The 132163-nt window shown below is 57.1% G+C and overlaps 12 protein-coding genes, 2 long non-coding RNA genes and 2 other non-coding genes across 23 annotated transcripts in view; 8 read left to right on the top strand and 8 right to left on the bottom strand.

The window, feature by feature from the left end:
- The window catches only part of ADAMTSL5 (ADAMTS like 5), a gene marked incomplete at its 5' end in the record, with an annotated part of 6441 nt that extends 4144 nt beyond the window's left edge, over positions 1-2297 (top strand). The window contains 2 exons of the mRNA XM_056512363.1: positions 99-170; positions 1800-2297. Coding sequence (XP_056368338.1) covers positions 99-170; positions 1800-2113 — 386 coding nt within the window. The remainder of the gene's footprint in view (positions 1-98; positions 171-1799) is intronic.
- A 1544-nt stretch (positions 2298-3841) lies between these two features.
- On the top strand, positions 3842-4513 carry LOC130264590 (uncharacterized). The gene is made up of 4 exons (XR_008842486.1): positions 3842-3910; positions 3981-4073; positions 4294-4356; positions 4433-4513. It is a non-coding gene; the product is annotated as an uncharacterized LOC130264590 (long non-coding RNA).
- Positions 4514-4590: 77 nt separating this feature from the next.
- On the top strand, positions 4591-5239 carry LOC130264591 (uncharacterized). Its single transcript, XR_008842487.1, has 3 exons — positions 4591-4717; positions 4796-4891; positions 4972-5239. It is a non-coding gene; the product is annotated as an uncharacterized LOC130264591 (long non-coding RNA).
- Positions 5240-5849: 610 nt separating this feature from the next.
- On the bottom strand, positions 5850-12268 carry PCSK4 (proprotein convertase subtilisin/kexin type 4). The gene is made up of 15 exons (XM_056512892.1): positions 12036-12268; positions 11549-11653; positions 11374-11469; positions 10594-10722; positions 9636-9712; positions 9442-9530; positions 8829-9001; positions 8542-8754; positions 8044-8144; positions 7705-7808; positions 7482-7599; positions 7019-7189; positions 6722-6846; positions 6394-6513; positions 5850-6321 (listed from the first exon to the last, which is right to left on the bottom strand). Exons 1-15 carry the CDS (start codon positions 12231-12233, stop codon positions 5933-5935), a joined length of 2208 nt encoding a protein of 735 aa, XP_056368867.1. The 5' UTR covers positions 12234-12268; the 3' UTR covers positions 5850-5932.
- Positions 12269-12359: 91 nt separating this feature from the next.
- Positions 12360-16789, top strand: REEP6 (receptor accessory protein 6). The gene is made up of 5 exons (XM_056512987.1): positions 12360-12638; positions 14686-14779; positions 15029-15167; positions 15322-15490; positions 16167-16789. Exons 1-5 carry the CDS (start codon positions 12524-12526, stop codon positions 16214-16216), a joined length of 567 nt encoding a protein of 188 aa, XP_056368962.1. The 5' UTR covers positions 12360-12523; the 3' UTR covers positions 16217-16789.
- A 54-nt stretch (positions 16790-16843) lies between these two features.
- On the top strand, positions 16844-19320 carry C28H19orf25 (chromosome 28 C19orf25 homolog). Of its 5 annotated transcripts, none has more exons than XM_056512989.1 (3): positions 16844-16948; positions 17457-17630; positions 18385-19320. In XM_056512989.1, exons 2-3 carry the CDS (start codon positions 17483-17485, stop codon positions 18555-18557), a joined length of 321 nt encoding a protein of 106 aa, XP_056368964.1. In that variant the 5' UTR covers positions 16844-16948; positions 17457-17482; the 3' UTR covers positions 18558-19320. The 5 variants fall into 5 exon arrangements, with proteins under 5 accessions (XP_056368964.1, XP_056368967.1, XP_056368965.1 ...); XM_056512992.1 differs by having other exon boundaries at positions 16855-16932; XM_056512990.1 differs by having other exon boundaries at positions 16857-16940.
- A 153-nt stretch (positions 19321-19473) lies between these two features.
- On the top strand, positions 19474-22495 carry LOC130264638 (granzyme M-like). Its single transcript, XM_056512986.1, has 5 exons — positions 19474-19865; positions 19945-20089; positions 20764-21024; positions 21186-21401; positions 22246-22495. Exons 1-5 carry the CDS (start codon positions 19558-19560, stop codon positions 22279-22281), a joined length of 966 nt encoding a protein of 321 aa, XP_056368961.1. The 5' UTR covers positions 19474-19557; the 3' UTR covers positions 22282-22495.
- Positions 22449-34687, bottom strand: APC2 (APC regulator of WNT signaling pathway 2). The gene is given in 18 exon segments (XM_056512985.1): positions 22449-28280; positions 28668-28882; positions 29458-29574; positions 29658-29735; positions 29816-29955; positions 30039-30134; positions 30223-30604; positions 30682-30765; positions 31818-31895; positions 32905-33018; positions 33104-33212; positions 33289-33457; positions 33531-33621; positions 33694-33852; positions 34314-34382; positions 34385-34434; positions 34437-34633; positions 34635-34687. Coding segments are annotated over 18 exon segments (7599 nt in total). The 3' UTR covers positions 22449-22882.
- Positions 34688-40032: 5345 nt separating this feature from the next.
- Positions 40033-43708, bottom strand: RPS15 (ribosomal protein S15). Its single transcript, XM_056512880.1, has 4 exons — positions 43271-43708; positions 42907-42992; positions 41141-41375; positions 40033-40206 (listed from the first exon to the last, which is right to left on the bottom strand). The coding sequence occupies exons 1-4, from the start codon at positions 43271-43273 to the stop codon at positions 40093-40095; spliced, it is 438 nt and encodes a 145-aa protein (XP_056368855.1). The 5' UTR covers positions 43274-43708; the 3' UTR covers positions 40033-40092.
- A 1192-nt stretch (positions 43709-44900) lies between these two features.
- On the bottom strand, positions 44901-70454 carry DAZAP1 (DAZ associated protein 1). 3 transcript variants are annotated; one of them, XM_056512875.1, is made up of 12 exons: positions 70229-70454; positions 63680-63720; positions 63079-63245; positions 62751-62816; positions 62111-62221; positions 59873-59921; positions 55557-55639; positions 52156-52309; positions 50523-50552; positions 49950-50090; positions 48978-49160; positions 44901-45917 (listed from the first exon to the last, which is right to left on the bottom strand). In XM_056512875.1, exons 1-12 carry the CDS (start codon positions 70258-70260, stop codon positions 45745-45747), a joined length of 1230 nt encoding a protein of 409 aa, XP_056368850.1. In that variant the 5' UTR covers positions 70261-70454; the 3' UTR covers positions 44901-45744. The 3 variants fall into 3 exon arrangements, with proteins under 3 accessions (XP_056368850.1, XP_056368851.1, XP_056368852.1); XM_056512876.1 differs by having other exon boundaries at positions 62111-62218; XM_056512877.1 differs by lacking the exons at positions 55557-55639; positions 62751-62816; positions 63079-63245; positions 63680-63720; positions 70229-70454 and having other exon boundaries at positions 62111-62198.
- A 1855-nt stretch (positions 70455-72309) lies between these two features.
- Positions 72310-75440, top strand: GAMT (guanidinoacetate N-methyltransferase). The gene is made up of 6 exons (XM_056512878.1): positions 72310-72595; positions 73409-73554; positions 73635-73698; positions 74378-74445; positions 74535-74645; positions 74776-75440. The coding sequence occupies exons 1-6, from the start codon at positions 72412-72414 to the stop codon at positions 74914-74916; spliced, it is 714 nt and encodes a 237-aa protein (XP_056368853.1). The 5' UTR covers positions 72310-72411; the 3' UTR covers positions 74917-75440.
- A 510-nt stretch (positions 75441-75950) lies between these two features.
- Positions 75951-80080, bottom strand: NDUFS7 (NADH:ubiquinone oxidoreductase core subunit S7). Its single transcript, XM_056512879.1, has 8 exons — positions 79800-80080; positions 79631-79667; positions 79396-79461; positions 78971-79085; positions 77620-77799; positions 77492-77538; positions 76531-76619; positions 75951-76149 (listed from the first exon to the last, which is right to left on the bottom strand). The coding sequence occupies exons 1-8, from the start codon at positions 79813-79815 to the stop codon at positions 76052-76054; spliced, it is 648 nt and encodes a 215-aa protein (XP_056368854.1). The 5' UTR covers positions 79816-80080; the 3' UTR covers positions 75951-76051.
- Positions 80060-80133, bottom strand: TRNAN-GUU (transfer RNA asparagine (anticodon GUU)). Its single transcript has one exon. It is a non-coding gene; the product is annotated as a tRNA-Asn (tRNA).
- A 203-nt stretch (positions 80134-80336) lies between these two features.
- On the top strand, positions 80337-80409 carry TRNAF-GAA (transfer RNA phenylalanine (anticodon GAA)). The gene has a single exon. It is a non-coding gene; the product is annotated as a tRNA-Phe (tRNA).
- Positions 80410-80911: 502 nt separating this feature from the next.
- PWWP3A (PWWP domain containing 3A, DNA repair factor) lies at positions 80912-91541 on the bottom strand. 2 transcript variants are annotated; one of them, XM_056512791.1, is made up of 15 exons: positions 91462-91541; positions 90502-90544; positions 89786-89881; positions 89218-89309; positions 88920-88990; positions 87531-88427; positions 86909-87022; positions 86175-86245; positions 85657-85733; positions 85170-85230; positions 84844-84919; positions 84137-84187; positions 83274-83704; positions 82564-82652; positions 80912-82343 (listed from the first exon to the last, which is right to left on the bottom strand). In XM_056512791.1, exons 3-15 carry the CDS (start codon positions 89840-89842, stop codon positions 82265-82267), a joined length of 2166 nt encoding a protein of 721 aa, XP_056368766.1. In that variant the 5' UTR covers positions 89843-89881; positions 90502-90544; positions 91462-91541; the 3' UTR covers positions 80912-82264. The 2 variants fall into 2 exon arrangements, with proteins under 2 accessions (XP_056368766.1, XP_056368765.1); XM_056512790.1 differs by lacking the exon at positions 91462-91541 and adding an exon at positions 91075-91434.
- Positions 91542-94010: 2469 nt separating this feature from the next.
- On the bottom strand, positions 94011-111821 carry LOC130264294 (calcium/calmodulin-dependent protein kinase type IV-like). Its single transcript, XM_056512362.1, has 11 exons — positions 111724-111821; positions 107596-107674; positions 107246-107308; positions 102998-103080; positions 102838-102910; positions 101877-101967; positions 101711-101785; positions 100023-100098; positions 99199-99325; positions 96420-96572; positions 94011-95090 (listed from the first exon to the last, which is right to left on the bottom strand). Exons 1-11 carry the CDS (start codon positions 111819-111821, stop codon positions 94011-94013), a joined length of 1998 nt encoding a protein of 665 aa, XP_056368337.1.
- Positions 111822-132163: the final 20342 nt, after the last annotated feature.

Below are 132163 nucleotides of genomic sequence, written 5' to 3'. Positions count from 1 at the left end.
CTGGACCAGCAGCCTCCCCTCCCAAAGTTGCACGAGGGGGGTTTTTGGGGTCAGGAGTCCCCTCTGCCCCCTAAATTGCGGCAGCTTTATCCCCGCAGGGCGCTGCGGGAGGTGCCGCCCGGCCAAGGGGCGCTCCCAGCGCATCCGGCACTTCTGCCAGAGCGACTTCGGTGAGCGCCGGCGCTCGGGGGGCTCGGGGGGCGGCCGGGGGTGGGACAGGGCTGAGGACACTGCCAGGCACAATCCAGGAGCGGGAAGGAGCCCAGGGTGGTACCGGGGCGGTGCTGAGGACGGGAATGTGCTCAGGGTGATGCTCAGAAGCAATGCCGGAGATGAAAGGGCCCTCAGGATGATGCCAGGGGTGGTGAGAGGAGCGGGAAGGGGCTTGGGGTGATGCCAGGGGCGATGCCAGGGGTGGGAAATGCTGCTGGGACAGGAAGGGGCTGGGGCTGATGTCGGTGACAGGAAGGGGCTTGGGGTGATGCCAGGGGCGATGCCGGGGGTGTGAAAGGGCTCAGGGTGATGTCAGGACAATGTCAAGGACAGGAATATGCTCAGGGTGGTGCCAGAGGCCATGTCAGGGACGGGAAGGGGCTGATACTGGTGATGGGAAGGGTCTCAGGGCACTGCCAGGACAATGCCAGGGGTGGGATTGTGCTCAGAATGATGCCAGGGAGGGTGTCAGTGATGGGAAGGGATTTGGGATGATGTTGGTGATGGAAAGGGCTCGGGGTGATGCCAGAACAATGCTGGAGGTGTGAAAGGGCTTAGGGTGATGTCAGGGGTGGGATTGTGCTCAGGGTGATTCCAGGGATGGGAAGTGGCTCAGAGTGATTCCAGGGGTGGTGTCAGGGATGGGATTGTGCTCAGGGTGATTCCAGGGGGTGGGATTGTGCTCAGGGTGATGCCAGGGATGGTGTCAGGGTGGGATTGTGCTCAGAGTGATTCCAGGGGGTGGGATTGTGCTCAGGGTGATGCCAGGGATGGTGTCAGGGTGGGATTGTGCTCAGGGTGATGCCAGGGGTGGTGTCAGGGTGGGATTGTGCTCAGGGTGATGCCAGGGGTGGTGTCAGGGTGGGATTGTGCTCAGGGTGATGCCAGGGATGGTGTCAGGGTGGGATTGTGCTCAGAGTGATTCCAAGGGTGGGATCTTGCTCAGGGTGATGCCAGAGATGGTGTCAGGGATGGGATTGTGCTCAGGGTGATTCCAGGGGGTGGGATTGTGCTCAGGGTGATGCCAGGGGTGGTGTCAGGGTGGGATTGTGCTCAGGGTAATGCCAGGGATGGTGTCAGGGTGGGATTGTGCTCAGGGTGATTCCAGGGGGTGGGATTGTGCTCAGGGTGATGCCAGGGGTGGGATTGTGCTCAGGGTGATTCCAGGGGTGCTGTCAGGGTGGGATTGTGCTCAGAGTGATTCCAGGGGGTGGGATTGTGCTCAGGGTGATTCCAGGGGGTGGGATCTTGCTCAGGGTGATTCCAGGGATGGTGTCAGGGTGGGATTGTGCTCAGGGTGATGCCAGGGGTGGTGTCAGGGTGGGATTGTGCTCAGGGTGATTCCAGGGGGTGGGATTGTGCTCAGGGTGATGCCAGGGATGGTGTCAGGGACGGGAAGGGGCTCAGAGTGCTGCTGGGACAGGAAGGAGCTCAGGCTGGTGCTGGTGACACGAGGCGGCTCAGGGCGATGCTGGGAATAGGAAGAGACTTGTGGCGACGCCAGAGGCGATGCCAGGGATGGGAAAGGGCTCAGTGCGATCCCAGGGACAGGAGGGGGCTCAGGGCGCCCCTTCCTCACCCCGCAGTGTTCCACGGGCGGATCCTGGCGCGCTCCGTGGTGGGGCAGGAGACGCGCTACGAGGTGGAGGTGGCGGCGCGGTACCGGCAGCGCTTCCCGCTGGTGTCCCGCGAGTACCTGTGGGTGCCCAGCACCTGCGGCTGCCCCGCGCTGCGCCAGGGCGGCGAGTACCTGCTGATGGCTCGGCGCCACGTGAACCACGAGCACACCTTGAACCGCATCCTGCTGCAGGACGGCGGCTACGCCCGGCCCTGGACGCCCCGCGAGGAGCGGCTGGTGCGGGAGGCGGCCCGGCACTGCCCGCACCCCCGGCCACCCTGAGCCCCAGTTTGGGACCCCCAGGGTGAACCGGGTGCTCCTGCCGGGCACCGAACCCTTCCCGTGCCCCCTCCCCGCAAGGGACCCCCGCCCATCTCGCCGTCCTTGGGGTCCGCGCGGCAGCGGGGGGTGGAGGGGGGTGGTAATTTATTATTTTTGCAGAAAATAAATTGTTTATCCCCTCTCTCGCTGCGTGTCTGTTGCTGGCTGGCGAAGCCCCCCCCACCCCAATTTAGGGGGTTTCCTCTGTGTCCCCTCACTGCAGGGGTTTCTCTCTGTGTTCTCCCACTTTAGGGGGTCCCCTCTGTGTCCCCATTCCTCAGGGTGTCCCCTCTATGTCCCCGTGGGCTGGGGGTCCCCTCTGTGTCGCTATGAGCAGGGGGTCTCCTCCATGTCCCCCCAATTTAGGGGGTCTACTCTTTGTTCCCATGGACAGGGGGTCCCCTCTGTGTCCCCCGACTTCAGGGGGTCCCCTCCGTGTCCCCATGGTCCGGGGATCCCCTCTGTGTCCCCATGAGCAGGGGGTCCCCTGTGTCCCCTCACTTCCGAAGGTCTCCTGTGTGTCCCCCCACTTCAGGGGGTCTCCTCCGTGTCCCCATGGTCCCGGGGTCCCCTCCGTGTCCCCGCGCCGAGCCCCAGGAGCTCCCCCCGCCCCCCCCCGGTGTCGCTGTCCCCATGGCCGCGCGCCAGCCGCTCCTGCCGGGGTCGGGGACCTCTCGCTTATCTCCCTTCCGGCGGAGCCGAGCGTGTCCCCCCCGTGCCAGAGCCTCCCCCCGCCCGTAACCCAACCCTCGGGCTGGTGGCGGCCACCGCGGGGCCCCTGTGGGGACAGGGGGGCGCTGGGGCACCCCCGGGGGGCTTCGCCAGCTCGGGGCTGCCTTAGGGTGGGTTTGGAGCTGGTGCCAAGGGAAGCTGAGACTGGGGATTGTCCCCAAATTGGGGTCCCGATGGTCCTGGGGTGGCCCGAGTGGCAGCTGCCAGCCCGGGAGGGTCCTTGTCACACGGGGTGGCACCAGAGATGAGCCCTGGGCCGGCTGGGGAGCCCAGAACCGATCCCCAGCTGGTCCCGGTAAACTCTGAGTGATTCCAGGTGCTCCGGGGCTGGAAAGGCGCCTCCACCCTATAAAAATGTTCCCTCCCACCGCCACCCCACGGCTCGTTTGGGGCTGCCGGGGGGGTTTGGGGTACGCTCTCAGCCATGGCAGGTTTGGGGGGCACTCCGCGCACGAAGAAACCCTCCAGGGATGAGCAGGAGCCCTCGACCCCGAGGGCTGCGGCTCGAGGTGGTGCCAAGAGCCGGCAGAGAGAGGAGCAGAGTGTCCCGCGGGGGTGGGCGCGGGTCCCCGGCTCCCCCACCACCCCCGGGAAGGGGCGGCTGGTCCGGCGGGGACCCGAGGATGGTCCCGGCCCCGCGCCAGCCCCTCCCAGCCCCGGGGAGAGCGGTGAGCGCGTCCCTGCCCGGGGGGATCCCTGCGTGGGGCAGGGGGGGCTGCCCTGTGGGGGCTGTGCTGACAGGACCCCCCTCCCTGCCCCACAGACCGTGCGAGCCCCCCACCACTGCCCTGCCCCGAGGGCTCCTTTTTCTCGGGGCTCTCCAAGTTTGAGCATCTGTCTCCTGTCGTCCCCGTGGCTCCAAGCCTGTGAGTATCCCATAGCCCCCCGATACGGTGTGGGGGGTCCAGCAGCCCCCCTGACCCTCTGCCCTGCCCCCACAGGCCGAGCCCTGGGGTGCTGACCCCGGGGAGGGACGGTCCCAAGAAGATCCGGTGCAAGCTGCAGCACACGCTGGTCCTGGAGCTGGTGAGCTGGGGGGGCCGGGGGGGCTCTGCAGCGCCTGGGGCTGGGGGCTGAGCCTGTTCCCTGTCCCCAGGATGGGACCCTGCTCTACTCCTCCCTGCTCGCCCACGGGCGGCAGGACGCCACGGCCACCTTCACCATGGGCTTCCAGGCGAGTTCCTACGAGGTGGGTGCCAGGTTGGGACGGTGGGTTTTGGGGCTGGGGGAGCTGTGATTTGGGGCCGTGATTGTTGTGGCTCTACACTGCCACCCCCTGTGGCCTCTGTACCAATGTCCCTTGAAGGGGCTCTGAAATCCCGGTGCTGAGGGCACTGATCCCCTCCTTGGGGTCACCTTGGTGTGACATGGGGGTGCTGCCACCTTTCCAAGATGCTGTTCCCTCCCAGGTCCACGTGAAGCTGCGTCCACACGTGCAGGAGTTTTTGGAGAGCCTTTCCAAGACCTATGAGGTACCAGAGCCCTGAGGGGATCTGTGGGGTGACCCTGGGGGGACTTGAGTGGTGACCTTCCCCCTCTCTCTGCCAGATCTTCATCTACACCACTGCCAAGAAGGACTATGCCAAGAAGCTCCTGGAGGTGCTGGACCCCAAGAAGAAGCTGATCAGGTGATGGTGCTGGCAGTGCCCTGCTGGGGACCCCCTGTGTGCCAGGGCAGTGTCCCCACGGCTCTGTCTCCCCGCCAGGCACTGCCTCTCCCAGTCCGACTGTGTCTGCTCCCAGGGCTGCTACTGGAAGGACCTGACCCGCCTGGGCAGGGACCTGGCCAAGACAGTGGCCCTGGACCACACCATGCAGGGCTTCCCTGCCCAGGTACGGGGAATTTGGGAGTCCCAGTCCCTGGCAGCACCGTGGGTGTGCAGGATCCAACCCTCCCCTTGTCCCCCCCAGGCTGCCAACTGGATCTCGGTGCCACCGTGGTCTGGGGACCCCGAGGATGAGGAGCTGCTGCGCCTCATCCCAGCGCTGCGCCAGCTGGGCCAGGAGGTAGGACACGGGGGAGGGGACAGGGAGGGGACAGGAGCTCCGGGCACAGCCCTCCCCTACCCCCCTCTCTCCCCGTGCAGGAGGACGTGCGCCCCGAGATCCAGCGGCAGTTCCAGCCCTGCCAGCCGCCTACTGAGGGTTAGGCCAGCCTGGAGGAGCAGGAAGGGGGAAAACCTCTGGGGGAGCTTTGCTGGGGACATCCAGCGCCTCATCCTGTGGAACTGGGCTGGGTGTTTGTCCCAGGAATCTCCCTTGGTGTTTTCAGGGAACCCAGCTCATCCCCACAAGGAGAGCCCCTGCCTTTGGGGACAAAGCTCCATCCCCTCTCCCTGCTCTGTAAGGTCCAGCCAAGGTTTTCACGGGTCATTATAAGCTTGGAGAAAAGTCTGGCTCTGCCTTAATTCCTAAAACTCTTCAGCTGAGCAAACAACACTGTGCTGGGGATGGCACAGCCAAGCAAAGGGGGGGACACAGGCCCCCTCCCCGGTGTCCTGGGGCAGTGCAGGGTCCTGGCAGCGGGCTGGTGTCCCCGGGAGGGCCCCAGCTGGCAGCTCCCCCTGTCCCATCCCTGCCCGGTGCCACTGTGCCTCTGCCAGTCCCCGTGGGACAGAAGGGTCGGGGCTGCAGCCACCCTGGGACCTCTGTTTTAAGCCTAAAGCTGCTGGTGAAGGAGAATTGGGGACTTTGGAGGTGGTCTGGGGTGGCCTCTGCTGGAGGCCACACGGGCTCGTGGCCGAGCTCCTGCCGCGGCCACACGGGCGCAGCTGTTTGGGGACATGTCACATCCCGTCCCTGCGCGCCTGGGAAAGGGCACAGGGCTCCCGGCCCCTCTCTGGGAATGTCGCCGTCCCCAGGGCTGTGGGAGGAGCCGCCACCGCTGTCCCCCCGCACAGCTGGACACGGGTGGGACCATCCCAGGCGCTGCCGGGAAGGGGAATCACCCTCGGGGAGGGCGGCTGGAAAGGAAACAACGGGGTTTATTTGGGAAGCCAGGCACGATCCCAGCTCTGTCCCGGGCTGTCCCCACAGCCCGGGCTGCTGTCACTCTGTCCTCCCGGAGTGGGGACAGCACGGGGGTCCTTTCCCAGCGCGAAGGACCCTGCGGTAGGTGGGGTACAACACCCCTGCCAGCACCAGGCTGCTGCAGACCAGGACAGTGACAGCCACGATGTCCCTGCGCAGCCCCAGGCGGCTGGGGGAGCTCTCTGCCGGCTGCTGGCAGCTGTGCGAGATGTCCTCGAAGGTGCGGCCCGAGGGGCAGGACGTGCAGTTGTTGGCGGAGTCGCCCTGGCAGGTGTAGCAGGAGGGGTGGCAGCTGGCACAGACACGGGCAGTGTCCCTAGGGGTGGCACTCCGGGCTTGGCCGTAGAAGTGTGGGGGGCAGTAGGACAGGCAGGAGCCGTGGTGGGTGTACAGGGAGCTGCCACAGTCTGTGGAGAGAGAGGCTGGGGTGAGACCCTGGGGAGCTGAGAGTTGTCACTGCCCCCCCAAAACTCACTCACCCTCGCAGGCTCCCTGCTCGTCCCTCCTGAGGCACTCGTCGGTGGTGGTGGCTGCAGAGCGCCTGGCTGGCATGTCCTCCTCTGTGCCATGCAGGTGCAGGGTGAAGCTGGTCAGCTGGCCTGGGGACAGGAGGGACAGGGGGCTGCCAGGTGAAGGGATATGGGGATGGAAGCTTTGGGGTTGTGTCCTGCTCCTGGCCCAGTGACACCCCAAAGCCACCACAGGGTCCTGTGGAAAAGGAGAAGCCAACAACTGGCCTGTGCAAGTGGGGGAAGGAAGAATGACCAAGCACAGGGTGACCCCAGGGAAAATGGGGTTCACACCCACCTGTGTTGCTGTCATCACCCCTGTTCTCCAGCCGGAGGGTCCAGATGCCCTTGGGATTCTCATCCCAGAAGTGTGTGGACATGAAGGTCCAGTCCTGGTAGCCATCCTGGCTGGTGTCATAGGGGCTGGAGGAGGAGAGCAGAGCTGGGAGTGCCAGCCCAGGGGCCTGGAGGGGCAGGATGTGACCTGCAGGGTCACCCTGTGCTTGCTCTGAGGGGACATTCCCACGTGGCAGAGGTCCAGGAGGGGCCCAGTGAGTCCCTTTTTGGGAGCCCCAGTGCTCACCCCCGTCCTTACCGCACTGTCACCAGCGTGGACGTGGTCCCCATGGGGCTGCTCAGAGCCACCACCAGGTCCCCCCTGCGGCTGTAGCTCAGGGACAGCTGCACCTGGACGTGCTCCAGGGAGCGAATGCTCTTGGAGCAGGAGGAGACATCCGTGGAGATGGTGAGGCTGGAGCCGATGTCCCTGTGGAGGACAAGCTGCAGGTGAGGGCATTCCCTCCCCTGCCATGGGCAGCCTGCCCTCCCCTGTGGCCTCCAAGCACAGCAGACCCTGTGCAGCACTTCTTGGGTCCCTGTGCTTGTGGTGGCCACAGCTGCCACTTCCCCTGCACAGTGTGTCCCATGTCTGGGGGGACAGAGTGACCCTGTGAGGGGTGGGGGACCAGCCCCCCTGGAGATGAACCCCCCCCAGTGTGGGGAGCTGGGCAGAACCCACCAGCCCATGGGAGGCTGGGCCTGGGGTCACTGCCCCTTACCTGGGGACCTGAATGGCCTTGACTGAGCACTTCTGCTGGGGCTGAGTCCCTGCCCAGGTGGTGGCCGCCTGCACCAGCAGCCCCGCGTCCAGCAGCCCGTAGCCGTAGTAGTGGCTCACTGGGACAAAGGTGTCACCCAGGAGAGGCACCTGTGAGCCCCTGGGTGCCACCAGGGCAGGGGGGGCTGCGGGAAGGTGTTGGAGGGGCTGAGCCCTGCACTCACCCCTGCGCCCCACGCCATTCTCAGCCCAGTCCTCTGCCTGCAGGTGGGCGGGTTTGGAGGCTCGGATGATGAGGTGCTGCAGGTCACGCCAGGTCAGGGCTGGGCTGGAAGCAAGGGGCATGTGAGGACAGAGGTCTGGGTTGGTTTTTGAAGGGGAGATTTGGCTCTTCTGGGACGGGTAGAGCAACTGATTCCCCCCCCACAACCATCTTCAGTGCCAAAATGGGAGCAAGGAGCTCCAGAGGACAACCCTCCTGCTCTCTGCTGGGCCTGGGGGAAGCTCTGCACACCAACCCTCCCCTTTCTCATCCCTGGGTCGTGTCCCTCAGTGTCACCTACTTGGCCTCCAGTGCCAGGGCCACCATGCCCGCGGCCAGCGGGGCCGAGGCGGAGGTGCCGGTGTGTTTGTCTGTGCAGCGGTGGTGCAGGTCCGTGGTCACCTGGGGGGACAGAGGGGTCTCAGCACTGCTTCCAAAAGAGCTGCCTGGAGCTGGGGACCTTCAGCAAATTCTCCTTTTGAGTCCTTTGTGCTCTACACAGACACCAAGCTCAGGAGGACTGGGACCAGCCCAGCCCATGCTGGGGTCTGTGTCTGCCCCAGCAGGGCTGTTGTGACACTCACAATCTGCACCTTGCTGGGGTCTGTGTCTGCCCCAGGGCTGCTGTGACACTCACAATCTGCACCTTGCTGGGGTCTGTGACTGCCCCAGGGCTGTTGTGACACTCACAATCTGCACCTTGCTGGGGTCTGTGACTGCCCCAGCAGGGCTGCTGTGACACTCACAATCTGCACCTTGCTGGGGTCTGTGACTGCCCCAGTGCTGCTGTGACACTCACAATCTGCACCTTGCTGGTGGTCCTGCTGCTGTAGGTGGTGGTGAGGATGGCGGGGCAGCTCTCGCTGTAGCGGGGCCGCTGCCCATCCCCCAGCACGCTGCCCACCGACACGGTGTAGATGCTGTTGGTGTAGCCATCGCAGTTACAATTGTCATAGTTGGTGCCACCGTTGCCTGAGGCCCAGATGAAGATGGAGCCGAGCCCGCCCCGTCCCTGTTGAAGAGCAGAGGGGGGTGAGCAGGGTGTCCCTGTGTCCTTGTGGTCCCCGAGGACAGGGCTGGGCTTACTTCAACGACCCCTCTGTGGAAAGCAGCCTGGGCCAGCACTCCTGGCCCATCCACCGTCTTGCCATCGTCCTCAGGGCCCCAGCTGGCGCTGTAGATGTGGATGTACTGGGGCTGCAGGCTCAGGGCCTGAGCCTCCACTATGTCCATGATGGACCCGTCCAGCATCCGCACACCTGGGGCAGGCAGGAGTGGGCACGGTGACACCCAGGGGACAGGAGCCACGCACGTGCCACACCCAGGGAAGGGCCTGGGGACACCTGGCCAGGCCCCCTGACCCCCCCCACACCTTTCACATGACCCTGCCCTAAGGAGATCAGGCCCCAGCGGGTCTGTGCCCATGAGCTGCTTCCCAAAGCTCCTCGTTAAGCCTCCTGTAATTAAGCCCAGGGACTGCTCCCGGCTTTTAACCCCTTTTGCCGCCCTCAGTTCCACAGCAGAGCCTGAGCCTGCCCTGCTGGTTGTTGGGCTGATCACTAAACCCCAGCCTGGTGTGGGGTGACACTGCAGCACCCGGGACACCCCTAAAACCCAGAGCAGCCCCACCTGGCTCCTGCATTCCCCCAGCGAGCTGGAGCTCATTTCCACCTTCCCTCCCACAGGACCAACATCTCACCTCCGATTCTGGCGTTGTAGGCAACCCCTGCACCACAGATCCCATTGTTGGCCACAGCTGCCACTTCCCCTGCACAGCGTGTGCCATGCCTGGGGGGGACAGAGTGACCCTGTGAGGGGTGGGGGGGCCTGGACCAGCCCCATCCCCCCAAGAGATGAACCCCCCCCCAGTGTGGGGAGCTGGGCAGAACCCACCAGTTGTTGTCGCCGTCGCCGTATCGGGGCTGCGGATCGGGGTCGTTGCTGTTGAAGTCGTAACTTGCCAGCGGGTCCTGTTACAGAGCGAGGCAGGGGCGTGAGCCAAAGGGCTCGGGCAGGGCTGTGACAGCTCGGCACAGGCGCCTGGCACCCAGCCCGAGGGGACAGCGGGGCCCCTTCGTGCCCAGCAGCGCTGGGAGCTGCAGCTAAACACGGTCCCGAGAGGGAATGGAGCAAGGGAAGGGGCTCAGGCTGGAGGAGAGGAGGAGCAGGGGGGATCTTTTGGCTCTGCACAACTCCCTGACAGCAGGGGATGGCTGGGGGAGGTCAGGCTCGACTCCCAGGGGACAATAGGACAAGAGGGAACAGCCTCAGGCTGTGCCAGCGGGACACCAGCAGGAATTTCCTCATGGAAAAGGTGGTCAGGCACTGAAAGGGGCTGCCCAGGGAGGTTTGGAGTGGCCACCCCTGGAGGTGTCCAAGGAATCCCTGGAGGTGGCACTCGGTGCTTTGGGCTGGTGACAAGGTGGGGGTCAGGGACAGCTTGGACTGGATGACCCTGAAGCCCCTTATCGACCCTCGGTGGCTCTGGGGTTCTGCAGAAGGGGGTGAAAGCAGCACAGCTTCACCCTGTTCCACCTGGGAGAGAGGAGCCACAACCCACGGAAACAGCAGCGTTACAAACAGCCAGGATTGCCTTTCCCTCCCCGTGGAGCACAGCAGTGTTTACCAGCCTTACTGGCTTTGCAGCTTGCTGTAATTACACCTATTCCAGGGACTCTGGTGCGTGTACAAGTTCTAACATTTCCTCAGTGTGAGATTTCACTGCGGGAGGCTCCAAACCTTGGATGCAGCCCTGGAGAGGCTGAGCTCCCCCTGCACAGCCAGGGGTGGGATGAAGGCACTGACCCCCCCATCCCTGAAGGAGCTGGTCCCTGAACCCCCCCATAGTTACATAGTTGGCAGCCAGGTCGGGATGATCCTTCTCCAGCCCATCATCCAGGACAGTCAGCACCACCCCCAGCCCCGTGTAGCCTCTGCTCCAGGCCGTGAGGATGTTCAGGTCGGGATGGATGTCGTTGTTCTGGAAAACAGATTAAATTTGATGGGCAGCCCGGGGTCACCTTGGAGGGCTCCTGCTGCCTCATCACTGCCGGCATTAGCTGGGTTTATGTCTGGGAAGGGCATTGCCAGGGGTCAGGGAGGGATCCTGCCCCTCTGCTCAGCCCTGGGAGGCATTTCTGGGGTGCTGTGTCCAGCTCTGGGCTCCTCAGGATGTGAAGCTCCTGGAGTGGGTCCAGTGGAGGGTCACAAATTGAGGAAGGGGTTGGAGCATCTCTGACAAAGAAAAGCTGAGGGAGCTGAGGGTGTTCAGCCATCCCTGGGTGCCCCTGTGTCAGGGCAGGGCCCAGCAATGGCACCAGAGGAATGGACAGGGACTGATCCCAGGAATTCTGCACAGGAGGAAGAATTTCTTTAGTGTGCAGTGCCCTGACCAGAGAGGCTGTGGAAGTTTTAATTCAATCCCTGCACTCTGATTCCTCTCTGAAGAACTCAGAGAGACCCCTGACTCACTGACTCCAACAGCCTCCCTCCCTGGGGACATCCCAGAACAATCCAGACACAATCCCTGTGCTCTGGGCTGGTGCTGAGCAGGGAGGTGACACTGTGCCCACTGTGATCCCTTCCTCCTGTGATCTGGGGGAGGATTAGGAGGGGAACAGCCCAATCTCACCATGTACCACTGCTTGGGGAACCAGGGATCCGTGGGCACCACGCTGGCGCCTCTCCTCGAGCGCCTCTTCAGCGTCTGCTGCTCAAACCACTGGACCTGGGCGGGGGCAGCGCTGTGGGTGCCAGGCAGTGCCTGCCCACAGCTGTGCCCCGGCTCCCCGTGCCCCCCTCCCTACCTGGGGGTCCCTGCTGAGCCGCATGTGCCACCCCCAGTGCCTGCTCAGCGCTCTCTGCCGGGTGCCGCGGTGGCTGAAGTGGTAGAAGGGCTCTCCCTCCATCACCTGCGGGCACAAAGAGCTGCTGGGAGCTTTTCTAGGGGACACCAGAGCCCCAGTGTGGGCTGTGGAGGTCAGAATGGTGGATTTAAGGTGAGCAGTGGTGCAGGGCCAGCAGAAAGTGGCACTTGGAGACAGAATGGAGTCCTGGGGAGGGCGTGTGTGCCTCTCACTCAGCCCTGCATGCTCACAGACCATTCGCTCGGAGGGTGGGGGGACACTGGCACAGGATTCCCAGATTCCCAGGAAGCGTTTGAGGCCAGGTTGGACAGGGCTTGGAGCAACCTGCTCTGATGTGAGATGTCCCTGCCCATGGGACAGGTGAAGGGGACAAACAAGAGCAAGAAGGTCGGGCCAGGGGCACACGGGGTGGGCTGGGCCCAACTACCTGGCCCAGGTAGAGCAGCCCGTGCCGGCGGGCCAGGGCCCGGGCGTCCCTCAGCCCCGCCGCCACCCGCACGGCCCAGCTGCTCAGGTAGACGCGGGGCTTGGCGGGGCCCGGAGGAGCGGTGGCGGCCACCAGGAGCAGCGCGAACAGCACCGGGAACAGCGACAGCGCCGGGCCGGGCCTGGGCCGAGCCGCCATGAGGCCGCGCCGCCGCTGCGCGCGTAGCCATGGCAACGGCGTCGGCCCCGCCCCTCCGCACGGCCTCGTCTGATTGGCTCGCCGTGATCCCCGCCCCGCATTCTCATTGGCTCCGCCTCAGTGTTAATCCCGCCCCTGCTTTTTATTGGCCACGCCCCTCTGTGTAGCACCGCCCCTTTTGGCATTGGCCACGCCCCCCGCGGCCGCACTGACCGGGGCGCGGGGTCGGTCCGGGGCCGCTCCGGGGCCGCCGCCGCTGCTTCTGCACCTTCATCATCGCCACCGCCGCCATGGGCTCCGTGCAGCAGCGCCTGGAGCGCTTCCTCTACAGTCCTGGCCCCATCGGTGATCTGCTGGCTCAGCTGGAAGCCCGTACCGGCGTCCAACGGCTCTACCTGGCCTCAGGTGCGACCGGTACCGCGGGGCCTCCCCGGTTCCCCGGGTCTGTCCCCTTCTCCCCCGTACCCTGAGGGGCCCTGGCAGCTGCTCGCCGTGGCTCTGGGCTCAGCACGGGGCACGGGGAGGGCAGGCAGGGCTGCCCTGGTTTGGGGGTGCTGGGAGGGGACTGGGGGTTCCGGGGGTGACGCCGCTGTCACCGCACTGCGCTCGCCTTCTGCAGGCACAGAACCCCGAAATCCCGAAGCTCGCAGGGTCCGAGTGTCAGAGGTGTCAGAGAGACCCTCGGCGCTGCCAGAGCGGGGTCTCCGTTCTGGGTGAGCCCCCAAACCGCGGTGGGTCAGAGGGGGCGCTGGGGATGGGAGCTCATCCCTATGTCCCACTGGTGGGACCGAGGGAATCCGGCCTCTAACCGGATCCCTGTTGTTCATTAATGAGGAACCAGCCGGATTCTCCCCAGGGATCCTCCTCCTGGCACGCCGTGCCCCCTCTCCTCTGACCCTCGGCCCTGTGCCCTCTCTGCCAACTCCAACCGGCCTCGCCCATGTGCTCCAGTTTGAGATTTCATATCAAACCTCCCGGGAGGGGGTGGCAATCGGGGCTTCCCTGACTCCTGTGTCCCTCCAGGCCTTTGGCCCCCAGGTGTGATTTCCCTCACCTGCAGCAGGGCTGGTGTTCCCGCTCTGAGGGGAGCAGTGCCCATGAAGGAGCAGGTGCAGGTTGTGTTTGGATGTGGTGCCACTCAGGCGTCTTCTGAGCAAAACAATCCCGGGGGTTTGATCAGTGATGAACTTTTGGGGTAGAACGAGAGTGGACGCACCAAGAAGTGGTGGTTCTGCATTCTGGATCCCTGTCCTGGAAAGGAGAAGCTGTTGCTGAGCTAAAAATTCCCGATTTCTCCCTCCCCTGGCTCTGGAGCAATCCCGAATTTGAGTTTGAACCCATGGGCTGGTGTTTGGAGCAACCCCTGGGCAGCACCACCTCCAACTGCTCCCTCAGCAAAGCCTTTCCCTGGGTTTTTGCTGTTACATAAATTTCTCTGGGGGTTAAAACCCTGCAAAATCCCTTCTAAGGCTCTTGGGGAATGAAACCCAGCACTGCCTGGACCTGTTGCCCTCCTTGGAGGGAGGTTTGGGATTGCTCCAAAGCCACGTTGCTCCTGCCCGTCTCCCAGGAAAGACCCGGAGCTGTGGGTGCCCCGGATCGGGGCCGGAGCTCAGCCCAGGAATGCTGCAGCGAGCAGAGCTGGGATAATCCTCCCTCCAAGCCCGAACAAGGACTTTAATTCACCAGCGGAGACAGGTTAATTCCCAGCTTCCTTGCTGCTGGTGGAGGAGTTTGTTCCAGTGCTGAGGAGAAGCTGCTGGGCAGGACAAAATGCTTTATCCCGTGTATCTCTGAGGTTTTCCTGCCCTGCTGTGAGCGAGGCTTTGCATCGTGGTTTCCATCCCAAAATCTCCCTGTCCCACCTTCCCCACGCTCCTCTCTCCCAGCCTCCTGCGAGCGTCCGGGCTCTGGGCAGACTCCAGGCCACCAAACCCCGCGGCTCACATTTAATTTAACGATCTAATTGAGTAGCAGGGAAGCGGGATTGGATTGCAGCTCCCAGGGGAGCCAACCCTTGCTTTGCCGGCGGCTGCTCGGCCGCGGGGAGCGCCTGCGGGAGGAGCCGCGATCCCGGGCGCCTGATCCGGGAGCAGAGCTCGTCCTTGAGCGGGAGGTCTGGGAATGCCGAGCGCCTCCGGGGGAGGAGAGCGGAGCCTTGACTTTGGACCATGGGTGTGTTGTCAGCGTCTCTGGCTCCTGCCGCTCTGGCTCCGCTCCAGGAGCGAAAGTGCTGCGAGATTGGGGTGCTAAAGTCCCGTCCGAGCCAGGGGAGGGGACGCACGGTGACAAGAGCAGGTCACGGGTCCCTCGGGAGAGACTGCCACGTGCCTCGTTACATCGCCGTCCTGGAATTAATTGGGGGTGGTCGTTAACCCGCTCTGGGATGAGAATCCCCCACCGGGTCTCCCCCGGTGACAGCAGGCACCGCAGCGTCCCCTGTCCCCCGCAGGTTCCGTGGCTTTCCTGGGGCTCTACCTCATGTTCGGCTACGGCGCTTCCCTGCTCTGCAACATCATCGGCTTCGTCTACCCCGCCTACGTCTCGTAAGTACCTGTCCCGCACCTGGAGAGCGTTCCCCGCCCTTCGCTGAGGGTCTCCCTGCTCAGTGAAGAGGCAATCATGGCTGGGAAGCTCTTGAGACCTTCCTGGAAACGCTGGGATTGTGCCAGCCCAGAGCAGGCAGCGGGCAGGTTCCCTCCAGGGTTTGGAGGGTTTGGAGGGTTTGGGAAGGTGGAGCCCGTCCCAGCACTGCAGCAGCCGTGTCCTTCCTTCCTTCCCCTGTCCTGCTGCAGCATCAAAGCCATCGAGAGCAACAACAAGGAGGATGACACCATGTGGCTCACGTACTGGGTGGTGTACGGCGTCTTCAGCGTCGCCGAGTTCTTCTCCGACCTTTTCCTCTACTGGTTCCCCTTCTACTACGTCGGGAAGGTAAAGGCTGTGCCAGGGCTGAACAGGGAGGAGCTGAGCGTGGTGGGCTCTGACCAGGAGCGGCACCCAGCTCAGACCCTGCCACCTCCAGTGAGCCCCAGCCTTGGGCGCTGCTGCTGGAGCTGGAGCAGCTGAGCCCGTGCTGTCCCCGCAGTGCGTGTTCCTGGTGTGGTGCATGGCCCCAGTGCCCTGGAACGGCTCCCAGGTCATCTACCACAACGTCATCCGGCCCTTCTTCCTCAAGCACCACAGCGCCGTGGACAGCATGATGGGTGACATCGGCGCCAAGGCCCTGGACGCCGCCTCCACTGTCACCCGAGAAGGTGACTCGGCTCCCCCATCCCTCCATCCCGCTCCGTGTCCCGGTTTTCCCAGCGCAGGGGAGCGGGCAGCTCGGTTTAGTTAGCAGTGAGTGATGATTTCTCCGTGCCCCGGGACAGCAGCCCCGGGACAGGCACGGTCCCCTCTCTCTAACCTGTCTCTCCTCTCTGCGCTGCACGGTGCAGTCCTGCGGACTCTGGCCAACAGCAGAGCGCGGCTCTCGGCCGAGGTGGCCCCGCAGCCCAGCCTGCCCGTATGTAACGAGCCGCGGCTCCCGCTGCCCCCCGGCCGTGCCGTGCCGGGCCGTGCCGGGCGCCCGCCGGGTCTGGTGTCCGCCGTGGCACCGCCCGAACCGCTCTGCTCCCGCCGGCACCGGCGCGGCTCCCGCACACCCGGCCCCTTCTCCCGCGGCGTGGGTAGAGCAGGCGCTTCCCTCCCGCTTCTCAGTAGCCAGATCCCATCCGTGTGTCTATCCGTGTGTCCGTCCGTGTGTCCATGCGCTGCTGCCGATTTGGGCTCCCCTCCGGAGCCCCCCGGGGCGGGGAGGGCAGGGCTGGCTGTCATCCCCGTGCTCAGCGGGACAGGGAGGGAACGGGACAGTGGCGCGGGGCCGGGTCACTGCTGCAGGACACCGGCACTGCCCGGGGACGGCCACTAACGCCACCCGTGTCCCCGCAGGCGTCAAACCAGCCATGAACCTGGCGGAGTTCCTGCAGAAGGCGAAGTAAAAGGAGCATCGGGGCCTCTGGTACCGGCAATACAGCCCCGGTACCGGGACAAGTACCGGCACCAGCGGCTCCAGTACAGGCACCACGCTCCCAGTACTGGTACAGGCAACCCCGTTCTGGCACTAGAGACGCCGGTACCGGAACCATGCTCCCGGTACTGGTACCGGCATCCTCCGTTCTGGCACCGAAGTCCTCCATACAGACGCTGGTACCGGCTCCCAGTGCTCCGGCACCACGGCGCTGTTCACGGTATCGGCTCCCAGTGCTCCCGGTACTGACACCATGGCCCTGCTCACGGTACCGGCACCGAGCTCCCGGTACCGACACCATGGCGCTGTTCACGGTCCCGGCTCCCAGTGCTCCGGCACCATGGCGCTGTTCACGGTACCGGCACCGTGCTCCCGGTACCGGCACCATGGCGCTGTTCACGGTACCGGCACCGTGCTCCCGGTACCGACACCATGGCCCTGCTCACGGTACCGGCCAGCCCAGGCCGTACCGACCGGGATCCCCAGTTTCTCCAGTCCAAGTCTGTTGTTCCCCCCTTCCCCAATAAACGCCGGTGCCCCCCAAGCGCCGCCTGTTCCGTGACACCGCGCGGCGCCTTTAAGAGCGTTGGGGGGCGGAGCCTTTGGGGAGGGGGCGGGGTTATCGCGATGACGTGTCCGGGGGCGCGGCGGAAGCGCGGCAGGACGGTGGCCGGGACGGCGGTGTCGGTCTGTCGGTCTGTCGGTCTGTCTGCCGTACCGGGGGGTCGGTCTGTCCGCCGGGGGGGGTCAGGGGCTCTGTCTGTGTGTCCAGGGGGCGGACGGAGCCGGTTTATCTGTGCGGGGGTGGGGCTCTGTCTGTCTGTCCGTCCAGCGGCAGGGGTAGGGGCAAGGAGGAGTCTGTCCGTCTGTCTGTCCGTCCAAAGGGCGGAAGAGGTGGGGAGCCTGTCAGTATGGGGGGAAGGGAGTCAGTGTGGGGGTAGGGGGGCAGCACAGGGGATCTGTGTGTCTAATTGGGGGAGGGGGCAGGTGTCTGTCTGTCTGTCTGTCTGTCCGGGGGGGAAGGTGCGGGGCTGGTTCTGTTTGTCCATCCGGGGGGACAGTGAGGGGGCTCTGCCTGCTGCGGGGGGTCCGTCTGTCTGTCCAAAGGGCAGCACAGGGGGTCTATCCGTCCTGGGGTGGGGAATAGAAAAGAGGGGGTGTTTGTCTGTCTGTCTGTCTGTCCAGCGCACTCACCCTCCCCCCCTCCCCAGCCGCTGCCACATGAGCGTCCCCCGGGATGAGCTCCAAGGCCAAGCGGGTGCTGCCCACCCGCCCTGAGCCCCCCAGCGTGGAGCAGATCCTGGCCGACGTGCAGGGCGCGCTCCCCACCGACCCCGTGTTCGTGCTCCCCGCCGAGCCCCCCCAGGAGCACGGCCCCGCTCCAGGTGAGCCCGCACCGGGGAGAAGAGCTGTCCTGGTGTGAAGGACAGGTGTCTGCCAATAAAGGCAGGAGATTCTCATTGAAATGGAGAATGTAAACCCCCTTCCTCCAAATTATGATTTTGAAATTAAGAGGCTCTCAGGCAAAGATGTGGGAATTAGGAATAACAGTTCTTGACTAGGAAAATTAAAATAGAAATGCAGTGTTACAATCCCAACCCTGCCAGAGTCAGAATCCAAGCTGACACCCGTCAGTCAGTCAGGGTGTTGGCACAGTCCCATTCAATGGTGGCTGCATCCTCCTGCAGGGGCAGATGTGGTTCAGCTGGAGCAGTGCTCCTGGAGAAGGTGCAGTTTCCTCTGAAGCTCCAGGGATGATGTGGAAAGGTCTGGCTTTCCTCTGGAATCCACTTGCTGTCCAAAATCTCAGTTTTTCTCTGGGTAGGAAAGGCTTGGCTCCTCCCCTGGCTGGAGCATCTCCCATGGGATGATGGAATTTTATCAGTCATGCCCTGGGACTCACTGGCCATGAACAGGAGATATCTCCTGGAGGGAGGATGGGCTGTGGGAAGATAAAGATGATTGCCCAGCTGGTTTAAAGATGGCCCATGAGCAGATAATGTGTGCCAGGAGATCAGGGGCACTGCCCCAGCTGGGTTAACAGATGGGACAGAATTCACATTTCTGGCCACATCAACCCGACACAGGGGGGAGCGTGGGGACCCCCCAGCCCCGCTGAGCCCCAGCTGTGCCCGCCAGGCTGCCCCGAGCCCGCGGCCGAGGAGCTGTACCGGCAGATCCGCTCCTACGTGGGGATGAACCAGCGGCTGCAGCAATCCCGGGAGCGGCTGCGGGAGCGGCGCCGGGAGCTGCAGAGGGTCGGGGAGGAGCTGGACCGCGGCATCGCCGAGATGAGGCAGAAAGCGTTCTGAGGAGTCGCGGTGGGCGCCCTCGGGACACCCCACGCCGTGGTTTCGCCTTCCCCAAACCGTTTGCACCGGGAGGATCCGGGTTTGCCAGGACTGTGGCATCCCATCCTTTCCCCAGGGAGCGCTGGGATCTGCCGGGCCGGCGCGGGGGCACCTTCCTGGTGCTGGAACCAAGACTCGCACCCCTCGCTCTGCCCCTGAGCCGGCTGCCATGTCCTCCGTGGGTGACACCTCCTCTGCTCCCTACGACTTTTCCCTCTGGTACTTGCCCGAGGATGACCACGTCGCCTCCCGCATCGCCGAGCGCCTGAGGGAGGAGGGATTTCGGGGTTTCACCGAGCACCAGGACCGAGTGGCCGGGACATCCGTCATCCTGTCGGCCGTGGAGGCCATCGAGGCCAGCCGAGTGGCCATCGTGCTCCTCTCGGCCAAGTCCGTGCGTGACCGGTGGTGCCAGCGCGTGTCCCAGTGGAACCTGTTCCGCAATATCCACCAGCGCGACCCCAAGGTGGTCCCGGTGTGCGTGGGGGTGACCAAAGCCGAGGTGCCCCGGTTCCTGCAGCACCTCGTCGCGCTGGAATATCAGAACGAGTTTTTCTTCCAGCGGCTCCTGGCCAGCCTGAGGTCCCGCCCAGGCCGCGGGGCCAGGCGGGTCCCGCCCAAGGGGCCGCGCTGAGGGACCACCGGGAGGGCTGGGTGGGGGCCAGCACGGCCGCGTGGTGTGAAAAACTAATAAAGGTGGTGGGAATGGGTCACCCGGCGCTGTGGGCTGTCATCAATCTCACACATGCCCGTTTTTGGGAGCTGAAGGTGACACTTTCTGTCTGCAAACCGAGCGCTGGAGGGGCCGTGGGCGTTTCCCACCCTCACAGGTGTCACCTTGTGGGTGCTGCTTCCCCTTCCTGCCCCCCGCGCGGGATCTTTGCCTCGCTGCTGTCCTGCCCCGCTGTCACACGCGACCTGGGGCTCCTCCAGCTCGGCAGCAGCACCGGGAGCAGCCGGGATGGGGGCGAGGGGCTGCCTGGGGTCGCTGCTGCTGCTGCTGCTGCTGCTGCCGCCCCTCCTTTGGGCTGAGCACCGGGGCGAGGGGTCCGGCGTGGCCAGCGCGGGCTCGGAGTCACTGGCCAGGGCGGTGGCGGGTGCTGGTGAGGACGGGACCTTCCTCCAGCCGTCCATCATCGGGGGACACGCGGCCAAACCCCACTCGCGGCCGTACATGGTGCTCCTCCTGCTCCCGAAGGGTCAGGCCTGCGGGGCAGCGCTGGTGCACCGGCGCTGGGCGCTGTCGGCCGCGCACTGCGTGGATGGGAAGTGAGTCCGGTGCTGCCCGGGGAAGGGACGGGGCTCCGGTGAGCGGCACCGGGCTGACCCCGCTCCCGGGCCTGGCCAGGCCGTGGCAGGAAGGGACGCTGCTGGTGGGGCTGCACAACTGGCGGGATCGCGAGCCGGGCGCGCAGAGATTCGGCATCCGGGCTGCCTGTCCCCACCCCGGCTATGACAACGGCACGATGGAGAACGACCTGCTGCTGCTCCAGGTGGGAAGGTGGCCGCGGGGAAGGCTCCGAGGCGGGGCTGGAGCGGCGGCGCTGCGGGAAGGGGCGGGGTGGGTGTTCCGTTCGCACGGTGCCGGGCCGAGCGGCTCGGTGACATTTCCGCTTGTCACCCGCAAGAGATTTCAGACCTCGCTGTCATCTCCCCTCTCCCGTGGGCGCTGCGCCGGCTCGGCGCTGCCCTCGACCCGTGGTGTTGGGGGGCTCGTCCTCAGTCCCTCACCTGCGGTATTGGGGGCTCCCCCCGACCCCCCACCCACAGCATTGGGGTTCTCCCCTTTGACCCCTCACCTGCGGTATTGGGGCTCCTCGCGATCCCCACCTACAGCTTTGGGGTTCTCCCCTTTGACCCCCCACCCACAGCACTGGGGTGCTCCCGTTTGAACCCCTCACCTGCGGCACTCGGGGCTCCCCCGACCCCCCACCCACAGCATTGGGGTTCTCCCCTTTGACCCCTCACCTGCGATATTGGGGTGCTCCCCTTTGACCCCTCACCTGCGGCATTGGGGGCTCCCCCAGACCCCCCACCCACAGCACTGGGGTTCTCCCCTTTAGCCCCTCATCTGCGGTATTGGGGGCTCCCCTTTGACGCCCCCAGCCCCGGTGTTGGGGCGCTCCCTGCCCGTGTGTTGGGGTCTGACGGCGCCCCCCGCCCGCAGCTGGACAGGAAGGTGACACTGAGCAGGACACGGCGGCTGATCTCGCTGCCGAGGAAGGAGCCGGCGGCGGGGGCGCGGTGCAGCCTGGCGGGATGGGGGGTCCAGGTCCCCAAGCGGGGGAAGCTGTCACCCACCCTGCAGGAGATGGAGGTGACGGTGATGGACACGCGGATGTGCAACAACAGCCGCTTCTGGAGCGGTGGAATCCGCCCCGCCATGATCTGCTTCCAGGGGCTGCGCCGCGGCTCGGCGCCCGCCAAGGTGAGCGTTCGGGGGTCCGAGGGCCGCAAAGCTCTGCCCACCCCGAGCGGGGGGCGGGGGCTCGGGGAGGATGCTCCCCCTGAGCAGGTGAGGTGTCCCCCTGGCCATGCTGGGGGTCCCCTGGTCGGGATCCACTCCCCGGTGTCACCCCCCTCCCTCAGGGAGACTCGGGGGGCCCCTTGGTGTGCGGGAAGCGGCCGGCGGTGGCCGGAGTGATGTCCTTCAGTAGCCCGAACCCCACTGACCCTTTCAAGCCGCCCGTGGCCACCTCGACCGTGAAGTACAAGAAATGGATCCAGAAAACGCTGCGGAAGGGCTGCGGCTCCGGCCGGCCCGAACACACGGGACGGACCAAACACCCCTTCCTATATACACAGGTTGGCTTTTAATTGGGAATACTGTCCAGAGTCTGGTAAAAGAACATCCTCAGTACATAGATACAGTGACGGCGAGCGGAGCCCGGCGGGATTGTCGGTGGAAGAGGCGGAGGGCGGTGGCTTGGAGCCCGGGGGCGATGCTGGCCCTCCTGCCACCCCTGCGCTCCCTCACAGCACTCGGGAGTGCTGCTCCTGGGCTTTTCCTCCTTTTTTTTCAGTCCTGGCCACTGATCCCTCCGTGCTGGCCACAGCCAGGGCAGGGGGGCTGCAGTGGGCACCGGGGTGTGCCCGTCCCCACGACCCCAGTGCACATCCCCGGGGACCCCCTGCATATCCCCACAGTCCTGGTGTGTCCCTGGCCCCACTGTGTGTCCCCCGTGCAACAACCCAGAGCCCCTCACTGTGTCCCCACAGCCGCCCAGGTGTGTCCCCTGCACGTGTCCCCATAGCCCTGTGTGTGTCCCTGCAGCCCCCCGTGGCACTGGTGATGGTGCAGGACTGGGAGGTGTCCGAGGGTCTGGGACCCGAATTGGGGGGTCCCTCCGCAGCCCATCCCACTCCCAGGGGCCGAGGCACTTCCCACACACCCCAATTTCGGCCCCTGGGCCCGGCTGGAAGCAGGAGTGGGGGTGTCCCCGGGGTTTTGGGGCTCGTGGGCGTAATCCAGTCCTGGATGGATTCGTGTCCACATCCACAAGGACACACCGGGATCCTGGCTGCCAGCCGAGCCTCTCCTGCCCTGGGGGTGGGAGGCTGGGGGGCTCTGGGTGAAGGTGAGGGACCCCAGACCCTTTCCTGGGGGTTGGGCATCCCGGTGCCAGCCCAGCACCCTGTTCCCTCCCAGAGCAGCCCCCAGCCTGGTGACAGCACCCTGGAATGATCTCATCCTGACCTCGGCCACCCCCACGAGCCCTGCCTGGCTCCTCCTGCACCATTTCCACCTGCCACCACCTCTGACCAGCAATCGGGACCCTCCAGCAGCACAAACGGGGTCCTGGTCCCCATCTCCCCCTGCAAAGCCTCTCCCCTGCGTTCCTTCTGTTAATAAATGAGCTGCCGTCGTTGGCAGAGCCAGAGTTGATGGCAGACAAGCAGCAGCATGTTGGGTTTTCCTGGTACCAGATGTGCTGTGCCAGCTCCTCGGTGTGTGGGATCAGCTCTGCCTCAACCCCTGGGTGAGCAGGATGGGGGCACACGGGGACACGGCCCCACCTCAGCTTGGATGTCCATCAGCGGGAGGAGATGGTCCGTGAGAACCGCCCCAGCTCGGGGTGTCAGACCCAGAACGTTCCCAGTTCTGCCCAGTCCTTGCCGCTGGGAATTGTGATGCTCCAGCACAGCGAGACCCCATCCGGAGCCAGCAGCGGGTTGGGGCGACTCACCGATCCCCAGCTGTCCCACATCCCCATGCGTGTCCCAAAAACTGTCCTGACCAGCTCCCGTGGGGCTGGGGGTGCCACAGGACCCTCACCGGGGTTACATCAAGCTTGGATTTTCTCCACCGCCTTGTCGGCCACCGCCGTCACGGCCATGGGGCTGGGCACGTAGTTGAAGGGGGTGACCCGGGCGGCCTTGCTGGGCGAGCCGTGCCGGCTGCCGGGGAAGCTCCCGGCCGGCGCCTCGTGGCCGAAGGAGATGGGCAGGGCGGCCTTGGCGGGCGCGGGGGCTTCACCATCGCCGGTGACTCGGGGGTGCGGGGGTCCCTCGCGGGTCTCCAGCGTGGGAGAGGTGCTGGAGTTGGTCTTGGACGTGGCGAAGTCCTCGGTCTGCACCACGGCGTCGCTGGTCTTCCTGGGCGTGCCGGGGGTGCTGGGGGTGCCGGGGGTGCCGGGGGGCTCCTCGTCGGCAGAACCCGCCAGCGGCAGCGCGGAGGAGGGCAGCGTGCTCTTGAGGATGTGCGGGATGTCCTCGTCCCGGATCCTCCGCCACGTGCCCTTCATCATCACCGCCGGCGGCTTTCCCGGCGGCGCCCCGGGAGCCGGCTCGTTCTGCCGCCGCCGCGCCGCCGCCTCGGAGCGCACGGAGGACGGGCTGGCCGCTCGCCTCGGCACGCTGATGTTGGGAGAGGACGAGTAGCGCTTGAAAGGCTCGGCCGCGGGCACGCTGGTCTTCACCGGCAGCCGGGACGGGCTCTCGGAGCTGGTCCGGCGAGGCGGTTTGACCCCGGCCGTGGCTTTGCCGCCGGGCTGGGCTCTGGGGATGAGCGGCCGCTGCCCGGGAGTGGCCGGTTTGGCCGCCTTGAGCTCGTCGCAGCGGGAGGAGCAGAGGAACACGGCCGGGAGCGCGGCTCGGCTGCGCTGGGGCGAGCCCCGGCGGGGCAGCGAGGTGGCCGCCGGTGCCGGGGACAGGTCGGAGCGGTGGCGCAGCAGCAGGCTCGAGGATTCCTTGATGAAGGTGAGCTGGCGCAGGAAGCCGGAGCGGTCCGAGTCGCTCCCGCTGGAGCGGGCGGATGACATCCGCACCAGGTTGAGCCGGCTGCCCCCCGGGCCCCCGGGCCGAGCCTTGGAGCCATCGACCTGCTCCTCCAGCACCGGCATGGCCCCCCGGCCCGGCAGCACCTTCCTGCTGGGCTTCTGCATGAAGGGGATGCGCACGGGCGACTTCTGCGTCTTGGACTGCTTGGGAGCCGGGGATTTGGGGGCCGGGACTCTGCCCGGGGGTCCCGGCGGGGAGGAGGAGCCGCTCGCCTTGCCCGCGGCCGGTCCGCCCGGTTTGGTGACCTGCGAGGGCGACGGCAGCTTCTTGGGGGCGTGCTGGGAGGGCGTGGAGGTGCGGGAGGAGCCCGAGGAGGGGGGCCCTTTGCCGATGCGGGCGGGCGGGGTCGTGCTCCTCTTGGGCAGCGCCAGCTCCCCGCTCTCGGGGGCTTTGCCCAGCCGGTGCAGGCTCCGCGAGCGCTGCTGGCTCAGAGAGAGGTTCTTGGCCGGCGGCGCCTCGGGCTTGGCCGCGGGGGTTTTCTTCGGGGTGGCCCGTGGGCTGGGGGCATCTTTGGCCAGGCTGGGCATGTAGATGACGGTCCTGCCGCGGAACACCACGGGCAGGTTGGGCACCGGCTTGGCGGGCGCCGGGCTCCGCTCCGGCCGGGATCCGGCGCGGGCGGCGGGGCGGGCACCGGCCGCGTCCTTGCGCTCGGGGCGGCCCTTGCTGCGCTCCCTCCTCGCCGGCTCCCGGCCAGAAGCGCTGCCGGGCCGCTGCTTCTCCTGCCTGCCCAGCGAGAGCTGCAGCGTGGAGCCCACCGACAGCCCCGACATGAAGGACAGGATGGAGTCGGACTCGGAGGAAGGCTCCCGGGACAGCGAGGCCGCAGCCTGGTGCAGCCAGGTGACGATGGAGTTGGCTCCCTCCTGGATGGCTTGCCACTCCACGCTGTCCAGGTCGGAGCCCCGGTCGGAGCCGGGGTCCTCCTCGGCGTGTTGATGCCTGATCTCGGCTTTCCGCTCCCTCCCGCCGGCGCCCGGCGGCTTCTGCTTTCTCTCCACCATCCTGCGGCGAGCCGCGGGCCGCCGGCGCTTGGGCATGGCCGAGCCGATGCATTTCTGCAGCAGATCATCCTCCGAGTTGAGGCTGGGGGAGCTGGGCGAGCCCCCCTGCGCCTGCCCCGCTGCGGCTGAGCGCGGCCAGGTGGCTTTGCCGCAGGGCTGGCCCCGCTCCTCGCCCTCCGAGAGGTTGGCGTCGCTCAGGGAGCTCATGGAGGAGCTCAGGGAGTAGCACGGCGGCGTCTCGTCGGCGATCAGGTTGTTTTGAGGCTTCGTCTTGGCCTGACGGGGACCGGGCTCGGGGTCTTTGTTGGGGACGGAGCCTCCCCAGCGCTCCCTCCGTGGCGCCCGGCCGGGCTGGGCTCGGCTGCCGGACTCATCCCTGCCCGCCTCGGGCAGCTCGTCCAAATCCGGATCGTAGAAGCAATACACGGCTTCTTCCGTCGGCGTGGTGTGGCACAGCGACTGGAACACCACCCCGTCCTCCGGGCCGTCATCCTTCCTCCCGGGGCCGCCGCTGGCCCTGCCCACGCCCAGCTCCAGGCTGGCCGTGCCCTTGGGGAGGGTCTGGCTCCGTTTCCCATCCCCGCGGCCCGGCCCCGCTTTGCCCTTCCCGGCGGAGCCGAGGCGGGCGGGGGCCGAGCTGCCCGAGGCGGCTCTGCGGGCCGGGATGCTGCCGGGCTGGCGGCGCCGCTCGGGCACGGGCTGCTCGCCCTCCTCGCCCGCCGGGTACCGCAGGGTCTCGTCGCTCAGCGAGGCGGCGCTGGAGAAGTTGACGGGGGTCCCGTCGGCCGAGTCGGTGAAGGAATCGTCGTCCTTGAAGAGGTCGCGGGCGGTGGCTCGCAGGTGCTTGGGGACGCCGGGGTGGGCGTGGGCCGGCACCAGCATGTACACGGGGACGTGCAGCGGCTTCTTGGTCTGCGGGTGCAGCACCTGGCCGGACAGCAGCGAGGTCTTCACCTTGCGGAAGCGGGAGGGCATGGCCGAGCTGATGCACTCCTTGAGGATCTCGATGTCGTCGTCGTCGGGGGGCTCGGGGCGCTCGGCCCTGCGCCGCCCCTCCAGGTACCGCTCCTCCCGCCGCTCCTCCCGCTTCTCGTGAGCCGCGAAGTTCAGGCTGTTCTTCTCCGGGAAGGTGGGAATCAGCTTGAGCTCCACGTCCTTCTGCACGTAGTGCTCGTGCAGGGGCAGGGCGCTCAGGCTGGAGGCGCACGAGAAGTTCTCGTTGGGTTTCTCCACCGTGAAGTAAACCATGGAGTCCAGGTCCTGCGGCAGCTGGAAGCGTTCCTTGAAGTCGGTGATCTCCATGAACTTCTTGACGTTGTTCTCCCACTGGATGTTGAACTGGCTGGTCTCCTTCTCGGGCTGGCAGCCCAGCTCGAAGAGCGGAGTCTTGCTGCGGCTGGGGGGCATGGTCTGCCCGGGGCTGTCGGGCAGCTCGCTGGGGCTGATGGTGCCGCTGATCATTTCGCTGCACGGGTCGCTCTGGATGGAGCTGGCGATGGAGGGGCTCTCGAAGCTGCCCAGGGAGCTGACGGAGCTGCAGCGGCTCATCACCAGCGGCGTCTCCTGGATGTAATTCTCCGAGGAGCTCGAGGGCGTCAGGTCCTCCTGGCGAGAGGGCGACGCCTCCCGCAGGAAAACCTTGTCACGCTTCGGGAAGGGGATGGTGATGGGCTGGGAGATCCCCACGGGCGTGGTGGGACCCGGATCCGCCACCTTGTCCTTCTCCTGCCTCCCATCCTCCCCTTCTGCCTCCCCTTCCTCCATCTCCAGGATCTCCAGGGAGGAGTCGCTATCCAGGTCGTTCTCGCTGTGGCTCTGCCCGTCCAGCACGTTGTCTGCCGAGGAGAGGGAGGACAGGGAGCTGCACCGGGAGAAGCAGATTGGGGTGTCCTCCACCGAGTACTTCTGCACCGACTCCTGCTCTGCTGAGGCCGGTGGCTGGGCCGGCAGCTTCTCCGGGATCTTGCTCAGGGGCTCGGCCGCCTGCAGCAGCGCCGGGGGGAGCCAGGCTTGCTTCCTGCCCAGCAGGGAGGGCTGGTGGCCAGCAGCTGTGCTGCTCTTGGCCAGCGTCTCAAGCATGGGAACGTGCTGGTAGGACGGAGAGAGCTTGATGGTGCGAACGTGGGGGTCGGTGGGGGGCTTGGTGCCCACCTCCTTCTTCCACTCTGTCTCCTTCTCTGGCACCTTGGGGCTGGGGAAAGTCACCATCTTCTTAGCCCGCTCGGGCAGGTCCCGCTGCTCGGGTTTGTCTGGCTCGGCCGGATCCCGCGCAGGGGGCTCGGCCCGCTCCGGTTTGCCCAGGATGCTCTTGAGGTCGAGCCGGCTCGGCCGCTTCTGGTATCGCTGCAGCTCGTCACGATAGTCCAGGAAGGCGGCCCTGGGGCAGGGCTTCATGTGCTCCTTGGTGCAGTAGCCGTCGCTGGTGCTGCCGCTGTTGAGGCTGTCGGTGGACAGGCTGGTGTAGGCTGTCTTCAGCCGCAGCAGGGTGTGCGCCCGGCTCAGGCTCTCCCTCTTGGCGAAGCCGCCGGCGTCCGACAGCCGGCACGGCGAGCAGGACTGGGCGCGGGCCTCGTGCCCGTCCTCGGGGCCGTACTGCCAGTCCAGGCAGTGATCCTCGGAGCTGAGGCTGAAGCTGTCGTCCGACGAGTTGTGCATGGTGGAGATGTCCTCCACCAGCTTGTCAATCTTGGCCACCGTGCTGGAGATCTTGTTGGCCAACTTCTCGGCGGCCAGCGAGACGTCGTCCTCCGGCAGCGGCGGCTTCTTGGGCTCGGCCGCCTTCCCGCTGCCGTCCTTCTCCGGCTCGGGGCAGCGCCGCTGCGCCAGCGCCCGCGGCAGCGCCTGGCCCTGCAGGAAGGAGGAGTTGAGGAACATGGAGAGCACGGAGGCGCTGGCCGTCTCCACGCCCGTGGAGATGTTGGGCACCTCGTCGTCGTCGAAGCAGCCGGAGTCGGAGGCGTAGTCCTTCACCAGGCTCTCCATGTGCCGCATCGGCTTCTTGGCGCTCTGCCCCTTCAGGCTCTGCTTCTCCATGCTGTCGAAGGTCTCCGCCAGGTGTTTGGCGTCCAGCTCGGCCTCCAGCGCCTTCTGCTTGCGCATGTAGAGCGAGGGCATGCAGGAGCCCGGCGACACCACGGCCGCGTCCTTGTACTTGGGCGGCCGGTTGGTGAGGAGGTTGCGCAGCGCGGCCGCGCTGCCCATGGCGATCATCTTGTGCTTGGAGTGGATGAGGTTGCGGAGCATGCTGACCGCCCCCAGGTCCCACAGCAGCTCCTGGTCGCGGGGGCTGCGGGCAGACAGGTTCCAGAGGGTGCCGCAGGCGTTGCTGACGATGGTCAGGCTGTGCGAGCGCAGGTGCTGCAGCAGCGTCTGCAGGCAATTGTGGTCCCGGAGCACCTGCCTGTGGGACAGACGGGACCCCCCCGGCTGTCAGGGTGGTCCTGGAGCCCTTCCCGCCCCATTCCAGGGGTGTGAGGTGACCCCAGCCCTGCCCAGCCATGACATCCCCACAGTGCTGTCCCTGGGGTCTGCAGTGCCCCTCAACCTGCAGCACCCACAGATGTGGCATCCCCCAATGCCATCCATGGTGCCCCATGTCCTCCATCTCCATCTATCTCCACCTCCACCTCCGTCTCCGTCTCCGTCTCCATCTCCTCCATCCTACCCCCAGCCACAGCATTCCCCAACACCATCCCTGGGTTCCACAGTACTCAGGGTCCCCCATTCCCATCCTACCCCCAGCCCTGGCCCCCCCAGTGCCACCCCGGGTCCCTCAGGTGCCCCTCACCTGTAATCCTCCCGCGTGGCGACGAGGCTGGAGACATTCCTGAGGATGCCACCCCCGCTCTCGATGATGGCCAGGGAGTTGCTCTGGCACTTGTAGGTGAGGGTGCTGACCAGGAATCCCAGGGCCCCCTCCACGCTGCAGATGGCCGCCTTGTTCTCCGTGCTGTGCGCCGAGAGGTTCCACAGCGCGCTCAGGACGCTCTTCAGCGTCGACTCCTGCCCCGGGAGGGGACACACAACTCCTGTCAGCCCTGTCCCTGTCACCCTGTGTCCACTGTCACCCTGTGTCCACTGTCACCCACACCATGGGGGACACACAGCCCTGCCAGGTCTGTCAGGCCATTCTGTGCCCACTGTCACCAGCCCTGCCAGGTCTGCCTGGTCATTCTGTGCCCGCTGTCACCCACCTCATAGGGGACACTCAGCCCTGCCAGGTGTGTCCAGTCACCCTGTGGCCACTGTCACCAGCCCTGCCAGGTCTGTCAGGCCATTCTGTGCCCCCTGTCACCACCCCAGGCGGGACACACAGCCCTGACAGTTCTGCCTGGCCATTCTGTGCCCACTGTCACCCACTCCAAGGGGGGCACACAGCCCTGCCAGGTGTGTCCAGTCACCCTGTGCCCACTGTCACCAGCGCTGGGGGACACACAGCCCTGCCAGGTCTGCCGGCCATTCTGTGCCCGCTGTCACCAGCCCTGCCAGGTCTGCCTGGCCATTCTGTGCCCGCTGTCACCAGCCCTGCCAGGTCTGCCCGGCCATTCTGTGCCCGCTGTCACCAGCCCCGGGCTCACCTTGCCGGCGTGCAGGGCACAGCGCGTCAGCCCGGTGACGCTGCCCACCTCCCGCAGCACCTTCTTGCTGTTGATGTCAGCGCGCCAGGAGAGGTTCCTCAGGATGCTGGAGACCACCTGGAGGGGCAGAGCGGGGTGAGTGACCACGGGGACTGTCCCCACTGCCCGTCCCCGCCCCGGGGAGCCCCAGCAGCACCCACCTGGTGCAGCTCCTCGCTGTCGGAGCCCAGCTGAGCCACGATGGCCTCCATGCAGCCCCGGCGGGAGCACAGCGTGGCCTGCGGGGAGGATGAGGGTGGTGAGGGCGACGCCGTGACCCCCAGACCCTGCTGACCCCGCCCAAAACGCCGCCCCCCACCTTGTTGACCACATCCCCGAAGGTGAGGTTGGTGAGCGCCATGCCCGCGTAGCGCCGCAGCGCCAGGTTCAGGGGGTCGTTGGTCATCTTGTGCATCTCGTAGTCCACCTGCAGCAGCTCGGCCACCGCCTGCAGCCCGCCTGTGGGACGAGGGAGGGGTCATTTGGGGCTCCCCCGCCTCCGGCACCCCCCCTGAGAGAAGGAGCCCCCTCGCCGCGCTCACCCAGCTCGTTCATGGCCCGCCGGTACTCCTCGTCGAAGGACAGCTTCATGATGGCGCAGGTGGCCTGGCAGATCTGGGGCTCGATGGGCACTGGCACTGCGGGGCGATGAGGATCCCGTGTGTCACACAGGACGCTCCGAGCCCCTCCGAGTCCCTCCCAGTCCCTCCCAGCCCCTCCCCGTACCGGCGCCCTCGGGCCCCCGTGCCCCATCCCGGCTCTGCATCTGCAGCCAGTCCCAGCAGGTCTCCGAGTAGGAGCGGATCTGCTCCAGCACGTGCAGCACCCGCATCTCCTTCTTGGCCTGGCCCTCGTCGGGCTGGGAGAAGACGATGTTGTGCAGGGCAGCGTTGGCTCTCATCCGAGCGTCCTTGGCACCCGTGGGGCTCTCGGGGGGCCCCGGCTCCCCGTCGGAGTCGTGCAGGATCTGGATGAGCAGCGGCAGGCAGCCCGACTTGCGCATGGCCAGGCAGCTCTCCTGCGAGCTGGACATGGCCAGCAGCGTGCGGGACATGTCCTCCTTGTCGCGCGTGGCCAGCATGGACAGCAGCCAGAACACCACCTCCACCTGCGGGGGCACACGGGTCACTCTCAGCCCTTCCCCGGGCTCAGCCCACCCCAGCCGGGCTCCGGGGCAAATCTCACCTTGGTGTTGCCGCTCTCCTCGGGGTGGGTCGGGGGCTCCAGGCTGCCCGGGTCCCCCTCCACGCCCGGGACTTTCCCGCAGAGCTGCAGAGGAGGGGGAAGGTTGGGGGGCTGCATTGCTGTGCCCTCGCCCCCCATGCCCAGCCCCTCCCCGCTCCCCTGACACCCCCTGCGGTTCCCATCTTGCTGCCGTCAGCGCCAGGGATGTGTTCTGAGCTAAAACCGGGGATGGCTGGGATGGGGGAGCTGCTGCAGCCGCGGGTTCGGGAAGGGAGAGCGTGGGCGGGCAGCGGGGAGGGGGCTGAGCCTGGGGAACGGTGGGGGGTGGAAATGGGGGTGTGGGGATCTGGGGGTGATGGTGGGAGGGGTGATGATGGGGGTGTGTTGGTGGCGGGGCTGTGGGTGACAGCGGGGCTGTGGTGATGGCAGCCTGTGATGGTGACGATGGCAGAGTGGTGGATGACAATGGGACCATGGCAATGGCAGGCTGTGATGGTGACAATGATGGAACTGTGGGTGACAGTGGGGCTGTGGTGATGGCAGCCTGTGACAACGAGGATGGCGAAGTTGCGGGTGACAGTGGAGGAATAGCGATGGCAGCCTGTGGTGGTGACAGTGGCAGAGCTGTGGGTGGCACTGGGACCATGACAATGACAATGGCAGGGCTGTGGGTGACAGTGGGACCATGCAATGGCAGCCTGTGACAATGACAATGGCAGGGCTGTGGATGACAGTGGGACCATGCAATGGCAGCCTGTGACAATGACAATGGCAGGGCTGTGGGTGACAGTGGGACAGTGGCCATGGCAGCCCATGACGATGATGATGGAGCTGCGGCTGACGGCGGGACAATGACAATGGCGGAGCTGTGGGTGACACCGGGGCCATGCCGGCGGCAGCCCGTGCGGATGGCGATGACGATGATGATGGCAGGCTGCCACCCCGGCGGGAGCCCCCGCGCCGCCCGCCCGCCGTGGCCTACTTCTGGTCGCCATGGCAACTGCCCATTTCACGGTGCCCGAGCCGCACAAAGCCCCGGCTGTGCCATGGGGACAGCGCGGGGACAGCGGCGGGGGGGCCGTGCTGGCCCCCTGCTCCCCCCGCCCGCAGGGACAGGGACGCCCCGGCCCCGCTACCTGCGGCTCCGGCTGCTGCGCCTTGTCCTGCGCCTCCATCAGCTCCTTGTCGATCTGCTCCAGCCGGGATGCGCGGATCTGGGGGGCAGAGGGGGGTTGGACAGGGCTGGGACCCCCCAGGAAATGGGAGGGAGGGAGGTGAGTGTGCGAGGGGCTGGTGTGGGGTGCAAAGAGCTGCTGTAGGGTGTGAGGAGCTCTGTAGGGTGTGAGGAGCTGCTGTAGGGTGTGAGGAGCTGCTGTAGGGTGTGAGGAGCTGCTGTAGGGTACAAGGAGCTGCTGTAGGGCGCCCAGAGCTGCTGTAGGGTGTGAGGAGCTCTGTAGGGTGTGAGGAGCTGCTGTAGGGTGTGAGGAGCTGCTGTAGGGTACAAGGAGCTGCTGTAGGGTAAAAGGAGCTGCTGTAGGGTGTGAGGAGCTCTGTAGGGTGTGAGGAGCTGCTGTAGGGTACACGGAGCTGCTGTAGGGCGCCCAGAGCTGCTGTAGGGTACAAGGAGCTGCTGTAGGGTGTGAGGAGCTGCTGTAGGGCGCCCAGAGCTGCTGTAGGATGTGAGGAGCTGCTGTAGGGTGTGAGGAGCTGCTGTAGGATGTGAGGAGCTGCTGTAGGGTACAAGGAGCTCTGTAGGGTACAAGGAGCTGCTGTAGGGTGTGAGGAGCTGCTGTAGGATGTGAGGAGCTGCTGTAGGATGTGAGGAGCTGCTGTAGGGTAAAAGGAGCTGCTGTAGGGTACAAGGAGCTGCTGTAGGGCGCCCAGAGCTGCTGTAGGGTACAAGGAGCTGCTGTAGGGTGTGAGGAGCTGCTGTAGGGCGCCCAGAGCTGCTGTAGGGTACAAGGAGCTGCTGTAGGGTGTGAGGAGCTGCTGTAGGGTACAAGGAGCTGCTGTAGGGTACAAGGAGCTGCTCTAGGGTACAAGGAGTTGCTGTAGGGTAAAAGGAGCTGCTGTAGGGTACAAGGAGCTGCTGTAGGGTGTGAGGAGCTGCTGTAGGGCGCCCAGAGCTGCTCGTGAGTGTGCCCAGAGTGGAGCCCATCAATCTGGGCACCCCCAGAAGCGGAGCAGTTCGGGGTGAAGGGGTTTGGGGGCGGAGGACCCGACCTGTGCCCGCTGCACCATCTCATCGGCCGTGCCGAAGCGCTCCTCCATCAGCGAGCGGATGTGCTGCGCCTCGAACTGCAGCTGCTGCCGGATCAGATCCATCTGCATGGAGAACTGGGGGGGCACGGGGGGTGCCGTGAGCGGGGCGGGGTCCCCGTGGCCTGGAGGGTTCGGGGGACGGGGGGTGTCCCCCACTCACCGTCTCCACGTGGGGCAGCTCGTCCAGGCGCGTGGCCAGGCTCTGCAGCTGCGAGTAGTACCAGACCTTCTCCTTCTCCTCCTTCTCGATCTCCCCCAGCAGGAAACACCTGAGGGCAGAGAGGGCAGAACCCCTCAGCACAACCCCCAGCGCCCCCAGCCCCCTTTTATCCCCCAGCCCATCACCTCTCGCGGTCCAGCTCCTCCAGCATGCGGAACGTGGCCCTGCCCAGCTCCCCGGGGCCGTCCCGGTGCGCGGCGGGGGCCGCCGGGCTCTCCTCGGCACCGCGCCCCGTGCTCGGCACCTCCGGGGCGAACTTGAGGTTGTAGAGGCTGGTGATGTCCATCTGCAGGGCTGGGGATGGGGACAGCGGGGTCAGGGTGGGCTTGGCGGGGTCACCCCCTCCCCACCCTGCCCGGGCACGCACCTTTGAGCTGGTCCAGCACCTCCGTCTGCCCCGAGGACACCATGACTCGGGCCTCCTGCTCCAGCTTGCCCTGGAGGTGCTTCAGGACCTCCTAAAACAGGGGTGGAGCCGTTGAGGAGGGGGAGATGGGATGGAAACCCCCCAGTTTGGGGCCTGTCCCCACCTTCATGTCCGAGGTCTCATTTTCCAGCTTGGAGAGGTGGTTGGAGTTGTCCTCCAGCTCCCGCCGGAGGTGGCTGTTCTCCTTCTTCAGCGCCTCCACCTGCCGCACCAGCTGGTCGTACGAGGCGATGGAGCCTGACATCTTCACCTCCTCCAGCGCCTGCGGGGGGTTCGGGGGTGGGCAGCACCCGGGGGGGCTCCGCAGCGCCCTCACAGCCCCCCAGCACCCACCACCCACCTCACAGCGCTGGGCACGCCACCACCCGCACCCCCCGAGCCCTGGAAGGGCTGGTGCCCCCCCAAACCCCCCCAGAGGGGCGTCCCAGGCTCAGGGTGGGGGTCCAGCCCCAGGCAGGGCCCCCCCAGCCCCGCCAGCCCCCGCCGGGCTCCCACCCTCGGCAGAGCTCCGCTCTCCGCTCCCTTTGTCTCGCTTTTGTCTTCTCCCGCTCCCAACCTTCTCCCGCTCCGCTCCCTCCGGCACCGGGGGCAGCTCCGGCCCCTCCGCGGCCCCCCCCCGCCCCGCTCTGCCCCCCCCAAAACCCTCTCAGCCCCGCTGTGCCCCCCCAGCCGTTCCCCAGCCCCCCAAACCTCCTCTTGCCGCAGCGCCGCCGCCCCTCGCACCTGCCCGGGGGGGGGGGACACACACGACACTGTCACACGCGGGGAGGGGGGGCCGGGGCTGGGGACCCCTCCTCACCCCCCCCCAGAGGGTCGGGCCGGCAGCGGGAGCTCGATGGAGCCTCCGTGTGAGCGGGAGGAGCCGGCAAAGGGGACGATGGGGGGCTGGGGCTCCCCACTGCTGCCCCCCCCCCCCACATCCCCCCCCAGCAGCAGGGCAGGGCAGGCAGAGATCGACCCCCCCCCATCCTGACACCCCCAAATCTGCCCCACAGCGGCTCCCTGGGGCCCTTCTGCTCCTGCCGGTCCTTTTGGGTGTCCCAGCACAGAGGCCCCACCTGGCAGCGATGGGACCCGGCAACCCCCCAAGGCCCCATCGATGTCCTTGACACCCCCAGGAACCATCCCGGCCCCCCCAGTCTGCTCGCTCACCCCTCCACCCCACAGTGTGTGGACCCCCAAATCCTCTGTGGGTCCTGCTGTGGGGTCCCCCCTTCCCAGCGCCCGGATCAGCTCGAGATTCCCAAAGGACACAAAGCCAATCCCCCCCCTCAGCTGCCGAAAATTCCCCCCGGAGGAGGGCGGGGAGCGGGGGAAGGGTGGAGGCGTGGGGTGAGGGATGCGGGACTGGGGATGCGGGATGGACAACGGGGGATTCGGGAGGGAAGGGTGCGGGAGGGATGCGGGAACACGGAACGCGGGGTCAGGGGAGCGGGATGACGGAGCAGGGCGAGGTGTGGGATGATCGCTGCAGGATTCGGAATACGGACTGCAGGGTGAGGGATGATCGCTGGTTTATTAAACCCACAGAATATGGGATGCAGGGTGAGGGATGATCGCTGCAGGATTCGGAATACGGACTGCAGGGTGAGGGATGATCGCTGGTTTATTTAACCCACGGAATATGGGATGCAGGGTGAGGGATGATCGCTGGTTTATTTATCCCACGGAATAGGGGATGCAGGGTGAGGGATGATCGCTGGTTTATTAAACCCACGGAATAGGGGATGCAGGGTGAGGGATGATCGCTGGTTTATTAAACCCACGGAATAGGGGATGCAGGGTGAGGGATGATCGCTGGTTTATTAAACCCACGGAATATGGGATGCAGGGTGAGGGATGATCGCTGGTTTATTTATCCCACGGAATAGGGGATGCAGGGTGAGGGATGATCGCTGGTTTATTTATCCCACGGAATATGGGATGCAGGGTGAGGGATGCAGGACGCGGGGTGAGGGATGGGGGATGTGGAACGCAGGATGTCACACGAGGGAGGTGCGGTGATGGATGCGGGATGCGGGATGCGGGATGCGGGATGAGCTCGGCCTGCTGTTGCTATGGCGACAGGGATGGGGGAGCACAGGCGGTTCCCGGCCCTTCCCGAGGACTCAGACGGGGAGGATGGGGATGCTCAGCCCTGTAGGGGATATTCGCAGCCAGGGGAAGGGGGTGCTCCCCCTCCCCAGCACCCCAAACTTGTGGGTCTCACCCAACTCTCAGTCAGAGCCCCCCTCCCCCGGGGGACCCCAACCCTGTAAGAACCGGGGGTGCTCCGGCTGCCCTCCCGGGGGGTCAGGGCTGGGATATTCGGGGTTTGATTGATGGGGTGGGGGCTGAGCTCTGCCCCCCCAGTTCCTGGCAGGGCCGGCCGAGCGCAGCGGCCGCAGCGGCGCCGGGATCTGCAGCGGGGAGGGGCTGGGGCCGCACCTGCATCCGCGGAGCGGCGAGACAACGGGAGAGGAACGGGGGAAACGGGGAAAAGGCTGCGGGAAAGGGGGACAGAGCTGCGGGAAAGGGGGAAAAGGCTGCGGGAAAGGGGGACAGAGCTGCGGGAAAGGGGGACAGAGCTGCGGGAAAGGGGGACAGAGCTGCGGGAATGGGGGGTCCAGGCTGCAGCTGCATTCCAGCACCATGGTCACGGTCACACAGGATCCAGTGTCCTCCCACGGGCTGGATCCCAGGTGGGGCCATGGGCTGACCCCGGGGGGGATCTCATGGCTCGGGGTCCTGGGTGTGTCTCCTCCCACCCCCAAATCTGCCTCTCTCTGCTGAGGGCACCCCAGGCCTCTCCCTGCTGAGGGCACTGGTAGGGCCTGGATCCATCCAGCAATTTCCTGGCAGGGCAGATGCTGCAGCAGATGAAGCAGCAGCTGCACTGCCCAGCACACCCTGCTGTCCTCTGCGCTGCCCAGGGTGCCCACGGTGCCCACTGCCCACAGTGCTCACTGCCCACAATGCCCACTGCCCACGGTGCCCACTGCCCACCTCACTGCCCACGGTGCCCACTGCCCACGGTGCCCACTGCCCACAGTGCTCACTGCCCACGGTGCCCACTGCCCACGGTGCCCACTGCCCACTTCACTGCCCACAGTGCCCACTGCCCACACTGCCCACTGCCCACAGTGCCCACTGCCCACGGTGCCCACTGCCCACAGTGCCCACTGCCCACACTGCCCACTGCCCACAGTGCTCACTGCCCACTTCACTGCCCACAGTGCCCACTGCCCACGGTGCCCACTGCCCGCCTCACTGCCCACGGTGCCCACTGCCCACACTGCCCACTGCCCACGGTGCCCACTGCCCACCACCCCAGCGTCCTCTGCACTGCTCAGCACCGCAGAGTCTTTCTTGCCCACCTGACCACTGCTCACCACATGTGATGCCACCTCGGCCTGGGCAGGGCAGGGCCTGGGGAGCCCTGGGGATACCCCAAGCTCCCTGCACCCCTCCAGGCTCTCTCCAGCCTGGCAGCAGCTCTGGGGACAGGGACTGCAGCCATCAGCCCAGTGCAGCCACAAAGCCAAAGCCACAGCTGAGCCCCCGAGCCCCAGGGGACATTAAACAAACAGCGTGTTGTCACCAACCCGGGCTGATCGAGCCGGCCCCGGGGACCCCCGACCACAGCAAACCCCCCCCGGGGAGCGCAGCCCCCCCATCCTGACCCTGCACACATGTGGGGGCACACACAGGGACGCGGGGATTTGGGATCCATCAGCCTCTCCTGACAGAGCATCGGCCCCGCAGCCCCCGCACAGCACCTGCACTCACACAGACAGACACACACAGACAGACACACACACACCAACATCGCGGCCTGGGGATGGATGCGGGGCCTGGAGGGACGAGCATCGGGGTCTCCAACACCCCCAGCACAGCCCCCACACAATGCAGGGCCCCCTTACCCACCCCACAGCCCGGAGCGCCCCTGGGAGCAGCGGGGTGGAACGAGCTGGGGCCAGCAGCCACCTCCCCACCCATCGGGGTGCCCGGGGTCACCCCCGCCCGGGGACACGGCACTGGGACCCCTGGGGTGCCCCCCCGGGTGGGGTCCTTGTGCTGGTTTAGAGGCCGAGGTTTTTGAGGAATCGGTTTGGGAGGTGGATTTGGGGTGCGGGTTTGGGGGGCTGTTTTGGGTTAGGTTTTGGGGCTCCAGGTTCGGGGTTCAGCCGCAATCCCCGGCCCGGCCGCGCTGGGGGAGCATCGGGAGGGGGGAACGCGGGGAGCCGAGCTCGCATCGGGGCGGGGGGAGCTGCTGTCAGCCCGGGGGCGAGCCCCCCGCCTCGCCCGCAGGGTGGGGATGGAGATGGGAAGGGATGGGAAAGGGATGGGAAAGGGATGGGAACGGGATGGGAAAGGGATGAAGGTGAGAATGCGGACGGGAGGTGCTGCTCCATCTTCCCCCCCCCCCTCCCGCGGACTCCCCGCCGAGCCCCGCATTGTCCGGCCTTTGTCCCCGCAGGATGCGGCCGATAAACGCTGCCCGACCCTCCCGATCCGCCCTGAACCCCCTGATCCGCCCTGAACCCTCCTGCCCCCCGATACCCACCGATCCCCCCGATCCCGCGGGATGCAGCGCAGCCAGGGCCGGGGGCATCCCCGCCGCGGGGAGGGGGCGCAGATCGAGCTCCCCCCGCTGCATCCAACCCCCGCAAGCCGACACCGCACCCCGATCTCCCCCGGCCCCGCCGCGCAGACCCCCCTCCGCTTCCCCCAATTCCCGGCGGAGCCGCGGGGACCCCCGGGGGGTTCGGGGGCTCGGGGCAGGTGCGGCCGTACCTCATCCCCGGCGGTGCGGAGCGGCGCGGGGCGCTGCGGAGCGGTGCGGAGCTGGGCGAGGCTCCGGCGCGGCCCCGAGCAGCCGCATCCCGCCCCCGCCCCCCGCTCCCGGTCGGGATTTTCCAGCGGCGCCGCCGCCGTTAGAGGGCGGCACCGGGGGCTCCCCGCGCCCCCCCGGGCTGTGCCGGGCGGGGGGCGATGGGGTCCGCGGGGTGGGCTCCGTTCCCCCCCATCCGCCTCTTTTCAGCCGCCGGAAAAACGCCGGGATCTGTCCTGTCCCCATCCCAATGTCCCGGAACGCACCTGCCGCTCCCGGCCGGACCCGTCCCTCCAGACCGAACCGGCCCCTTCCAGACCGAACCGGTCCTGTCAGACCGAATCTGCCCCCTCAGATCAGACCGGTCCCTCCCGGCCCAGTCTGTCCCCGCGAGCCGCCCGGTGCCGTCCCCACCCGAGGTGTGGCAGCAGCGGCTGAGCCCCGGTATCGCCCCCGGGATGAGCGGGACCCTCACGACAAACCTGATCCCTCCCGTGGCCGTGGCTTCTGCCGTGTGCTCAGGGCACTGTCACCCTCCCAAGTCACTGTCACCCAGCCAAGTTCACTGTCACCAGCCAAGTTCACTGTCACCCACCTCCCACTGAGCCATTGCCCTGGAGCTGAGTCCCCACACAGCCCCATCTAGGACAGTGACCCCATCTAGGACAGTGACCCCATCTAGGACAGTGACCCCAGCAGGACAGTGACCCCGGCTGGACAGTGACCCCAGCAGGACAGTGACCCCATCTAGGACAGTGACCTCAGTCCTCGTGTCCCCGCCGCCACCAGTGAGGGTGGGAGGTCACATTGAGCAGAAAGGGACCTGGAGACAGGGGACATTCCCTAAAGGACAAATGGCACTGGCACCACTGGGAAAGGGATGGGGAGGGTGTGAGATTTAAAGAGCTGGAGCTGGGCCCCAAGGGACCCCTGAGGAACCGCCAAGGGATCCCAGGCAGCAGCAGGGACAAGGCAGGACCACGATGGGGACAAATGGTGACACTGATGGCTTCACCATGGGACGTGGTGCTGGTGAGGAGCATTGGGTTCACTTGGCTCAGTTCAGGGACAAACTGGATCATCCACCCGAGATCAACTCCTTTCATCTTCCTTCCCATCATCGCCCTCACCCCCGAGAGCATCCCCCAAAACACATCCCTCCCTCCCAGCCAGAGCTGCAAACCCCCAGTTCACCCCCACCCAACATCACTCTGTGATCCCTGTCACCAGAATCCTCTGGGTTCCCAAATTAAGGATGAGAAAATGATGGTTTGGGCTTTTGACATCCCGTGGTGGGCCTTGGCAGCTTCTCCTGGGGCTCAGGCTGGTTCTGAGCCCTGGGAACCCCCCCGCCTTCCCCCAATCCCACATTTCCGCATTCCCACTGTTTGTATTAACAAATAAAGTTAAATACATGGAAATGCTGTAAAAATAAAGTGCCATTCCCCACTTCCCAGCAAAGAGCAAGGAATTTCCTTCATTTACTAAACCCACGCGATTTGTTTGCTGCAGGTGCCAACAGGATGCAGTGCCAAAAAAACCTGGGAATACTCAAGGAAACATCCAATCAAGGTGGAGTTTAGCACAGCCCAGCCCACCCCCCGGGGGATGGAGAGGCAGGAGACAGACCCAGGTGGAATTTCTTTATTTACACTGACGAGGCTCCCTCCCCTGCCCTCTGTCCCGGGGTTACTTGAGCGGGATGAAGCGGGAGGAGTGGGTGGCGCCGATGCCGGGCCGGCCGTGCTTCACCGGCTTGTAGGTGATGGAGAACTCGCCCAGGTAGTGGCCGATCATCTCGGGCTGCAGGAGGAGAGATCCGTGCTGGGACAGCTCCAGGGGGCACAGGGACACCCCCTCCCATCCCCATTCCCATCCCCACCCCAGGGAGGAGCCTGGCACAGCCTCCCCTGGTGCCCTGATGTGGAGCCAGGGGGGCTTCCCCAGCACTGCCCCTCCCAGGGAGGTGACACAGGAGCCACAGGGACATTTCTGCCCTCCCAGGTGGGATTTAATGTTAAAAAATGGCATTTAATCCCTCTGGTGGTATCAAGTGACACCACCCCGTGGGTAATTCCACTCCTGGGAGCACTCAGGGATCTGTTTCATCCCAAAGCAGTGCTGGCAGGCTGGGAGCCAGGGCTGAGCACATGGATCACTCCACAGCTATTTCAGTGCTTCAGAGCCACACTGAGACCCCTCTGGAGCTGGCCAGTCCGGGGATGACACCTCCAGGTGTCCCTCTGAGCCAATCCTGCTCCAAGGAGCATCCTGGAACTCCGAAGATGGCACCTCCAGGTGTCCCTCTGAGCCAACCCTGCTCCAAGGAGCATCCTGGAGCTGTGAGGATGACACCTCCAGGTGTCCCTCTGAACCAACCCTGCTCCAAGGAGCATCCTGGAGCTGTGAGGATGACACCTCCAGGTGTCCCTCTGAACCAACCCTGCTCCAAGGAGCATCCTGGAGCTGTGAGGATGACACCTCCAGGTGTCCCTCTGAACCAACCCTGCTCCAAGGAGCATCCTGGAGCTCTGAGGATGGCACCTCCAGGTGTCCCTTCAGGCCAGCCCCGCTCCAAGGAAGAGGCTGAACCCCCCAGGATGGCACCTCCAGGTGTCCCTCTGAGCCAACCCTGCTCCAAGGAACAGCCTGGAGCCCTCCCAGACACAGGGAACGAGCAGGATTTACACAGAGTCAGAAGCTCGGTGTGAGAGCCACCTGCCAGACCCCAGCTCACCTTGATCTCCACCTGGTTGAAGGTCTTGCCGTTGTAGACGCCCACCATGCTGCCCACCATCTCTGGCAGGATGATCATGTCCCTCAGGTGGGTCTTCACCACCTCGGGCTTCTCCATGGGCGGCGCCTCCTTCTTGGCCTTGCGCAGGCGCTTGAGCAGCGAGTGCTGCTTGCGGCGCAGGCCCCGGTTCAGGCGCCGCCGCTGCCGCGCGCTGTACAGCTGCATCAGCTGCTCGCTGCAACGGGGGGGTGTCAGGGACCCCAAAAACAGCCTGGGGACACACACCCAGGGACCCCAAACACAGCCTGGGGTACAGCCTGGGGCACCAGGGACCCCAAACACAGCCTGGGGCACACACCCAGGGACCCCAAACCCAGCCTGGGGATACCCTAGGGACCCCAAACCCAGCCTGGGGTACAGCCTGGGGCACCAGGGACCCCAAACACAGCCTGGGGTATGGCCTGGGGCACCAGGGACCCCAAACACAGCCTAGGGACACCAGGGACCCCAAACACAGCCTGGGGTACAGCCTGGGGTACCAGGGACCCCAAACACAGCCTGGGGTACAGCCTGGGGCACCAGGGACCCCAAACACAGCCTGGGGACACTCCAGGGATCCCAAACACAGCCTGGGGTACAGCCTGGGGAACCAGAGACCCCAAACCCAGCCTGGGGACACTCCAGGGATCCCAAACACAGCCTGGGGACACTCCAGGGATCCCAAACACAGCCTGGGGTACAGCCTGGGGACACCCCGGGACCCCAAACCCACCCTGGGGGTACAGCCTGAGGACACCCCAGAAACCCCAAACCCAGACTGGGCTACAGCCTGGGGACACTCCAGGGACCCCAAACCCAGCCTGGGGTACAGCCTGGGGACACCAGGGACCCCAAACACAGCCTGGGGACACTCCAGGGATCCCAAACCCAGCCTGGGGACACCCCAGAAACCCCAAACCCAGCCTGGGGTATGGCCTGAGGAGAGCCCAGAGACACCACAGCCACACAGTTACCCAGACAGAGCCTGGGGTACAGCCCAGGGAACCCAAACTGAGCTGGGGGTATGGCCTGAGGACATCCCTAGGGAACCCAAACTGAGCCTGGGGAACAGCCTGGGGAGAGCCCTCAGGGCCCCACAGCCACAGAATTACCCACACTGAGCCTGGGGAACAACCCAGGGACAACCCCAGAGTTATCCACACTGAGCCTGGGATACAGCCTTGAGACCCCCAGAGACCACAAACTCAACCTGGGGAACTCCCAGAGACAACGCCAGAGTCACCACACTGAGCCTGGGGTACAGTCCCAAGGGATTCTCAGGGCCCATACCCAGGGCTGTCACCCGGACTGAGCCTGGGGACACCCCCAGGGACCCCAGACTGAGCTTGGGGTACATCCTGGAGAGACTCCCAGTATTACCCAAACTAAGGTCCCCAGGGAAACCCCCAAGAGTCAAGGTGGGCCAGGGGTACAGCCTGAGGAGACCTGGGGGATCCCAAACTGAGCCTGGGGTACAGCCCCGGGGAGACCCCAAAATAACAGTGTTACCCCAACTGAGCCGGGGTTCGAGGAGCTCCAGGGACCCCACACCCACAGCGTCACCCGAACTGAGCGGAGCAGAGCCCCGGGACCCCACACTGACGGTGTCACCCAGTGAGAAACTAAACAGCCCAAAAGCAGCAGCTGAACCCCAAACCCCGCGTTAGGGCCGGTATCTGAACACAACCCGAGCCCCGAGCCCAGCCCGGGGGCTCCCCAGCCCTTACTAGGACATGTCGAGCAGCTGGTCCAGGTCCACCCCGCGGTAGGTGAATTTACGGAAGGTTCGCTTCTTCTTCTGCTCCACCTCCGCCTGCAGCGGGAGAGGGGGTCAGGGGGTTCAAGGCCGCGCGGAGCCGCGTTCCCCGCCCGGCACACGGGAAGGCCGCGGCCGCACCGAGCGCCCAGGCCGCTCCCTCCCCTCAGCCCCGTTCCCGCCGCGCCCCCCACGGCCCCCGCAGCGCCCATTCCCCTTCCCCCAGGGAAGCTCCGAGCCCCGGGCAGCGCCGCCGCGGTGGGTGAGGCCCGGATGGGGCGCGGATGGCGGCGGATGGAGCCCGATGGCGCCGGCCGGGCCTTCCCGGCACCCACCATCTTTGCCGCGGCTGCTCGGAAAGGCCGGGCCCGCGCCGGAAGCGGCGAATCTCGCGAGAGCGGCGCGGGCGGAACGGGCGGAGAAGCCGCGACCGAGCGGCACTTCCGCCCTCAGTGCCCTTAAAGGGGCCGCACCCGCAGCGCGGGGACACCGAGGGGACAGCGCGGGGACACTGCGGGGACACTGCGGGGACACCCGCGAGGGACGGAGCCTCCTCTTCCCCCTGACCCTGCCCCTCAGGTTCCAGCGCAGCCGCTCCTTGCCGCTGCCCGCGGTGGAACCCAGCAGTGACAGGTCACGGTCAGCTGGCAGCGCCACAGGGGCAGCCTGGAGCTCGCAGCCCAGCTCTGAGCACGCCGCACGTTTATTTTTTGGAAGCCACCTTGGTGTTTTCAGCCGTGCACCTCCATCGCCCCGCGGGAGGCAGCAGCTCTGCGGCTGAGGACACGAGGAAGCGGCTGGTTCGGCACGGGTGGATCGGGTCCGGCCCCGCAGGAGGTTCCAGGTCTAACGGGCCTGGGAGAGCTGGTTCTGCACAGGCGGCATCCAAATCCAAACGCTCTCATGCCACAAGAGGGTAAAGATGGTGGGTGTGCTGTGCTCCGGGGTGCTGCTGTGGCATTTCCCCAGGGAATCCTGCTGGTCTCAGCAGTGACACCTGCACAAAGATCGCTGAGCGGCTCCTGTGCCAGCAGCAGATTTGAGCTCAGGGATGTAACAGAGTGAGGAGCCACGAGGATTCGAGCCTGGAGGATTCACAGCGAGCAGAACCAGATCCACACAAAATACCCTCTGAACTGATGCAAGTCCTGCCAGGAGTGACCCAGTGACCTCCACATCCCATCACATCCCCAATTCCACCTCATTAACAGTGATTGATTACACCAGACAGGGCTAACGAGCACAGACACAGCCCCGGGGAAGGATCCATGGGCAGGATTTGTGGCTGCCCTTGAGCCAAGGGACACTCCCACCTCAGGGAGATCCTTTCCAACAGCTTAGCCCCACATTCCAGAGCCAAACCCCAGGGTGATATTCCAGAAGGCACAAGGCAAAGTTAAGACACTGATATCCACCAAAGATGCTGAGAAATCTGTAAATTACCCAATTTTCTGCAGTGCCTTGAGGTGAAGGGTTTAGAGCAGCATTTGTGTCACTGCCACCATCATGTGTGACCCAAGATGGGGCCAGGCCAAGGGTTTTAGGAGCCAGGTTGGAACCTTTCACCAGCCCAGACCTGATCCAGGTCAGAGCCCTTCAGAACATCAGCTCTGACCCAGGCCAGAGCAAAGCCCTTTACAGGATGGATCCAATCCAGGCTGGAGCATCCTTCACATCCTTGGATCCCCTGCAAGTCCAAGCCCTTCACCACATGAGGCTGGACCAAAACCTTTCACTGGGATGGAGCTCATGCAGGTGGGACCCAGTCCAGGCTGGATCAAATCTCTTCAAGAGCTGGATCTGATCCAGGCTGGAGGATCCAGGTCAGATCCCATCCAGCAGGGTGGGCACAGGGCACAGCTGCCCCCAAGGACTCCCAGGGCTGCCAAAGCACTTCTGCAGCAAACCCACACTCACAAAAGCAAAAAAAAATAAAAAAACCAACCCAGAAAAATGGAGACAGGCTGATGTTTCTAATCCAAAGGTTCTTGTCTTTATTCAAACCAGGGCTCAGCACTGCTCAGTGCCAAACGCACCAAAACCTTTTTGCCTGAGGGAAATGCACATCTCGCCGAGGCCTCCGGAGGCAGCGCCAGGGGAGGGCAGCGCGGAGCCCGGAGCCAGCGCTCCCCGCCCGCCCCTGTGCGGCCGCAGCTCCTGCCCTGGCCCAGCTCCGCCCCCCAGAACAAACAGCAAAATACACTCAGCAGGTTTCTGTCAACTCCCAGAGTTTCGGAACCCTCCGCCCCAGCGCTGCCGTGGGGGAGGGAGGGAGGGAGGGGCTGCAGCTCTTCCCCCGCCTCCGACAGCGCTCACGGAAACCCTGTTTTAAATTAAAAAATAAGCCAGCATACATAGTAGAAAATTTCTCTTAAAAATTTCACAATCTGTAAATGTATATATTTTTTTTCTTTTAAACATAAAAGTTTACAATATACGGTAAAACAAAGGCTCAGGAAAAATAATTTCAAAAAAAAGAAACCTGAAGTTTTGAATTAAAGCTGAAGACATTTTTAAAACCCTGTAATTTGAACCAGTGACATTTTCTTTATTTGTGCTGATGGGTTAGAGAAAGGAAAAAAATCTTTAAAAACTGCAGTCCAAACACCCACAGCTCTGCCTTCAGAAGCCATCTTTTCCCCCAACCCCTCCCCCCGAAAAAAAATTGTTGTTAGGTTGTTTTTTTTTTTTTGTTTTTTTGTTTTTTTTTTTCTTCCATCAAGTAATGTGATTGTCACAAGTTCAGAAGTCTGGGGTTCAGCTGGGCCCAGAGATCCCTGTGGACAGCACTCCCTGATTGGCAGCCCCGCTAGCGCCGGTAGGGGTGGAATCCTTGCACGTTGTGGTTCTGTCCCCGGCCGAAGCCGCTGCCCCCGGCGGGGGGGCCGCTGGAGGGCTGCACCGAGGGGCCTCCGTAGGGAGGGGGCTGCTGGCTGGGGTCAGAGAAACCTTGGCCAAACCCGCTTAAGTCTTGTCCATACCCTGGGGAGGAGGGAAAGGCACAGCGTGAGCTTCCAGCGGGTGTGAATGGCACACCTGACACCGCCTGTCCCGCACCGAGCGGCAGCGCCGGGTCCTGCCGGGATTCTCCTTCCTCACACAGGGAAAAAGCAGAAGGGAACAGCTGTGCAGGAAGGGGGAGATGTGTTTGGGGTAATCCCAGCCATCTGCTCACAGCTTTGGGTGCTGGGAGCAGTTTGATTCTGGGAGCAGTCCGATTCTGGGGTGGGTTTTTTTAATTGGATAAAAGCTGTCAGATCCAGTACAGGTAAGAGATGGAACCAGGAAGTTTTACCTGAAGTCTTCCAGATTGAGGGTGCAGTTATCAGATTTTGGTTTTGCACACTTAAAAATCTTCCTGCACTGAACCAGCAATCCTAAAATTCCCTTCTAAAACACACATCAATATTGGGACCTGCACCACAGGCCACTCTGGAGTGAGCAGAATTTAGGGACAGGGAGAAAAAAAGGGATTTTCTTTCCAAGAAAAAAGACTGGCTGGAATTCCTGTTACCAAAATGAAATTTACAACTAGATGCAAATTAAGACGACTGAGAAATGGAGAAATTTAATTCAAATTCTCATAATTAAATATGACTCTTAATCCTGGCATCAGTGCCAGCCCCTGCTCTGAAAGATGCTATTAAGGCTCCTAATTACCAAGAGCATTTCTGCAGTGCTGCCTCTCTCTGTGCAGGCTTAGAGCAGGTTTAACTCTCTTAATCCCAAACAAAGTCTCTTAGCACGTCTTCAGCAGTTCAATTTCAAGCTCTGCCTGTCCCTCAGGACTTGCTGGCACTAATGAGCACTAAAACACAGCAAGCTCAGGCTCTGGGAGCTCCAAATGCTCCTCCTGGCATTTGTTCAGACACAGATAAGCAGGATCCCAAAACTACAACGTGATTGTTTGAAACTGGGAGTGGAAAAACACAACCCTGGAGTTGCTCTCCCTGCACACAGTGGTGCAAAGCACAGCTCAGCACAGGGCTCAGGTTTGTGATGAAGGAAATGCACAGCACACACCTGAACAGCCTCTCAGCCTTCCCTGCTGCCTCCCCTGGCTCTGCTCCAGCCCCTCTGCTCCCCAGGGCTGTGCCAGCTGCGTGCTCTGAGTGTTTGGCTCCAAAGCTGAGCCTGGATAAAGCCTGGCCAGGCTCTGGGGGTGAGCAGTGGCAGCACAGCTCACTGTGGGGCTTCACCCAGCTCAAAGAGCTGCCCTGACACAAAACCCCAACGTCTGAGCCCTGTCCCTGCTTCTCACCATCTCCAACAGCCCCGGCAAGGAAAAACCTGGGAATTTTCCCAGGACCAGCCTGAGGCTCCTCCTCCCTGCTCAGCCTGACCTTGGGAGTGCAGACAAAGCTTTGGGGTGTGGCCTGAAGGGGCTGGAGCAGACAAATCCATCCTAGTGAGAACTGACGGAACTGCAAGGACGAGCCTCAAGAGCGCCCTGCACGGAGATAATGAACTTTTAATTATTTTAAATTAATGTAATTCATTAATCTGATTTTGCAGGGTGAGTGTTAGTGCTGACACTCATCCTGGGTGCACTCTCTGAAGGATTTAGGACAGTGCTCAGGATAAACCTTACAGTGCCTTACACTCATTAAGGAACTCTTAAAGCCCACAAGCTTTACACATTTATGTAAATCTATGCAAATCAGGGACACTTCCAGGGATGGAGGAAACACAGCTTCTCTGGGAATTCTGTGCCAAGGTCTCAACACCCTCACAGTGAAGAAGTTTTTCCTACTATCCAGTCTAAACCTATTATTTTCCAGATTGAAGCCATTCCCCTTGTCCTGTCACTACAGCTCCAAGTGAAGAGTCCTTCTCCACCAAATCCCTCTCCTCAAATCCTTCCTAAAAACTCTGGCTTCCTCACAAACTCTGGCTCCTCACTGACTGTAACTGGCTGTGCTCTATTTCTGCTTTATTTAGAAGGGTCCAACCCACTCCAAAAAGAGTCTGCAAAGAGCCAAGTGCTGGCAGAACAAGAAAAACTTCCTCAAGTCACAAGGGCAAAACTATCCCTGCAATCAACTGTGTTTGTAAGAAAAACCATTTCAAACTCATCAACATGAGAACATTCTGCTCCACAAACATCTCAAAGGCTCATCTTCCTTCAGAGGCTGCTTTACATTGTTGGAATTTTGAATATTATATATTTAAATAAATTTTGTGAAGTTTTCATCTCATAGCAGTTTCTGCAGGAACCTGGGAAATGAAGAACGTGTTCCAGCAGGGAACAGCCTGAATCCACGGGGCTGCTGCATGAAAAATTCCCTTCACAAGTGAAAACTGACCAATTACAATCCCTTAAAAACAACATTACTACAGAGCTCTTTGGAGAGATCTCTGTAGAGATATCTGGAGAGCACTGCTGAAAAACAGGGCTGAGAAGAGCAAGATGAGAATGAGAATTCCCTCTGAGCTCCCTCAGGGAGCAGCAGCAGAAATTTTACTCTGGAGCACATGCACTTGTCTAGCAATTTTAAAAAGAATTTGTTTTTTTGTAGCACTGCCTGCCTGGTTTAAAACTTGTTAGCTCAGTGCCTTCTACCTCAAAGTTACCTACAGAGCACAACAAAGCTTTGCACAGAACTGCATCTCCAGAGAGATGGGGAAGGGATGGGGAAAGGGAGGAAAAGGCATCAGTTTGGATCCTTACACATGCACTGCCTGTCTCTCCAAACATGCTGCTCTTGCTCTTCAAGTCTGTTCTCCAAGGTCTGGAGACAAAAAAACTTCACTACAAGCTCTGTGAAGCTCTTGGAGTGAAAAGTTTTAGCTACAGGTTTGGGGAGAGTGGAAACCAGGAATTCATCCTGGCAGTGCATGAATCCCTGAAGGTTATTTTACAACACAAAAGCAACACTTTTAGAGCTAAGAAAACTCCCTCTGGCTAGAATATTGCATGATTTAAGGATGGCTTGAGCTACTGGGAGCATTCCCACCCTGGGGAAGTGCCTGCAGCAAACTGTGTCCAACACTCTGTAGCCAGGACTGAAAGAAAGGGGATGAATTCCAGCAGTTACTCACCAAACTGACTGTAAGGGAATTCTGGCTGAGCAGTCGGGGGTTTGCTCATGTCCTGAGTTGCCTGAGATGGTGGTGGTGGTGGAGGAAAAGCAAGTGGTGCTGCCCCTGGAGTGGCAGGTGGAGGGGGGACTCCAGGAGGGGCAAACTGGTCAGGTGGAGGAGGTGGAGCACCATAACTAAAACCTGCAAGGACAGAACAGGTGAACATCAAGGTCCTGCTTGGCTTTAGAGAAGATTTAAAACCATTCCAAACCAGCATTCCCAAGGCTATGAAACCCCAGGTGTTTGTGACCAGCGGCTGGACACAGATTCATCCTGACACATTGGTCACCCCCATGGCTCAAAGATCTCAGCAACTCACCTTGCACAGGTGGGAGAAATGGCCCCCCCAAAGCAGAGGCTGCAGCAGCCAGCACAGAGAAAGGGATAAAGCCCCACTGGGGACCAAACTCTGCTCAGACATGGGAAATGAGGAGGATCCATATTATCCAAGATTTTGGGAGGAAAAAGTATCTCAAGATAACTGAGCGCTACTTTCCACCTTCTTCTTTAAACCAAGTTTGTGACAGACTTTTGAAAAGGTGGCCTGAGAGGTAGGTGCTAAAATCCTATTTGTATTTCCCAGTTATGACCTTAATTCCTTAAGCTCCTCCAAAAAACCCTGCCTGTGTTTGGCCCAGGCCACCAGCATTGAGCTCTAAGTTTTCTCTCTGATGCCCTAACAAAGGTGCACAACGTATCTAAATTTATTTAACAACACAGATTTAAACTGGAGAACAGAAATTATTACTGCATCCAAGAATAAAATAATCCAAGAAAAAATACTGCTATAGTTAATTATAGCACTGAATATATGATCTGGGAAAAATAATTCAGGATGGGGGAAACACAGGGTGGAATCCAAGCCCAGCAAATGATGAGGAAAAGCTGAATTTGGAGCTGGATGTGCTCCAGCTGCTGGGGGTCACTTACTAAATGGTGGAGGGGTGCCATAGCCCTGTGGAAATCCTTGTGGAGGCGGGAATCCCCCGGGAGGTGTGGAGACAATGTATGAGGTAAATGGTGGTGGTGGGGGAGGAGCTCCTCTGCCTGGAGGAGGGGGTCCATATCCACCTGCAAAAGGAAGAGAAACCCAAAAACTGAAGCAGAGGAGTATCAAGGAGCTGCTGCTGGAGTCTGCTTCCTCTAGATGGGGTAAGGCTGTTGGTGGATTTCATATGCAGGTTCAGCCTTCTATGAATCCTCACTTTGGGAAATATTTGTCCTCCAAGTATTCCCACTGTAAATAACTGGAGTTTAGCATGTAATCCCTTGGTAATAAATTAATGTGGCTGGAACAGCAGGATGTGTGTCAGCTCCCATTACTGAGCTGCTAAGAATCCACTGTCTTCCCCTTCCTTCTTCCAGGACAAATTCAATCAATCTTTTAAATGTAGATTAAATCCTACAGAAATCCACAAATCACAGTGAATGCTCAAAGAAACTGCACCCTTGCTCAGGAGGATTTTTTTTCCTTTCAGAGTTGGTCCCATATAATGTACTTACCAATTGCCTGTCCAGCTGGCACCCACATCCCTACAACAGAACATAAAAAGGGTTTCAGACATCAGTGAAGCTGCACACTCTGGAGCAGGGATGATGCAAGAAGAAGGATTTGGCTCTGGGATAGACTGGGTATCCTCCCAGTGTCCCTTACAGAGCTATTTTTATGGCCCAAGCAACATTGTGGGACTATTTCTGAACGTGCAATTCTGGAAAGACTCTGAATCATTCAGCAAATGACACTCAGAAAAGCCAGCAGTTCCCAAACCCAAATCAGATTGAGCATTTGAGAGCTGCCACATACCAAGTGCAAGAAATTACAGAGAACAAAACCCCAGAGAACCCCAGCAGACTACACATCCAAAGGATTCTTAATTTACTATCAGGTTTATCCCAGTTATTCTTGCAGTTTTTGAAGCATAAAAAACCCTCTCCCATCCCTTGTGCAGTGCTGAGATTGAAGGATAAATGTGCTCGTGTCTGACATTAATCTTTCCAGGAGATCAGATATCATTTCCCTACTAATCACTGCATGAAAAATAATGGGAGTTTCTCAGTTTGCAGATTAGCACATCTGTGCACAATGTCAACCCTGAGCTGCAGCTTTCAAGTTAATCAGCACCGTGGGGAAATGAGCAATCCCTGAGCTGCACTCCATCCACCGGAGCAGGGATGGAGCAGCCACGCTCCCTGCAGCCCCCAGGTGAACATTTCTCATCTCTCAGAGCAAGCAAGTCACAGCAACTCAATTATCCCTCTGCATTTCTCCAGAAGTTATCCAAATTGTCTTTGGATGAACTCAGCATGTTTATCCTGCCTCTGGAATCTCAGGGGGGGTTGCAGCCATCAAAACCAGGCTGCTCCTGAGCCCTGCAGGGCTCCTGGTGTGCTCTGAGTGCTCCCTGCACCAGAGCTGCCTGCTGCTTTCCCAAGCTACATTAAGCAATAAAATTCAAAGGCAAGGCCATCCATTTTCCACTCATCCCTTTCAGATTTTCCTGATAACCTCCTCTGAAACTCATCCTTGAAAAGCCGTATTTCAAATTTTCATATTTCAAAAGCCATTTTCAAATTTGTCATTGGGGTGTTGTGCAGAACTCACTCCACAGCTGGAATCCCAGCTGGAGCCTTCCCAACACCTTCTCTGAGCTCCCCAGACCCACAAGGATTCCATGTGGGGAGGGGCAGCTCCAAAGGGAACAGCAGTATTGTAGAATTTTTTGTTAGATAATAGTTGAAGAAAAATATGAAGTTCAATTATATGTTATGTTTATGCTTTTGCTTTGCTTGCTTTAGTAGTACAGATTTGTCAATTAGCCAACTTAAAGTGTTTAAGTAACTTCAGTTAATGTATGAAGTACCATATACAACATAACCCCAGGAAAACTCTTTTTTATTTGTTTAGCAATCCTTGTAGTTATATTGTTAATGTAAATCTATGTGTGCTTTGCCATGATGCCCATTTGTTCCTGAAACACGCCTGGGACAGGTGCTACACATGGCACTGCCTTCTGCCAACAAAACAGATTTTTGGGAAAAGCAGTGAAAATTCTCAGGAAGGAGTTGGGGGTGGAAGTGGAGCTAAACGTGGGCAGAGCAGCTGGGCCAGGAGAGCAGGGTGCAGCAGGGGCAGTACCTTGGGGGCCGTATCCCTGCTGCCAGGTCGGAGGGGGCTGCCCTGCCCAGCCGTTGGCAGCACTTGGCATGATCCTGCTTCCCCACTGGCTGGCCCCTGGTGGCCCTGGAGTTTGGCTCTTGCTGTCCCGAGGCTCAGCACGTTTCACCTCCACCTAAACAAACAGAGGCAGAGCTCAGCAGGGCTGGGGGGGCCCCGTGCCCCCCGGCCCCTCACACACACCCGCAGTTACACTTAAGACTACACTTAGCATCTTATGACTTATGTCTAAGTACTTAATTATTAAAACTTAAAGGCCAGTAATTTACAATGTTTCTCAGGTACAGTGTAGGTGATTGGTAAGGAATTACAAGTCCTACTGAGAAAAACATCCTACAAATCGCTTGGGTCTCGTTGGCTGGAATCTTAAAACAGCAGTACCCTCTTACAGCAGCTCTGCACTTCAAACAGCACAATCTTGGACACTCATGACAGGCTGATTTCAAGTTCAAGGCAGGAGATAAGAAGGTGATGCTTTCAGTTAAAAAAACAGAATTTTGAGTGAAGAGGCTGCTCTGAAAAAGGGTACTAATGCTTTAACCAAACATGTTTGGGGTCCATTTGGAAGTGACAGTTTAACCCACCCCAACTAACTGCAATTTCAGCTCTGCTCATACCTGAGAAACACACATATTTTGTTTTTTTTTTTTTTGTATTGTAGTCTTTTTTTTTTTTTTTTAAACTTAAGATTTTATTTAAATGTCTAATGGAAGATAAAGACTTACCTTCCCCAGGCTAACGCTTAAAGAATCTCAGTTAACTCAAACAATGTCAGAGGGAATGGATGTGATAAGAGAATCTTACATTACATCTAACAAAAAAGTAAACAAACATGCAAGTAATAAAAATGGACAGTTGAGTCAATAAGAAGCAAATCTTCATACTGTGTTAAGTCAGTGACAAAACCCCTCCTGTTCTAAAAATTAGTAACCACAGTGCTTAACTTATTTCATTCCAAGATAAAATGTCCTAGTGTTTCCAGCCATGGAATAAGTGCATTTGACCTACTTAAAATAAGCTGCACATTCAACATAAACCTCTCAGAAAAAAAAAAAAAAAAAAAATCCAGTTCTGATTTAATGAAACCCTCTCAGCACTCACTGAATTGGAGGCTTTTTTTTTTTTTTTTTCATTTCATGATTAATTTTAATGGGTGCCAGAGTACAAAGAAAATAAATCTCAATCATCAATGGGCCTGAGTAGTATGGAAAATAAAGTATTCAGAATTCTTCCTGCCATGTCTTAAAAGCCATTCATGTTGGAGAACAAACAGGAAACAGGCACAAGGCAAGGACAAAGCCCCCCACACCCCCCTGCCAATGCCCCAAGGACATGAGACATGACAGTAACCAAATCTCTGTCAGCTCAAGGCCCTTCCAGAGAGGAACCAAGGGAATTTTTCAAAGGACTCAAATTAATGAGTCTTAACACATTTGCCTTGAGGGAATTCGGTTATTGCTTACAAAAGCAGAGGCCTTCTTGCAATTTTAATTTTTTCCCCCTCCTTTCAACAACATATGGATTCATTTCAGCAATACCTTTTTAATTACCAAAAAAAGACAGAGATACCATTTTTAAAGCAGGCATGATTAGGCAGTGAAGGAGAGAGCAGGGGATCTGGAGCTCATTAATCCTTGTGGAAGAATCCCATTAATTTTTCAGTGCACACTTGGAAGCAGGAACTGCCAAAGTGGGGACTGAAAATTCCCTGTGCAATAGGGAGGTTCAAATTCCACACCTGCCTAGAGCCCAGGTTACCCCAACAACTGAGGCAGCTCTATTACTCTGAGCTATAAATCCCTGAATCCTGCTTTATTTTTTTTTTGTCACTGAGAGGGAGGGAAAATGCAAAAATCAATTATTTCAGTTTGGAATTGGGTTTGTTTGGGGAACACTGAGAACTCTGAGTCCCAGGGCTGTGTCCCAAAGCCAGCAGCACTGAGGTGACATCTGGAGGCTCACACTGGGCTCTCCATCCTCTCCCAGCACCTCGTGGATGTTTTTCCTTTGTTCCCATCTGGATCTGCTGCTTTGTGGGAACAGCTCCCACTTTAGGGCTTTGCTGAAGGCAATTCCAGGGAATATTGGGGGATACAGGTGATCCTTACACACCCCTGTGTGATTTACTGCTCACACCAGGAACCAAGAACTGATGCTCTGGATCCCACGAGCACATGCCTTTGTTCCCATCATCAGGAAACCACCCAGCCCTCCACCCCAAAACAAGTTCACAGGAATTAAAGGCATTTATTACACTGCAAAATGAGCCAGAACTCCACTGATATGCAGAGTGTGTCCCCTGCTAGCTAAGGAAAGGCTTATGAAATATCAGCACATAAAAGTCTTTAAAGACAATTAAAACTCCTACAATGCAATAATTTAAGGAATGTGAGAATCTCCTGTGTCTCCCTGAACTCCCTCACTCCAAGTTCAGCAGTTTTAACATTTAGCTTAAAATCTGGATACACCTTAAAGCTGTGCAAGGACTTAAATTTAACAGAATTTCCTGTGGTTAATTTTTCTTTATATTACTCTTTCCTGGATATATAAAACTTGGATGTCCTGCTACAATTTATTTTGCTTTTAGGTTTGTTTGGAGGTTGGTTTTTTTTCCACAGGTAAAAGCATGTTCCTTGCTGAGTAACATCAAAAGAGCCTAAAAAATTCCTCCCTATCCAAGCCCCATTTGCTGACAACACAGTATGAAGATGAAACAACCAGAGGTCACTTAACTGCATTGTGGTTAAATACTATATAAGAGTACGTGGGTTGGTATCAAAGTTTCACAGTAAGTGACCCAATTTTTTAAAAAACCAATCCTTCAGGATGTTTTCTTTTTTTTTTCCTCCCTTTTTCTTTGTAAGTTTAAGATTATATAAAGCAGATTGTCTGACACCACCTCGAGATTTGAGTATCAAGTACACATCTGAAGGAGTGGTATCTTAAACCAAGCCTTGAACAACTTGGATTTCACTGGGATTCTGCTTTTCCAACAGCTGGAAATCACTGATTCCTATTTCTCTCCTTGCAGAAGTGCTCAAAGCAGAGGCAGCGAGCACCAGCTCATCCCAGTGCTGATGATCCCATCTGCCCAGCCAGAGCAGCCCCCAGGTCTGTACACACAAGGCCTCACCCCAAGCAGAGCCCACAGCCTGAATCCTCAGGCTTCCAAGCCCTCCCTTCCCCAGGCTGCCCCCACCCTAACTCAGCAAACTCAGACTTTCCCCACCTCCATGGATAAAGCCTTGAATTTGGAACTGCTGTGCTCTCCCATCAACAATTCAGTTGGATTCCCCAGTGAAATCTCTCGTTGCCCAAGACTTGGTTCTTTCTTAAGGTAAAATAAAACTACAACTACACACTTTTTTGCCCATGATGTCGTGAAAATGCATGTTGACAGCCTGGTCCACTGATTGTTCGTCCTCGAAAGTAATAAATCCAAAACCTAGCCAACGACGAAGAGTGAATCAAGGTAGCAGGGTGTTGTGACACAAAACAGGATGATGAACAGTATTAGGGGCAGACCAAGGGTTCAAGCAGGGGTTTCAGATAACGACACTTGTGTTCAATTGGCAAAAAACTCTGAGGAAATTGCACTGGATACTTCCTGTGAAGAGGCTTTAGTGCCTCGTCTCATTGCACGCATGCAGCTTCGAACTGAGCTCGTTAACCGGCTTTTAATTTGATTTTATTCCTCATCCACCTACCAGGAAATGGAAAAAAACTGCTAAAATCAAAATATTTGTGGGACAGCAGATTGAAGTCAAGCAACTTTGCTGCTCCTCCCTTTGATTCAGCCTAGTTCCCCCCAAGGAAAACCTGTCATATATCCCTGTTCCCAAAAGCTGCAAAGCAACTTCCTCCCAATCCCTTAGCCCAGCTTCCAGTTAGGGAATATTTTCCCGTGGAAAATAAGAAAGTTAGTTTTGAAATGTAGCCATTAAAGCATGAGAAATTTTACCACTCCATGGATGAATGAGAAGCTTCAGAAACTAACAACCTACATCAGAGGTTCTCAAGTTTTCCACACCTTAGAGAAAAAGCCCAGAACAGGTGTTACCCCTTCCCAACACAGCAACCCCTGGGAGGTGCTGCTCACACAGAACGTGGTGCTGCTGCCACCACATCCCGAACCTGTTTCACTGCTTGGATTTCCTCTTGGTTTCCTTTTGAAAATCCACACAACTTCCCAGTTCTGCCCTCCCCAACAGGTGGCTCATTTCCTTGCACCTGCCCACAGGCCTGGCTGCTGGCAGCTCAGCTGGATCCAGCAGCTTTTGATGCTTGGAGAAAACTCTGGGAAAGGAGGCAAAGCTCCCCTTTTTGGAGGTCACTCTGAGAACCACTGCATGGAGGTTGTAGCTGCTGACACAGCCGAGAGAGTGGCAAAATAGTGGTTAATCCCCAGGACATGGCAGCTGCTTCATGCCAACACCCACTGGCTGCTGGTGGGGACAACCCAGGGCAGGGAGGGACACATGCAGTACAGGAATTGTGCCATTCTTTGGATTAGCTACAGAGGAGGGGAAAGGGGGGAGAGCAATAAAAAATTAGAAAAGAAACCCGAGGTGCGGCGTGGGAAGCGTTTATGGAACATGGATGCGGTTCTGCTTTTCTGAAACCCAAGATTTCCCCCTTGGTTTGCGTTTTGCTTTGCAGCTAGTGCTGACAGCAGCCAAATCTTGCTCTAAAGCGTTACAGAATACAGGATCTAGCACAGGAATGTCTCTCCACGCTTATCCAACTGTGTTGGGTAAGCCCAAAGAGGCCTAGTGTAGAGAAAGTTTATATATATATATATATATAAAAATACACAAAGATACAGGCCAAAATAGATTCCAGCAGGTCAAATTCTGCTGTCAGCAACAAGAGCAAAAGACATCACTAAAATAAACTGAAAATAAAAAGGAAAAAACTTGGCATTTCCCACACACAAGAGACTGGCAGTATAAACGAAGTTTTGTGGAGCTGTGATGAAAGCAGCCTCGAAGCTGAGAGGAGCATTTCATCACAATATATTTGTCTGAGTTAACCAGAAATCTGAGTGTTGGAGCCAAAGGAAAAGTGTTTGTATTTAAATCACATTTAGTATTCCAGCCTTTGTCTAAAAAGAGATGGGGAAGAAAAACAATGGATTCCATCTGGATGTGAAGGTTGGTGTTAAATTGGATTCCAAAGCTAAAGGAGGGGAACAGATTGTGGGATGGGGTTGGAGGGGTGGAATAGGGAGGGCAAGAGGTCACTGAGGAAAGTAATAAATATATTTTTAAAAGGGGATTTAAAAGGGTCAGACAAGATAAGGAAGAGTGAAAAAATCAGAGTTACACAGCAAAAGTCCAAGGTGAAGTTCTGAGCAGAAGGGATGAAAGCCACCAGCTGCAGCTTCAGTTTCTGAAGGACAGGATTCTATTAAAGCTGGAGAAATGAACTGCATCCAGCAGGAATCCAACAGGACCAGCCCAGAGTGACAGGGCTGGTCTGCAGCCAAGGGGGGAGGAGAACAGACACAGCAAGAACATGGAAACCCCTTCCCAGCTGCTGGCTTGGCCAAGAACAGGAAGCAGGAGAAGCTGAGACCGCACCAAAGCCACTCTGCTCCTTCAGAGATGTGACATGGCTGCTGTGCTTGGGGCTGTGCAGGGTCTGCATGAGGCAGAGCTGCAGGACTGGGAGGAAGCAAAGATCACGTGGATACCTGACCCCAGCCAGCTCCTCAAGGACATCAACTGAGAATTTGGTGCCTCCTGAGGAGCTGGAGGTCAATGGATGCTACAGGGATTAGGAACAGGGATCATTTTCCCTCCTCCTACCAGTAAACCAATGGAAGGGTGGAAAAGGGAATGGGAAAAGGCAAAATTCAGAAGGGTGTGAAGAGAGATGGCACTGAACTGGCCTTTGGAATTTTATCAACAGTCATTAAAAGGAAAAGGGGAGAGAGCAGCAAGAGAACACAGGGCACAGACAGAAGGCAAGAGAAAATGTGTTCTGGGGTGCACTGCCAGGAGTACCCAACACAAACTTGAGGAATTTTTCCTAGCACCCCCAGGGACTGCCAAGGCCATTTTGGGAGATGACTGTTAGTCAGCAGACTAAAAAAAGCCTGGAACAGCACAGAAACAAAAGGCAGAGAGACAGGATTCAAGAAGTGCTTAAGAAGTCTGCTGAATTAGGGGTGGAAGTTTCTGTGGGTGGAGACAAGAACTTTCCCCCACCTGGCACTTGTGCCTCATACCCCAAGCCCTCCTTTGCCTGTTTTTTGTGTTTAGTAGAGCTTGAAGCAGAGAAGCCATTAATTGAGGCAGGATTAATCCAGACCAAGCATGATGTTTAAGTACCTTTTGCACAGAGGCTGCAAGGCTGGGATTAAATATTGCAAAGATAGAGATGATTCAATAATTACTGCAATATTTCAGAACTTTAGCCCCAAATACATTTGGATGCCAGTGCCTTTGTCTCCTCTATCCAAAACCAGCTGCTCTAGAGCACTGAAACAGATGAATTTATATGCTGCTTAAATCAAAGGGATCTGCTGGAAGAAGATTAGGATAGCTAAAGCAAGAAAACAAAAAAACAAATATATTGAAACTTCGTTTACACTCCAATAAAAGACAAAGCCCGTCCCTCCTCTGACTGTGGAACTGGCCTGTACCTCTGTGATAAATTATCACCTAGAGAGAAGAAATCTAAAGAGATATCGTTAATCACAGTCAAACAATTCACAGAGAGAAAAGAAACAAAAAAAAGAACTTACTTAACATTACCATACTTTACTATGAAACACTTAAATATGTCACTAAGGATGTATGTCTAAATTAAAAATAAAACTAAGACTTAACAGCTTAATAAATATGAAGTGAAGGATATATTTCTTAATAATGAGGCAGAAGAGAAATGAAAAGTTCAGATGGCAAACTATTCTCTAGCATGTCCAACATGCTACAGGGTGGGAGCATAGCTAAGCTTCATGTGCCAAAATATTGCCTCTTCCTTGGCAAACAGATGGTGGATGCAAAGGGACATGGGTGACATGGAACTTGCTTCATATTTTGACCAAAGGTTCCCAGCTTGATTCAGTATCTAGTGAATCTTTCAGGTTTTTGGGGTTTTTTTCCCCTCCCCTCTTAAAAACAATCTGGTATACAGAGATTGTATATCCCAATTAAATTTTTTTTTTTACCAGAATTATTTTGTGTTGTTTAAGAAGAATTTTTTTCTTTAATTTGAGGTGAAGCCATTTAACCAAAACAAAAAGCAGGTGATGGATGGATTCTGTCCTGTCTCGTGCTCTGGCTGGAGCACCCCCATGCACTTGCAGACCCAACATACCTTTCATGTGGAACAGGAGGAAAATCTGCTTAGTTTTTTCCCCCCTCAAAAGTACCTTAAGCCACATGAGTGGCTTGAGAATCAAATTTCATTCAACTATATAAAAAAAACCAAAACCCCAACCCATCAATGAGCATGAAACATCTGAGTTGAAATGCACAGACCCAAGTGAAGCTGGAGATGAAGAGTCTAGACTTGAAGTGATGTTTGCCTAGTGAATTATTCTTTTTCCTGAGGCAACATAGGGGAAAAAAAAAAAAAAATCTACCTTTTCTGATGGTGTGAAATAGTTTGCCATCTGACTATAGGAGAGTATGAAGAAATTTCAAGGACAAACTAGATCAGCCTTTACCTCGGGGCCTCTGTTTCTCTGCGTCATAGATCATTACAACTTCAGTGACCTGGAAGAGAGAAGGGAAATTCTACTCCCTGTGCTGGCAGGGAAGGGCTGCAGCAGCCACCACCAGCTGGTTCCTGCTCTCTACCCACACAGCACAACCCAAGTGCAGCCACCATCCCAGCAGCAGCACAAAACCAGGGAGTGCTGCTCTTCCTGGGAGTTTAGAAAGCCTGAGTTCATCCCTATTGTCTCATCACACTTAACTTTTTAATTTAACATCGAGGTTTTGCATTATTTGTACCCATTCTATGGCCTATTTCACACCCCAAGGGTTTATTTTCCAACAACTCATCAGTGTAGCTTTTAAAAACATGATTTTACCCATTTTTAACTATTTTCCCTTTCACCATGAGAAGCAGCTTGAGCTGCAGGCACCTTTGCTTCTCTGATTGAATTACTGGAGCACCAGAGAGGCCCAGAGCACCAGTTAAAGCAATGCTTTAAACAGCTTTACAAAACCCCTCTAAGTTCTGGATGAGCAGTATCAGTGTGATTTTAACCTAAAAAAAGAAAAAAATGGAAATTGCAAGCTGTTCAAGGGCTTCAGGATTATTCTTCTCAAATGGGCACCACAGTGAGCTACAATTTAAACAAAACCTGAGGTGTAATGTTTATGTCAACTTTAAAACAGCTGAAGGGAACTGCTCTGAAATCCCTCAGATGCAGAAAAGTGGTCACAAAATGGGTCTGATTTTGTAGAACTGCATCTTCAAGACAATCTTAGGGTATGTTTACTCATGAGTAAAAATGAGCTTAAAATCTGACACAATTTTATTTTTACTTACAGCTAGAAAACATCTGGGTTTGAGTTGCTGCACTCACTTGAGCACATCCTACTGGATGCTCCCAGCTGGGGCTGGGGATTATGCCATGGGACAATCAGTGCCAGATTTGTCCCTCCCTGCTCCATCTGGATTCTCTTCACCCTGGCCTTAATGATCCAGCAATTACCAGGGCTAAAAATCAGTGCCTGCCTTGGACTCTTCACTCTCCTGGCCACAAAACAATTTGTGAGACTCCACTGCTCCAAAGTGACTTGTAACAACTCCAGGAAGGTTTTCTGATTTCTATACTATGAGTAAAGTGCTACTACTTACTTTTAAGGGCACTTACAGTTGTGGCTGTTGCCTTCTACACCTGCAGGACATACCCTGTATCTCCCCAGCATCCAGGGCACAGCTGGAAAGCCAAGTCTGTGAGGAAGAGCCTTTAGAAACTACATCCCACAGCTGTGGAACGTGCTCCCTGTTTTTATTATTAGTCTACTGCAGCCTTTCAAGCTAAAGAAACAGTTGTTAGCTGTTGCTTTTTGTGTTTTGAAATAAATTATCTTAATGGAATTTTAAACATTGATTTAACTCTTGATAAACTTAATTTGCTTCTCAATAAATCCTTTGCTGCCACTAAGAAATGTTGGAAAAAGGTTATTGAAAAAAGTATCAAAAACTACACTTAATGCCAATTAAGTTCATTTTTTACCAGCACAGTCCTGAATTTAACTCAGGCAATCTTTAACTTCCTCAAAATTATTCACAGTAGAATTATTTAATTCAGTAGTTTATCATATTAAATGGACAATGAGAGCTGGGATAAATGGGAATTACAACTAAATAAAAAAAATGATACAGAAGATACAGTCATTTCAGTCCAAGGTTACAAACAATTAAAGAAGGTGCATGAGGAGCAGTTTGTCTCAGAATGGAAGTTCTAGGGACACCAGAACTGAGATTCCAGATGGTTTGAAAGCAGCTACTGCTCCCAAAACAATGGCAGGAAACCCAAATTTAACCTATCTGTACACATTGGATCTTAAAATTCATCCCATTGAGAGACTTACTGTTCTCAAAAATAAACAGCAGACGTTTTTAATTGCCCAGCTGAAAGTTATCAAAAGAAAGGGAGGTGGGGGTGGAAATAATAATAATAAAAATAATCATTCTTAAGCCACCTCAGGAGTTTTTGGAAGAAGGGACAGAATAATGCATCAGTAGATTTAAACAGGAGACAGAAGCAGCAAAGTAAATTCCACACGAGCAGCAGGTTCTGCCAAGGGACGTTTCCAGATGATGAATGCTCACTACAGTTTCTCACAAAATGCTTCAGGTGCCCCTCCAGCAATTTGTCCAAATTACCCCCAAATTTGACAGCTTGAGGAATGTGAGAGGAGGCACCTTCCCCCCCAGGACTCACCACTCCGAACTTCTTGAAGTATTCCCTGAGCTCTGTCTCGCCACAGTTATGAGGAATCCCACCAACAAAAATTTTATTGGATTTATTGTTATCGCTCCTGGATCCTTTCTGCTAAATCAAAGAGGAGAAAATTCAGTCAGAAGGACAGTAAGGGTGGCTGCTCCTGTCATTTTACACTGAACCATGAACAATGGGCTCTGGCAGGCTGAGGGGAGAGCTCCAGCCCTGGGGTCTCCCAGGCATGAAAGGAAAGCACGTTCTGAGCTCAGAGGTTCAGTGTCCCCTGCTCTTCAGAGCTCCAGGAACCCAGGGCCTGTGTTCTGAGGCCACTGACTCATTTTACACTGGAGTCTGGTGAAGCTGCAGGGTGTGGAGTGGGCTGGAACAGCATCAGTGCCCTTCCAGACACTGCCCTGAAACCTGAAGAACTCCACTAAAATCATCACCTGAGAGCTTAGGAAACACCACACCCAAACTGACACTGCTCTGCACGGAGCCTGCCCGTGGAAATCTAAAGACACTTTTTAGAAATGAAATTTACATGAGTTCTGCATCCAGACTCCTGCCTTTAAAACATGGATATATCCCAAAGGAATCCCAGAGAGCTCTGACAACAGGCAGGACACAGATCTTTCCTTACCCATCCTTCCTTCGGCCGTGTCCGCTCTGGCTGCATCCCCCGAGGTGTGCATGGCTTTGGATCAATCTGGAAGAAGTTCCAGTTTGGTCAGACCTCAGCATGAAGAATTTTGCTCTAAAAGTTACATTTCGTGGCAGTTGAACCCAGCCCTGCTGACATGTAGCTCCTCAAGAGTTCAGAGCAACACAAGCCACAGAGTTAGAGCTGTCTTACAATAAATCATTTAAACCAAAAACCAGGTTGGCTCTGACACTCTGCAAATGAGGAGGCAAAATTTAAACCAAATCTTTGATCAGGAAAAAAAAATAACAACACAAAAGCAACTTACATTTCGGCCATCTAACGTATGAGGTCTGCTGGCCAGCACTGTTCCCACACAGTTGGGATCTTTAAATTTGACAAATCCAAATCCTCGAGATTGATTTGTTGTTTTGTCTTTCATTATTACACAGTCTACAACTTCTCCATACTGGGAGAAGTAGCTACGAAGGGTTTCTGTTAAAGAAAAAAAAAAAAACAAGTATTAAACGGAACCAGATATTAACAACACCAGACTGAATTTGCAATTATGAGACAACAGATCAGCAGACATGGAAAACAACTTCAAACTCATCTTTTGAAAATGATCACAACTTACTTCCTGTAAACTAACAGCAGACAACAGTTTATTTCCACTAATACAAATGGAAAATAGCAGAAAAGTGATTATAAAAAGGATTCTCTGTTGAGCTGACAAAAACTTCAGCACCAAACAACATAAACCTAAAAGTATTAATATATAAAAAAAATATATAATCATATATCTGAGCTGCCTGTACTGAAAGTTTTATGAATTAGCAGAGGAGGAGGAGCTCTCAGCCCCATCTCCTCACCACTTTGCCTGGCTGGGTTTTCACCGTGGCCCAGCGCCTGCAGCACACGCTGCTCACCTTGTGTCGTGCTCCAGTCCAGGCCACCCACGAACAGCTTTCTGCAAACAAAGCACAGGGCAGGTTTAGGGGCTACAGCAGATGCTCCATCTTACTGAAGGCACAGCTCAGCTCTTCTGGACAGGTTTGGGGGTACCAGGACCTCCAACACACCCTACAAAGCTGGCACTGCACTCAAAGCCGCTGATTAAACCAAACCAAACCAAACCAAACCCTTCCTCCATCCCTGCTCTCTGCTCCTCCCTCCCTCACCACAAACCACTCACTTGGCTGCCAGCCCCTTCCTGTGGGGTGAAAGCAAAAGTACAACTGCCAAGCTCAGGCCTGAGACAGAAGTCAAACCTGTGCAGCAGGTACTAAATAACAGAGCAGCACTAATCCAGCAGCAGTTGTGAAACCATTGAACAACCCAGTTTCGAGATAGCGCCCAGCAGGTGAGGAAGTCAGGGCTGAACCCCAAAATAAGCTGCTGAAAACTGATTCAACTCTTCCTCTGCAGAGCACCCAAATCTGCAGGTTTTCATGTCCCTGCATGCCCGAGCACCTGGGTGGGTGCTAGAGGAGCTCCATGCCAGGCTGCCAGCTCTGCAGCTCTTTATCAACTCCTGGGCGTGACAGAACTTCCAGCACTCATTTACTCAGTAATTAAAGGTTAGAACCATCTCAACACTTGGTCCTTGTCAGAACCAAGAATCAACCCTAAAAAACCCCTCATTGCTGTCTGCAGCTTATTCCTGAGGAGCAGCAGCAACCTCTGCTCTCTGGGAACAAGGGTAGGATACAGGGAACGGCTGGAACTGTGTCAGGGCAGGGTCAGACTGGGAATCAGGAAAGATTCTTCCTCAGAAGGTGCTGGGCACTGCCCAGGCTCCCCAGAGAATGTTCCCAGCCCTGAGGCTGCCAGAGCTCCAGGAGCTTTTGGACAACATGGGATTGTTGGAGTGTCTGTGCAGAGCTTTGATGATCCTTGGGGATCCCTTCCAGCTCAGGAGATTCTGTGAAAAATTTTGCTGTTAATGGGTCTGCACAGACAAGTACTGGGATAGTTTATTTTTGGGGGATGCCCTTTAGTTCTCCATCAGACCTCAAAGAAAAAAAACACTTTCTCCTTTGTCTCCTACTCACCTTCATCCATACCCGAGTACAGCTGTGGATGGTGGGAATTCCTGCATCCTCACTTACATGGGCAAAGCTGAATTTCTCCTAACAAAAAACCCCTAAACTTCCTCTCACCTGCTCTTTTCAGGAGCAGCTAATGGCAGGGAGAGCCCAGTCACCCCCAGTAAGAGCTGCAGGTGCACTGGGAGTACCAGGGGAAGTGAAAGGCTTGCAACTGGAAGTTCCTGTGGAGCAGGGAGCTCACTGACAAAACCAGCACATCACTTTCCACTTTGATTCACTTCTCTGTGATAGGACATCATGTCACGACCCTCGTGCACCAGCCAAAGTGACAAAATTCAGTACTACACAGACCCCTGAGCCTTGTTCCACTGAGGCAAACTCTGCTGTAAGTTACAAGGCGAGACGTGACACGAGGCTTGTCTTTCACAAAAACAGACCAACTGTTAAACACTGATCAAAGCCTCTCCTTGAGCAGCCAGCAAACAACTGAGCTGGTGACACACAAGGCAAAGACAGCCCTGAGTGTCACAGCAGACAGAGGCTGCCTCTGCTGCCTTATCCTCGTGCAAAAGGACGTGTCAGCCCTTCCTGAGAGCAGCACAGGCAAGATCCAGTACCCCTTCCCTGAGGGAAGCACAGGCAGGAGCTGTCACCTCCCATGCTACCCCAGAGCAGCACAGGCAGGAGCTGTCACCTCCCTGCTCCCCCAGAGCAGCACAGGCAGGAGCTGTCACCTCCCTGCTCCCCCAGAGAGGCACAGGCAGGAGCTGTCACCTCCCTGCTCCCCCAGAGCAGCACAGGCAGGAGCTGTCACCTCCCTGAACACCCCAGAGAGGCACAGGCAGGAGCTGTCACCTCCCTGCTCCCCCAGAGAGGCACAGGCAGGAGCTGTCACCCTCTCATGCTACCCCAGAGCAGCACAGGCAGGAGCTGTCACCTCCCTGCTCCCCCCAGAGCAGCACAGGCAGGAGCTGTCACCTCCCTGCTCCCCCAGAGAGGCACAGGCAGGAGCTGTCACCCTCTCATGCTACCCCAGAGCAGCACAGGCAGGAGCTGTCACCTCCCTGCTCCCCAAGAGCAGCACAGGCAGGAGCTGTCACCTCCCTGCTCCCCCAGAGAGGCACAGGCAGGAGCTGTCACCTTCCTGCTCCCCCAGAGCAGCACAGGCAGGAGCTGTCACCTCCCTGCTCCCCCAGAGCAGCACAGGCAGGAGCTGTCACCTCCCTGCTCCCCCAGAGCAGCACAGGCAGGAGCTGTCACCCTCTCATGCTACCCCAGAGCAGCACAGGCAGGAGCTGTCACCTCCCTGCTCCCCCCAGAGCAGCACAGGCAGGAGCTGTCACCTCCCTGAACACCCCAGAGCAGCACAGGCAGGAGCTGTCACCTCCCTGCTCCCCCAGAGCAGCACAGGCAGGAGCTGTCACCTCCCTGCTCCCCCAGAGAGGCACAGGCAGGAGCTGTCACCTCCCTGCTCCCCCAGAGCAGCACAGGCAGGAGCTGTCACCTCCCTGCTCCCCCAGAGCAGCACAGGCAGGAGCTGTCACCTCCCTGAACACCCCAGAGCAGCACAGGCAGGAGCTGCCGCGCCCCACCCTCTCTCAGAGCACGCCAGTTTCTGCGGGCACGTTCGGGATGACAAAGTTTCCCTCTAGGATTGGAAAAGTGCCCCCAGCTCCCTCTGGCTCCTGGCACAGGCTCAGGGCCTTGCTCAACAGCAGCCAGTTCACAGCTACAGGTCTGTTCTGGCTTTGCCCAGGTGACCCCAAAACTGCCCCTTGACCACCTCAGCTCTCCACACACAGGACACAAACCCCTCTGCTGTGCCTTATAGTAACTCGGATTTCTTAATACCAAAGTAAAACCAGCTCACCTACTGCTATATTCACAATAAAGTTTTATGTGTGGTTAGTGACTTTTTTTTTAACAACAACATTTGAGCTTATGGTTTGTTTTGGGGTTTAACTCAATTTGACAGCTTGGTATACATGATTAATCTATTTTACATCCTTGCAAAGGTACCAGCTGTGTTCTGGAGAACACCAAACTGTCTGCAAGGAGGGAGGTCACTGAAACCTTCCAGTTCCACCATGAATTATTTGTAGTCACCCTACATGGACTGAAACAGCAAAGCTGGCCTGCCCAAGGCCAGCTTCAGCAGCTGCATGGAAATCCACAGCCCTGGTTTATACACACTCTGTGGAACACCAAAATCCAGGAATCCTGTGTTTTGGGATCCTCTGTGGTTTGAAGACATTGAGCAGGGCCAGAGTTTACAAAAATCCAGATGTGGAATGGTACAGGACAGCTGTGAGGCCGTGTGAGTGCTCCTGCCCCCACAGTCAGCTCCATCACCAGCCCTTTCCCAAGGTCTCACCCACACTCCATCCCACAAAACTTTTGGTCCTAACAGTTCATGGGCTGGCAGCTCTTAAATTTATAGAAATGCATAAAATTCATAGAATATCCTGAAGGGATCCATGGAAGACACATGCACATCCCTGCACAGACACCCTGTATCCCTGGAAGCACTGTCCAAACGACCCCAGAGCTCTGGCAGCCTTGGGGCTGTGCCCATTCCCTGGGGAGCCTGGGCAGTGCCAGCACCCTCAGGGGGAAGAACCTTAAAAACCTTTCCCTGAGCTCCATGCCAACCCCTGGCAGCTCCAGCCCTTCCTCCCAGAGAGCAGAGCTTGCTGCTGATCCTCAGGAAGAAGCTGCAGACCCTGCTCAGTCTCCACTCATGCTCTTCCATGTTTTTATTTCACCTCTGCTGACACCAAGCCCAAACCCCAAACCTCCAAATTCACAGACTGCAGGACACCACAGTCCATCCCCACTGGGATGCAAAGCCACTCAGCACAGCCAGGTGACAGCACAAACCACCAGCCTGGTTTTTGGGCAGGTGAGTGTGCCCACCAGGGAGATCCTGATAGGTGCAGCACAGTTCCCCACAGGGATCACTCCAGGAGCTGAAAGTTGGATAATGACTCCTCAGAAGTTGCAGCTGTATAATAACTTTTAACCAAGTGTTCCACTATTTCCTGGGAGAATTTTCATTGCTAACTTATTCTTTGTTGCCATAAACATACCTGCTGCTGGAGCAAAATCAACTCAGAATTAGAAAAAAGCATGGAAAGGTATTTTAAAGCCACCAAAACTCAACAAAAGTACAAACTCTTTGTCCACATAAATAATCTGGGGTTTGATGAATAGCTCTGATCAACACCTCAGCACAGCCCCTGTTAGCTGCAGGACAGAAGGATCAAGATCAGCACTTTTCTTCATCCAAACCAGCCCCAAATACTAATTAATTACAACAAATAACACTCACAAGGCCCCTCCCTTCCCATGCCAACACACCTGCAAGGCTTACACAGCTTCCTTATGCATCTTCTCTGAAAATCTTTGCCTAGAACAGCAGCTGAATTCATAACTTCCCATCCAGACTTGCCTCTCCCCACAGCTTTAAACCAGACCTTCCTTCTGAGAGCTGGAGCAGCTGAGTTTGTTCTACATTCTCACCTTTTCCCCTAAATGCTTTTGGAGGAGAAGAATAAAGAAAATTTCCCTTTCTGATTAACCCCCAATCCTTCCCAATCTGATTACAGCTCTGCAGGGTCACAGCCTGTGACTGGGAACAAACTCTGGGACAGCCAAGCCTGCTCATGAGGGGCACTGATGATATTCCATGGAATAACCTGGAGCCTGGCACTCACCTACAGCTTGAGAAGTCAGACCTGAGCAGGTCTCTCATAAGGCACCAGACAGTGATTAAGGCCCAGGAGCAAACAAAAACACTTTCAGAACAAACCCCACATATTTAAACAGGCCTCCTGCAATGTGTGCTGGAATTGGATCATCTCTAAGATCCCTTCCAACCAACCCAAACCATTCCAATGTGTTATTCAAACCACTTATCCTGCCTCCTGTACTTTTAGGATTTACAAATTAAGAACATGCAGTAAATAAGCAGCTTACAAAGCAGTGCAAACAGCATGGGACAAGTGGTTCGTGTTTCCAGTTTCAAACAGGGTGACCAGTCCTGATGGGCAAATTCTGTGCCAAAACTTGCACTGCAAGAACCAGTCAAGGATTTTTAAATTTGGTTTTTTGTTACTGTGAGTTATACCGTGTCCAAGTCTGCAGCCTGGTAATTTCAATGTCACCAGGGTACAGCTCTCAAGCACAATAACACTGAGTGCAACTGGATGATCTCTGAAGTCCCTTCCAACCCAAGCCTTGCTATGACTCTAAAAGCACGTCACAAGAACCAGACCTGCGTCAGGTTTTCGGTTTGAAGCCACAAAAACCCCAGAACAATTAAAACCGGGATTTTCCTGCCTGGAACACATCCCGGGCAGAGGACAGCAGATGGGAGGGAGCTCGGCAGGGCAGCACAGAGGGCGAGGGGAGGCTCCTGGTGCCGGCTTTGTCCCCCAACCTTCCCCCTCCTCCACCCTGAGCCCCTCGGGGTGACCCTGAGGAGTCACCAGAACAAAACCACAGAATCACAGAACAGACCCTCAAGCACCACCGAGTTCAGTTCCTGGCCCTGCACAGACACCCCAACAATCCCACCCTGTGCCTGAGAGCAGTGTCCAATCACCCCTGCAGCTCTGGCAGCCTTGGGGCCGTGACCATTCCCTGGGGAGCCCGAGCAGTGCCCCAGCACCCTCTGGGGGAATAAACCTTTCCCTGACAGCCACCCTAAACCTCCCTGGACACAGCTCCAGCCTTCCCTCGGGTTCTGCCACTGGTCCCAGAGAGCAGAGATCGGAGCTGCCCCTCTGCTTCCCTTCACGAGGAAGTTTTAGACTGCGATGAGGTCTCCCCTCAGTCTGCTCTTCTCCAGGCTGAACCCACCACGTAACCCCAACCGCTCCTCCTAAGGCTTCCCCTCAAAGCCTTTCACCACGTCCGCTGCCCTCTTTTGGACGCTAACACCTCAGTATCTTTTTTATACTGTGGCGCCTAAAACTGCGCGCAGGACTCAAGGTGAGGCCGCACCAGCAGAGCGGGACAGTCCCCTCCCTGCAGCGGCGTGTTGTCCCCACGGGAGGTGACAGGCCAGGGGGACGCGGGGGGATCCGGTGCGGGCGGGCGCGGGAAGCGCGGCGGGCGGGTGACCTTGGGCGCGCGCACCTGCCGCAGCCCCGCGCGCGCGCCGGTCACGTGACGGGAGGGGGGGGGGGTGTGCTCCCTCACGGCCCCAACATGGCGGGACCGGCCCCCCCCTCAGCACTCAGCACCCTCAGCCCGGGACCGGCCCCCCCTCAGCACCCTCCGGCCCGGCACCGGTCCCCGCTCAGCCTCTCTGGCCGGCGGGAGCGCCGGCGGGACCCTCTCGTGAGGTTGCGGGAAAAGGTGACCGAACCTCCCCCGCCCCCCGCGCCGTGTCCCAGCGCGTCGCCCTCCCCTTCCCCTCACCCGATCTCATCGGCGCCTCCCACGCTGTTCATGGCGGCGACTCCTCCGGGGCCGCGCCCGGCTCTTCCCTCCGGTGGCGGCGGTGCCAGCGGCGGGTCGTGGGGCCGCGGGCGGGCGCTCCCGGCCGTGTCCCGGTTCCCGAGTCCCGGTTCCCCCCCCGCCGCCCCCGGCCCGGCCCGGCCCCCCCCGCCGCGCGCTCGCGCTCCCTCAGCGCCGCCGCTGCGCGCGCACCCGCCCCTCGCTACGGGGTCTCCGGGGCCGCGCCCTGGGAGGGGCAGAGAGGGGCGGGGCCGCGCGCGCGCGGGGGCCGGCGGGAAGGGCAGTCCGCGCGCGCGGGGGGGCGGGGCCTCCGCGGGGTCCCGGTGTCCGAACCGGGGATCCCAGTGTCCATCCCGGTGTCCATCCCGGTGTCCATCCCATGGAATTCCAGTGTCCATCCCAGTGTCCATCCCAGTGTCCATCCCATGGGATCCCAGTGTCCATCCCAGTGTCCATCCCGGTGTCCATCTCGGTGTCCAAACCGGGGATCCCAGTGTCCATCTCGGTGTCCATCCCATGGGATCCCAGTGTCCATCCCAGTGTCCATCCCGGTGTCCATCCCATGGAATTCCAGTGTCCATCCCAGTGTCCATCCCAGTGTCCATCCCATGGGATCCCAGTGTCCATCCCAGTGTCCATCCCAGTGTCCAAACCGGTGTCCAAACCGGGGATCCCAGTGTCCATCCCGATGTCCATCCCATGGGATCCCAGTGTCCATCCCAGTGTCCATCCCATGGGATCCCAGTGTCCATCCCATGAGATCCCAGTGTCCATCCCGGTGTCCATCCCATGGAATTCCAGTGTCCATCCCAGTGTCCATCCCAGTGTCCATCCCATGGGATCCCAGTGTCCATCCCAGTGTCCATCCCAGTGTCCAAACCGGTGTCCAAACCGGGGATCCCAGTGTCCATCCCGATGTCCATCCCATGGGATCCCAGTGTCCATCCCAGTGTCCATCCCGGTGTCCAAACCGGGGATCCCAGTGTCCATCCCGGTGTCCATCCCATGGGATCCCAGTGTCCATCCCAGGAGATCCCAGTGTCCATCCCAGTGGCCAAACCGGGGATCCCAGTGTCCATCCCAGTGTCCAAACCGGTGTCCAAACCGGGGATCCCAGTGTCCATCCCAGTGTCCATCCCAGTGTCCATCCCAGTGTCCAAACCGGGGATCCCAGTGTCCATCCCAGTGTCCATCCCAGTGTCCATCCCAGTGTCCAAACCGGGGATCCCAGTGTCCATCTCGGTGTCCAAACCGGGGATCCCAGTGTCCATCCCGGTGTCCAAACCGGAGATCCCAGTGTCCATCCCGGTGTCCATCCCGGTGTCCATCCCATGGGGTCCCAGTGTCCATCCCGGTGTCCAAACCGGGGATCCCAGTGTCCATCCCATGGGATCCCAGTGTCCATCCCAGTGTCCATCCCATGGGATCTCAGTGTCCATCCCAGTGTCCATCCCGGTGTCCAAACCGGGGATCCCAGTGTCCATCCCGGTGTTCATCCCAGTGTCCGTCCCTGTGTCTCTCCCATGGGATCCCAGTGTCCATCCCAGTGTCCTTCCCATGGGATCCCAGTGCCCATCCCATGGGATCCCAGTGTTCGTCCCTGTGTCCATCCCAGTGCCCATTCCCAGGGGACCCAGCGTCCATCCCGGGGGTCCCAGTGTCCATCTCCACGACCCGGAGTGTGACACTGGAGGGTGGCGCAGCATGGGGACACGGTGCGGGGACACAGCGTGGGACACAGCGCCGAGCACAGCATCACCCCTTCTCCACGTCCCCCTGACCCAGCCCGGCTCCACCACCCAGCAGCGCTGCTCCTTCCCAGCCGTGCCGTGCCCAGCACGGTGCCACCGGGAGCAGGGACATGCTCTGCACCCCGAAATCACCGCAGTGACCCCCAGGCCAGCTGTGACCGCTCAGCCTGTCCCGCGGTGCCCCGTTCCCGATAAGAGCTCCCGATCCCGATAAGAGCTCCCGATCCCGATAAAAGCTCCCATTCTCGATAAGGGCTCCCGCTCCCCGGAGGGGCCCCAGCCGGCTGTGCACACTCAGCACTTTCCAGCAGGGCTATTTAAAGCCGGCCAAGAGCCCAGGAGCCCTTTCTTTCCCTCCCTGGCAGTCTCCAGCTGGACTTTCCTCCTGCAGCCATGAGCTCCGGGGCGGCGGCGGCGCCGATCTTCGCCGAGGGTGAGGACTGCAGGGCGGCCTGGAGGGAAGCCACGGCCGGCTACGATGAGCCCGATGCCCACCTGGAGATCCTGGGCAAGCCGGTGATGGAGCGCTGGGAGACGCCCTACATGCACTCGCTGGCCACCGTGGCTGCATCGAAGGGTAACGGGGATAAGGGCTCTGGGCTGTGCTGGGGGTGCAGCTCCCCCAAAAGCAGCTGGTGTGGGGTGGGGGGAGATGCTCTGCTGGGGGACCCCACTGCATGTGCCCCCCACTGCATGTGCCCCCCGTGCAGTGACAGGGGCAGCAGGGCCATGGTGGCACTTGAGTGCTTGTGTCAGGTGACACATTCTTGAAAGGGGATGGGAACATGGGGAGGGGATGGGGACATGGGGAGGGGATGCAGCCACCTCCCGTCCAGGCTCTGCTGCTTTTGGGGCTGTTTCCCCTGCCAAGATGTGCTGATTTTGGAACTGTTTCCCCTGCCAGACCCTGCTGCTTTTGGGGCTCTTTCCCCTCCCTGGACCTGCTGCTTTTCAAGCTGTTTCCCCTCCCAAACCCTGCTGCTTCTGGGGCTCTTTCCCCTGCCAGACCCTGCTTCTTTTGGGGATGTTTCCCCTGCCAAGACCTGCTCATTTTGGGGCTCTATCCCCTCCCAGACCCTGCTTCTTTTGGGGCTGTTTCCCTGCCAGATGGATGCTGTTTGTTCCCACTGGGATCAACTGTGAGGGTTTGGTGGGGGCAAAGGGCCACTGTGGGGTGACAGCAGGTGACAGGGACACAGGGGCAGCTGTGGGGGGCAGCAGGTGACAGGGACACGAGGCTGCTCCCATCTTCTCCCCTCAGTGCCAGCAGCACCACGTGCTCCCACCCCACACCCAAAGAGCCCAATTTGAGGAAAGAATGGATGAGAATTCAGGGCTGGGTGGGGGTTTTGAGGCAGAGAAAACCCAGAGCTGCGAGTTCCACGTGCAGGTGGCCGTGTGCTGGAGGTGGGGTTCGGGATGGCCATCGCTGCCTCCAAGGTGCAGGAGCAGGACATCGAGGAGCACTGGATCATCGAGTGCAACGAGGGCGTTTTCCAGCGCCTGCAGCGCTGGGCCAAGGCACAGCCACACAAGGTCAGGGGCACCGAGGGCTGTGCCAGGGCTGGGGGGTGCCTGTGACCCCCTCAGCTCACCCCTCTGCCCCCCACGTGCAGGTGGTGCCCCTGAAGGGGCTGTGGGAGGACGTGGTGCCAACGCTGCCAGATGGGCACTTCAGTGGTGAGACATCAACAGCAGCACGGGGAGGGGCTGGGCTGGGGACCCCACTGCAAAGGGGGGTGCAGCAAGGCCCAGGGCATCTCAGGACATCCCTGAGCCATGGAAAGGGGGGAGCAGTTTGACCAGGGTGCAGGTGCATATCCTCCCATGGGGCTGGGGACAGGGCACAGCTGTGTCCTGGAGTCCCTGTCCTGGAGTTGGATCCTTGTCTTGGGGAGCAGATCCTTATCCTGGGGAGCAGATCCTTTTCCTAGGGAGCAGATCCTTGTCTTGGGGAGCAGATTTTTGTCCTGAGGAATATATTCTTGTCCTGGGGAACAAATCCTTGTCTTGGGTGGATCCTTATCCTGGGGAGCAGATCCTTTTCCTGGGGGTGGATCCTTGTCTTGGCGAGCAGATTCTTGTCCTGAGGAAGAGATCCTTGTGCTGGGGAGCAGATCCTTGTCCTGGGGTGGATCCTTTTACTGGGGTTGGATCCTTGGTCTTGGGTGGATCCTTATCCTGGGGAGCAGATCCTTGTCTAGGGAGCCATCACCTCGCTGCCTTCCAGGGGTCACAGACATGGGGGCAAATTGCAGTAGGAACACACCACCACCAGGCCATGAAGGGGGATTTTCCGGGGCCATACGAGCCCCTCAGGGTGTCTCCCAGCTAAGCCAGCCCCGCTGTTCCCGGGCAGGGATCCTGTACGACACCTACCCGCTGTCAGAGGACACCTGGCACACGCACCAGTTCAACTTCATCCAGGTGACAGCTCGGGGAGGAGCTGGGCTCGGAGGGGAGCTGGGCTGAGCGGGAGGAGCTCACCCCAATTCCCGAATTCATTCCCGGGGCAGGGCCACGCCTTCCGCCTGCTGCGGCCCGGAGGGGTCCTCACCTACTGCAACCTCACCTCGTGGGGGGAGCTGCTCAAAAGCAGCTACAGCGACATCGAGAAGATGTTTGAGGTGAGTTGTTCCCCACACCAAAGCTGTGCCCGGGACGAGCCAGAGCCGCTCCGTGACTGTGGCACTCACCCGTGGTGCTGGGGATGAGCCAAACGGGGGCTCAGCTCCTCCCTGCCCTCCTCTCCCGCAGGAGACGCAGCTGGGGCCGCTGCTGCAGGCGGGGTTCAGGAGGGAGAACATCAGCACCAGCGTGATGGAGCTGCAGCCGCCCCCCGAGTGCCGCTACTACTCCCACCCCAGGATGATCACCCCCACCGTCCTCAAACACTGAGGGACCAGCCCCAGGGGGACCCAGCCCCAGGGGGACCCAGCCCCAAGGCTCTGATCTCCCTTAAAACCCCTGAGAGATCGGAGCTGACTCCTGCAGAGATGGGTGGAGGTCTGGGATAAAGGACAGGAAACTCCCTGCCCCAGGAGCTGCCTGCCCTGGAGGGGTTTTGTGATCTCACCCTGCTCTGTTCCCTCAAGACTTCAAATTCTCAATTAAGCTGCAATTTCAGAGTGTGGTTTGGAGCTTTGGGTTCCAGAACCAGCTATTTCCCCTAAAAATTGGATCATTTTGAGAAATCACAGGGTGGCTTCCCACAGGAGTCAAATAATCCAAACCAGGTGGGAGAAACGGGGCAGTCTGAGGCATTTTGAGGCATTTCAGCTTCTCCTGAAGCAACTCCCCAGGGAAATTTCCCAATATTTTCAGCCAAATCCTGACCCAAACACCCCCTCACAGCTCAATGAGTGATGTTTCCTCTCTCCCCAGACAGGATAAAGTCCATTAAAAGGAATGAAATACCCAAAGTGCTGTTCCCCAGCGATTTATTTGTCTTTCCAAAGTGTGTTTGTCCCTCAGGCACGACCATTCCTCATTCCAGGCTCCTGGACTGCATCCAGGACAGGCTGCTCTATCCCTGCCCTGCTTAGGAGCTCTACATTCAGGTTTATGAATCACATTCTGATTTTAAGCATCAGTATTTGACTTGTTACAGAAACAGAATTAATTTCTGGCCCCTGTACACACAAATATTATGGATTTTTTAGATCCTGTGTAGGAATTACCAACAAGGAGCAAGTGGTGAGTAAGGGATGAGCTCAGGGAGGGCTCAGGGATCACCTGAACACGTGTTGGTCTCAAAACTTTCCAACAAAGCTAAAAAAAAATCCTGGCAAAGCCTTTATGTCACGATATGACATCACCTCACCTGTCAGACTGCTCAGGAACCAACTCAGCAGTGTAATCAAATTCATGCTTTTTAACCTGGATTTTCAACCCCTCAGATCAGAGGGGGTTTATTAAAGACAGAAAACCCCTGGAGCAGGTAGAGTTTTATTGGAAGGCGCGTGAGGAACTGGATTTGTGCGTGAATGAATGTGAGCAGTGCCCAGGGCACTGAGTGGGACATAAATAAAAGTTATTTCCTGTACCAGATCTGCAACCTCCTTTCCCGTTTGATCTTCCTCTGCAGCTGCAGGATCCCGTACAGCAAAGCCTCAGCTGTGGGTGGGCAACCTGAGAGGGAGAAAAAAGAAAGAAGGGAGGAAGGGAGGAAGGCCACAGGGCTGGTACCTGCATGGACAGAGCAGCAGAGGTGCCAACCCAGGACTTATCCCAAAGCTGAGTCCCCTCTGGCTTTGTGGCTGGCACAGGCAGGAGTGGAAAGAAACTAAATTATGGTGTTTATCAAGAAGATCTTTATCAAACAGAGCAATTCTTTGATTTCAAAGTGTATCCAACCTCCACTAACAGATCCACCACAACCCTCCCCACCCCACAATCCCTGGAGCTGCTGCAACTTCCCCATCACTGAAACAGGAAAACCTGTCAAACCTCCCCTGGGTGCAGAGAATTCTCCTCTCCCTGCCCTGCTCCCAGTGGAGCTGCCCCTTGTACCTGGCACATAAATGTCCACGGGCACGATGCGGTCACAGCCCCTCACCACGGAGTAGGAGTAGTGGTAGTAGCCCCCACCATTGGCACAGCTGCAGGACAGGGACAGGGACAGGGTGAGCCCAGGAAGGTGAGCAGGAGGCCAAGAGAAGGTGGCCCTGGGCAGGTGGGCACTGCCAGGCTTGGAGCCACCAGCTGAGAGCTCACAGGTGTCACCGCCCCATCATGAGCCCTGCCTGGGATGGTTTTAGATGAATCCAACCCAAATTAACTGTTCCCATCACCCTCACAAAGCAGATTTCACAGCCCTCCCTCTCTGCTACAAAACCTTCCATTCTGCCTCAGAGCTTTCCCAGAATTTCTCCTGTTCCAGCCTGGACTGGCCGCCCTCAGCCCCGGTGTGGGGACAACAAAGTTGTGAGAACCATGGAATAACTGAGGTTGGAAAAGAGCTCTGAGACCATGGAGTCCAACTGAGTCCCCCATGGAGCAGATTCCAACTAAATCCCTTCACAGAGCACATTCCAAATGAATCCCCATGGAGCAGACTCCAAATAAATCCCATCACAGACCAGATCCCAACTGAGCCCCCCTCATGGAACAGATTCCAACTGAATCCCCCATTGACCAGATTCCAAATAATCCCCCATGAAAGAGATTCCAACTGAGTCCCCCATGGAGCAGATTCCAAATGAATCTCCCCACAAAGGAGATTCCAACTGAGTCCCCCATGGAGCAGACTCCAGCCCAGCAGAAGCATTTTGAAAGCCAAAAGCAAACTCTGGCATTCTGGATATCCACCAGTCTGGCAGCTGCAAACCCCCTGAATCTATCCCTGGGGGGATTCACACCCACCATCCCCAGAAGGAATTTCTGCTCTGCACTACACAGCCCCTTGAAGAACCTGGAAACACAAACAAGCCAAGAACTCCCCCCATGGCACCAGGGACATCCCAGCACTCACCTCCCCATGGACACCACGTAGCGAGGCTCTGGCATCTGGTCATAGACCTGCAGAACAGGGGTATTTGGGGTGATTCCCAGCTGTCCCAGGGGTCCCTGATGTCCCCAAGGTCCCCAAGTCCCTGGTACCTTGCGCAGAGCTGGGGCCATTTTGTTGGTGAGGGTCCCTGCCACGATCATGACGTCGGCCTGGCGGGGGCTGGCGCGGAACACGACCCCGAAACGATCCATGTCGTAGCGAGGGGCTGCCATGTGCATCATCTCCACGGCACAGCAGGCCAGCCCGAAGGTCATGGGCCACAGGGAGCTCTGGGGGGACAGGCAGCAGCTCAGGGACAGCGTGGGGGACACGCTGAAAGGGAGGGGTCAAGGGGTGGGGAGCAAAAGGCACGGCTCTGGGGGGATGGAGCCGGCGGGAGAGAGCTCTGTGTGCAGCCTGAAAGTGTCCAGAGAGCTCCCCTGACACTGCTAAAGCCACCAGAGACACACAGGGACAGCAGGGAGGGGACAGCTCAGAGCCCAGGGGCAGGGAGAGCTCTGAGCCCCAAAGGGACAGCTCTGACCCCACAGGGACAGTGGTGGCCCAAGAAGGGACAGCAGAGAAGGAACAGCTCAGAGCCCTGGAGAAGGGACAGCTCTGAGCCCCACAGGGACAGCTCTGACCCCACAGGGACACCAGTGATTGAAGAGGGGAAAGCTCAGAGCCCCACAAGGACAGTGGTGGCCCAAGAAGGGACAGCAGAGAAGGGAGAGCTCAGAGCCCAGGGCAGGGAGAGCTCAGAATCCCACAGGGACATCAGAGATTGAAGAGGGGAAAGCTCAGAGCCCCACAGGGACACCAGAAAATGAAGAGGGGACAGCTCAGAACCCCTCAGGGATACTGGTGATTGAAGAACAGACAGCTCAGAGCCCCAAAGGGACATCAGAGATTGAAGAAGGGACAGCTCAGAGCCCCAAAGGGACAGTGGTGTCCCAGCTCACGGACAGCAGAGAAGGGAGAGCTCAGAGCCCAGTGGCAGGGAGAGCTCAGAACCCCACAGGGACAGTGGTGGCCCAAGAAGGGACAGCTCAGAGCCTCACAGGGACACCAGAGAATGAAGAAGGGACAGCTCTGAGCGCCACACAGGCAGGAGTGGCCAGAGAAGGGACAGCTCAGGGCCCCATGGGGACACTGGCAGCCAGAGAAGGACCAGCCCAGCTAAGGCAGAGCACAGCAGACCCAGGGCACTGTCACTGTCACCCTTCCCCACAGGCACAGCAGCTGCTCAGGGACAGGGACAACTCCAGCAAGTGCCTTTTGCTGGTGCCCAAAGGGCAGCTCCAGACCCCACACACACCCTCAGCCTCTCCTGCTCTGCCCCTGGACCCTAGTGCCACCCTCTGGGCACACAACTCGGCCATGGGAGCTCTGAAACTATTTTTATCCTGAGCAGGAGGTGCCTGGGACCAGTCCCAGGGGAGCTGCTGCCTCAGGACTCACCCTCCGTGCCCAGTTGACCAGGTCATCCAGCTTGGCAATGACGTACTCGCCTCGGCTGCTGGGCACGTAGGATTTCCTCTGCACAACAGCAGAGCTCTTCTGCACCTGCACAGAACTGAAAGGAACAGCACAGAGCCATCACTCTCCTGTTATTTCCTTGCTGAATCAGCCTTTAGCCCTCCAAGGGGCCGTGGCTCCCTGAGGAGTGATAATCCCACCCCTCAGTGAGGGATTTGCGGGTTTGGTGCTCGGGCAGAGCCCCTCAGCCACACCCCAAGCACAGAGAGCCCCTGGCTGCCTCTCCCCGGGGCGCCAGAGCTGCCAGGTCTCCCCGGGTTTTAGCAGGAGACGCCGGGCAGGAGGCGCCTCTGTCACCCCAGCCAACACAAGGAGCTGCTCGCTGTCCCCAGGGCAGGAGCTGTTACCTGTCAGCGCGATCGGCCGGAGTCTGATGGAGCAGCTGAGCGCCAACGGGGCTCGCAGAGCCGGGCCTGGGGACAGAAGGGGCCCGCACAGGGTCACAGGGTGACAACGCCACCGGAGCCCTGCCGGGAGCTTGCTGCGCAAACCCCAGCGGGGAGGAAACCCGCACCGACCCCAAACCTCTGGGGCTCCCCCGCCCCATCTCCCCGGGCCCGCTGCCCCCAGCCCGGCGCTCACCGCCAGCGCAGCACGGCGTGCGCGGGGAGCCGCAGACCTGCAAGAGAGGACGGGAGAGCTCAGCCCGGCCGCGGGCCCCTCAGGGCTCCCTCCGCGGAGGGCTGAGGGGTTGTTTCGGTCCCCGCACCGCTCCCTGCCCCGTCCCGTCCCCATCCCCGGCCCCGCTCACGGCCCAGCGCCGCCATCTCTCCTCAGCCCTTCACGCAACCTCTGGGCGCGGTGCACCCGCTAAACGGTCCGGCGGGCACCGCCTCAGCGCTCCGGCGGGAAACGCGGCCCGGGGGATGGGTTCCGCAGGCAGCCGCGACCCAAAAACGATCCCAGCGCATCCGCGGCGGGCGGGGCTGTCCCGGAGCCGCTGCAGGACCCGCGGGAAGCGCCCATGCCGGGGCTGCGGAGCCGCGCTCGAGTAGGAAAATAAGGGGCGGTCGTCCCTGGGTGGGCTCGAACCACCAACCTTTCGGTTAACAGCCGAACGCGCTAACCGATTGCGCCACAGAGACCGCGCTGCCGCCGCTTCCCGCCTGCCGCGGGTCCCGCTCGTCCGGTTCCGTGTCCTGTGTCTGTGTCCCCGTGCCCGTGTCCCCGTGCCCGTGTCCCCGTGTCCCACAGCCCCCCCGTGTCCCCCCCCGTGTCCCCCCCGTGTCCCCCCGGCCGCGCGGCCCAGCGGCGGTGACGGGCGGGGGGGGCGGAGCATGGCCGTGCAGCCGAAATAGCTCAGTTGGGAGAGCGTTAGACTGAAGATCTAAAGGTCCCTGGTTCGATCCCGGGTTTCGGCAGAAGCTTCTTTTTTCTGCGGGGACCCGGTTGCAAAACCGCGGTTTTCACCCCTAAACATCCCTCCCCAAACTGAGCACGTGATGGTTTTAATATCCTGGAAACACACACCCACAGGCAGGGAGGGGAGAAGGACCACGGGATGTAATACGGGATTAATGATAAATATTATTAAAGATATTAAATATGAATTATAATTAATTATAAAGCTGATTTAGTGATCTTACACCGAGCATTGAGGAGGCAGCTGAGGGAACACGGATTAATTAGCACTGGTCACTCACAAGCAGAGCTGGTGTGTGCCAGCCCATTTTAAATAAAACACAAGAACCAAAAGCAGCGAGTTCATTTCCCAGTGATGAATAATGAGAAACTGGTTTTTATTCAGCAGATAAAGCTGTGATATCCTGTCTCTGTCTCAATCTTCACCTGCTGTAAAACTGAGGTGCAAGCACCACCCACCACAGATTAAAATAATTCAACCAAAGCAGCACATTTTGATGATTCACTTCATCCCACTTTATTAATTCCACATGATTTGTACACGGTGAGGCTGAGCCCGGTGCCCAGTACCAGTGAGCGACTGGGAGGGGGTGGGACAAGGTCAGGATTATCCCTGGAAGGGGTTGGAGCACCCAGAGTGGGAAATGTCCCTGCCCATGGATGGGTCCCCTCCAGCCCAAACCCCTCCAGGACCCCAGAGCTGCAGGGAAGGTGAGGTGAGGTGGTTCTGTGGTTCTGTGCACGGGTGTGGAGCAGGATCTTAACAGCACTTGAGGATTTTTGATGGAGAAGGGAACACAGGGTTAATGTAGAGGAGGGGGGAGTTGATCCCCATCTCCAAATTACCCCAGACTGCTGGGAGGAGGGGCAGGAAGTCCTTCCCCAACCTCCCAGCTCCAAAGGGAAAGTGCCACTCACAGCTCTGAGTTAACTCCATCATTAATTTTTCATCCTGTCCCACAAAACTCATTATCCCTCCTCACAGGTTTTAATAAAACCTTCACTTCCTGGCCTGTTCCTATAATTGAGGTACTTGAGATAACAGGAATAAAGATTCCATGGTAAAACTCATTCGAGAGCACAGACCAATTAAAAGTGTAATTAAAATATATTCAGATAATTACTATAGCCATGATAGACATCTGGATCCCAATTTCAACTTCTTCATTTCAAATCATCTTGGGTTTTACTGGACAAGCAAGGAGATCACATTTCATTATCACAGAGAAACCCTAAGCAGAGGGTTTTATGTATCATTTATCATTATTCATCATTAATTAGTTCTTGGTGACACTGCTCCATGTGCCACAGCTCCAGCAATGGTGGGCAGGGAGTTGGGCAGGATTAAATTGGGAATTTAGATGAGTAGAAGACAATTAAAAGCCTCCCAAAAGAGGCAATAAATCAGCAATCCACTGGTTCACTGCTAGAGGAAAAGGGAATGTTGTTGTTGAAGCAAAGCTGGATTCCTCCCCCACAGAGCTTTACTTGTCATAAAACAAAAACCACAAATCTTCATGATCCAGGTCACAGCTTTGGGCACCAATCTGATTTTCCAGCCTTGGAGATCCATGAGGGGGGAACCCCTGGAACCCCCTGGTTTTATCAGCAGCAATGAAACCACAAATCAGGACAAGATCCCTTCCCAGGCTGAGTGTTTGGCTGGAAGAATCCTTGTGGAAATCAGTGGAGCAGCAGAAGCTCTGGGGGGGCACTGATGGATGAGGATCCTGAACATGGTGAGGCCACAGGAAGCAGCAAGGGTTGAGAGCAGAATATTTGGGAATGTACACACAGACTTTACAAAGAATGCCACTTTTTATAGAAATCACCACTGGTGGCCCTGGCCACCCCTCAGCTCTCTGCAGGCTCTGCCTCTGTCTTCAGCTTCTTGCTGCTTCCCAGGACTTGCTCATCAAACAGATCTCTCTCTCTGGAAAGAAAAATATACAAGTTTTTCATTTAAAACAGGATGTTATTGTCCAGATTACATCACCTGGACAAATTAAATTTGTAGTGTTGGAGTAGCTCAGCTGGAATATTTTCCATGTTTTGTCCCTCACAGGAGGAGGACACTGAGCTCTCCTGCCCTCACCTTTTGTATCAAACAATAAAGGAGTAAAAACCCTTAAAAATGCTGAAAACAAATCTACCTTTTGCTCACAGGTGGTCCTTTAATGTACTTCTCCTCTGCCTTCTCATAATCGATGTCATCCACAGCAGCAATGGCACAGATGATGGCCTAGAAAAGCATTGAATAATTAACAATAATAATCAATAAGCAAAGCTAAATCACAGCCAGGGATTTGAAACTCAGCCTCAGCTGAGCACATTTTGAGAAAAGGGTTCCTCAGTTACTTGGAAAACTTGGATGAAACAGTTCACTGAGTGCCTGAAATTCTTAAATAAATAATAGGAAATTGTTCAGTACCATCCCCTGGGGGGTGTTTCTCTCCTCAGATTAAAATATTCTTCACAGTAATTTTGTTTCTACACAAGTTAATGTTCTCCTGGGAAAATTCCTGGGAAGAACACAAGGTATCCACAACAAGTGTGAAAACAGCCAGCACACCACCCCCCACCTCGACACACACAAAGGACTGAGGAAACCCTGAGAAGTTGCCAAATTAAAATAAAAAAACCCAAAACAAAGCTTTGAAGCATTTCAGAAGTCGTTAAAATGCATCAGAAAACTATCAGTCTGCTTTTAAAAACAATAAACTACCTGAAGCTTCTCCTTTCTGTGCTTAAAAATCAGCATTTGAGTGACTCAGCTGTAGGCAGGGGTGAATATTCTGGGAACTGTCCCCACGTCACAGCAAAGGAATAAATAATGGGAATCAGTGTCATTTATCACCCTCACCTCAGGCAAAAGCACATCTGAGATGAATCTGATGCCATCCCCCAGGATCTGGTGCAGGTTCTTGGTGTCCATCTCCCTGTACACCTCCTTCAGGTACCCCACCACCAGGTCCAGCTGCTCCTCATCCTCCAGGTAAGTCTCCACACAGGTCATGTAGCGACCGGAATTCAGGAATTTCTTCAGCCAGCGGGATTGTTTCCCACTCTTCAGGATCCCCAGCAGATGTTCTTCAGCCCCTTTTCTCTTCACTATGAACTCCACCAGTTTTTTGTTCTCCCTGTCCCTGGCAGCTCTGGTCCTGTCAGGGAGCAGCTTCCTTGGGGGTTTTTGGGGAGAGGTGTCTGAGGAAGACTCTCCAGCCCCTTCCTCCTCTGTGTTTGGGAATGCCATCTGCACCACACTCTGGTATCCCTCTTTCCTCACTGGGTAACCTCAAAGAGAAACCACAAGAATTTATATTTAAATATAAATAAATTTATAAAAAGGAGTTGTCATACCCACATCAATAGAAAATAAGGAATTTTATTGCTGAGAGGAGTTTTTCTTCCTTTCCTACCAAAGAGGTTAAAATAACCACCACCAAAATATTTATTTGCCTTAAAGAAAAAATAAAAATATTAGGGAGTTCACACGGACTCTGCAACATAAGGAACCAGCCACAGCTCAAACTATTCTCTGATTCCATGACCTGATTGTCTTGAACCACCAGGATTTATTTAATTTATTAAACCCTTAATTGCAACAAGTTGTAAATTTACCAGCAGCCCCTCTCTGGGTGTGGTGCCAAAGTCACTTGTGTGTAAATGTTGGAGCTACATTGACCCAGCCAAGAGAAAAATTCCCAAAGGGATGGATTCACTTACTGATATCAGCAGCAAAATACTCCAGGAAGGACCCAGTGAAAGAATGACAACCTAAAAACCCAAAACAGGGGCAGTGATCAGTTCCACTCAGGAATCAAAGCCTGGGGCTTCCTTTTCCTGGTGGATCTCAGTATGAGTATATACATATAGCAGTAAGCTGAGAATATGAGGATAAAGAGCAAAATATCCTAAAATAACTTTATAATTCTTGTATCCCCAATTGCCTGTTCTGTTTGTGCTAAATATTAAGTTCTGCAACTTTAAAACTAATTCCAAAAATAAAGGGGAAAAAAAAAGAAGTGCAAAGTTTATTATCAAAGATTGCACTTATTCCCCCACATCTCTCTCTCACTAAATTAACATTTCTACCCAATTTAAACCAAAATCACAACATCTTTTGTTGTGAAGAGAAACTGCAGGAGCTTCTCTTGGAGGAGAAGAATAAAGGGACAGCATATCTTGTTTTATTGTTTTTAAATTTAAAATGTCTCTTCTTTTTCATGCCAGAATCCAAACTCTTCAGGGAGGGATGTGTTTCTGTGGCGGATCCCAGAGAAGCTGGGAGTGCCCCAGGCCGGGTTGGAAGGGCTTGGAGCACCCTGGGGCAGTGGGAGGAGTCCCTGCCCAGGGCAGGGGGGATTGGATGAGGTTTAAGGTCCCTCCCACCCAAACCACTCCGGGATTTGGTGATTCCATGGATTCCTTACCCACTCGGATCCGATAGTCCAGGATCAGCTGGAGGCACCACTCGATTTCCCTGCAATAATTCTCCTTGGCTCGGTCCTGCAAAACAAGGAGGATTTTCTGTCCCAAATCCAGCAGCTCTCCAAGAGTTTCAGCTCAGGACACCAAGCAGACAGAAATGGTCCATGACAATTTTTTCCTCCCAGTAAAACATCTCTTGCAAGAACTGTCACAGGGATGAGAGAGGCTTCGAGGGGGTCAAACCCCAGATTTTCCCCCTGGCCATTTATATCCTGCATTTCCCCCTGTTTGCCCAACCCCTGCAATTCCACATCTCTGGGATACTCACAATGAGCTCCTGCTTCTCCTTACAGTCAAAGTGCTTCAGGCTCTTCAGAGACACTGAGAAACTTTTAAAGAAACAGTCAGAGGTGCATTTAACTGCCCCATTTCCCTCTTTATTTACTGCAGTTCTGCTTCTCCCTGAAAATCCCATTTCCCAAGGAATTAAGGAGCACAAATTTTAATGGTTTTTTGCTTCCAGAGCAAGTTAAAAGTATGGAACCTTCTAACAAATGAGAAATACCTGGTTTAGAGAAAACTTAAAGCACAAGGAAAACACTGGCTGCACTGCAGGGATTTTTTTTTTTTTTTCTGGTTTTGTTTTCGATTCCTCAGGACAGGGAGCTGCCTCAACCTGCAGCATGACAAAGCACCAAAGCCTCACCTGGCCCAGCCCCTCCCTCCCAGACTGTCCTCACCCTGCACCAGGAAATGGGCACAGGGCATGGAGTAACAGACTGGCAATTCAGCACGGGGTGAAAATCCACATTTACCCTTTTTTCTTCTCGTTTGTGGTGCCATCTATGAAGAGCACACAGGCCCTCCGGTGTTTCCTCTTCACTGCTTTCACCTGGAGAGAGGATAAAGCCTCAAAAATCCTCATCCTGCTAAAACAGGGATCTTTTTCTGTGGATATCACCCACCACAACCCACACTTAAATCTCTCCTATTGGTGCAACTTTCTTTTATTACACAAATAAGAAAAAAATCAAGTGGAAGCAGCAACCAATTCCCCCAAGGGAGCATTTTTAGTGCACAAAGAGCCTCCCCTTTCTTTTGCAAATCGAGAACAAAGTCCTGCTCCATGACAAAAGACCTGGGATAATCCTGTTCTCTGCACCAACAGGTGTGAATTTATCACACTTTGAGCACTTTTAGCACAAATTGACTTCCATCAATCCTGAAATGCTTCTACTGGAAGGTGCTTAACACTCTCAGGAAGGGCAAATGTCACTGCAGAAGGGGGAATTGCTCCTTGTCTGCAGGGTGAGGAGGCAGGAGCTGCTCTTACCACGGCTGGCCAGTAGGGATACCGCCGCAGCTTGCACCACACCAACATCCCTTCCTCGAAGAACTTGGGTTCTGGCATGAAAACGAAAGGAAATTTTCTTTAAAAACAATAAAACAAGATAGATGCTGCCCCTTTCTTCTTCTCCTCCAAGAGGAACTTCTCTTCACAACAAAAGATGTTGTGGTTTTGGTTAAATTGGGTAGAAATATTAATTTTGTGTGAGAGATGTGGGGGAGCAAGTGCAGTCTTTGATAATAAACTTTGCTCTTCTTTTTTCCCCCCTTTATCTTTGGAATTATTTTTAAAGTTGCAAAATTTAATATTTAACACAAACAGAACAGGCAATTAGGGATACAAGTATTATAAAGTTATTTTAGGATATTTTATTCTTTATCCCCATATTGTCAGCTAACTACTATATATATATAGTATATATATATATATATATATATATATATATTTCTTTTTGAAACTTTTGAAGAGAACTCCAGGAGTTTCTCTTCAGTATTTTTACAGTGACCCCAAAATGCAGCACAGGGAGCTTTGAGCCAGCAACTCCAATCCCAGGCCCTTGCTCAGTTTCAGAGATTTTCATTCAATTCTGCAGCAAAATGAAATGAAAATGGATCCAGGAAATGCATTTAATCCCAAGCCTGGACACAGCTGGGTTCCCTCCTGGAATGCCCACGGATTGCAGGCACACTCAGAGGGGTTTCCCACTGCTGGTGTCTCACCTCGATGGGACAGAACTCGTGGGAAATGTTCCTCCTCTTCATCTGCCAGAGGGGAGAGTGGGGGGAGGCTCTCCGAGGAAACTCTCCTGGAACACATCCCAGAGGGGTCCAGCCCTGCCAACAGCACCAGGAAAAACCCAGGGGTTAGGCCAGGAGCTTCAGAGCAGGTGAGACACACCTGAGTGTGACCCCAGAGGGGACCTGACACACCTCCACACTCCTAATTAGGGAATCCTAATTCCCTGATCATATGGTAAAAAAAAAAGGACAGGGATAGGGCTGGATTCAGGACCCTGCACCTGCTCATTTAAAAATATTTAATCTCAATTTATCAGAGAGCAGCAATGGAAAACAAGACTGAGCTAAAAAAAAAAAAAAAAAAAAAAAACAAACAAACAAACACACCAGCTTTTCAAGGAAAACCCCAAACAACTCCAGACAACCCAAAACCACCCAGCACTGAAGGGATCAGCACTTCTGCTTCCCAGGAACAGAAACCAAAAGGAACCAAACCAGCAATTCCAGAGGCACTGCCCCCAAAGCAAAGCACCACTCCCAGGTGAGTGACAGTGCTCAGACCCACTTGGGATGAAGGTTTCCCTGCCCCAAGGGATTTGCCCACCTTCATCTTCCTCGGAGTCAGGGGCTTTGTTCCCAGCCAGGTGGGAGGGATCCTGCTTTTCCTCCTCCTGAGGCTGAGGGGAGGCACCAGAGGGCCCAGGTGAGGATCCAGGGTGGTTCCTGCATTTCCTCTCTGTGCCTGAGGCCCCAGCCAGGTGTTTTCCACCCTCTGCCTCTCTCCTCCCATCCAGCTGCTTTGCCAGGCTCTCACTCTCACTGCTGATGCTTTTCTCCAACTCATCCGAGGCAGTTTCACAGGAGGGATCCAGGGATGTTCCCCCAGGCTGAGTTCCTGCCTTCCTGGAAGGTTCCACGGTGCCAGATGTCGAGAGGACAGGTGGAGACCCCTCCTCAGGAGCCACTTCACCCTGGGGGAAATCACCCCTGCATCCTCTTTTCCTTCCTTGCTGACTTCTCCCAGCCTTTGGTTGACAGGAGACTCCATTCTCTGCTTTGGGCTGGATTTTCCTATGTCTGGGTGAGGGTTTTGGTTCTGGGTTGTCACAGCTGTGACTCTCAGGGGCTGGTGGCACACACGAGTCCCTGGCACTGCACCTGGCAGGGCTTGTGCCACCCCCAGCTTCTTTTCCAGTCCCCTCTGCAGCCACAGAACCTCCCTGGCTCCATGTTTTGGGATCATCCTTCACCCCACAGCTCTTTTGGGGTTTCCCTTTCCTCTTGGCAGCCTCAGGCTCTGATTTTTTAGAGCGAGAACGCAACAAGAAGCCGTAGGAGGGGGTGGGTGGGGAAGATTTCTCCCGGGAAAATTCAGGGTTTGGTCCTTCTGCAGGTGGAATTTCACTGCCTGACTCAGTCTGATGGAGAATATCCAGAGCAATTTTAAGGGAACAGCGATATTGCAGCTCCTCCACAGCCTCACTCATGCTTTTCTTTTGCTCTGATGAGGAAAAAAAGAAATCATCAATAAATGAAATTATCATCATTATTCTATCGTAAACAAAATGTATTATTAAAGAAATAATAGATGTTTCTTGTAGGGTTTCTTTTAAGAAAATAAATTTACTATTTAAATCATCCCTGATTCCCAAGGCAAAGGATGGAGACACACAAAGACCAAAGTGCCTCATTTTGAGGGAAACTCACATTTCTTCACCATTCCTCCAGCAAACCACCCCAGGGAAGAGGAAAATGATCATTTTAACCTATTTTCCAACTTTATGGAAAAGGAGAATAGAAAAAGAGTGAAATACACAAGTTTTATCCCCCCAGGCTGAGCTTCTGTGGATATTTTTCACCCCAAAAAGACACAGGGAGCACTTTTTGGGCTTTCTGTGGGTAATTTTCACCTAGAGAAGAAATTGGGGCTTTCTGTGACATTTTTCACCCCAAAAAGACACAAAGTGGCACATTTGGGCCCCTCCCTCCTCACCCAGGGTGGAGGCGATGTCCTTGATCCGCTCCTCAGTCAGGGGAACAGCGTTTGCAGAGCTCACATTGACCCTGGAACACAAAAAAGGTGACTGGAACCAGCACCCAAAACACTCCCAGCACCACAAAACTGCTCTCAGACAGCAAAAAAATCAAGCATTCCTTCCCCCAGCCTGTCCTTTTTAGGCTTAATCCAGGATCCCATCTCACAGGCACCTCCTGATAAAAGGATTCATTTCCTCCCCTTATTTTTTAACCTCTAAGAATGCAAACACGTGACAGGAACAAGGACACTCAACTGCTTCTCCAAGCCAAGGATTTCAGCTTTAAATCCCATCCTTTTGGTGGTGGCAACAGGACTGCTCCCAGCAGCTCCAGGTTTGCACAGAACCTGGTTAAAAGTGAAACAAAAAATAAAAAATCCTCATTTAAAATCCTGACCAACAGCAAAATGTTCATATAAGAGCAGCTTGACAGAGCCTTGGGATGGTGGAATGATAAAAACCAAGGATGGATTGGGTGGGAAGGGATTTTAAATCCCATTTCATCTCACATGGCAGAGACACTTTCCACTGTCCCAGGATGCTCCAAGCCTCATCCAGCCTGGGATGGGGCAGCCACAGCTTCTCTGGAAAACCATCCCATGGTCTCCTCACCCTCACAGTAAGGAATTTTTTCCCAATATCCCACCCAACCCTGCTTTCTCAACCCTCCCATCCCATCATTCCAGGCCCTCTCCATTTTTCCTGCTGGATCTCCACAGCTCAGACAAGCTCAGACTCGTTTGCTGGGAGCTCTCCCTTCCTTCCTGCTCCGTTTCAGCTCTTTCCAAGCAACCTCCACAAACATTTCCTCATTCCTCCTTACCTTGGCTGGCCACAAACGTCTCTTCCACTTGCAGAGAACAAACTCTTGGTCGGTCATGGCTGAGCTTCACGTGGTGAAGGGCAATTCCAAGGAGTTCTGAGGAGAAAAAAAGGGAAAAAAGGAGTCACCCACCTTGCCCATTGTGGTCTTTGTTTTTTTGAAGGAAATACAGGATCTAACAGTTATTACTGTTTTACCTTCGAGATCACTGCACTGATATCACCCTGCAGCATTCTCTAAAATTATAACTTAAATTCCATTTTTCTGTAGGAGCTGTGGCTGCCCCATCCCTGGAAGTGTCCAAGGCCAGGTTGGATGAGGTTTGGAGCAACCTGGGATAGTGGAAGGGATAGGACTGGATGGGCTTTTAGGTCCTTCCAACCAAACAGCCCCAGGATAAACAAAATCCATAATTCCAGCAGCACAAGTGGCTCTCACTGTGTGTGTTGGGTGAGGAAAACACTATCAGGAATTACACAATGCAGCTATGGGCCTGCCCAATCCACAGCTTCCTGCGAGCAAAACCTGAAAATAGGGAACTACACCCTAAAAATAACTGGATAGACTCTTTACACGTAATTTAATCCCAATTTTTACACACGATTTGCAACGGAAACCTGAGCAGAGAAGCCTCAGGGGTTCCTTAAGGGCTGTTAAAAATAATTAAAAAAAAAAAAAATTTAAAAAGAGATATAGTAAAGGGTTCTTGTACTCACAAGGTCCAGGTGCTGGGCTGGCCGGGGCTCCGGGATCGCGGCCCTGCGGCGGAGGAGGGAGGGAAGGAAGGAGGGAAGGAGGAACAGGGGCCGTTAGTGGCGCCCGGAACGGCGGCGCCGCTGCGGGACCCGCCCGGCCCCCAAAAACCCCACGTGAGGGGAGGGACCCTCCCCAAATCCCGCACTGGGTGAGGGAGAGACCCCCGAAATCCGTGAGGGAGCGACCCCCCAAATCCCGCACTGGGTGAAGGAGAGACCCCCGAAATCCGTGAGGAAGCGACCCCCCAAATCCCGCAATGGATGAGGGCAGCGACTCCCAAAATCCTGCGCTCCGTGAGGGAAGCGACCCCCGAAATCCGTGAGGGGAGCGACCCCCAAATCCCGCACTGGGTGAGGGAGCGACCCCCGAAATCCGTGAGGGAGCGACCCCCCAAATCCCGCACTGGGTGAGGGAGCGACTCCCAAAATCCTGCACTCCGTGAGGGAAGCGACCCCCGAAATCCCGCACTGGGTGAGGGGAGCGACCCCCGAAATCCCTCACTCGGTGAGGGGAGGGACTCCCAAATCCCGCACCTGGTGAGGGACGAACCCCTCAATCCCGCACTCGGTGAGGAACGGGGCAGGGCCCGCAAACGCGACCCGGTGAGGGCAGGGACGGGACGGGACCCGCCGGCAGAGCTCCCCCCATGCAGAACGGGACCCCAAACCCCCCTCTCCGTGAGGGATGGAACCTTCCAAGCGCCCCCTATGGGGAGCCATGGGACCCCTCAAAACCCTCCCTTCACGGGGGACGCCCCCCCAAAACATTCCCTGGTGAGGGGAGGGACGGGCCCCTCGCTTCGCCCGGTCAGAGGACGGGCGGGACTCCCAAACACAACCCCGGTGCCGGTAATAACCCCAGACCCTCATTTTCCACCCCCCAGATCCCGGTTTAATTGGGGGTGGGGGGGGCACCGTTACCGTGCGCGCTCCCGACAACGCCGCCCCCCACGCGCGCCGCCGCCCTCCACACGAGGGTCTGCGCATGCGCCGCGCGCGCCGCCGGGCAGCGCCCCCCGGACCAATCAGCGAGCGCATCCTGGCGCCCCGCCCTCCCCGCCGCGGCCAAAACACTCGGCTCAGCCAATCAGAGCGCAGGCTGCTCCTTAGCCACGCCCTCCTGGTTTTCTATTGGGCGATTAAGCGTAAGCCACGCCCACTATGTGGGCTGGTGGGTGAACGGCATGGCAACGGGTGGATGACGTCATTGCCACGACGAGTGACGTCATTATCACAGTGGGTGACGTCATTTGCTGGTTTGGGCTGGCCGGAGGTTAAAGTGCCACCTGTGCCATGGGCGGGGACACCTTCCATGGGCCGGGCGGCTCCAGCCACACCCCGCAGGTCAATCCAAGGTGGATCTAATCCAAAATTCTTGGATGAGATTCCCCGAGCAGCCGTGGCTGCCCCATCCCTGGAAGTGCCAGGCTGGGACCTGGGACACACTGAAAGGTGTCACCGGGGATGGCAGGAGGTGGGACAAGACAATCCTTAAACTCCCTTCCAACCTATTCCACAATCTTCAGCCTCGGCACTCCAAGCAAAACAATGAAAATTCTGAGATTTGATACTTTATTCAATGTCTCTACTTGGTTATAAACACCTGGCTGTCAGAACTGTCACCAGCACACCGAAGCAGTCGCTCAAACACACTCTGCAAACAGCAACAGACCCACACGCACCTCCCCGGGCTCCCAGGAGTGCATTTTCCCTATCTGCAAACACAGACACCTGTGGAATAATAATAATAATAATAATAATAATAATAATAATAATAATAATAATAGTAATAATAATAATAGTAATAATAGTAATAGATAAACTCCCGATCTGGTTCTGCAGGAGATACTTTGTGTAATTGGTTTGGCAACTGGAATTCCCGTTTTTCCCGAAGGAATACTTTGTGTCATTGATTTGGCAACTGGAATTCCCGTTTCCCTGCAGGATTGGGAATTCTCCAGCCCCTACCGAGCCTTTCCCTGCTCCTCAGGCTCTGGGGGTGCCCAGCCTGGTCCTGAGAGGGGCTTTCAGCAGCATTTTGTGTCAAAGGATAGAAAAAAAGTCTTTAAAACCTGGATTGGGAAAGGACAAATTGGGAGGGCGGGATGTACTCTGGAGCTGAGCACCCTGCAAGGCTCAGGGTTAGAAAAACGAGAGGGAAAAAATGAAAAAAAGGAAAGGGAGAATCTCCTGTGTGCAGAGTCCCACGGGACCAGCAGCTTTGTTTTCCCCTGGGACACCTCACTGAAGAGAAAATCAGGTTTAAAAAAGTGCAGATTGCTCAATCAATGATATTTTTCCCCATTAAAACCCTTCCTGAGCCCCATTTCTCTGCTGTTTTTCCTCTCCAAACCCTGCTGAGCTCTGGGGTGGATCCTGACTCGGAGCTGTTTTGATTTCTGGAAATAAACCCAAAATCCTTTTTTCCTCCCCCTGCTCTGACCTCAACCTCCTGACCAGGTCCATCACTGCTGCCTCACCTTTGGCAAAAAATCCAATTTTGGGTTGTTTGTTTTTGCCTTTCTCACCCCAGCTGCTCAATTCTGTGCCCCCATCCTGGGGGAATGAACCTCCTGAATGAATTTATTCTCCTCCAGGTGGGATTTTTACCCTGAAAACACCATTCTGAGCCCAAAATGTGGGTGTGCAGGTCATGGTCGCTGCCTTAGGGCTCAAACCTGGCAGGATCCCACCAGCTCTCCATAATTCCCACATGGAATATGGCTTTTCCTGTCCAGTCATTTGCTCTGTATTAAAATCTGAAAATGTTTATCCTGTTTCCTGCCTTAAAAAAAAAAAACAACACACACAAAAAAAAAAAAAAAAAACCCAAAAAAACCAAAAAAACTTTTCAAGAAGTTTGTCTGCTGATTTCATGAAAAAATAAAAATTAAAAAGGTGTAAACTCATTTTTCTCCATCAGGGAACAGCAGTTAAGTGTCAAAATCTCACAATATTGAAGAATTGTGTAAATTCTTGTGCTAAAATTGTGCCAATCCTGATCTGGAATGCCAAGGGGAGGCTGGGCCAGCACTCCCAGGCCAGTGGCCACCTCACACCACCAGCAGGGTGAGGGTGGGGAACACACCCAAAAAACCACAACAGGGCTGGGAATGATAAGGGAAGCACTAATAGGAGCTGTTCTCTGGGGAGGATCAAACATTTGGGGTCAAAGGCTCCTAAAACTGCTCCTAACACAGCAGCAACCCCACAGCAAAATCCAAAAAAAGAAAATAAAACCCTTCAGGATTATTTACAGAAGCCCCTCAAAGACAACTCGCTGCCTTTGCAGGGAAAGCTGGGAGGAATCCTCTTCATTCTGCTGTTTGCTCCTCGGTTTTTGGGTCTTTTCCCCAAATTGCTGCAGGGTGGGAAGGCAAAGTCACCACCCCGACCCCTCAGGTGACAGGACAGCGAGCAGGGGTGACAGGACAGACACGAGGATGCTCCAGGGCCCGGCCAGGGGCCCGTTAACTGTCACAGCCAGAGCCTGGCACGGCCACCGGGGCCACCGTGGGGTGGTCACTCTGGAATATGGTCACTGGAGCCACTGTGGGGTGGTCACTCTGGAATATGGTCACTGGAGCCACTGGGGGGTGGTCACTCTGGAATACGGCCACTGGGGCCACTGGGGACATGGTGGAGTGGTCACTCTTGAGCACTGGGGACACGTTGGAGCGGTCACTTTGGAACACAGCAGGGTGGTCACTCTGGAACACTGGGGACACAGCAGAGTGGTCATTCTGGAACACGGCGGGGTGGTCACTCTTGAACACTGGGGCCACTGTGGAGTGGCCACTCTGGAGTGTGGTGGAGTGGCCACTCTTGAACCCTGGGGCCACTGTGGAGTGGCCACTCTGGAGTGTGGTGGAGTGGCCACTCTTGAACCCTGGGGCCACTGGGGTCACGTTGGAGCGGTCACTCTTGAACACTGGGGACACAGCAGAGTGGTCATTCTGGAACACGGCGGGGTGGTCACTCTTGAACACTTGGGCCACGGTGGGGTGGTCACTCTGGAGTGTGGTGGAGTGGCAACTCTGGAACACTGCCGGGTGGTCACTCTGGAGCACTGGGCACACGCTGTGATGGTCACTCTGGCACACAGCTGGGTGGTCACTCTGGCACACAGCCTGGTGGTCACTCTGGCAGATGCCTGGGTGGTCACTCTGGCACACACTGTGATGGTCACTCTGGCACACAGCCTGGTGGTCACTCTGGCACACACTGTGATGGTCACTCTGGCACACACTGTGATGGTCACTCTGGCAGATGGCCGGGTGGTCACTCTGGCACACAGCTGGGTGGTCACTCTGGCAGATGCCCGGGTGGTCACTCTGGCACACAGCTGGGTGGTCACTCTGGCACACACTGTGGTCACTCTGGCACACACTGTGGTCACTCTGGCACACGCTGAGCTCCGTGCCGCCCCTGGGGCTCCTGGTGGCCCCGGGCTGGGCCAGCCCCCGCGGTCCCCGCTGGCCACTGCGGGAGCAGTCGTGGTGGCCGTGGTTGCCCAAGCGGCTGGAGGCCACCACGGCTTTCATGGCAGCCTGCACAGAGAATTTGGGAATTATTATGGGATGTTCGCAGGGGACCACCCAGCCGAAATCCTGGAGGCCCCAATAATCCAACCCCGAACCCTCCTGGAGCTGGGGCAGCCTCGGGGCTGTTCCCTGAGGGAATTCAGGGCCCAGCACGCTCTGGGTGGGGGGGAACTTCCCCTAAAATTCATCCCAAAATTCATCCCAAAAATCATCCCAAATCCATCCCAGAAACCATCCCAAATCCATCCCAAATCCGTCCAAAATCCATCCCAAATCCATCCCCAAATCCATCCAAAATCCATCCCCAAATCCATCCCAAATCCACAAAAACCATCCCAAAAACCATCCCAAAATTAATCCCAAATCCATCCCATATCCATCCCAAAAAATCATCCGAAATCCGTCTCAAAATCCATCCCAAATCCATCCCAAATCCCGTGTCCCAGGTGTGACAGGTGTGTCCCCAGATGTGACAGGTGTGTCCGTAGGTGTCCCAGGTGTGTCCTCAGTGTCCCAGGTCTGTCCCCAGATGTATCCCCAGGTGTCACAGCTGTGCCCTCATGTGTCTCCAGGTGTGTCCCCAGGTGTGTCCCCAGGTGTGTCCCCAGGTGTGTCCCATGTATGTCCCAGCTGTATCCCAGGTGTGTCCCAGCTGTATCCCAGGTGTCCCCAGGTGTCCCCAGGTGTCCCCAGGTGTGTCCCAGCTGTCCCCATGTATGTCCCAGCTGTGTCCCAGGTGTCCCCAGGTGTCCCCAGCTGTGTCCCAGCTGTGTCCCAGCTGTGTCCCAGCTGTCTCCCCAGTGTCCCAGCTGTGTCCCAGCTGTGTCCCAGCTGTATCCCCAGTGTCCCCGGTGTCCCCAGCTGTATCCCAGCTGTGTCCCATGTATGTCCCAGGTGTGTCCCAGCTGTCTCCCCAGTGTCCCAGCTGTGTCCCAGCTGTGTCCCAGCTGTGTCCCCATGTATGTCCCAGGTGTCCCCGGTGTCCCCAGCTGTGTCCCAGCTGTATCCCAGGTGTCCCAGGTGTCCCAGCTGTGTCCCCACGTATGTCCCAGCTGTGTCCCAGCTGTGTCCCAGCTGTGTCCCAGGTGTCCCCAGCTGTGTCCCAGCTGTCTCCCCAGTGTCCCAGCTGTGTCCCCAGGTGTGTCCCAGCTGTGTCCCAGCTGTATGTCCCAGCTGTGTCCCAGCTGTGTCCCAGCTGTGTCCCAGCTGTGTCCCAGCTGTGTCCCAGGTGTATCCCAGCTGTATCCCAGGTGTCCCAGCTGTGTCCCAGCTGTGTCCCAGGTGTCCCAAGCTGTGTCCCAGCTGTGTCCCAGCTGTGTCCCCGTGCCCCCCGACCTTCAGCTTCCTCCTGGCGTTGAACTCCTGCAGTTTGCGCTGGGTGCTGTCCATGTGGGCCAGTTTGGCTCCCTGGCCGGTGACCCAGGGGTGCTGCAGGGCCTGAGCCACCGTCAGCCGCTGCCGGGGCTCCAGGGCCAGCAGCCGCCGCACCTGGCCACCAAAACAACAGCCAAACAATGGAACAACCCAACAAACAACTGAACAGTGAAACAACCAACCAAACAACCAACGAAACAACCGAACAATGGAACAACCCAACAAACAACCGAACAATGAAACAACCAACCAAACAACCAATGAAACAACCAAACAATGGAACAACCGAACAAACAACCGAACAACCAACCAACCAACCAACCGAACAACCAACCAACCAAACAACTGAACAACCAAACAAACAACTGAACAACCAACCAACCAAACAACGAAACAACCAAACAACCAAACAACAAAACAACCAAACAACTGAACAACCAACCAACCAAACAACTGAACAACCAACAACCAACCAACCAAACAATGAAACAACCGAACAAACAAACAACCAATGAAACAACCAAAAAAACAAAACCAAACAATGAAACAACCGAACAATGAAACAACCAAACAAGTGAACAACCAAATAACGAAACAACCGAACAACCAAACAACCAACCAACCAAACAATGAAACAACTGAACAACTAAACAACCGAACAACCAACCAAACAACAACCAACCAACCAACCAAACAATGAAACAACCAAACAAACAACCAATGAAACAACCGAACAAACAACCGAACAAACAACCAAACAACGAAACAACCAACCAACCAAACAACCAACCAACCAACCAACGAAACATCCGAACCACCGAACAACTGAACAACCAATGAACCAACCAACCAAACAAACAAACAAACCACCCAACTCATTATTGCCAAACAGAGCCCGGCAAGGCGGGAAGGAATTGTCATAAATATGGAATATTAGTGTATAAATTATACAGTGCATAAATTAAATAATGAAAATATGGAGGGAATATAATAAATAATATAATAAACAATATATTTTAATATAATAAAATTATATTAATTATCTATAAATATACAAAAATATGACATGACATGACATGACATGACATGACATAATATAATATAATTAATATAATATAATATAATATAATATAATATAATATAATATAATATAATATAATATAATATAATATAATATAATATAATATAATATAATATAATATAATATAATATAATATACAGTATTACATCATATATTATATTATATACAATATATTATATAACAAAATATGTACTATTAAAATATAATATATATTATACATAATATACATATTATATAATATATAAATAGATATATAAAATATGTATAAAATATATAATTATATATTACCTATACTACACTATGTATAATAATATAATATATATTATTATAAAATATGTATAATAATATATCATTATAGATTCTATATTCTATATTCTATTATATTCTATTCTATTCTATTCTATTCTATTCTATTCTATTCTATTCTATTATATTATATTATATTATATTAATCTGTTAATTATATATTATAATACATATAATAAAATACAAATATAATAAATACAATAAATATAAAATAAAGAACCAATAAAGAAGTAAAATTAACTTTAAGATCAAGTAGCTCATAGTAAAGGAAGAAAGAATTTGAATAAATATATAATATATAGTATAAGAAATCATAAATTCAATCATAAAGATAAAGAATAAATATAATAAATAATATGAGAAATATATTATAAATTTAAATATAATAAATACATAATATATAAATATAATAAATATAAAATAAGGAATAAATAAACAAGTAAAATTACTTGTAAGATCAATCATGAAAAGAAGGAATAAATAGAGCAAGAAGTAAAATTAATCATAAAATCAATCATGAAAATAAAGAATAAATAAAGGAAATTAAAGAAATCAAGAGTACATCATAATAAATAAATAATAAATTCACATGAAAAATGAGATAATTAATAGAAATGTGTGAGAAATAAATAAATAAATAAATGTAGTCAATGCATGAAAATAAAAACATGAAAGGCATGAAATAAAAAATGGAAATATGTGGTTAATAAATAAAAATAAATAAATGAATGCAATAAATAGAGAAAATAAAATCATAACTAAATAAATAAATAGAGAGTGATGAAAATAGAATTAAAGAAATGAATAAATAAATGGATAAAAATGAAAACACTAAATAAGCAATCCAAGTGTTATAAATGAATAAATAAATAAATAAATAAATAAACGGGGAAATTAAATAATAAAAGAAATTTAAAGCATATGAAGGAAAGGAAAGGAAAGGAAAGGAAAGGAAAGGAAAGGAAAGGAAAGGAAAGGAAAGGAAAGGAAAGGAAAGGAAAGGAAAGGAAAGGAAAGGAAAGGAAAGGAAAGGAAAGGAAAGGAAAGGAAAGGAAAGGAAAGGAAAGGAAAGGAAAGGAAAGGAAAGGAAAGGAAAGGAAAGGAAAGGAAAGGAAAGGAAAGGAAAGGAAAGGAAAGGAAAGGAAAGGAAAGGAAATAAAGTAAAAATAAATTAAATAAAAATAAAAATAAAATAAAATAAAATAAAATAAAATAAAATAAAATAAAATAAAATAAAATAAAATAAAATAAAATAAAATTAAATTAAATTAAATTAAATTAAATTAAATTAAATTAAATTAAATTAAATTAAATGAATTTTCTCCTTTCCCAAGCCCCAGCACTGCTGCTCACCAGGTCCTTGGCGTTCGGGGACACCTCGTCCCACCAGGGGGACACGAACTCGTAGTCGCAGGTGAGGATGCGGCTGTACATGAACTGATCCCCCCGAGGGTCAAAGAAGGGCTCGAAGCCACAGAGCCTGAGGGGACAGGGACAGGATGGGACAGGGACAGGGACAGGAGCAGGGACAGGACAGGGACAGGGACAGGACAGGACGGGACAGGGACAGGGACAGGATAGGACAGGGACAGGGACAGGGCAGGGACAGGGACAGGACAGGGACAGGGACAGGATGGGACAGGGACAGGGACAAGGATGGGACAGGGACAGGATGGGACAGGGACAGGGACAGGATCAGGGACAGGGACAGGAGCAGGGACAGGGACAGGGATGGGACAGGATGGGACAGGGACAGGGACAAGGACAGGGCAGGGATGAGATGGGACAGGGACAGGGGACAAGGATGGGTCAGGGACAGGGCAGGGACAGGGGACAAGGACAGGGACAGGACAGGGACAGGGACAGGAGCAGGGACAACATGGGACACGCCTGGCACTGCCACCAACCCCGATACCTCCTGGAGCTGCCACCCAGGTGACAAACCCACCCAGGGGACATGCCTGGCACCCCCTGGCACCAAGGGACAAACCCACCAAGGGACAAACCCTGCCACTCCCTGGCACTGCCACCAACCTTGCCATCCTCTGGCACTGCCACCCAGGTGACAAACCCACAGTGGGACAAACCCTGGCACTGCCACCAACCCTGTCACCCCCTGGCACTGCCACCGAGGTGACAAACCCCCGGAGTGTCCCCTGGCTGTGTGTGGCACTCACAGGATGTAGGTGATGACCCCCACGCTCCACATGTCCACCTCAGGGCCATAGGGACACCCGTGCAGGATTTCGGGGGCTGGACGGAAAATTTGGGGTTAAAGGACCCAAAGGGGGGAAATCCCGATGGGAATGGGCAGGTGTGGGGGAAAGAGAAATGGGGGGAAAGGGAGTAGAAAGAGAAACGGGGAGAAATGTAGAGAAAAGGGAGAAATGGGGAGAAATGGGAGAAAAAGGAGAAATGGGGAGAAATATGGAGAAAAGGGAGACATGGGAAGAAATGGGGAGAAATGGGAGAAAAAGGAGAAATGGGGAGAAATATGGAGAAAAGGGAGAAATGAGAAGAAATGGGGAGAAATGGGAGAAGTGTGGACAAAGAGGGGGAAAACGTGGAGAAAAGGGATAATTGTGGAGAAAAAAAGTTTGGGATAAATGTGGCTCTCCCCAAATTTCCTCTCCCCACAAAGCCCCTCCCTCCCTCCCTCCTGTTCCCATTTTACCTCTCCCCACTACGCCCCTCCTGTCCCAAATTTCCCTCTCTCCCGTCCCCAGTTTTCCTGTCCCCAAAATGTCCCTCCTGTCCCCACTTTACCCAATGTCCCTCTCTCCCTTCTGTTCCCAGTTTTTCTCTCCCCGAATTTCCCTCTCCCCACAATGTCCCTCCAGTCCTCAATGTCCCTCCCATTCCCAATTTCCCTCTCCCCTCAATCTCCTCCCACCCCCAATTTCCCTCTCCCCACAAAGTCCCTCCTGTCCCAGATCCCCTCTCCCCACAATGTCCCTCCCATTCCCGTTTTCCTCTCCCCAAAATATCCCCCCATTCCCAATTTCCCTCTCCCCTCAATCTCCTCCTGTCCCCAGATCCTCTCTCCCCACAATGTCCCTCCCTCCCTCCCATTCCCAATTTCCCTCTCCCCACAATGTCCCCCATTCCCAGTTTCCCTCTCCCCACAAAGTCCCTCCCACCCCCAATTTCCCTCTCCCCAGAATGTCCCTCCTGTTCCTATTTTTCCCCTCCCCACAATGTCCCCCCATTCCCAGTTTTCCTCTCCCTACAATGTCCCTCCTGTCCCCAGATCCCCTCTCCCCACAGTGTCCCTCCCATTTCTGTTTCCCTCTCCCCACAACATCCCTCCCTCCCTTCCATTCCCAATTTCCCTCTCCCCACAATGTCCCCCCATTCCCAGTTTCCCTCTCCCCACAAAGTCCCTCCCACCCCCAATTTCCCTCTCCCCACAAAGTCCCTCCTGTCCCTATTTTTCCCCTCCCCACAATGTCCCCCCGTTCCCAGTTTTCCTCTCCCTACAATGTCCCTCTCTCCCTTCTTTTCCAAATTTCCCTCTCCCCAGAATGTCCCTCCTGTCCCCAGATCCCCTCTCCCCACAGTGTCCCTCCCATTTCTGTTTCCCTCTCCCCACAACATCCCTCCCTCCCTTCCATTCCCAATTTCCCTCTCCCCAAAATGTCCCTCCCACCCCCAATTTCCCCCTCCCCACAAAGTCCTCCCATTCCCAGTTTCCCTCTCCCCACAAAGTCCTCCCATTCCCAGTTTCCCTCTCCCCACAATGTCCCTCCCACCCCCAATTTCCCCCTCCCCACAAAGTCCTCCCACCCCCAATTTCCCTCTCCCCACAATGTCCCCCCACCCCAGTTTCCCTCTCCCTCAATCTCCTCCCCCCCGCCCCTCTCACCGCAGTACCCCGGTGTCCCACACACGGTTTTCATCGTGTCCTGCTCATCCAGGATCTTGGAGAGCCCGAAGTCACCTTGCAGGGACACAGGGGAGTGGCATTGCCACCAGGGAGGGACGCTGGGACCCCTCTGGTGCCACCAGCCCCCCCAGGGTCCCCAGCTCACCGATTTTCAGGGGTGCATCGGGGGACAGGTCAGCGTAGAGCAGATTCTCGGGCTTCAGGTCCCGGTGCACGACTCCGTTCTGGTGCAAATACTGAAAAAAGGGGGAAATGGGGTGGGAAAAGGGAGGGAACGGCCTCGGGCAGAATTTGGGACCGGTCACAAACTCGGGACCGGCTCGGGAGCAGCCACGGCTGGGCGGGATCCTTTCCTAGCTCAGCGTTCCCGTTTTTTAAACCTTCCTGTTGCCATGGAAACTCTGGGATGCAGAGCAGCCCTGACCTTCCTCCTCCTCCTCTTCTTCATCCCCCCTAAGAGCAGATCCAGCTGCTGCCAGAGGTGCCCTTGGAAGGCCAAGGGCGAGGGGACAGATGAGATTTGGGATGGGAAAGCTCTGGGTGCCCCTTCCTGGGGATATTTGGGATCAATACAGATCCAGGCCCCTCTCCCCAGGGAGATTTGGGATCAGAGCAGATCCAGGTCCCTTTCCTGGGATATTTGGGATTGGGCAGCTCCAGGCCCCTCTCCTCAGGGATATTTAGGGTCAGTGCAGCTCCAGGCCCCTCTCCCCTGGGATATTTGGGATCAGAGCAGCTCTGGGTGCCCCTTCCTGGGGATATTTGGGATCAGGGCAGCTCTGGGTGCCCCTTCCTGGGGATATTTGGGATCAGAGCAGCTCCAGGCCCCTCTCCCCAGGGATATTTGGGATTGGAGCAGCTCCAGGCCCCTCTCCCCAGGGAGATTTGGGATCAGAGCAGCTCCAGGGCCCTCTCCCCAGGGATATTTGGGATGGGGCAGCCCCAGACCCCTCTCCTCAGGGATATTTGGGATGGGGCAGCCCCAGACCCCTCTCCCCTGGGATATTTGGGATCAGAGCAGTTCCAGACCCCTCTCCTCAGGGATATTTGGGATCAGAGCAGCTCCAGCCCCCCAGTGCCACCCCACCCACCCCAGGCCCCGTTACCGAAACCGCCTCCAGGATCTGTTTGACCACGTGCGCCGCGTCCCGCTCGCTGTAGAACCCCCTCTCCACGATCCTGGGGGCACACGGAGCCTTCAGCCCCTCCATCCTCCCCCTCCTGCCCCCCGTCCCGCTGGGATCCCGCCCCCAGGGGGGGCTGTACCTGTCGAAGAGCTCTCCCCCCGTCACCAGCTCCAGCACCAGCGCGATCTCCGAGGGCGTCTCGAAAATCTCCTTCAGCTTGATCTGGAAAGGGACAGAGGGGTTTGGGGTGTGGGGTGTGGGATTTTGGGATTCTGGGGTGGGATGTGGGATTTTGGGATTCTGGGGTGGGATGTGGGGTGTGGGATTTTGGGGATATGGGATGTGGGGTGTGGGATTGTGAGATGTGGGATGTGGGATATGGGATATGGATGTAGGATGTGGGGTGTGGGATTTGGGATATAGGATGTGGGAATGTGGGATTTGGGAATTTGGGATATGGGATATGGGATATGGGATGTGGGATTTGGGATGTGGGAATGTGGGATATGGAATGTGGGATTTGGGATGTGGGAAGTGGGATGTGGGATTTGGGAATGTGGGATATGGGATGTGGGATTTGGGATGTGGGAAGTGGGATGTGGGAATGTGGGATATGGAATGTGGGATTTGGGATGTGGGAATGTGGGATTTGGGATGTGGGAATGTGGGATATGAAATGTGGGATTTGGGATGTGGGATATGGGATGTGGGAATGTGGGATATGGGATGTGGGAAATGGGATGTGGGAAATGGGATATGGGATGTGGGATATGGGATATGGGGATGGGATATTGGATGTGGGATATGGGATATAGGATAAGGGATGTGGGATATGGGATGTGGGATATGGGATATGGATATGGGATATGGGATGTGGGATATGGGATATAGGATATGGGATGTGGGAATGTGTCCTGGCTGTGGGTAAAGGATTATTTCAGGGCAAACATTTCCCTCCTCCATTTGATTTTTTTTCCCCACTCTTGATTTCCTCCCACCTGGATTTTTTAACTGCTGGCAGCAGCCCCGCTCACTTAACAGGGATCAGAGTTGGATCTGGGCTGGTGCCGAGCCCTGACCGAGGGTTGTTCTCACAGGAGGAGCTCCCTGAGAACATTTTAATTTTAATTTCGTGGCTCCTCAGAGCCTCTGCCCAGCCCAGGGGTGGATCTGGTCCTGCAGCCGGGCACACCCTGCCAGGCCACTCTGGGACCAGAGCTCTGGAAATGTCCCTTGGACTGTTCTGCAGCACAAGAAGCACCAATCCCGTGTTTCCCCCCAACTTTTTGTGCCTCTGCTCCCACACGAGCCCTTTGTGCCTCCACAGCCCATCTGGAATTAACAATTCTCTCTTAAAGCAACATCCAAATGCAATTTTCCTTTTTTTTCCCCCTTTTTTTTTTTTTTTTTTTTTTAAATTTTTTTTTTAGATGGAAACCCAAGAATTTCACGCTTCTTAAGACTTTTGTGACACCACGAATTTCATGGGGCTTTAATCATTCCCTTGCCAGGCTGGGTGACAAGCCGTGATCCCCCGCGGGGTGAGAGACACTATGTGGCAGCTTATTGCATTATAATAATACACGGAGCACTATAATTTTCCTATTAACTTCAAAAGTTTACAATCCTATTATCAGCCGCTGCCGAGGTCGGTGCCGCACGATAGCGGCAATAATGGAGCAGAGCAGCTCCTCTTCAAACAGCACTTGAACTTGGGATGAGCACAACCCCTTGGAAACCTCGGGGATTTAAATATTCAAATGGGCTGGATCCTCCGAGGAGAGGGGAGGGCGGAAATTGGATTTTCTCTGCTGTTCCTGATAAAACATCAGAGAGGAGCCTCTTCCCAAACGCGGCTGGAGCCACCTGGGCTGCTCTGAGGGCGTGATTCACACCCTGTCCTGGGATGGGGAATTATCTCCATGGAAGAGGCTGAAGCACCAAATTTCCCCAAAAGGCTGAAACACCCCAAAAAACGCCCGCAGAACTTGTCCCCAGGTGCTTTGAACTCTTCATCTCTGCTTTTGGGATCTTTGGGATCTCTCTTGGTTTCACGAAGGTTTTGGGGTTTCTCCAGAGTAAAGTTCCGAGGATGGGCTGGGAGTGGCTGTGCCCGGGGTTTGAGGGATGCTGCAGCTGCAGTGGCAGGACAATGTCCCAAAAATGTCCCAAAAATATCCCAGCGATGTCCCGATAATGTCCCAGCGATGTCCCAAAAATGTCCCAGTGGTGTCCCGGTGATATCCCAAAAATGTCCCAGCGATGTCTCGACAATGTCCCAGCGATGTCCCGGTGATATCCTGAAAATGTCCCAGCGATGTCCCAAAAATGTCCCAGTGATATCCTGACAATGTCACAGCGATGTCCTGACAATGTCACAGCGATGTCCTGATCCCAATCCCAATAGGAACAGCGCCTGTCCCAGCCCTCAGCCCCACAGCAGCTCCCAGGTGGTTTTTTTTTTTGTTGTTTTTTTGTTTTTTGTTTTTTTTTGGGGGGTTTTTTGGATTTTTTTGTGTCCTCTCCTCAACTCATATGTTCTCCAAGATCCTTTTTGCGATTTCCCAGCGGAACCACGCAGGTGGGAATGAGGATTTTTTGGGGAATTTGGGATTGCCCCTGGCATTCCAGAGGGGCTGGATCAGATCCACTCTGGGCATTGTGAATCGCTCCCGTTATCCCTGGAATGCTGAGCAAGGGAATGGAGCAGGACCCGCCCCAGCCCCCGCGGCCCCGGCCTCTCCTTTTATCTCCCCCGGCAGGATTCATTACAGAGGAATTTTCCCTGGGATTCATTTGATCTCCTCGCTGGAAATTGCTTGCCTGGTGGAAATCTCGAGCCAGGGCGTGAGGAGGGGGAGGACGGGGTGGGGGGAGCTCAAAGGAGCTGCAAGGAGCAGGAATTTCGTGTGGGAGTGGGTGGGGAATCAGCTGGGGGCTGTCAGGGAGGCAGGGAGGGGATGTGGGGTGCAGGGAGGGGATGTGGGGTGCAGGGAGGATTTTTCCATGGGATGCAGGGAGAGCTGGACACGGGGTGCAGGGAGGGGAAAAGGGGATATGGGGTGCAAGGAGGGGACATGGGGTACAGGGAAAGGATATGGGGTGTAGGGAGGGGGATGTAGGGTGAAAAAATGGGATGTGGGGTGCAGAGAGGGTTTTCCATGGGGTGAAGGAAGAGTTGGACATAGGGTGCAGGAAGGGGATGTGGAGTGCAGGAACAGGACAGGGGGTGCAGGGAGGGGATGTGGGGTGCAGGAAGGGGATGTGGGGTGCAGGAACAGGACAGGAGGTGCAGGAGGGGATATGGGGTGCAGGGAGGGGATGTGGGGCGCAGGAACAGGACAGGGGGCGCAGGAACAGGACAGGGTGCAGGAAGTGGATGTGGGGTGCAGGAGGAGATATGGGGTGCAGGGAGGAGACAGGAGGTGCAGGAACAGGACAGGGGGTGCAGGGAGGGGATGTGGGGTGCAGGAAGTGGATATGAAGTGCAGGGAGGGGATGTGGGGTGCAGGGAGGGGATGTGGGGTGCAGGGAGGGGATGTGGGGTGCAGGGAAGGAGATGTGGGGTGCAGGAACAGGACAGGGGGTGCAGGGAGGGGATGTGGGGTGCAGGGAGGGGATGTGGGGTGCAGGGAGGATTTTCCATGGGATGCAGGGAGAGCTGGACACGGGGTGCAGGGAGGGGACAAGGGGATGTAGGGAGGGGATATGGGGTGCAAGGAGGGGACATGGGGTGCAGAGAAGGTTTTCCATGGGGTGAAGGGACAATTTGACATAGGGTGCAGGAAGTGGATGTGGGGTGCAGGAACAGGACAGGGGGTGCAGGGAGGGATGTGGGGTGCAGGGAGGATTTTCCATGGGGTGCAAGGAGGGGACATGGGGTGCTGGAAGGAGATGTGGGGTGCAGAAAGTGGATATGGGGTGCAGGGAGGGGATGTGGGGTGCAGGGAGGGCATGTGGGGTGCAGGGAGGAGACAGGAGGTGCAGGAGGGGATATGGGGTGCAGGAACAGGACAGGAGGTGCAGAAAGTGGATATGGGGTGCAGGAGGAGATATGGGGTGCAGGGAGGGGATGTGGGGCGCAGGAACAGGACAGGGGGTGCAGGAACAGGACAGGGGGTGCAGGGAGGGGGTGTGGGGTGCAGGAAGTGGATATGAAGTGCAGGAAGGGGATGTGGGGTGCAGGAAGGGGACAGGGGGTGCAGGAACAGGACAGGGGGTGCAGGAAGGGGACAGGGGGTGCAGGGAGGTTTCCATGGGGTGGTGCCCTCCTCCTGCACCCGGAGGGGATGAGGACAGGTAAATCCCAGCCCTTTCAGCGCTGAGCTGAGCTAACCCCGCCCCGGCCCCAGGGAGGCGGCAGCCCTGTCACCAGGCTCCTACTCACGATGTTGGGGTGCGAGAGCCGCAGCAGGACCCCGATCTCCGTCCTCACGATCTTTTTGTCGATCTGGGAAGCAGAGCTGGTGTCACCCGAGCTGCCAGGCCTGGCCCCCTCCCCACCACCCACAGACCCCTCCCCATCACTCCCAGCACGTTCCCATGTCTGTCCCAGAGCCCCCCCCTCCCCAAATCCCAGTTTTTGTTCATGTGGGACCCCCAGACTGTGGGAGCGATGCCCGGTGGTGCCGAGGGGCACGGGAGGAGAGACCCCCCAGGAGGAGAGACCCCCCAGCCCTCCCCCCAGCTCCCTGGTGCTCCCCCTCCCCTCCCCAGCCCCTCTCCTGCCTCACTCACCGTTTTCTTCAGGATCTTGGCAGCGTAGGGAGCTCCCGTGCCCTTCTCCTGGCAGCTGAACACCACCGAGGTGGCTCCCCTGGCAGGGCAGGGGGGGCGTGAGGCTGGCACAGAGCTGGGGGTCCCCTCCCCCTGTGCCCCCCAGCAGCACCTTTGGCTGTGCCAGGCCCTGGGAGCTCAGCATGGATGCCATGGATCCTGATTTTCATGGATCCCACTCCTCCTGCATCCCCTTCCTCCTGCATCCCTCTCTTCCTAGATCTCAATTTTCATGGATCTTCTTCCTCCAGCATCCCCCCATTCCTGAATTCCCTTCCTCCTGCATCCCCCTCTTCCTATACCTCATTTTTCATGGATCTCCCTTCTGTATCCCCTCACTCCTGAATTCCCTTCCTCCTGCATCCCCCTGTTCTTGTATCTCAGTTTTCATGGATCTCCCTTCTCCTGCATCCTCCCATTTCTGAATTCCCTTCCTCCTGCATCCCCCTGTTCTTGGATCTCAGTTTTCATGGATCTCCCTTCTCCTGCATCCCCCCATTTCTGAATTCCCTTCCTCCTGCATCCCCCTGTTCTTGTATCTCATTTTTCATGGATTCCCCTCCTCCTGCATCCCCTTCCTCCTGCATCCCTCTCTTCTTGTATCCCATTTTTCATGGATTCCCCTGCCCCTTCATCCCCCTCTTCCTGGATCTCAGTTTTCATGGATCTCCCTTCTCCTGAGCTCCCTTCCTGTGCCCCTCTCCTTCACCCCCACCCCACACCCCTCCTGATGCATCCCTCTCCCGCATCCTTCCCGACTTTCCCTCAGCCTATTTTAATTAAACCCGACTTCTACAGAGGGTTTAAATCCTTAAGCGGCTTTCGCGGCGGGACGGAGCGGCCGTGTCCCCTCCTGGCGACAGCAGCGACACCGCCGGGCCCCGTCCCGGCCGATTCCTGTCCCCAGACCCCTCCCGGAGCGGTGACACCGCCGCGGGTGACACGGGCACGGCCGCGCCCCTCGGCCCGTGGCCACCTCAGCTCGAGTTCACCGCGTTTCCTCAGCGCTGAATTTGCAACCCCACCTCCCTGCCCGGCTCCTGGAGCAGATTAATTCCTGCCCCCGGGTATCGGAGGAGTTTTCCCGCACTTTGGCATCGCCGCCGTCCTGGGCGGAGCTCGGATCAGATCCCCAAAAACACCGATTTTCACACCAAAACCTCCTCTGAGCCCACCAACATCCCCCCCGCTGCAGCCCCCGGGCGCTCTGCTGGAAGAGGGATTTGTCTTCAAACCCAGAGCAGATTTTGCAACTCATCCGGCTGAATTTGGCGTTCCCATGGCAACGGCAGCGCTGGGTACCAGATTCCTGCGGGATGCCCGACCCTGCCCAGCTCCAAAACATTTCCTCCATTCCACCAAACTCCACCAAACTTCAGTTTACAACTAAAAAGCGATTTGGAAACGAATTGTTGCAGCTGGGAGGGGAGGGGCGGGGCGGTCACCACGTGCTCCAGCTCAGGAAAACGAGCAAAAGCTGCGATTTGTCCCCAAAACAACCCCACAACAACAAACTTCCAGCGGGACAAGCCACCGGGTTATTTTTGGAATTTCCCAGCTGGGAGGATAAGGATGTGACAGGAGGGTCTCACAGATGTGTGTGTATAACAGAAAAATTTTTGAAAGTAAAATCTGAAGAAGGAATAGAAATGATAGCAAGTTTTGATATAGAAGAAAATAATTGCTGAGCGAGTTTTACTGGGTAACTAAGAAAGCAAAGTGAGTTGGAAGTGGCTTTTACGACCCTGAGCAAAGGGTAAATCCACCTCAAACAGATGTTTTTACCAAGCAGAAAATTTTTCACAAACAAAAATGCCATGTTGCAAGGAGAGAAAAGCTCTCCGAATTTTCCACTGCAAGAAAACTGAAAACCAACTTCCAGCTTAGACTGTAACACACTAATTTTTGGTGATTGGAAAGTAGTAACAGGAATATGGTAATGGTGCTGATTAGTTGTGATGTAGTCAGATGAAGAGCAGAGAAAGAAATATAATATTTGTAACATGGATAGTTAGTTTTAGGACACAGCCAGCAGCTCTAGACCCACCCACAACTGCTGGAACCTCGTCTGTGCAATAATCTGAGCGCTGTGAATTCTCATCTCTCCATCCAGCTCTCCCAGGCTGGACACGGGACCCTCCAGCCCCTCTCCACAGCTGAACCCCCGCCAGGATCTCTCCCCCTCCCTCCGCGTTTTTCCGCACGGACAATCCCCGCCGCTAACGAGATCATTTAGGAGCGCTCGGCTCGGCGCTCAGGAGGGCTCGGGGTGTTCCCGTGCCCGCTGTGCCCGCTGTGCCCCTCCCGCCTCCCCAATTAGGGCAGCGCTCGGATCCGAGCCGGAATTCGCCACACCTCGGCCCCCGCAGCCGCCGCTCACGGCCTCGAATAAATATCCCCAATCAGCCTCGCCTGCGACGGGAGATAATTGCATTTGCTTTCCAGATGAACTGGAAAATGTCGAACGATGGGATTTGCTGAGAGCCTGGGATGTGCAGGGATGGGAGCAGCTCCGGGCTGGGTCCTCCCTGCTGTCCCCACATCCCTGCCCGGCTCCTGCCCCCCCTCTCCTGCTCCCTGGGCCTTCCTGGTCAGAGCTGAGCCCAGCCTTGCCAGGAGAGGCTCTAAGAGAGAGCTGTGCACGGCGACTGAGCTCCTAAATCCCAAATCCTAAATCCTAAATCCCAAATCCCCAAACCCAGCCAAATCCCAACACTCTGTGAGTGGGTGGCTCTGGGACTGAGAGGAGCTTGATTGAAATCTGGGGCTGAAACTGGATGGATGGATGGATGGATGGATGGATGGATGGATGGATGGATGGATGGATTCCAGGGGCTCCAGGCCTGTCCTTCTGTCCCGCACCCCTCTGTGCAGGGCTGGGCACTGCCAAGCCCTCAACACAAACCCTTAAATTCCTGCTTCCCCCAAAACTGCTGCTTTTCAGGATTCTCTGAGGATGGAAACCCAGTGGCAGCTGGGGCTGGCCCAGCCTGAACCACCAAATCCCCTGCTCCAAACCAGGGCTCTGAGGCAGCGCTGCCTCCCTGCACTGGCACAGCCCAGAGCCCCCAAAAATGGGACCATCAACCTCCCCACACGGGCTCCTGGCACCCCTGGCACCCCTGGACACCTCACCCAGGATCACAGCCCTCACATGGGCTCTCCATGCAAACCCAGAGCTGGGGGTTCAGACTCTGTGGAGCCTGGCACTGCCTGGCCTTTGCCTCACCCTGACTGCCCATCCCCAAAACCTTGGGGTGCTCTGGGGGGAGAGGGGTCTCCCCATGATCCCAGTGCCATGGACATGAGGAATATCCAGCTCCACAGGCCCAGGGACCCCCAGCCCAGCCTGCAACCCCCAGTGAGCGCTCCCAGACCCTGGCTGCAGCATCACAGCACAGTCCAAGCACCAGGTTACACCAGAGGGGAGGGTCTGTCACCCTGCACCCCCCAAATCCATCCTCCCATCCTTCTACATCAATCCCTCCATTCTTCCATCCCTCCATCCATTCCTCCCACATCCATCCATCCATCCATCCATCCCTTTTTTACCTGTCCCTCCCTTCCTGCATCTTTTCCTGCCTCCCTTCACCCCCATTCCCTTCATCCACTCCCCTGAATTACTCCAGCGCCCCATCCATCCCCTCCTGCCTCTCTCCATCCCTCCTGCTCCCCTCCATCCTCTCTACCTCTCTCCATCCCCTCCTTATTCCTCCATCCCCTCTGCTCATATCCCTCCCCACATCCCTCCATCCCTCCTGCTCCCCTTCATCCCTCCTGCCTCCCTCCATCTCTCCTGCCTCCCTCCATCCCTCCCCACATCCCTCCATCCCCTCTGCTCCCCTCCATCCCTCCTGCCTCCCTCCATCTCTCCTGCCTCTCTCCATCCCTCCTGCTCCCCTCCATCCCCTCTGCTCCCCTCCATCTCTCCTGCCTCCCTCCATCCCTCCCCACTCCCTCCATCTCCCCCTGCCTCTCTCCATCCCTCTCCTTTCCAGGCCACTCCCTGCCACATCCAGGACCCGCTCCCACCCCAGGGGGGCTCCTGTCCCTCCCAGCCCCTCCCTGTCCGCTCTCCCCGCCCGGTACCGTCCCAGCTCGGGGCCCACGATGTAGAAATCTTCCAGTGCCGCCTCCCGGTGGGATCCATCGATCCAGAACTCGCTCTCGCTCTTGGAGGACGGCATGGTGGGCGGGGGGCTGCGAGCTTCCGCCAGCTGCAGGGAAGGGGAGACCCCGGCATGGATCCCGCAGCCCCCCCCGCCTCACCCCCACCCGTTCCCCCCACCCGCGCTTCCACCAGCGCCCAGATGGCTCGGGAAAAAGCAGCGCTCGGGATTATCGAGCGCCGTGGAATCACGGCCGCAAATCCCCTTCCCACCCGGCACGTACGATGCCTTTTCCGAGATAATTCCCTCCGCTCTGGGATATGTCCCCCCTCCCCCGGCTTTTTCCACCACCTTTCTCTCCCTTTTCCCACCCCATTCCCACCTGTTTGGGGATCCCGGGACTGGTTTGAACCCCGATTCCTGCAGCCTCCAAACCGCCCCAGGCCCCCGGCACACCCCCGGTAATTTGGGGTGGGGTCGCACGTACCGTTACCTGCGGCGCCGCTCGTGTCCCCCCCGGCGCTGCCTCATCCCCGGCGCGGGGCGGCCGTGCCGAGGGTGGGCTCGGGGGGTCCGGAGCCCCCGGGGTTGGTGCTGAACCTCCCCGCAGCCCCCCGGGCCCGCGCGGGCTCCCCCGCTGCTCCCCAAAACGGGGCGTCACGGCTCAGCTGCTCGGGGGCGGCTTCACGGGGCGCTGGGCTGGGAGGATGCAGGGATGGGAAGATGGAGGGATGATCCAGGGATGGGAGGGTTCGGGAATGGAGGGATGCAGGGATGATCCAGGGATGGGAGGATTCGGGAATGGAGGGATGCAGGGACGGCGGGAGGCCGGGATGCGGAAACCCAGGACGGATGGAGCTGCCAGGATGTCGGGATGGGAGGATGGAGGGATGCGGGGCAGGACCGGGATGCGGGGATGAGAGGATGCCGGGCTCTGGGATGCAGGGATTGGAGGAATGGGGTAGCGGGGAGCACCGGGATGCGAGGACTGGGGGGTGCCGGGGGTACCGGGGAGCACCGGGATGAGAGGATGCCGGACGCCAGGATGCAGGGATTGGAGGAATGCGGTACCGGGGAGCACCGGGAGGATGCCGGGGGTACCGGGGAGCACCGGGAGGATGCCGGGGGGTACCGGGGAGCACCGGGATGCCGGGATGAGAGGCTGCCGGGCTCCGGGAGGCGGGAGCGCCGCGCTGCAGGCACGCAGGAAGGCGCGGACGCGGGGCCGCGGCTGCGGAGCACCGGGACCCTCCCAGGCAGCATCAGCCCGGCTCGGCCGTGCCACCCCCCGGCCCGGCGCCGCCACTGCACCCTCGGGGCTGCGGGACCCCCCCCCGGTGCTCGGGGAGTCCGGGAGGCCCCGACCCCGCTCCCCGCAGCGGCAGGAGCTGGACCCGCAGCGCGGGCACCGGGGGCACTCCCCGGGAACCCCCCCGGGGCCCCGCCCCGCAGCCCCGCACCCACCGGGGCCGGGCTGCGCCCCCCGAGCTCAGAGAGACGGGAACCCCCCGGGCCGGGGGGCGCGGGCGCTGCCCGGAGCTGCCGCACGGTGACGCCGTCGCCCACCGGATGGGAACGGGGGGAGAGGGGGGGGAACGGGGAGGTGGGAGGGGATGGGGAGGGGCTGAGAGTGGGGTTGGAGAGGGGCTGGGTTACGGGCCTGGAGTGGGAATGGGAATGGGAATGGGAATGGGAATGGGAATGGTGGGAATTGTGGGACCAGGAATGGTGGATGGTGGGGATGGGACTGGGGTTGGTGGTGGTGGGAATGGGACCGGGAATGGTGGAATGGTGGGAATGGGAGTGGAAATAGGATTGGAGATGGTGGGAATAGAACTGGGAATGGTGGGAGTGGGATGGGAATGGTGGAAATGGGACTGGAATGGTGGAAATGGTGGGACTGGTGAGAATGGGACTGGGAATGGGAATGGGACTGGGGATGGTGGGATTGGAACCAGGACTGGGGATGGTGGGGCCCGGATGGAGGAGAGGGATGAGCAGAGGAGGTGAGGGATGAGATGGGAGAAGGGATGGGTGGGTTCAGGGTGGGATGGGAATTGGGGATGGGGATTGGTGGGGCCAGGAACAGGATGGGAATGGAGATGGGATGAGATAGGGCAGGGCTGGGGCTGGGAATGGGATGGGAGTGGGGATGGGGTTGGGATTGGGGCCAGGAACAGAATCAGAATGGACATGGGGCTAGAGAAGGAGATGGGATGGGACCAGGAATGGGATGGGAGTGGGGATGGAATAAATCCAGGAATGGGGTGGGAGTGAAGATAGGGCTGGGATTTGTTTGGGAGAAGGGTAAGAATGGGGCTGGGCTGGGGCCAGGAGCAGGGTGGGAGTGGGGATAGGCTGGGGTGCCATTGTCCCTGTGTCTGGGGCCGCCCACGCTGTCGGGGAGCCCCGTGGGGTGTTGAGCTCCCCACAGCAAAGGGAGCAGGAAATCCCTCCTGAACACCCAAGGCGAGGAAACAGCAGATTTTTATGTTTTTCTATTAAAAATTTGAACTAGGAAGATCATCCCTTAGGACAGTGACCCTCCAGTGGGACTGAGGGGCAGACAAGCCCTGAGGATGCTTCAGGACCCCCCAAATCCCTCAGCACAAACCACAGACCCCCCAAAAGGCCCTGCCATGAAGGTCTCTCCAGCACGAAACATTCTCCTTGTCATGGGCTCCCCGAGTATTTATTAGAATATTTTATCATATCTGAGGGAGGCAAACTCAGCCCTGCTTGATCTCCTCCAGTTGCAACTCCCTTTTGAAAGGGATGTTCGTACAGGGAGTGACCTGCTCCGTGAATAAATTGACTCTGCCTCCGTTTCTCCCCGTCCTGGAACGCTGTGGAGACAAGGGTGGGCTGGAGAAGCTGCTTTGCATAATTAATATTTATCACTCCATCCCCAACAAGCACAATCCCCCCCGTTCATCCCCAAAGAGTGGGGGGCTGTGTTGGCAGAGGGGAGGCAGCTCCTTCCCTTTGGAATTCTCATTTTTGGGCTCCCAGCGAGGGGTGCAACCCCCCCACGGCACCCACAGACACGCGTGGGTGGGCACGGGGTGGGCGCCGCGCTGGATCCAGCGGGATATGGGAAGGGAATGGGGCGGCCCCCATCCCCTGCACCCCCAAAATCCCCATGTGGCTTTTTGAGCAGCTGTCCCCAGCCGGGACACGTCCCTGGCAGCGGGAATTGTCCCGTTCTCTGCCGGCTTGGTGGGACGGTGGGGCTGGATCCGCGCCTCCAGCCTTTTGTCTGCGGGAGAGGAATTAATTATTTTGTTCTCTCATTACCCTGGACTAAAAATCCATTTCTGAGCAGCATAAATTTAGGTGCCTGAAGTGGCTATTTTAACATCCCGGGAAACATTTCTCTCCGTCTCTCGCCCTTTTCCCAATCATTTCTGTCTCATTGGCAGCCATCGACGTTCCGGATGAAGCACAAGATGGAGGGACATTATCCAAACGCGGCCAAAAAGCCCTTCCAGGGTGGAAATAGGGATGGCGAGGCTGAAGCGAGGTCCCCACGCTCCCCCCAAATCCCCCGAACCCCTCGGGCTGGGAGTTTGGGACAAATCCCAGCGCGGGCAGAGCGGAGTCTGAGAACGGCCCCGCGAGGGTCCGGCAGCCTCCGTGCTCTGCTCAATTGTTTGGAACATAAAATGGAAATTAATACACGGGGTGACCCCCTCCCCAGGCATCCCCCGTTCCCCCCAGCGCCGCTCGCCGCGTTAATTGAACGGCGCGAAGCAAATGAGGTCAGAGCTCGCTTGAGCCAGACAAGGACACGGGAACACGCGCGGCTGCCGGCGAGGCAGGGCTGTACCTGCCCGTGTTTAGCATTCCTGCCGGGATCCGCTCATTAAAAACCTAAAAGGCGGCTGAAGCATCCCATTAGAGCCGAGCCGGGCTCTGGAGCCTGCCCGGTTTGCGGGGAGAGCGGCCCCGCAGCCGGGCACGGGGCGGGGGTCTGGGGTTCCTGCCCCATCGACGGCTCTTCGGGGGGATCTGGGGGTTTTGGGGGGATCTGGAGGTTTTCGGGGGGATCTGAAGCTTGGATCTGGAGCTTTTCGGGGTATCTGGAGCTTTTCTAGGGGTCCCCCGAGGCAGAGGCAGGAGAGATGCTGGAGGCTGGGATGCTGCTGCTGGGTCAGGCTCCTGCTGCTGGGGACCCCCCGGACCCCTCCCTGCCCCCCAATCTCCTCTCTTTCCATGGAGCTTTGGGAACAGTTCCCACGCCGTGCCTCAGTTTCCCCAGCTTTGCCAGCGCCTTGGCTGTGGGTGCTGACCCTTCCCATTTTCCAGGTGTCCCCAGGGATGTTCCTGGCACTGATTTCTCCTCTGGGGTCGGCTCCTTCTGCTGTGGGACCCCCACTGGCCATGGATCACCAGGATTTTAGGAAGAGGATCCCTGTGGGACCCCTCCCAGTCTCCCCTCACCCAGGACAGCTCAAGGGGCTCCGTGCCAGGGCTGTGGCACTGATCCCATGGGATTCACCGTTCCTGTGGCACTGGATGCTGTCACCACTCCAGGGGACCCCACTCCTCGTGTCCCATCCCAAACAGGACTCCAGCAAGTGGGGGGCACTCTGAGCCACCCCAGGGCTGCTCAGTGCCCCAGCCAGGAGCACCCACACCTTGAGGCCTCTCTCAGGTGGCACCTGAGAGCCACCCTGTGCCACCTCCTCGGGGCTTTGGCTTCCATCCTCATCCCAGTGGCCTCAAGGAGCCAACCCAGAGCTCACCCATCATCTCCCCTCTCCAGAGAGCACTCATCCATCCAGCATTCCCTCTTTCCCAGCTGCATCCTCCTCCACTCACTTCCTCCCTCTTCCCTTTCACCCTCTCTTCCTTCTTCTTTTTTTTTTTTATTTTTTTTTTAAAGACAAGAAATGAGTTGTCTTCCCGCAGATGTGACTAAAAGCACTCTGGAAATGTCAGCCACTGCTGGAAAGGGACCCAGATAACATTTAGCTTTAGGTAAGAGAGTAGATTTTCTCTGCACTAATTCATATTTATAAGCTCTCGTGTTCCCGGGGAGAGCGCGGCGCTGATGGCACTCGCTGATTGCCAGCGCGAGGAGCAGGGAATTGTTTTCATATCCGAGATTAAAGAGTGGTTTCTGCTCCCAGTGGCACCTGTGTATTTACACTGGTCATTCTCAATTCATTCTTATAAGATTAAGACTGGAAATGGGAAATGGTTATAAAGTGCCGAGCCCGGAGGGGTCGGGGGACGTGACAGGGACGGGACCCTGCACCGGGAACTGCCCGGCCCCAGGAGGGGCAGGAGGGCTCTGCTCTCCTCGGGAGGGAAAACTCTGTCCAGAGGGAAATTCCTCATCCAGATCCTATGGGATGGTCGCTCTGAGTGACCCCAGCAGGGATGGATGGGATGGATGGGATGGATGGGATGGATGGGATGGATGGGATGGATGGGATGGATGGGATGGGTGGGATGGATGGGATGGATGGGATGGATGGGATGGATGGGATGGATGGGCAAGGACAGCCAGAGCAGCTCAGGCAGCAGGATGGACACAAACATGATTAACTTGTGTCCAGATTCTCAGATTAGCTGAGAGCTTTATTCCTATTAAGATTAAGTAAAAGATTTATTTCTATTAAGATTAGGTGAAAGATTTATTTCTATTATGACTCGGTGGAAGATTTATTTCTACTATTATTATTTTTCGACACATCCCGGGGTTTGTGTCAGCTGATTAAAAGCAAACAAGTAAAGCTCCTCTTCTCCGTGGTGGATCGAGGATTTGGGAACTTTTAGAGCTTTATTTAGTTTTTCTCTGCTTTATTTAATTTATTTTCTTTTTTAAATCGTGTTTGCAAAGTGGCTGAGCAGCTCTGGAGAGAGTCAGAGCATAAACACGGGGGGAAAAGGGGAAAAAAAAAAACCGGGTTGTGTCAGGGATTGAGGGGCTGGAATTAGGGGGAGGAAGGGGCAAAAAAAAAGGGGAGGAGGCGGTGGGGCGATGCAGGAGGGGTTCGGGGTGGAAAGGGAAAAAGGCGAAAGGAGAAACAAGACAATGGCAGAAGGCACCCCGGGGACTTCCTGAGAGGTTTTAGAAATTCAAAATACGCCTTAGAGCCTCAAAGCTGTGTCAGTCACAGCCCCGGCGCAGGGATCACTAAGGCTGCGGCCAAACAATACCAGATTGTGTGAGGAAGGTGGGAAAATCGGGGGTCTCAGCGGCTCCCGCTCACACCAGCGGTTCCGCCCGTCAAGCACGCGTTCCACATGAATCAATTCTGGACAGAGCCGCGGCATAATCCCCGCCAGCCTCGCTATGACAACTTGAAGGAGAATTCGGCGGCTGAGTGACAGCAGACGGAGAACTGACAAGGCAAAAGGCCGCAGGACTTTCCTGCCCTTTTTTCCGTTTCTTCTTTTTTTTTTTTTTTTTTTTTTTTTTTTTTCCCCCTTTCATTCTCCCTTTCCCTCCCCTCCTCATCCCAGTAACTTTTCCCGGGCGGCCCCTCGGGGCGCACACGCGTCCCCTGCGCTGCTGCTGGGGGCAGAGGGGCTTCACCCCCTCGGTGCAGCCCCTCTGCCCTTTCCCTGCTCCCGGGGACCCTTCCCGCAGCGGGACGCTCGGGTCCGGTCACCTCTGCCACCCAGGAGGGACACGGGGCTGTGACCTCCAGCCGGGGTGTTGGTGACAGGGGACACGTGGCACCTCGCTGCAGCGGCAGCACAGGGTGTGGGACCCCCAAATTGGGGGGTCTCAGCATCCCCTGTGGGGCTGGAGGGGCAGGGGGAGCCTGGCAGGGCAGAGGGGCTGCCCCAGCCCACGCAGGGAGGTTTTAATTACTCCAGGCTCGTTATCAGAGGGGTGTAATGAGCCCTGGGAGTTTTCCAGTTAATCCTGTGTTGCAAATTATAACGACAAAAAACTTTTTAGGCAAGAGAAGCAAAAGAAGCATTTTATTGAAAAACTGAACCATATTTATAGAGTGGTTGACAAACCTCAAACAGGACAGTTCATTGGACAATGGAGAAAACATCTCCTGTCATGTACATCACTAAACTGTCCCTCAGTTAACACCAGGTGCTGATTTCTGTTTATTAATTCCTTTCTATTTACAATAAACCTATCATCCTGGGAAAGGCTCAGGCCAGAGCTGAGAAACTGCCTCAGCCTAAGAAAAAACCCCCCAGCCTGAGAAAGAGAAAACTCAGAACCTGAGAAAAGACCTGACTAAAATCTGCCTAGGCCTTCAGCAGTGCTCACAATCCTGGTCTGGGGTCACCCACGTGGGAGTGTTGGGGGGTCCTGACAAATTCCACCCCGATTTGGGGGACGTGGGCAGCACCCACCGCATCGCGTCAGCAAAGCCACCAGCGGAGCCAGCGCTGGGCTGGGGGCCAGGGAGGGTTTGTGGGGAGGGGACCTGCACCCCTGCGCTGCTCCAAGCCGATATTTAAAGATTCCAGTGGTTCGAGCTGCTCCTGCATCCCCTCAGCTGAAGGAAGCACAAATCACCTCCCTGCGCCACCCCCCCGCGCTCCCGCCTCGTTAGGTAAACGAGTGCATTATTAATAATCATATCAAGGATAAAAAGTGCTTTTGTCACCTCTGGATCTCGCTCCTTTCCAGGCTGCCCTGTTCCGGTTCCACTTGCCTGCTCGGGGAGGAAGGAGGGAGAAAGGAAACTAATTAAAAATTGCCAGTGTCTTATGTCGGAGCGTTTGGGTGCGTTGGGTGGTGAAAGACGAGCGGCTTGTTGCAAGAAAATCAATTTTACAGTTACAGGAGCAGAATAAATAGAGGTGGTGCGTTAAGGCAGGAGGATGAGCAGCCTCTGAGGGCTCCGGCTCCGCGGGGATTCGGGATGAGCCATCCCGGGATGCTCTGGGTGTCCCCGTGTCCCCATCCCGCTCCACCATCCGGCAAAAGGTTTTGCTCAGAACCCGGTGAAAAATCAGAACTCCTAAATTCAGGTTGGGCACAGCAGCTGGCGCAGAAATTAGGGATTTTTATTTTTTATTTTTTCCCTCAGGAAATGCAGAATTGGGCTCCAAAAGCCACCCAGAGCGTGGCTGTGAGGATTTGGGGGGGTCACCCCATCCCGACCCCGGGCAGCCCCGCACGTCCCGCCTCCCGCTCCGAATCCATTCCCCATCCCCGCCGCACGAGGCTCCATCTGTATTTTATTCCTCTCGCCTCTCCGCAGGCCTGTGGCTAAAATCTATTGGTTTCGTGCACGATTCCATTGTCTTTTTTGGGGTCAGGGAAACGGCGAAGCAGCCAATTCCCCTTGACGGGGGGGTTAAACGCTGCTCGCCCCGCGCAGCGATCCCGCGGGGGCCCCGGCGCCTGGGAATGAGGGAGCAGCAGCCGGGGGTCCCCGACCAAAATGACTTTTATGCTAAACGGGATGCGGGGGGCGGGAGCAGCGCAGGGGGTCCCGATTTGGGATCTCGCTGCCGCTTCCCGAGCCGTGGGCTGGGACCCCTCCTGCTCCGCTGGATGCAGCAATCCCTTCCCAGCTCCAGAGTTCTTTTCCCAGCTCTATATCCCGTTTTTTTTTTTCCTCTTCCCGGCCTGCCTGGGCTCAGTGTCCCTTCCCCAGCCTGATCCCAGCACCGTCAGGATTGTCCTTGCTTTGCTCGTCACACCAGGACGCGCCGATCCCTAATCCTCAAATCGTCCCTCGCCGGTTTTACATCCATCTCTAAGCTTCTCATAATAGATTTATTTAAAAAAAAATTAAAAAAAAAAAATTAAAGAAAGGAAGGAAATAAAAACCCCTCTGTGGGTTATTAGGGGATATTTTGGTTTTAATTGAAAAGTACCCAGAGCAGGGGTGCTGGATCTGGATCCTCCCCTGTGTGAGGGATGGGACCAGTTTATCCCATTCCTGGGAAACAGAGGAGGGAAGGACCCTGTGAGGGACTCCCTGGTGGGGTCAGGGGTCCCCAGAGTGTTGTGTGCAGGGGACAGATCCCACTCCACGCCGTCAATCCCTGGGATGGTGTTTGTGGAACCATCACTCAGCTCCCGAGATATTCCTGGAGTTTGCTGGGCTGGGATTTTTTTGACCAGGAGCTGCCTCGAGCAGGATCTGGCCTGAGAACAGGGAGGTCTCTGGGTGAATCAGCATTTCTGAGCTGTGCCAGCCATCCCAAATCCCCGCTCTCCATTAGCACCTAATAAAAACGGAGCTAATTATGAATTAGCGCGGGATGAAAATGTTTTGGTTTCTGTTCCCCGGGAGCTGCTCAAACCCCTCGGCCAATTTGGAACGGAGAATGGACAGGATCACTCGGCCCCAGGGCCAGCGAGAGGCTGCTGGGGGGACAGAGCTGGGGACACCCAGAGCTGGGGGGACAGAGCTGGGGGCACCCAGAGCCCAGGGCAGAGCTGGGGGCACACTCAGAATTTGGGGAGCCACCAGGGCTCCACTGCAGGAGGCACATTTGGATCAGCAGCACCCCCAGGACCATCGGAGCATCCTCTGCCCACCCGTCCCCGCACAGCGGCTGCCCCGGTGCCCACGACCCCTGCCCGGGGTGGCCTTTTTGGGGTCCAGAAGCCCCCCTGGGCCACCAGGAGCAGCCAGGGCTGGCCGCGGGCAGCACCGTGCGGGCAGCCCCAGGCTGGCACCCGGCTCGGCTCGGCCGGGCGAGGAGCTCGTTGTGGATTCACGGCACTCCCCGGCACAAATGGGTTTAAACTACCTTAAGTGTTTCAGCAGGGAACTGGCGCTGGCGGTGTAACACTGTATTACCACAGCATTAGGAGTGAAGTATTGATCCTAATCCCCTGGTTCAAAAATAGGATTATCAGAAGGGGAGGGGAGGGAGGGAGGGAGGGGGCGCGGGAGGATCCCCGTCCCCAGCCCCACAGACCCGGTCCCTGCAGTGGAGGGAGAGGTCGGGGCACGGCGGTGGCACCTGGGCGATCACAGCGGTGTCCAGGTGTCCCTGGAATGGCCGCATCCCTCCGGATCCCGCTGCGCCCCGCAGGGATTTGCGCACCCCGAGTTCTTTGGGAAGGGGCTCGGGGTGAGCGGGAGCTGCGACCGCAGCTTCTCCTGCGGCGAACAGCTCGGCTGGCAGCGACCGTGCCCGGGGCGCTTCCGTCTGGCTGTGTCCAGGCACATTCCCACTCCCACTCCCACTCCCACTCCCACTACCCTTCCCACTCCCACTCCCACTCCCACTCCCATTCCCACTCCCATTCCCACTCCCATTCCCACTCCCACTCCCATTCGCATTCCCACTCCCATTCCCATTCCCATTTCCCCATTCCCATTCCCACTCCCATTCCCATTATCCCACTCCCACCCCACTCACCCCCCCCCATTCCCATTCCCACTCCCATTCCCATTTCCCCATTCCCATTCCCATTCCCATTCCCATTCCCATTACAATTCCCATTCCCATTCCCACTCCCATTCCCATTACAATTCCCACTCCCACTCCCATTCCAATTCCCATTCCCATTCTCATCATTCCCATTCCCATATCCCCACTGATCGATCCTCACGCCGATGCTCCTCATGGATTGATCGATTGATTTGATTGATTGATTGATTGATTGACCGGTGGAGCTAACCCGGCCCGGCGGCTCCAGAATTCCCCTTGCTCCTCCTCCTTTTACTTCTTTCCCCTCTGGAGCTCGGCCGGGGGAGCAGCCGCTGCCGCGGGCACAGGGGGATGAGGAGGCGGCGAGCAGCGGGGTTACAACAGGGTCACACCGAGGAGCAGGTGACACCGAGGAGCTGCCACCGTGCCCGGACCCCGAGGTGCCCCCAGACCCCCGAAGCCCCAGAACTGTTTGCTCTGGTCAGTCAGTGATGGAGGGGGGTGGATTCCCTGGATTACCCGGATTCCCTGGGGCGTGTCCCGCTTCCCGGGGCACCCAGCTGGAGCCGTCTCCTCACTATAAATTAATGCTCATGACGGAGGCTGGGCAGGGATTGCGGCTCTTCCGGGCAGGAGAAAAGGGAGGGTCTGCGCAGCCCCCACCCCATCCTGCCCCGTCTATCCCAGCCCCGTTTTTTCTTAGACCAGAGCCGGTCCCAGGGTGACCCCCCCGCCCCTCCCGGCCCTCCCCTCCCCGGCCACGGCCTCTCCCCGCCTGGCTGACTCTCCATACAGTTCCCATTTCACTCCTAATCTCCTCTCTTAGTTTTTAATCCCCTCTCTCCTCCCAGGCTGCCTTTCCCTGTCCTCCCTCGCCTCCTCTCCTTCCCTCTCCCTTCGCCTCCCCCTCCCCGCAAGACAAATTACCCTTAATGATATGCTGAAGGCCATGACACCCATGTTGTCTCTTTGTCATCCTTCGCGGTGCAGCGTGAAAAGATAATACAAACCGCGGCACTTATCTACAATTGAGCGCCAAGACAACCTGCTAATCCCTTAATAACGCGGCGCCGGCCCCACGGCTGCGCTCCCGCCGCTGAATGCCAAATCGGCCAAATCGCCGCCGCTGCCAGAGCCCGGCTCGGGGTGCCCCGGGACCCGGCGGGGACGCGGTGCCACTGAACGGGGGGGAAAAAGTCGGTACTGGAGCCAAAAGGTGCGGGGAGACTGTGGGAGATGGGCGGTGGCAGAGGATGGGGGGATAATCAGCGATAAATGGGTGCAAAAGGTCGGGAGATAGGCGAAAATCTTCAATAAATGGATGGGAAAGGATGGCATGATGGAGTGGTGGAGGGGGAATCATCAATAAATGGGTGGAAAAGGTTGGGGAGATGGGGGGAAAGCCTCGATAAATGGGTAAAAAAGGGTGGGGAGACGAGATCATCAGCTAGGATGAGGGGAAATCCTCAATAAATGGGCGCAAAAGGTTTGTGAGATCTTCAATAAATGGACCCAAAAGGATGTGGTGATGGGATCATTGAGGGCAGAGGATGGAGGAAAAACCCCTGTAAATGGACCAAAAATGTTGGGGAAATGGGGGAAAAGACTCGATAAACGGGTAAAAAAGGATGGGGAGATGAGATCATCGAGTGGAAGAGGATGGGGGGAAATCCCCCCTAAATGCACCTAAAATGTTGGGGAGATGGGGGGAAATTCTCAATAAATGGACCCGAAAGGATGCACTGATGGGACCGTGAAGTGGTACAGGATGGGGGAAGAAGAATTCTCAATGAAAGGATCCAAAATTGCGGCGCTGGGAGAGGAGAGTGGGAGCGTGGGGTGGGTGCCAGCTCCGAGGGGGATGAGGCCGATCCCTGTGGGCCCCATCCTGATTCTGCTGATGCCCACAAAAACCCATCCCAGATGGCTGATCCCTGCCCAGCTGCGACCTGCAGGACATCTGGGCACATCTGGGCATCCCAGAGGGGTTTGTGCCTGGTGTCCACCCCCAGAACCCCAACTGGAAATGTGGGATCAGGGTCAGCCCTACGAGGAAAGGTGCGACATCCCTGCCGATCCCATCTCAACACAGACTCGACGTGCACCAACATCTGGCCACATCTGGGAATTCCAGAGGGGTTACACTCAATGCCCACCCCAGAAATCCCACCGGAGAACTCGAGAGCCGCGATGGGGACACCGGGGGACACCGGGACGCGCCGTGTCCGGCATCCCCCGCCGCGCACCGCCCTGACGGACAGGAATTGCCGCTTAATTTCCGGCTCCTTTTCCCCTTCCCACCCCCGCCGTGATTTACCTCTCCCCAGAGGAGCCCAAAAGCTGTAAACACACTTTTATTTGTCAGTCGCGTCCCCGCAGCCGCGCGGCTGTTGGGAAGGTAATAAATGATTCCGGTCCTCTTGGCTTGATGATGTCGGGATTAGGAGCCCTACATATTTTATGGAAACCTCTACATGATCTTCCTTGATAAATCATTTAAATAGGAGTGTCTTTTCTTGGTGTGGGATATAAAATATTTACTGGAGCGGGTGAAGGCTGTTCATCCGTGTTTACCCTCCCGCTTCCCAACCCGGCTCTGGTGACAAACAGCTCAGCCCTTCGCCGGCTCAATGGCACCTCGGCTGTGACACGGGGACAGGCTCCTTGGGGCTGAAAGCTGGGAATTTCGGGGATTTATGTGTTCCCCCAGCTGAGTTTGCTGTAGAAAGAAGTGATTTTGGTGCAGCGTCAGAGCATCCTCTCCATAGCGCCCACCAGCCCCGTGCCAGGGTGTGTTTGCCATGGGGTGATCAGCTCCAACCTGCAAAACCAGGGTTGTCACCAGGATGGGAGATCCGTCAAGGGGAATTTCAGGGATTTATGTGTTTCCTCAGCTGCGTTTTGTTGCTAAAATAAATTATTTTGGTGCAGCAGCAGAGCATCTTCCCCATAGCGCCCACCAGCCCCGTGCCAGGGTGTGTTTGCCATGGGGTGATCTGGTCCAACCTGCAAAACCGGGGTTGTCACCAGGATGGGAGATCCCTCAAGGGGAATTTCAGGGATTTATGTGTTCCCCCAGCTGCGTTTTGCTGTAAAAAGAAGTGATTTTGGTGCAGCGTCAGAGCATCCTCCCCGTAGCACCCACCAGCCCCATGTCAGGGCGTTTACCATGGGGAGATCAGCTCCAACCTGCAAAACCCGGGTTGTCATCAGGATGGGAGATCCCTCAAGAGGAAATTCAGGGATTTATGTGTTCCCTCAGCTGCGTTTTGTTGCTAAAATTTATTATTTTGGTGCAGCATCAGAGCATCCTCCCACCAGCCCCGTGCCAGGGCGGTGCACCCATGGCAGGACCAGCTCCAACCTGCAAAACCGGGATGGCCGCAAGGACAGGAGCTCACCAAGGGGAATTTCTGGCACCAGCACATCCCCCAGCTGCATTTTGTTGCATAAAGAAGCGATTTTGGCCCAGAACCCCGGAGCACCCTCCCTGCAGCACCCACCAGCCGCCTGCCAGGGAATGTTTTCCAGCAGCTCCAACCTGCAAACACGGAGTTCTCCAGCACCTCCCGCATTCCCGAGGCTGGATCCCCCCATCCCTGCCCACCTCATCCCCACCTCCAGCCCCGGCATCCTCCGCAGCGTCCTGCTCCCCTCTCCATTAGCATTCATCGCAATTCTTTTCATTTGTTACCTGGCAGGGGAATGAAAACACGTTGTTCCCCGCAGCGGGGGGTTTCCTACGGCGAGCCCCAACTTTTCAATCATTCCTTGGCAGCGCCGTGGCAGAGCGCGGCCCCCCCGCCCCCCGGGCAGGAGCCGGCGCTATTAAAAGGCTCACCCAGGGGCATGTATTTTCCATAAGACGCCGTGTACATGCTGTGCAACATTCAGGAGGATCATGCTGGAGCAATTGGTCCGGATATAATGCCGGTTACCTTGCGAGAGAGGAGCTCCGAGGGGAATGGATGCTCGCTCCGTGCCTGGGGGAGAAATCGCTCCCCGGCAAAGCTCGGGGGCGGCGGTGCCGACGCTCGCCACCAGGTCCGTGTCTGTCGCCAGCCAAACTGGGCTCGGAACGGGGGCAAAGGTGGCCTGGGGGTGGGTGAGAGGCAGTGACCTCCCGAGGGAGGTGCCCTCACCCATCGCATCCATGGGAAACTGGGAAGAAATCCTTCCCTGCGAGGGGGGTGAGGCACTGGAGCGGATTTCCCAGAGGAGCTGGGGTTGCTCCATCCCTGGAAGTGCCCAAGGGCAGGTTGGACGGGGCTTGGGGCAGCCCGGGGCGGTGGGAGGTGTCCCTGGGACGGTGGATGGTGTCCCTGCCCAGGGCAGGGGTGCAATGAAATCAGCTTTAATGTCCTTTCCCACCCAAATCATTCCGGGATTTGCTGATTCGATGATTCCCAGGAATCCCCCACGGACGGGGGGCTGCAGCAGCCCCCTCCCACCCCTTCACCTCCCTCCCCCCTCGCCCCCTCCTCTCCCCGGGGTGGGGGGAATTAACAGCTCAACAAAACCAAATGTCCAGAGGCCTGAAAAGTTCCATTTCCTGCGCGGGGGGCTGAGCACAATTACACACCCGGCTGGGCCAGCTCCTGCAAAGCCGTGGCCACAAAGGGCCGGGGGTCCTGACCCGCCCCCCACCAGCCCCCCGCATCCCCACCCGCCGGAGGCAGCGCCGTGCCGGGATTGTCTCCTCGCATCCCCGCTCTGTTTCCATAAATCATCCCCCGCTCCGGGATTCTCCAGGTGCTCCGCAGCTGGCAGCTTGTTCCAGCAGCGCTCCTGCTTGTACAGCTTGTACCTATCAGGAGATAAGGACGGGAGGAGAGGGATGGCCGGGCGGGCGGTGACAGCCGGAGGGGACACCGGGCGGGAGGGACATTCCGCACCCATGTGAGCAGGATCTGGGGCGGGAGGGACATCCCGCACCCCTGTGAGCTGGGTATGGGCAGGAGGGACATCCCGCACCCATGTGAGCCGGATTCAGAGCAGGAGGGACATCCCGCACCCTTGTAAGCTGGATCCGAGCAGGAGGGACATCCCGCACCCCTGTGAGCTGGATCCGAGCAGGAGGGACATCCCGCACCCCTGTGAGCTGGATCTGGGGCGGGAGGGACATCCCGCACCCCTGTGAGCTGGATCGGGGCAGGAGGGACATCCCGCACCCCCTGCGGGCTGGATCTGCCAATCTCACTGGCCACTGTGCCAGCCTCGGTGGCCACTGTGGCAATCTCAGTGGCCACTGTGCCAGCTCGACTCAGAGCCTGAGCCCTGCAGCACCCCCCAGCCCCTGAGGAGGCACAGCGCCACGGGGTACCCGACACCCTGGCCACTGGGAATTCATTTCAATGCAGCAAACTGGAGCTGGATGCAGGAGAAAAGTGGATTTTTATCCCAGGATGTTCCCAGCTCCCTGCTCTGCTCAGCCCCGGGCAGGGCTCAGCCTCGTGGCAAACCTGGCACACAGTGGCCGTGGTTGCCCAAGTCGTGGTGGATTCCCTGCTGGAACAGGCACCTCTGAGGCACAAAGCGGGAAAATCCCTCTGGAATTCCCGGCGGGGATGGGACCTGCCTGGCTGAACGTCCCTGGAGTGAGGAGCAGGGGAAGGAGGGGTCTGGGGACCACCCTGAGCCTCCTCACGGTGCAAACCCAGACCACAACACCCAGACTGGGGGAGCTGCACCCCTGTGCCCTCCACAGCTGGAATGGGGCACCAGGTGGGACATTCCGTGGATCAGCAGAGCACGGAGAACCCACTGCCTCCAGGGGAGGAAAAAAAATAAAAATTAATGGTGAAATGCTGAAAGGGAGGAGGAGCAGCAGGAGTGGAGATCTCGGAATGCTGCACTCCAGGATCACCTCGGGGGCTCAGGATCCTTGCTCTGGAGCAGGATGGCACCTCCCAGCCTGACCCCATGGAACCAGCCCCAGTTATCCCAGTTATCCACTGGAATCACCCAGCCCCACTCATGTGGGGATCCCACAGCCCAACAGGATCCAGCACTTACAGCACCCAGGCCCAGCCCAGCTCTCCATCACCACCACTCCTCACATCAAACCTCGATGTCTCTGCCCCAGAGACGGGCTCTAAACGATCCCACTCAGGCCCTAAAGCCCCACGACTCCATTCATTAATTACTAACGAGGATCCATCTCAGCCTCGCTATTTTTACCTCCCTATTTCTAACTCCCAGCCTTAAAAAAATCATGAGCCACGTCTCAGAAAACCTCCTGAGCGGGTCTAAAAATTCTAAAAATTGACTTTTTTTGGGTTTTTTCTGGTCAGTCCCTGCCAGGCTCTTTCACTGGTGGTTCCCTGTGACGGAGCTGGAGGTGGCACCCACGTCCCCGGCGGTGGGTGGCACCACTCCCGCTCCTGGCACACATATGGCCCTTATTAAAAAGCAAAATTAGTCTTTCACCCTCTGGTGGCAAAACTTCAGAGCTCGGATCAGCTGTGGGAGCCTCAATTAATTACCAGCGGGTTGTTCCTATTGCTGTTAATTACGCTGGAATAGGCAGGAAAAGCCAGGAAAGGAGCGCGGGCTCTTCCAAAAAAAAAAGTTTAGGATTTAGGGGAAAAAAGAGCAGAGCAGAGGATGCTCGTGGTGCCACCTCAGAGCAGCCTGTCCTGGCTTTGGTGGCCTGCCAGGATGTCACCTGTGGGTGTCTCATTGCTGGGGAAACTGAGGCAGCAGCAGGAGAGGAGCTGGAGCTGCCAGCCCCGAGCGCCCACCCGCCAGGCAGCCTCGCCTCCTGTAATTAAGTACTATCAACAATCGCATATTAATTAATTTAATATCCATTATTATTAATTAACAGGGTAATTAAGTCCTTCCCGTAATTAACACACCAGTCAGCAGAGAGGTCTGGCTGCAGAGCCCAAGGGAGAGGGGACGAACAGGGAGCAGGGATGGACCTTGGAGCTGGAGACTTTTGGGGACACAGCCCTGGACACCCCCAGAGGGGACACGGGGCTGCTCAGGGAGCAGGGATGAACCCCTGGGACTGGAGCCCTTTGGGGACAGAGCCCTGGACACCCCCAGAGGGGACACGGGGCTGTTCAGGGAGCAGGGATGAACCCCTGGAGCCCTTTTGGGGATGCAGCCCTGAATACCCTCAGAGGGGACATGGGGGTTCACAGGGATGGACCCCTGGAGCCAGAACCCTCTGGGACACCCCCAGAGGGGACATGGGGCTGCACAGAGCCCAAGGATGAACCCCTGGGACTGGAGCCCTTTTGGGGACACAACCCTGGACACCCCCAGAGGGGGCATGGGGCTGCACAGGGAGCAAGGATGGACTCCTGGGGCCAAAGATTTTTGGGGACACAACCCTGGATACTCTCAGAGGGGACATGGGGGTTCACAGGGATGGACCCCTGGAGCCAGAACCCTCTGGGACACCCCCAGAGGGGACATGGGGCTGCACAGGGAGCAATGATGAACCTCTGGAGCCCTTTTGGGGACACAGCCCTGGACACCCCCAGAGGGGCCACAGATCCGCACGGAGAGGGCAAATTGATTCCTCAAAGCAAGGGCCTCACACGACATTTATTTGTATTTTATTATAAAAAAATACAGAATCCAAATGGGGGGTGAGAGACCCGGTTACCATCAGCACGACGTCGAGGACGAAAGCGGGAATGTCGAAGGACGGAGCGGGAGCGACGGGGACCAGCACGGGGTGGGGGACACAGCACTGAGGGCAGGGGGGGCTGCTCCAGGGGACCCCCAGCCCTCCCCCAGCACTGCCTCCGTCCTTCCACTCTCCCACAGTCGCTGTACACAATATAGATATTTATATATATAATCTATATATATATAAAACACAGACCGAAGGCCAGGCGGGTGCTGCCGGCTCCGTGTCGGAGCCCAGCCGGTGCCCCCTGCATCCCCCCCACCCCATAAACACAATTCTTTTGTCACCTTCAGGAACCACGACCTGGTCTGGACACACGGGACAGGGACGGCAGGGAATGCAATTTTTTTTTTTTTTTAATGGTGGTTTTTTGTTTTTTTTTTTTCCAATTTTCTCTTTTTTTTTTTTGTAATTTTTTTTCTGGTTTTTTGGCGGTTTTTTTTTTTTGTTTTTTTTGTTTTTTTTTTGGATGGTTGAGATGAGCTTATTGCAAGATTCCAGCTTCCTAGTCTAAAAAATAAAAATAAAATAAAAATAAGATAAACCCTTCCATAAAATCCATTCTCAACAATACATAAAAAAAAACGCTCACAGTATAGCGCTGTATGTACAGGGACAGAGCCCCCCCCCAGCCCCCACTGCAGGAGGGGCTGGGATCCACTCAGAATTTGGGGGGCTCCAGCCAGGTCTGAGCCCATCTCTGGGACCACCAGCACCCCTGGGTTCTGCAGGATGGGCACAGGAACCCCCCCCAGGTGGGACAGCCCCAGATTTAAGGCGAGGAGGGGCTGCAGGGTGACCCCTCCCTGGGGATCTGCCACCCCTGGGGTCAGGGCCAACCTCGGATTCGGGTTTTGTCGGGGAGGGATCACTTATTAATGCAAAGGAAAAGGGAAAAAATCCCCAAGCCCAGCCCTGGAATGTTGGGGGGACAATGGGGGAGCACCAGGAAGGCCCCACACGAGCCTGCCAGCCCCCCAAGGGGGCTCCTGTACCCCCAAAGATCAGGAGCAGGGCGGAGGAGGAAAATCCATGGCACACACTCCTCCTGCCCTGCTGCCAGCCAAACCCCTCGGAGCGATGCCCACGGCTGGGCGAGCCCGGCCTGCCGGCCCCCAGCGCCTGGCGCTGCTCCCAGTGCCAGCCAGCCCTTCCCAGTGCTCCCAGTGCCAGCCACGGGCAGTGCCAGCCCTTCCCAGTGCTCCCAGTGCCAGCCGGCCCTTCCCAGTGCTCCCAGTGCCAGCCACTGGCAGTGCCAGCCCTTCCCAGTGCTCCCAGTGCTCCCAGTGCCAGCCGGCCCTTCCCAGTGCTCCCAGTGCCAGCCACGGGCAGTGCCAGCCCTTCCCAGTGCTCCCAGTGCCAGCCAGCCCTTCCCAGTGCTCCCAGTGCCAGCCACGGGCAGTGCCAGCTCTTTCCAATGCTCCCAGTGCCAGCCACGGGCAGTGCCAGCCCTTCCCAGTGCTCCCAGTGCCAGCCAGCCCTTCCCAGTGCTCCCAGTGCCAGCCACGGGCAGTGCCACCCCTTCCCAGTGCTCCCAGTGCCAGCCCCTCCTGGTGCTCTCAGTGCCAGCCGGCCATTCCTGGCATCCCCAGTGCCAGCCACTGGCAGTGCCAGCTCTTTCCAATGCTCCCAGTGCCAGCTGCCCATTCCCAGTGCTCCCAGTGCCAGTCATCTTCAGCACCAGCCGTCCCCAGTGCTCTCCATGCCGGTGGCCACTCGGTGCTCCCTTGCTGGCCACTCCTGCTGCTCCCCGTGCCTGGTGCTCTCGTGCTGGTCACTCTGCTCTCCCAGTGCCAGTCATCCCAGTGCTCGGTGTGCCAGTCATCCCAGTGCTCTCCTTGCTGGACATCCCAGTGCTCTCCATGGGGAACATCCCAGTGCTCTCCTTACTGGACATCCCAGTGCTCTCCGTGCTGGACATCCCAGTGCTCTCCGTGCTGGCCATTCCAGTGTCCCCACGCTGGCCATCCCAGTGTCCCCATGCCAGCCATCCCGGTGCTCCCTGTCTCAGCTGACCATTCCCAGTGTCCCCACGCCAGCTGTCCCCAGTGCTGCATCCAGTTTCCTTTGCTGCTCACGGAGCCACCCCGGTGACACCCACGGTGACACCCGTGGCAGAGCAGAGGGGACAGTGAAGCCCTGGGCGCTCAGAGGGGGCTGTGCCCGTCCAGGCCCCCCGTGCCCGGGGCAGGGGGTGCCCGGGGGTGGCAGGTCCTGCCCCGTGACGTCCTGTGGCCGGGCTGGGAAGGAGTCCGTGCCCACGGAGCCGGTGGCACCATCGCTGTGTCCGGTGGCTCTGCCCGCCGAGGGGACAATGGGGGCTCCGTGGGGACACAAGCCCGGCCCCTGCGGGTCAGTCTGGCACCAGGAGGAGGACCCGATGGTAACAAATCAACAAATAAAAATAAAAATCTTTTTTTCTTTAAAAAAAAACAATGCG

The sequence above is a fragment of the Oenanthe melanoleuca genome, chromosome 28 (genome assembly GCF_029582105.1).
Source record: "Oenanthe melanoleuca isolate GR-GAL-2019-014 chromosome 28, OMel1.0, whole genome shotgun sequence".
NCBI lineage: Eukaryota > Metazoa > Chordata > Aves > Passeriformes > Muscicapidae > Oenanthe > Oenanthe melanoleuca.
This window is presented reverse-complemented; position numbering and strand designations above follow the sequence as displayed.

Excerpts from the sequence above, each read along its gene's own strand:
- PCSK4 (XM_056512892.1), bottom strand. The coding sequence starts at position 12,233 with ATGGCGGCTCGGCCCAGGCCCGGCCCGGCGCTGTCGCTGTTCCCGGTG. Across the intron at positions 7,600-7,704 it reads GAATGGCGTGGGGCGCAGGG|TGAGCCACTACTACGGCTAC; the intron begins GTGAGTGCAGGG and ends CCTTTGTCCCAG. Across the intron at positions 7,190-7,481 it reads AAGGCCATTCAGGTCCCCAG|GGACATCGGCTCCAGCCTCA; the intron begins GTAAGGGGCAGT and ends TGTCCTCCACAG.
- REEP6 (XM_056512987.1), top strand. The coding sequence starts at position 12,524 with ATGGGCTCCGTGCAGCAGCGCCTGGAGCGCTTCCTCTACAGTCCTGGC. Across the intron at positions 14,780-15,028 it reads GTCTACCCCGCCTACGTCTC|CATCAAAGCCATCGAGAGCA; the intron begins GTAAGTACCTGT and ends GTCCTGCTGCAG. Across the intron at positions 15,168-15,321 it reads CCTTCTACTACGTCGGGAAG|TGCGTGTTCCTGGTGTGGTG; the intron begins GTAAAGGCTGTG and ends CTGTCCCCGCAG.
- C28H19orf25 (XM_056512989.1), top strand. The coding sequence starts at position 17,483 with ATGAGCTCCAAGGCCAAGCGGGTGCTGCCCACCCGCCCTGAGCCCCCC. Across the intron at positions 17,631-18,384 it reads GGAGCACGGCCCCGCTCCAG|GCTGCCCCGAGCCCGCGGCC; the intron begins GTGAGCCCGCAC and ends TGTGCCCGCCAG.
- LOC130264638 (XM_056512986.1), top strand. The coding sequence starts at position 19,558 with ATGGGGGCGAGGGGCTGCCTGGGGTCGCTGCTGCTGCTGCTGCTGCTG. Across the intron at positions 20,090-20,763 it reads ACGACCTGCTGCTGCTCCAG|CTGGACAGGAAGGTGACACT; the intron begins GTGGGAAGGTGG and ends CCCCGCCCGCAG. Across the intron at positions 21,025-21,185 it reads GCGGCTCGGCGCCCGCCAAG|GGAGACTCGGGGGGCCCCTT; the intron begins GTGAGCGTTCGG and ends CCCCTCCCTCAG.
- RPS15 (XM_056512880.1), bottom strand. Across the intron at positions 41,376-42,906 it reads CAGCTGCTCGACATGTCCTA|CGAGCAGCTGATGCAGCTGT; the intron begins GTAAGGGCTGGG and ends CCCCCGTTGCAG. Across the intron at positions 40,207-41,140 it reads TCAACCAGGTGGAGATCAAG|CCCGAGATGATCGGCCACTA; the intron begins GTGAGCTGGGGT and ends CTCCTCCTGCAG.
- DAZAP1 (XM_056512875.1), bottom strand. The coding sequence starts at position 70,260 with ATGAACAGCGTGGGAGGCGCCGATGAGATCGG. Across the intron at positions 62,222-62,750 it reads CACGGCCGAAGGAAGGATGG|CAGAAAGGATCCAGGAGCGA; the intron begins GTAAGGAAAGAT and ends TCTTTGATTTAG. Across the intron at positions 50,091-50,522 it reads GCCAGCTGGACAGGCAATTG|GTGGATATGGACCCCCTCCT; the intron begins GTAAGTACATTA and ends TTCCTTTTGCAG.
- GAMT (XM_056512878.1), top strand. The coding sequence starts at position 72,412 with ATGAGCTCCGGGGCGGCGGCGGCGCCGATCTTCGCCGAGGGTGAGGAC. Across the intron at positions 72,596-73,408 it reads CACCGTGGCTGCATCGAAGG|GTGGCCGTGTGCTGGAGGTG; the intron begins GTAACGGGGATA and ends TTCCACGTGCAG. Across the intron at positions 73,555-73,634 it reads CCAAGGCACAGCCACACAAG|GTGGTGCCCCTGAAGGGGCT; the intron begins GTCAGGGGCACC and ends CCCCACGTGCAG.
- NDUFS7 (XM_056512879.1), bottom strand. Across the intron at positions 77,539-77,619 it reads TGGCCCCAGCTCTGCGCAAG|GTCTATGACCAGATGCCAGA; the intron begins GTACCAGGGACT and ends CCTGTTCTGCAG. Across the intron at positions 76,150-76,530 it reads CGTGGACATTTATGTGCCAG|GTTGCCCACCCACAGCTGAG; the intron begins GTACAAGGGGCA and ends TCTCCCTCTCAG.
- PWWP3A (XM_056512791.1), bottom strand. The coding sequence starts at position 89,842 with ATGACCGACCAAGAGTTTGTTCTCTGCAAGTGGAAGAGACGTTTGTGG. Across the intron at positions 88,428-88,919 it reads GGACATCGCCTCCACCCTGG|AGCAAAAGAAAAGCATGAGT; the intron begins GTGAGGAGGGAG and ends TTTCCTCATCAG. Across the intron at positions 82,653-83,273 it reads CAGATGTGCTTTTGCCTGAG|GCCATCATCTGTGCCATTGC; the intron begins GTGAGGGTGATA and ends ATGCTTTTCTAG.
- LOC130264294 (XM_056512362.1), bottom strand. The coding sequence starts at position 111,821 with ATGCCGTCCTCCAAGAGCGAGAGCGAGTTCTGGATCGATGGATCCCAC. Across the intron at positions 103,081-107,245 it reads GGCTCTCGCACCCCAACATC|ATCAAGCTGAAGGAGATTTT; the intron begins GTGAGTAGGAGC and ends GTCCCTTTCCAG. Across the intron at positions 96,573-99,198 it reads CCCCGAACGCCAAGGACCTG|GTGCGGCGGCTGCTGGCCCT; the intron begins GTGAGCAGCAGT and ends TTTGGTGGCCAG.